General features: G+C 29.7%; 13 protein-coding genes across 24 annotated transcripts in view; 6 read left to right on the forward strand and 7 right to left on the reverse strand.

The window, feature by feature from the left end:
- Window positions 1–9,761: 9,761 nt before the first annotated feature.
- Window positions 9,762–13,436, forward strand: LOC113861164. 3 transcript variants are annotated; one of them, XM_027493789.1, is made up of 6 exons: window positions 9,762–10,163; window positions 10,241–10,311; window positions 10,505–10,745; window positions 11,351–11,630; window positions 11,781–11,858; window positions 11,980–13,436. In XM_027493789.1, exons 3-6 carry the CDS (start codon window positions 10,507–10,509, stop codon window positions 12,028–12,030), a joined length of 648 nt encoding a protein of 215 aa, XP_027349590.1. In that variant the 5' UTR covers window positions 9,762–10,163; window positions 10,241–10,311; window positions 10,505–10,506; the 3' UTR covers window positions 12,031–13,436. The 3 variants fall into 3 exon arrangements, with proteins under 3 accessions (XP_027349590.1, XP_027349592.1, XP_027349591.1); XM_027493791.1 differs by having other exon boundaries at window positions 9,882–10,163; window positions 11,781–11,862; XM_027493790.1 differs by having other exon boundaries at window positions 9,882–10,163; window positions 10,241–10,745.
- An 873-nt stretch (window positions 13,437–14,309) lies between these two features.
- Window positions 14,310–20,310, reverse strand: LOC113861224. Of its 5 annotated transcripts, XR_003504156.1 has the most exons (14): window positions 20,037–20,245; window positions 19,724–19,789; window positions 19,498–19,584; window positions 18,817–18,915; window positions 18,372–18,467; window positions 18,141–18,206; window positions 17,956–18,046; window positions 16,370–16,437; window positions 16,203–16,268; window positions 15,814–15,864; window positions 15,516–15,580; window positions 15,009–15,093; window positions 14,717–14,772; window positions 14,348–14,635 (listed from the first exon to the last, which is right to left on the reverse strand). XR_003504156.1 is itself a non-coding variant. In XM_027493900.1 (13 exons), exons 1-12 carry the CDS (start codon window positions 20,196–20,198, stop codon window positions 15,039–15,041), a joined length of 972 nt encoding a protein of 323 aa, XP_027349701.1. In that variant the 5' UTR covers window positions 20,199–20,310; the 3' UTR covers window positions 14,310–14,635; window positions 15,009–15,038. The 5 variants fall into 5 exon arrangements, 3 of the variants coding, with proteins under 3 accessions (XP_027349701.1, XP_027349700.1, XP_027349702.1); XM_027493900.1 differs by lacking the exon at window positions 14,717–14,772 and having other exon boundaries at window positions 14,310–14,635; window positions 20,037–20,310; XR_003504155.1 differs by having other exon boundaries at window positions 14,717–15,093.
- Window positions 20,311–27,952: 7,642 nt separating this feature from the next.
- Window positions 27,953–29,002, forward strand: LOC113862240. Its single transcript, XM_027495339.1, has 3 exons — window positions 27,953–28,097; window positions 28,149–28,891; window positions 28,973–29,002. The coding sequence occupies exons 1-3, from the start codon at window positions 27,953–27,955 to the stop codon at window positions 29,000–29,002; spliced, it is 918 nt and encodes a 305-aa protein (XP_027351140.1).
- Window positions 29,003–33,778: 4,776 nt separating this feature from the next.
- LOC113862686 (adenylyl-sulfate kinase 3) lies at window positions 33,779–38,946 on the reverse strand. 2 transcript variants are annotated; one of them, XM_027495813.1, is made up of 7 exons: window positions 38,681–38,946; window positions 37,701–37,890; window positions 36,453–36,602; window positions 35,695–35,813; window positions 35,532–35,616; window positions 34,183–34,229; window positions 33,779–34,080 (listed from the first exon to the last, which is right to left on the reverse strand). In XM_027495813.1, exons 2-7 carry the CDS (start codon window positions 37,822–37,824, stop codon window positions 33,982–33,984), a joined length of 624 nt encoding a protein of 207 aa, XP_027351614.1. In that variant the 5' UTR covers window positions 37,825–37,890; window positions 38,681–38,946; the 3' UTR covers window positions 33,779–33,981. The 2 variants fall into 2 exon arrangements, with proteins under 2 accessions (XP_027351614.1, XP_027351613.1); XM_027495812.1 differs by having other exon boundaries at window positions 38,645–38,946.
- A 10,898-nt stretch (window positions 38,947–49,844) lies between these two features.
- On the forward strand, window positions 49,845–55,197 carry LOC113861988 (chaperone protein DnaJ). Of its 2 annotated transcripts, XM_027495133.1 has the most exons (4): window positions 49,845–50,254; window positions 51,312–51,380; window positions 51,872–52,129; window positions 52,226–53,138. In XM_027495133.1, the coding sequence occupies exons 1-4, from the start codon at window positions 49,994–49,996 to the stop codon at window positions 52,472–52,474; spliced, it is 837 nt and encodes a 278-aa protein (XP_027350934.1). In that variant the 5' UTR covers window positions 49,845–49,993; the 3' UTR covers window positions 52,475–53,138. The 2 variants fall into 2 exon arrangements, with proteins under 2 accessions (XP_027350934.1, XP_027350933.1); XM_027495132.1 differs by having other exon boundaries at window positions 51,872–55,197.
- Window positions 52,925–53,438, reverse strand: LOC113861989. Its single transcript, XM_027495134.1, has 2 exons — window positions 53,118–53,438; window positions 52,925–53,026 (listed from the first exon to the last, which is right to left on the reverse strand). Exons 1-2 carry the CDS (start codon window positions 53,427–53,429, stop codon window positions 52,925–52,927), a joined length of 414 nt encoding a protein of 137 aa, XP_027350935.1. The 5' UTR covers window positions 53,430–53,438.
- Window positions 55,198–76,152: 20,955 nt separating the features above from the next.
- On the forward strand, window positions 76,153–83,301 carry LOC113860724 (glutamate dehydrogenase 1). The gene is made up of 10 exons (XM_027493226.1): window positions 76,153–76,718; window positions 79,616–79,738; window positions 79,865–79,978; window positions 80,324–80,545; window positions 80,841–80,915; window positions 81,026–81,142; window positions 81,514–81,764; window positions 82,086–82,161; window positions 82,455–82,541; window positions 82,844–83,301. The coding sequence occupies exons 2-10, from the start codon at window positions 79,631–79,633 to the stop codon at window positions 83,027–83,029; spliced, it is 1,236 nt and encodes a 411-aa protein (XP_027349027.1). The 5' UTR covers window positions 76,153–76,718; window positions 79,616–79,630; the 3' UTR covers window positions 83,030–83,301.
- Window positions 83,302–84,446: 1,145 nt separating this feature from the next.
- Window positions 84,447–86,238, reverse strand: LOC113863577 (putative H/ACA ribonucleoprotein complex subunit 1-like protein 1). Its single transcript, XM_027497209.1, has 4 exons — window positions 86,023–86,238; window positions 85,613–85,761; window positions 85,414–85,529; window positions 84,447–84,618 (listed from the first exon to the last, which is right to left on the reverse strand). Exons 1-4 carry the CDS (start codon window positions 86,177–86,179, stop codon window positions 84,447–84,449), a joined length of 594 nt encoding a protein of 197 aa, XP_027353010.1. The 5' UTR covers window positions 86,180–86,238.
- An 8,370-nt stretch (window positions 86,239–94,608) lies between these two features.
- On the reverse strand, window positions 94,609–101,429 carry LOC113860680 (casein kinase 1-like protein HD16). The gene is made up of 17 exons (XM_027493161.1): window positions 100,976–101,429; window positions 99,749–100,221; window positions 99,220–99,345; window positions 99,040–99,113; window positions 98,871–98,940; window positions 98,734–98,789; window positions 98,554–98,625; window positions 98,350–98,444; window positions 98,143–98,209; window positions 97,935–98,064; window positions 97,619–97,837; window positions 97,395–97,525; window positions 96,363–96,537; window positions 96,173–96,263; window positions 95,462–95,619; window positions 95,187–95,375; window positions 94,609–94,785 (listed from the first exon to the last, which is right to left on the reverse strand). Exons 2-17 carry the CDS (start codon window positions 100,160–100,162, stop codon window positions 94,726–94,728), a joined length of 2,127 nt encoding a protein of 708 aa, XP_027348962.1. The 5' UTR covers window positions 100,163–100,221; window positions 100,976–101,429; the 3' UTR covers window positions 94,609–94,725.
- Window positions 101,430–123,410: 21,981 nt separating this feature from the next.
- LOC113862020 (YTH domain-containing protein ECT2-like) lies at window positions 123,411–127,585 on the forward strand. 3 transcript variants are annotated; one of them, XM_027495171.1, is made up of 9 exons: window positions 123,411–123,578; window positions 123,973–124,049; window positions 124,169–124,277; window positions 124,427–124,494; window positions 124,611–125,210; window positions 125,857–126,432; window positions 126,524–126,736; window positions 126,821–126,955; window positions 127,113–127,585. In XM_027495171.1, exons 1-9 carry the CDS (start codon window positions 123,554–123,556, stop codon window positions 127,287–127,289), a joined length of 1,980 nt encoding a protein of 659 aa, XP_027350972.1. In that variant the 5' UTR covers window positions 123,411–123,553; the 3' UTR covers window positions 127,290–127,585. The 3 variants fall into 3 exon arrangements, with proteins under 3 accessions (XP_027350972.1, XP_027350971.1, XP_027350973.1); XM_027495170.1 differs by having other exon boundaries at window positions 126,821–126,979; window positions 127,113–127,566; XM_027495172.1 differs by having other exon boundaries at window positions 127,103–127,257.
- A 1,714-nt stretch (window positions 127,586–129,299) lies between these two features.
- LOC113862922 (photosynthetic NDH subunit of subcomplex B 2, chloroplastic) lies at window positions 129,300–131,171 on the forward strand. The gene is made up of 3 exons (XM_027496219.1): window positions 129,300–129,974; window positions 130,250–130,690; window positions 130,795–131,171. The coding sequence occupies exons 1-3, from the start codon at window positions 129,543–129,545 to the stop codon at window positions 130,990–130,992; spliced, it is 1,071 nt and encodes a 356-aa protein (XP_027352020.1). The 5' UTR covers window positions 129,300–129,542; the 3' UTR covers window positions 130,993–131,171.
- A 6,936-nt stretch (window positions 131,172–138,107) lies between these two features.
- LOC113862241 (protein SINE1-like) lies at window positions 138,108–140,804 on the reverse strand. The gene is made up of 2 exons (XM_027495340.1): window positions 139,485–140,804; window positions 138,108–138,596 (listed from the first exon to the last, which is right to left on the reverse strand). The coding sequence occupies exons 1-2, from the start codon at window positions 140,802–140,804 to the stop codon at window positions 138,108–138,110; spliced, it is 1,809 nt and encodes a 602-aa protein (XP_027351141.1).
- Window positions 140,805–143,349: 2,545 nt separating this feature from the next.
- Window positions 143,350–144,179, reverse strand: part of LOC113862946 (PHD finger protein ING2) — a 3,564-nt gene continuing 2,734 nt past the window's right edge. The window contains exon 7 of one of the 2 annotated variants that reach the window (XM_027496262.1): window positions 143,350–143,807. In XM_027496262.1, the coding sequence (XP_027352063.1) occupies window positions 143,697–143,807 (111 nt within the window). In that variant the 3' untranslated portion in view covers window positions 143,350–143,696. The remainder of the gene's footprint in view (window positions 143,808–144,179) is intronic. The other variant, XM_027496263.1, reaches the window with a different exon arrangement.

Genomic DNA, 144,179 nt, shown 5'->3' on the forward strand with positions numbered 1-144,179 from the left:
AATTTAAAGTATTAGATTCCTCAAAGTCTACTCCATCTTACACAATGTGTTGTTCAACGTAGTTGTAACCTGATCAGTATAATCTAAAAAATACAAAGAATGTAAGCATGTGACATGCTTTTTAAAATGACTTAACAATTAGTACAACATAATCAAAACTCAAGTCCCCTTATGAAAACTTTACCCTCTATAAACAAGGTTTCCTTCTTAGTATTGCAACAAGGAAGATGATTAGGACGTATTGTTCTTGAAAATTCAAAAATCTTTTTTAGTGTAGCGAGATAATATTTTAGCTAAAAATCACATACAAGTAAAGGAAATGGACAAAACAATAGAGACAAAAGAAGATTTAAGGACAATGAAAGGTTTATTGATAATACCAAAGTTTATTTTATTTTATTTGTGAAAAAAAAAAGACACAATCAAAACATGTTACTTTAAGCATGATTTCCCTCCTAACTTTAGATTCGCATCAAATAATTCTTTCATAAACAATGTAATGAATGTTGAACAAGAAATTCAATTAAAAAAAGTCACTAGTGACTAACTAAAAAGAGTTTATATAACTTGATTTTAATGAACTAATAACCTTACTTCAATAATATAATTGAGAATAAAGACTACATTATAAACTAAATAAATTTAGCAATCTTGCTAATGAATCCTTCAATAATTAGCAAGTATCACAACAAACTTTAGGTAATTCTCTAGGTAACTATGCTAAAATTGTCCATTTTTTTAGAAATTTTTTTTACTTGTGTGATGTTTTATATATAATTGAATTTAAACACAATTTTGTATAATCTATGAATTTTACCAATTTTTTATCATATAAACTGACTTTTAACCAATATTTTTGGTCATTCAGGACAAGATTACTACAAAGATAATTGGTCATTCTAAAGTAAAGAATAATTTGTATATTTTGACTCAACCTAAAAATTATTTTGTTTTTTTTAAATAGTATTAGTAATGTGTGCATTCTTTTTTAATAATTTTATCTATGTGTTCTCAAATGAAATATATTATCGTTGTCATTTTGCAAAACAAACTAAATTCTTATTTAATGTTGAGATTAGTATAAGTTGTGGTTCTTTTGATTTGGTACATATAGACATTTGTAGGCCTTTTAGTATATTTTCTATTCATAGTTATAAATATGTATCTTTTTACTATAATTGATGGTTTTAATAAATATACTTGATTTTTTTATGAAATAAAAATATGAAACTAGATAACTGATACAAATTTTTACCACTTTTTCTATAACTCAATTTAGTAAAAGGATCAAAATTATAAAAGACAGACAATAGATTTAAGTTTCTCGTGCCAAAATTTTATTCTAAAAATAGAATATTCCATCAAAACTTCTACATCGAAATTCTACAATAGAATTAACTATATACACATATTAAATGTTATCTATCACTCTTATTTTAATCCAAACAGCCTAAAATTCATTGGTATTATACTATTAGACATTTAATGCATCTTATTAATTGATTACCTTTACCTAGTAAGTTACATTTTAAAATAATATTTATCAAGCCTTCAACTTTCCTTTATTTAAAGTGTTTGGATGGTTGATTTTTACTTTTAGACATAATAGAACTAAATTAAATATAAAAATAAGAAAATATTTATATTTAGAATAATATTTAAAATTTATAAATTTTCATTTAAGAAAAGTTTTTATTTTCAATAATATTGTTTTATGAATACTTACTTCTTTATATTAATTTTAATATTTATAAATTTAAAAATAAAAAAAGTCTTAATATTTCTATTTTGAATTTGATTTTTAATAATACTCTTTTTCTTTGATCTACTTTATTGATGAAAAATAATGATTAAAAGTTACCAACTATTTATATTTTTTATGATATAACATAATAATATTAAATTTATTATCGATATCAATTAACATTATTTTAATTGATTGTTATAACGTAATTGAAAATAGCATTGTAATAAAATTGGCATATATATATATATATATATATATATATATATATATATTAATGTCTATGTTTAGTTGAGAGAATGTGATCTTAAAAGTTAAGTTATAATACCAACACACTAATTTAAGTTTCATTTGTTATTATAATTCAAACACATTAATTAAGTTTAATAAATAAATTCTAAACAGATTTTAAATTAATAGTTACAGTAATTTTTATTTTAATTCATAAAAAGTTAAAAAGACTAAGAAAACAATTATGTTTTATTTTTATTTATTATCAATTGATGTTGTAATACACGTAATAAATTAGGACTAACGTGTTTATATCTTATTAATTAAATATTAAAAAATAAATTTATTTTGATGGAGAAAATTATTATATAAAAATTCATTTTGTACGCAAAGAGTTGTTAGATTATTTTAAGGCATAAGGATTTTATTCTAAAACAAATATTATTTATTATTTTTAATTGCAACTATTTAATATGTAAATAAATTAATAGAGAATTAATTTAATTTAATATGTAATTTTAAGTTTAAATTTTGGTGAGGATATCCATAATTTAAAAAAACTTTATTTGGAAATGACAATAATATCTTAAGATCAAATGAGTGGAAGTTAGTATCAGACGATCAAAGATCAAGGGAAATAGGTTGACCCAAATCTACTCCTATTAGAAATGAAACGGATTGGGTGGACTCTCAACCACGTTAATGATGTGACAGGTGTAAACAATCTGGTCACAACTAACGTCATTGTCCTACGCATAATGAACCTACATGACACTTTTTATAAATTGTTGTCTTTACTATAATGATGTATTATGTTTAGTATTTTGTTATTGTAATTGTACGTTTAGTAGATATTGTTTAGTATTAAACCTACATGAGTGGATAGTAGAGTATTTGGTAGAAAATGTAATAGATTGTTTACTACACTAATAATCAATGTCATTATGTATGGTAGAAATACGAAAGAGTGGATGGTAGAGTATTAATAAAGTTGCAGGTTTAGTCATAATACATAAGAAGTAAAACATAGTAATACAACACTAATATCACTGCTATCTGCCCTGCCGGTCATGGTTGTCATGTGGAGTGAGGATACAATGACGAGGTCGATCTCTAGCCTCCTTATGAGGGTTACGTCTCACGTCATGCTATGTAGTATCTGTAACTGCCCCAAATTGGGCATTTAGATCAATGCCACGATCCCCCTTGGATTCTGTAGAAGGCTCCCCTAGTGACTCAATAACTGGACCTGGAGCGGAGAGTGTGAATAGTGATGGATCATACAGAGGCAAGGTCATACAATGATGAAAGTCGAGAACATAGTCTTCTACAATATTGAATGGAGACGCAAAATATGTGATAGGTTGTGATGAGTGAAAGTATGTAGATTGTGTAGACTGAGATGGAATGCAAGGCATCTGTGAGGGGACAAAATAAACACTATCTTGTCTAACTGGCAAAGGCGATATAGACCATGTGGCAGCCTGCACCGGTCTCCTCTGTCTCTGCAAACCTCTTCCCTCTTTGCGTCCCTCAAGCTGCCCAAGATCAACATGTGGCTCTTCTGTGTGGCCACTTTGGACTGGTGGGTCAACTCCGGATTATGGTTCTGTAAAGACAACATGGTCTCGGTTAATGAGCGCAGCTTATCAAAAGTGAATGACTGTTGGCCATCAATAGCCAAGTAGTATGCCCTCTCGTGTGCATCTCCCTATATAAACATAACATTATACTTGGTATAGAAAATTTAGGCAAAAATAATAATAATAAGGATATAGGTGGATATACATACCATTAATGAAAAAACAGCTGCATCTCTCGTCATCCAACGTGTAGTATGACGAGCATACCATCGCATGTACTCTGAATTAGAACTCAATAACCCAATTTGTGGCTCGTTGCTGAAAACCCAATCCAGGCGCCTCTTCCATAACGCTAACACATGTCTGAACTTTTCATTCCAATTCTCTCCAGTCTTACCTCTGAGTGTGATGTCATATAATGCATCAGGTTGATAAGGATCTCGAGGAATGTGTTGGACCATCCCAAACTGACGCATGACACGATCTGGTTGGTGCCACTCACAAATCTATATGCAAATAAGGGGCACCACTGACCTCCAATGATCATCCCTTCTAAGCAAATTGGAGGCAGTGTAGAAATTAATTCCTGACTATACGGCTGCCATACGATATGCAAATTGAATTAGTACAAAATTTTAAAATATTGTTACAATAACTTAGTCAACATCGGATGCATAAATTAAATTAAAAGCCATACCTCATCACACATAAGACGATTAAGTTTATATCTATAATATGCAACATCTTTCTTCCCTCTTCTAGGCACCCCATTTACTAACCACCTAAACAACAACAAAATTTATAAAGTATAAATATACTCAAAGTATTAATATTTTAAAAAAATTTATGCGGAACTTATGATATACTATGCATACCTGGCACCATAGGAAAGATCATGTCGTAAATGTGGAGGATTTGGAGGAGCCAAACATAGGAACCTATCCCACGCCCACATTACCAGCAATGGAGTCAAACCTCCAATGGCAAGTCTATCAATGTTAGTTGCCTTGCATAACTCTCTGTATAAAAAACTGAGACCTGCTCCTCCTCAGGTATACTGCCCTGTGATGGAAAAATCCTAAAGCAACAGTAAGTAACAAACTGTGACCTTGCTGCTGGAGTGATCTGCTAGCATAAACCCTCCAATGAGTCTAAGAATATAGGCTCTAGCAAATCTGGTAAGCTAAAGCTCGTCATGGTTATGCATGGAAACATTACTAAAATGCTTATCTAACCAACTAAGCTTCAAGCTACTCCCCACAAAAGCTTCCGGTGGTGGTCTAATATCTAGACTATCCTTAACCATCTATAGCCAATTGCCTCCAGTAGCTATAAAAACTGGAAGTCCATTAACCTGAAGCCCATTAACCCGAAGACTTGTCTGGATGGCTATATCTTCAAGCATTATTGTGCACTCTCCTGGTGGCATGTGAAATGTATGAGTTTCAGGCCTCCATCTTTCAACTAATGCAATGATCAAATGTCTATCCAATGAAAAGTTAACAAGCTGAGCAATTCCAGCAAAGCCAACCATCTCCAAATGAGGTAAAATCTCTGCTGGAACACCGTCTATGCCAGTTGGTATGAACTGACACTTCCTAACCTTCAACATTGGATGCTCTCGCCCATCCTAAATGTGTTCAGAGACATGTATACTTTGAAAACGCAACAAAGATGGATCTTCTGGCTCAGGATTAATTATCATACCTTCAGATGAAGATGAAGCTATCTAAAAATTTAAAAATATACATTACCATTATTATGTCATTATAAACACATTAAAAATAATTATACATTTATACAATTTATTAAACTACTAATAATACAATTTTTAAATTAAATTTAATAAAATATAAAATATAAAAATATATAATGCCAATTATATAACCATATGTTATTATAAAAATTAATAACAATATAACAGTTGCAACACACCTATTTTATGTATTTTTATGTCTCAAATAAAATATCAATACAAATTTCTATCATATAGCTATATATTAAATTTTAATGAAAAATTTCAAAATAATATTTATGCATCAAAGTTTTAACAAAAACTTTTCATGGTATACTTATTATATACCATAAGAATAAATACTGTTATTAATTTTAGTTTTATTAAAGTCTCTTTTTATATTCTATTTTACTCTATAACAATTTAAAAAATTATGCAATACCTACATTATTACTTTATTTAAATTTGTATTTTTTATTTTACTTCAGCTATTTTATTTATATTAAATAAAAAACATAGATTTTATTTGACTTGATTATAACCCAACATATTTAATTTAATTTACACCCATTTATATTTCATTATTTTTAATATATCTATATATTAAATTTTAATAAAAAAATTTTAAATAATTATTATGCATCAAAGTTTGAACAACAACTTTTCATGGTATACTTATTATATACATTGTAATAATAGTGTTATTAATTTTAGTTTTATTAAAATTTCATTTTATATTCTATTTTACTCTACAACAATTTAAAAAATTATGCAATATCTAAATTATTACTTTATTTAAATTTTTATTTTTATTTTACTTCCCCTATTTTATTTATATTAAATCAAAAACATTTTTTTATTTGACTTTATTGTAACCTAATATATTTAATTTAATTTATCCCCATTTTTTAATCATTTTTAAAATATATCATTTTTTAATTATTTATTTTTACTAATCAACACTAATAATCTAATTTTTCATACTTTTTACGTAATACATATTTATTTCTAAATATAATTATCTTATTATCTTCTAAATATTTCTAATTATGTATTTCTATTTTAATATTTTATGATTTAACTAAAATTATATATTTTATCTATCATAACGTTTGTAATTTTTTTTCCATAAACATAATATTACATATATCAACTAATAACAAAATAGCACTACTTATATATCTATTTTTTTTATATCAATCAATTTCTATATATATAATTTATTCATCACAAATTAATAAATATATCAATTACACTCAACAAATTAATATATATCTATAAATCACAGTTTAGAAACAAATTTGGAAAAAAAATTACAATAAACAATAAGAAAAATTATTTTTCCCAGTTCCAGTCAAATGTACAGTTTTTACATATACAAACATTCAGATTTTTCATTTCATATATGTAATTACTAAAAACTGATAAAAAATTAAAAAAAAAACATCAAACTGCATTTGATATAGAATTCTAACCTTGAATGCCGGCAACAACGACTATTCTAGTTCACCACCGCAGATCCTAAATTACAGATTGAAATCGATTATTATTTTTTAAATGGAACTCAATAAAATATCACCAATTTAACAAAATAATTTTTACCTTCCAATATTTCAGAGAATAATGCAAACGAAATGAAATTTTTACACAGGAATTTTACAAACTCACATAGAAAAACCTTGGAGGCCGACGTTAATGGAGATTATGATGGAGCGGGAAGAGAAGAAGAAGCCTGGGCAACATCGATTCCAATATTCCACGTGTCATTATTCCAACTAGTATCGCCCAACAAGCGACGATAGGCTAGTCGATGTGTCAGAGTCGATACACGTACGATCTCGACACGTGGCACAGTTCATCCCTGACCATCCATTTTGAATGTCTATCGTCTCTCCTTAGTCGATACTCCTACTATGTTGACACGTGTTCTGACTCGTCCAACTCCTCTGATATTTAATATTTTTATTTTTTTCAATTTTTTCTGGCATTTAAAAAATTTCACGTGTCACATTTTGGAATAGTATTGGACGTAAGTAGCCGATAAACTAATAAAATATTAAAAAAATGCTATCGTCGGTGCATGACCGATATTGGTGATGATTTGGCAAAAAAAAAAAGCCCTGGACAAAGAAATAGTTTGGAATAAATCTTATTTTAGGAATTTATTTTTAAATATGTATTAATTAAATAAAAAAGCCTCAATTACTCTTTTTCACTTTTAAATTGAGCTTATAGTCAAAATTTTAATATGATATCAAAGCTTAAATTCAAAAATTAAAAAAACCCAAAATTAAATAAAAATAAGGGTTAAACCAAAATAAAAAATTATAAACTTGTTACATTAAAAAAATCAAGAAAACGGAGTACAAGCCTAAGTAATAATGACAATAATAATAAAACGCTTGAGGTAAATACTTAAACTTAAAATTTTAATCCAAGCTAAATAATAAAAAAAAAAAATACAAGTCACAACTAAGTGAAAGTTAGTTGACCTTCAAGAAAAGTGTTTTAAGATAATATAGCATCACATTGATGGTTATCAACAAATCAAAAGGTATATAAGAAAGAGAATAATCACTCTAAAGATATTTTAGACAAGTAGACAACACAAACTTATAGCCCAATCACTTTTCATCTCATATATGTGCTTTCTCTACTTGACTTATTTAATATGCTTTATTTTCTCTCAAAACCCAAAATTGAGTAATAAATACCAAATTAAACTTGATGCTGTGCGACACTCAACCAGCTGCACATCAAGACCAAACTTCTTAAATCTCATTACTATTCTTCCTCTACTGACTCGTTAGCAACTTAACGTCTTACTTTCTCATTTGAAAACCTCACATTTCCTTATTTCTTTCCTAAAACATGAAGTGCAACCTTCTATGAGCCCCAGAACATTACAAACAACCTCAAGCTCCTACAAATGACAAAAAAGGAAATGTTAAAGAAGCATCTAAATAGCAAGAAGATTCTTATTAAATCTAGATTATGGACATGAGAACATTTTTTCAAAGAATATATCCCTAACTCATTGCATAATGATGTGAGGTCATGTATGTTGTTGATTCACATAAAAATAGGACAAGTAATTTGAAAATTCAGCTGTTAAGTCAATACAAAAAGTTTTAACAATTTAAAAAAGAAGATGGCAAAAGGGTTGATTGTTCTTCAACTACTATTAATTTTGATGTTGAGATATGTAGTTAAGAACTTGCTAGAATGATTATTGTTGATGAATTGTCATTTAAATTTGTTGAGGGAGAGTGGTTTAAATATTTATTGAGTGTTGAGTAACTCAAATTAAATATTTCTAGAAAGATTATCATTACTATATATCGTTGAAATCAGTATATTAATTAAGAAAAAAAGCTTAAAAAATTATGGATTATTGAAGTTCTATTGAAAAAGAATATGAATTTTTTAATTGATCGAGAACTATAAGGCGAAACTATTGTAAGAAAGATTGAACAATGTCTTTTGAAATGACAAATTTCTGAAGTTTTTAATATTATTGTTGATAATGTAAGTTTAAATAATGTTGATATTAAAAAAACATAATAGAGGATTCGAATTCCATCTACTAAAAGATGATTATTTGCATGTTAAATGTTGTGCTTATATATTAAACATTGTTGTTAATGATGCATTACAAGATATACATGCTTTAACTAGTCAAATTACAAATGTTGTTAGATTTGTTTGTACTTCTCCTAGTTATATTGATAAATTCAAAAGTATCATTAAGAACTTTAAGATAAAAAAACTTGCAAAGTAAAATTAAATGTTCCTACTAGATAGAACTCCACTTCCCTTATACTTGAAAGTGCTTTAAAATTTCAAAAGACTGTTAAAAAGATAGGGAGAATAGGACATGCATTAATGCAAGGTGACATTCTTAAAACTGATTATTAGAATAATACAAGATTGTTTGTTAATTTTTTTCAAAATATTTTGTGAGCTGACTAATAAAGTAGTAAGTTCTTCATATGTGACATTATCTCAATATTTTCATAGATATTGGCTGATATTAATTAGCTTAAAAGTCATGGGTTGGGAATATCGATTCATTAACGGGTGCAGATTAGATAGAAGAAAAGGCTATTTTTTAATCAGTAATTTGTTGTGGGTTAGAACAAAAGGAGGCCCACTTTTTAAAAGGAGTCAAGTTTAGTTTAGATAAACCCAAAAGATAATTTATTCGTTTTGGGTCAAACGATAAATTTATTTGACTTAAGCTCCACTTACGTTGTTGAAAGAAGCCCAAGCCCAAGCCCAAACCCAAACCCAATTATAAGCCCAATCCGTTTGACTGGGGCAGGTCAGGTCTGATAACAACCCCGTCCATCTGCTACTCCTACAAAACAATACAAAATCATAATATTATTATTTAATTCTAATTTATTTATGTTTGTCAATTATTGGGAAAAGAGTGAAAAAGGGAAGAAGAGTCTGAGGGTATGGGACCCACAAACTGTGATCAATCACCAAACCCTTTCGTTCCCAATCCAACGGCTCTGATTCTCTCTAGTTTTCTCATCACTCCACATGAAGGATAAATACACAAACCCAAAGAGAGATGGTTAGAGAAGAGAAGAATAGCCCCTCAAACTCTGTTCCAGTTTGAGAGAAGAAAACACAGAAGAGGGAGAGAGAAACTGATGCAGAATACGCATACACCACTTCTGCCAGAGAGATAGAGTGTGTGTAAGGTGTAAGAATTTGCAAAAGAAGAAAGTTTGCAAATTTAACAACACAGAAGAAGATCTGTGATTTCTCTTCTGTTTTTGGTCGCTGGTGTTGCTTATTTGCAGGGGAAGAACAAAAAACGCATACCCTTTTTCTCTTAGCCTGAACTTGTATCATTGTAAGTTTTCTTCACTTTATTGTTGAGACTGATTTGTTGTATGTTCTTTGTTTTGAGCCCTTCCTTTCATGTTGTAGGATACTTATTACAAGGAATTGTCTCCTTTGGAGGATAGATCTTGAGTTTGGAGGCAAACCGTCACACTTTGGTATTCCAATTCTTTTCAACTCTTATCTGAATCATGTTTGCACAGTTCACCACACTCCACACCCATAAACCCGAATTGGCCTTTGTTCCTTCATTTTTAGCCCCTCCAACTCAGTGCTGGGAATTACCGTATCTGTGGTTCTGAGTTGGTTGTGGAATGAAAAATTGAAACTTGGTTGATTTTTGGTCTGTAGAAATGGAGACAGAGGAGAGGAACCAGAGAGGATGCAAGGCTTCGGAGCCAGAGTTTTTCTTGCAGTGGGGTAACAGAAAGAGGCTTCGATGTGTGAGGGTGAAAGACCCTCGGATTTCAACGAGACTTAACGGTGGAATCCGAAGGAAGCTTGCTTCTGCAGTGGATCATCGTTCTGGTCTCGCTGTGTCAGAGAAAGAAACCACTCATCTTCAGCAACCACCACCCAATCGCCTCACAAGGTGCTAACAACAATCATCATGGAGTTTTCTTCATATTCTTCTCCCCTTTCTCTCTTTCTCGCTGGTTTCCTAGAGAAGTTGTGATTTTGGTTTATGTAATGTAATGATGCTATTTCCTCTGGTGGGTTGTTGAGAATCTCTCTCAGAGGAAGAGAGCAGAAGCATCGAAGAGAGATTTTCCCCCCTTTTAATCCATTTTGTTTGGTTTCCCAGAAGATAATAAAAACTGGGTTTTGATTTATGTAATGTGACGATGTGGTTTCCCTTTGTTTGGTTGATGGGAAATTCTCTCAGCAAGAGAAGCAAAGCAGCAAAGGGAGAAAAATTTTCACTTTTGTTTTTCCATTTACCGTTGGTTTTTTCGGCTGAGAAGAAAAAAAAATGATTTTTGGTGATGTAATGTCAATTTTTTTTTTCATTCCCAGATGGGGTGCCGTAAGCATGTACTTACCCTTCTGGGTGGAACTGTTTCCTTGTTTTTTATTTTCTTAATTTTTTCTCATAATTGGAAGGCATTAGATCTGTTATATCTGTGATAATGCTTGAAATTTCCCTTTTTCCGTCAATTTTTTTTTTGTGATTTTTGATGTGGAAGTTGGGTGCAGGAATTCCGACGGGGCGATACTCCGGTCGTCGGCCGGCGAGAATAGGAAATCGTCGTCGCCGGAGAAGGAAGACCGGTACTACACAACAAGGGGGTCGGCGGAGGAAAACGGTAAAATCTCCGGCGATGGGAACAACGGAGAAGAAAGAGCCCTTGTTTGGCCCAAGCTTTACATCACTCTCTCTAGCAAGGAGAAAGAAGAAGACTTTCTTGCTATGAAGGGTTGCAAGCTTCCTCAGCGACCCAAAAAAAGGGCAAAGATAATCCAAAGAAGCTTACTTGTAAGTTAATTTTCTTTTTTTCTGTTTTAATTTTTTTTTATGTTAATTTTGTTTAGTGGGAAAAAGAAAAATTGTGGTGGGTGAATTTGGGTTGGGATCTTTATTATATTTCTGATTCACACCTAATCGCTTATTTGTGTTGGGTTACAGTTGGTGAGTCCTGGAGCGTGGTTGACTGATATGTGCCAAGAGAGATATGAAGTTAGGGAGAAGAAAAGTAACAAGAAGGTACGTGGTTGGTGGGGTGTGTTGTGTGGTGTACTTTGCTTTTGTGACTAGATCTACAACTTGTATATATTCTCTTTATTCATATGCCATAGATTGCTGATGGATTGGGTTTTGGATGCAGAGACCAAGGGGGTTGAAGGCTATGGGAAGCATGGAAAGTGACTCTGAATGATTATGGTGCCATAACATTTGAGCGGATCCACAACAACACAAGAGGGAGAAGCCCTGCCCTTTTCTGCTGAAACCTGAAATATTTTGGAGATGATGATGTTTGAATTGATGATTCAAGTTTTTTTTATTTGTGTTCACAAGTCAATTGGGATGACATGTATGCGCCCCCTCATGTTTTTGTAAACGAGTAAGATCCGGTCCAATCCATTTCAATTAATTAAGAAAATTATTTTCTCAGCTTGTATCTTTCTCCATCTCTCTCTCTCTCTCTCTCTCCAATTAAGTTCCGCACCCTCTTCATGGATTTTTTTTCTTTCATTTTTTTCCCCGGGTTTCAAGAGAAGCCTGGAGGGGGAAATGGGCAGCGTGAGATTGGATGATGTTTCTGGCAAAACCCAGTTATGCATGTTATGCCCCACCTTCGGAGATGATGTTATTAAAACACACAGTTTTTGACCACCAGACGAAGCTTGAAAACAATTAAAGATAGGGCAGGGGTTAACCAATAAGGAAAAAAGAGATTTCAAGGATTGTAAGCCTCATGCATATCCATCATTCTGCAGGGTAGCATAAGTCCAAATAAAGCATCACCTACATGTACTACCACGGTATCTCACTGATTTTTTTGTTGTGTCTATCTAAACGCTTGTCTAGAGGAGATTTTGATAAAAAAGAAATGAGGCGCGTGCATATTTATTCATGTTGTATACCATTTTGGTACCCATATCACTTTTTACCATGTGCTATTTTAAGCTCAAGGCTGAAAATTAAAAGAAGTATAGAATTTGTTTTTAAAATGGTGTATAGATTATGCTGATGTGTTCAGATGTTAATTTACACAAAATAATAATAAAGGGTGGGATTTACCATGATTATATTATGCGCCCGCCTCTAGAAAGTTATGTCCAAGTTCATACTAAGGAGAGCCTAGACAGTTAAGCGTGTATGCCACAATTCTCAAAGGTGCAATCCCATACCACCGAAATTTCTATGATCCCACAACCTTGTTCACATCTGCGAGTGTTTCAGTAAAGGTAGTTGAAACACGTGAAAGGTTATAGTGCAAGCTTTTATTTATGTGAAAATAAGGTTGAGTTGTATTCAATCATTCTAATAAAGGATTCAGGCATCACCAGTGCCAAAAATTTGAGAAAAGGAAAGAACGAAGGGCACCCAATATTTCCCTTTGGTTTTGGTTGGCTTTTGTTTTCAGCAACGCATACACAACGGGACAAGAGATCTGCCACCCCAAGTTCTTTGCTGGATATAAAATTTGGATAAAATATATTTTATATGTTGTCACTTAACACAAATTGACCTTTGGACATTGAAAAAAAATACAGATTGGTTGTGTGATGTGAAATAAATCACTGATCATAAAATAATCACAAGAATAAACCGTTTCATAAAATCATAAAAGAAAAAAAAAATTGACTTGTTAACACCGAAGACAGCTATACAAACGTGCATGTTTGCCCCTTTGAAGGTACCATTTTCCATTTTCTAGCTTTTAGAAAGGATATTATTATACAAAAAAAAAAAAGTGTTGCAACGCGCTGTGCCTTCGTCGTGCTCAACAATCAGCAACTCTCTCCTTTTCTAATATCTCTCGTTTAAGTTAATTCCTAGCTAGTACTTAAACAGATTTCATCATAAAAGCGTGTATTTATTTGAATAGATTGTTTTGCACTAAATTTCATTAATGTTATTATTTTACTAAATAGATAATTTAGTAGAAACTTGGAGTAAAAACAGTTTTTTTTTTCACATAATAAATCAAATAAATAAGACTTAGTATCTGATATATTTTCTGAAACGACAAAACTTTAGATAAGTTCTTTATAACTTGTTGGGATTAAAATTGGCTACACCACCTATCTTAGGATTTAGAAATTTTATGCCATGATAACATGTTCAAGTGTAAGAAACCGTTAGGCCTAGTAACTCTACCTCCCTAATAGTGCTTTCTTTTTAAAGCAACAGAAGCACCTATATCTAAAAAGAGGGCATGGCGTGGGCTAAGTCCTTTGGTCATTTAGCAAAATTTGGTTGACATGATATTCTCTCAGCAATAGCCTCTAACTTGGCACAGTGTACCCATGATGTCAAAGAATACAAACCATCAAAGCAAACAAACAGATGTGACATTGCTGTACTTTCTCTCACAAGGCAAATGTAGTATCTTAACTGTTCTTTTTCTTTGAACTTGTGATAGATCAAGTACGTGCTCACAAATTCAAAGAATGCTTGTGTATATGTATAAGTTACTGTTGTATATAGCCAAAAAATAATTATTATTATTGTTTCTCAAAAGGGTTATTCATATATTGTCTCAACTCTCAACAAGTGTACACCTGGAGGAAGTTCACATAATCATATATGTACAATGGGCTTGTTGTATCTTTGAGAGACTATTACATCACTTGTATGTCTGAATTTTCAAGTGTTTTTGCCCATGAAAATTCACAAATAGCGTATAAGAGAAGAAGTAAACAAAGTCAACCATTTGCTTTGTCATTTTATCTTTTGAATATAGAAATACATTTACTCGTCTACTTTTCAACGCATATATTTTGTCCTCTCTCCTGAAGGATGACCGGTGGGTGCTGCACCATTTCAAACAGAAAGGGATGAGAACAGAAAGAACCTCTCACACTATCCCATCTTTCAAGTGTCTCCTTCACCACCTTTTGACATTTTGCAAGCTTTATTGCAATTCAAGACTGCGATGGTTCCTTTTTTACTATCAAACCAGGAAACTCAAATTAAGGGTTACTAAAGATATGATTTGTAAGTTGGTCTAAAAGTAGCAGAAAAACAAAATTAAGCAATACATATGCAAGTACTTGGAATAAAGAGTTAATAATTATGTGGTATATCTAGTTGCAAGGCATGGCCAACTAATCTCCAAATGAAGATAACAATCTTGGGAGACCAAAGCAAATGAATTGAAGGATTAGATGAATTTTGGATGAGCACCTGTTCATCATTGACCTGTGGTGTAATCAATCAACTATGTGGCCTAGCAGCTTGAAGCATCTCAACAATGAGAGTCTTAACATCCCTGAAAGAACAGTAAAGGAATCACTTCTCTGCAGAAAAGAAAACCAACCAAAATGCTTCAAGATAGGTTATTTTGCCTAATTCCTTATCAGAAACCCATATGGCCATGGCAATAAGAACCCTACAACCTACTTATAACTTAATCAGCAAGGAGTCCTTTGCATGGACACGATTAATCCCATCCTAAGAGGATGATAGTAGAAAGAAAAGTGAAAACAGGGGAGGTTGTTATCTGATAATTTAACAGCATCAAATTTAATCAATTGAACAGTCAAGCATATACTAATACCATTTTCATAGATGTTCACACAAAAGCACGGGTTGCAAAAGTAAACTGGAAAACAGGAGCATATTTCATCTAATGAATGTAGATATGTCCTTTTCAGCAGGAGATGGGAGTTTATGTAAAATATGATGTCTTACTTTCTATCTTCTGCACGTCGTGGGAAAGGGACTCGAAGCTTGAAAGTATCACCCTGATAACCAGCCTACAAAAAGATGTATAATTCCTCTAATAAAGAAAGTAGATATTGCAAACTCAAAAAAAATAAATTAAAAAGCTGCAGATGAGGATAAAAGACTATTGAAACTTGAAAGGACCAACTTAATAAAGATTTCATTTGTCAAATTTATAGATGATTTTTTAACATTTCAAATTAAAGAAAACAGTGCTAAAGGAATGGGCACATAAATGATATAAAAAAAATAACAGTGGCAATACCTTAACGTTGAAACCAAGACTATCCAAATCCAGTATGTATGCAAAGTCCACCTGCAGATGATGAACAATTCAGTTAAACTATGGTCGAACATCATCCCCTCATCCCTCAGAAAAGAAGCCAGAACATATTATTTTGTTATTGACCTTTCCAGTGCCCTAAAGCTCTAGCATTGATGGCATAAACATTTAATAAAAAATTGGTGAATACATGACAATCAGAAAGTAATCCTTCTAGTCTTATGCCTGTCTAGTTGATGCCCCACTCAATATTACTCTCATACACTTAGATATTATATTGCACACCGGGAATTTGACATGATATTAACAATTGAATAAAATAGCCTGGCCTGTTCTATGCTGAAATTTTATATACAGTCAAGATGACATACTGGAACTGATGTCCAATGCTGCACAATCACTTTTGTATCTTCAGCATGATCTTTGTTCATATGAGACTGTCAAATAACACAATTTATATTAGAATAAAAAATGTCTGACTTCTGTTTTCTGAAAGCCATTTTAGATGTGTCAAAATGGGTCACTTAGAAAGCACTACCGCCACTGGCTTGGAAAACTTAGCTACAGGATCAACTTTTGCAGATTTATACTCGTCCCCACTAAACTCTGCAATCGAAGTTAAAAGATAACCAATAATATTATACTGTAAAGGATAGAAAACACAAGAAATTCACTGGTGGTCCAGAGATGATATTTGTTCATTGCTAAAGCCTCTAATTGTGATGGCCAGCCATAATGATCAATAACAATTAAGTAGATATTAAAGATAAAATTTTCACCCCAAAATGCAATGATACATCACATATTCTTTGCAATGCAAGCTATCCTAAAACCCGTATAGTTTCTAATCAAAGCATTTACTTGGAAGACAGTTTTGATCATCCCACATAAAGCAGAATGCGCTATCATCAAGAAATACTCAACTTAGAATTAAGAGACAGGATCCGTTGACATCAGGTTTCAAACTTTAACATTTACACTACTTAATAACTTTTTATAAAATGTAAGATTGATTAATCCAACCGTTAGTTTAAAGTTTTTATCAAATAAATCAACTTTATAAAATTTCATATAAAATCAAAATTAATAAATAATTCATTACAGGTATTATGTTTTTAAAATACAAGTAAATATCGAATTTAAGATAACATACCTACAAATGTTTAAATTGTGTGAAATTTGATATATATGATCATGAAGATAATATAAAATAATTCAACAACTGAACTGGTCAATCTTACATTCTATGAAAATGTATTAAGAGGTGTAAGTATTTAAGTTTAATACTTAGTGTCAACGGATTCTAACTCTAAAAATAAAATGAACTTAGTACCTTGTTTTAGTTTTGATATTGGGCTTGTATACTTCAAAATATTTACTAGGAGTCATGATGCTTTGGTATCACTTTAGGGGTGTGGTAACTTTGATGCTTAAGTGTTTCTTAATTAGTCAAGAAGCCCATAAGTAACAAAGAGAATAAAATAAATCCTCTAAAAGAGTTTGTCTCTAAAGTGAGAGTATGGATGAATCCACTCCTAAATTTTTGTTGGTTAAGATCACAATACATTTTAAATTAAATCAAGAACGAACACACCCTTACTTGTTCATTTCAGAGACAAGGTCATCATATAAGTGCTTTCTGCCAATTTCATGCCATCCAAACATCCACAAATCTAACCCTAAAAGCTCTCCATTTGTATGCAAATCACCCTAACCTTCAAGGTTTCAACCATAAATAAATAATCCTTCACCCATTCCCCTCTTCTACCCTATCCTCCAGTTTAAACTAACTACCTACACCAAACATTTTAACTGCTCAGCATACCTATTACATATAATTAACTATTAACTATTATTCTAAAAATTAACTACTATTTATTATTCTAAAATACTACTTTCTGGATCTTATCAGGATGACAAGAAGTTTACATGATAATATTTTATTTTATTCCTCTCATTCAAAAAAATAAATAAATCAAATAAGCAAAGTGATTACTTAAATGAAAAGTTAACCCTCCCTTCCCTTCCCTTCCCCTCCAAACTCCATCCAAAGATAACTAGAGGAACCTTGCACAACAGTATTAACAACAAAATTAACCTACAAGAATGGCATGGTTAACAAACCTCCTGATCCTAACAAAGCTGTGGCAACACCTGACACAAATCGTACAACTTTTGGTTCAATGCGCATGAATCGGAAGTCTCCAAAGTCAACCTTCAATATTTGAATTTTTTTCACAGTTTCTAATTATACAACAATAAGCATAAGGAAAATGTGAGCTATAGAGAACAATGATAAACCAAGTTACCCAAAATGCATTGGGATGTCTTTCCAAATATGCAGCTCGAGTGGCTTCTTTATCATTTTCTGGTACCTGAAAAAAAAATTCAAGAATGAATTCAAACTTTTAAACCTTCATATAATGATTCTGTAATATAATAGTTATGTAATCCAATACACAATAGTAAAAGGAATAGGAAATGAAACCACAGAAAGAAACAATGTTTAACTGGGAAATAAACAGAAGATAATAACTTACAGTGATAGCATCACCATGTAAAGTAATCACTAAATCAGTCCTATCTTCAGGATCTCTAGCCACAAGCAATGAGCATTTAGGATTGGCAGTTAAATCCTGCAAGAAAAAGACTCTTTAGCAATGGAAGCAAGCTTTTAATTGGGTAGGTGTCGGACACGAAAGGTGTTCTCATGAATTATAATTGTTAACAAGGCCATGTTCTGGTTGAGGCAATAAAGCATAGGATTTGAAATTGAAATTGTGATATTGTTGCAAGCCAAATTCAGCAAAATGTACTGGATAATTATATATATAAGCCAGTTCACTATACCTCAAACATCAAATCTCATATTTCTTATGAAGTCAGTTCAGTTCACAAGCCCAAACAAGTTTAATCTTTAACTTATTTACATTATCATATTTTAACAATAGGAAAATTTGGGGAATGAAAAGAAAAAAGATAAACCTTTGTATGAACTGCCAGGTCGCTCACTGCTAATATAGGATATCCATTTGCATCACATGCAAAGTCAGCCATAGACCCTGATGGATAACCCTCAAGCTTCTGCACATTAAAAATAAAAACAGATGAAAAGAGGGTATTCAAGTTGTCTGCTAATAAATAGTAAAACAAATTCCGAATATATGAACACCAAAAGGCAGTCAGATTTCAATATCATTGCTCTACCAAACATGGAATTTAATCATTTTATTATTGTTGTTGTGTTTGTCATTGTTACTTTGGTGGGATTGTTACTTTGGTGGGAAGGGTGTTTATAGTTCCCTTTGTCTTTTAGTACAAGAAAAACCTGAATACTGTGGTGTGAATGAAAGGTCACAACCAAACTTCCAAAGAGGCAAAACTCTCTCTCTCCATTCTTTTGTAAGTCATATTGCTCAAATATGCTTTCAGCAATGTGTCCAGTTAAAGCTATATATAAATTGATATTGTGCCAGCCCAGACCTATATAAATCACACAACACTTTTTTTTAGAAGAAAAGGATGATTGCTGTTCATTTCAACATCTGAAAAGATACCTAAATTAACTCTTTGATTCTCATAAATTACACTGAGAAATAATCACCGATTTCTCACCAGAGGAAAAAACTATCAGTTTATAAGTCATTGTAAGGAAAGTATAGAAACCTTAGAGAATGTAGAGAGCATCCCTCGTACGCTACGATCAAGAAAAGTTCGAATTTCCTCAACTGGTGTAAGTCTAGCAGCATTTTCCTATCATAACAAAACAACCCCAATAAATTAAAACACAACCAATCTTCCTGGAAGTACAAACACAAAAATAAACATTAAATTTCAACTACTTTGAAGTCCACTCATAACATATTGAACTGATAACTAACAGATAAAATACCTGATGTGCCTGAATTAATTGAAAGACATCATCTTTGTTGATGTTAGCATCACTAGGGGACACAGTCTGATTCAGAAACAGCAAAAGCACAAAATTATTATTATTATTATTCATGAGCTGTGGTCATCGTCATTGAAAAACACAGACTTTCAACTATTAAGCAGTTCAGAGTTTCGAATCACCCAATAAAAGAAGCAAAAAAAAAATAAAAATAAAAATTGGAATCATGTTATGCAAAGTTAAAATTTTGAAGCGAGCAAGCAAATTATTGTGGAAATGGGTGGAAGAAAACGTGTGCGAGAGAGAGAGGTACCGGAGCGGAGGATTGGGGCGAGGTGGCCATGGAAAGGGTGAGAGAGAGAGGGGAGAGAGAGGGCGAGGAAGGGTTGCGTGTGAGAGGGAAGGAAAGGGTTTTATGGCCATTTGGGCGACAAAAAAGGGAGACCCTTGTCAATGGCATCACCATACTCTTCATCTTGCGCGCGTTTGTGTGTCACTCTCTCTAACAACACTACAACTGCACCAAATTCTCCCTTTCTTCTAAGGAAATAGTGAATTGCATGGTGAGGAGTCTCCCAAGTCCAAACAAATCTTTTCCAAATTGTACTTCCTCTATTCTTTACACTTCAATAGCTTTACTTTCTTCGTTTATTATTCTTATGTTACAAATTTAATAAAATAATTATTTTTATACCTTCAATAATTAATCTTTATTTAATAAAAATAATAAATAAAATAAAATAATGATAATTTCTTTTCCTCCTTTTTATAAAAAAGATTAGAGATTTTATTTGTATTTGATATAAGATTTCTTCTAAAATTTTGGGAATATTTTATTAATTTTTTAATATTTTTTATTCATTAAAAAACATTTCTAACATTTTAATACGATGTAATAAAATTAATTTTTTTAGTTGTTATAGTATTATTAGATTCTTAAATTATATATTTAATTTTATTAATTAGACATTATTGAATCAATATATTTATTTTTTAGATTTAAATATGAATATGTTATTATAAAATAAATCGATACTTTATTTTCTTTAATAATAAAGTTTAACTTTACTTAGGGGTATATTTTAAATATTGTAATTAAATTTTCAAAAATAAAATATTAACTATTTCAACCACTTTTCTTGATTTATATAATTTAGTTACAATATTTTTATTAAACAAATTAAAAAAATTATTATATTTAAAAAGGTATAATAAAAATAATAAGTGATAAAATTTATAAAATTAATTTATCAATCATTATATTAATTTGTATACAAAATTTTGAACGTAAAAAAAAAGAGGAAGTATGTTTACAAAAAAAAATTAGGAACATTTTAATAAAAGTTAATTTTAAAAAAAAATGTATTTAAGTTAAAAAGTATAAAATAGTGTATATTTTTTTATATTTCGGGAGTTAGTACATGTAATAAAAATTTTATTATTTTTACCAATAAAAATTATCTAAGTGACAAAAGACTTGATATATTTTATATCTTAAGTAAGGTAACATATTTTATTTAAAAAATATTTATATTATTAATAAAAGCAAAATGAATGAAGAAGTAAATTAAAATATCATATGACAATTATAGTAAAAAAAATTTACTATTATACCTAGATATTTTACACTTGCAACAGGATAATTAGAATTGAAGTCTTAAGATAATTAAATAATTATTTTAAAATCTTTTCAAAATTTTGTTAATGTTGATTTTCCTTCACTTTAAAATAAGGATTTTTTTAAAACTTAAAAAGCTTGGTTAGTCAGATTTTTTATAGTTGAGTTAAATATTTAAATATAATAAATTATTTTATTAAAAAATATTTATTAGATTAAAGACTCAAAAGTGTAATAAATATTAAATATCTCTACAAGTATTGTTTTCAAACTCATAATAGTACAATAATAAAAGTAAAACTTTATCACACTAGATATAGTCAACTTCGTCAATTATAGATATCATTGAACTTAATTAAAAATTAAATTATCAAAAATATTATTAATCATATTTAAAATTTTAATACGAAATCAAAATTTTAATCCAAAAAATAAAAAAAATTGTAGCATTAAAAAAATTATAAGAAGCACAAACTCATACAGTGAAAATTGAACTTTAAATACAAGCTTATGCTAAAAATAATTATAAAAATACAAGTCTTTAAACTTAAATTAGTTAAACTTCGAGAGGAATTATAGACAACTTAAAAGGTACATATACAAGTGAATCATAACTCTAAAATTATCTAAAATATAAACAAGTGAGTCGTAATTTTAAAATTGTCTAAAATATTATAATTCATACTCTCTCTTAATATTAGATAATATTTTATTGGACTTATTCAAAACCTTTAAAGATGTGTAGATTTTAAAACACTTGTAATTTTTTATAATTATATTATTTACCATAAAATCTCTTATAATGATTTTTTAAAACAAATTTCACTCAATTTTTTCATTCTGCTATAGGACACCATTTATGTGTGGATGAAAAGTCTCATGTTGTACCACTATACAATGTCATATGTTCATGTTATGTATAGCTCAATGTCGGTGGCTATGGTGACACGGTCGTTAAAATTTCGTTGTGGTGTGGCAGAATTGTATGGTAGCGCAAAAAAAAGTCATATTATGTCATTTCTGCCATGGTAGTCGTTATGACATTTTTTGTTAAAAAATGAGTTTTTTTGCAGTTTTGGGCCAGACTCGATCCAGTCCAAATACCCAACCCTAAAGTCTAGGTTTTTCCCTCTCTTCTCCTTATGATCTCTCTCTCTCTCTGTGATCTCTTTCGGCTCTCTGTGACTTCTCTCTCTGCTCTCTGCTAAGATATCTCTTTGTTTCGGGCTCCTTAGGTTTTTGTTGTGGTGCAGTTCGTCTTCATTTTCAATGACTGCACCTGTATCTCTGGCAACTCTAACCTACATTTCTGACGACTACACCTCCATCTCCAACGACTCCATTTTTTCTAGTAGCTATTTTTTTAATTTTTTCTTAATTTCCCTCTTTTAAGTTTTACCCTTTCCATCTTTTAATTTCTACCTCTCCCACATCTCTATTTTTTCTTTGATTTTCCTATAAAAAAAAATCTATTTATTTCAGCTACCTTTAACATGGCTCAACATAAATCTTCATCAAATTGTTCAAGAGCTTCTAATCGTTCTGACCCGGGATGGAAATATGCTTATTCGGTGAAAGATGGAGATACAAACAATATTGTATATAACTTTTGTAGAAAAGTTATGAGTGCTGGAATCACTAGAATGAAACATTTAATTGGAAAGAAGGATAACGTGAAAGCTTGTCTCAAGTGTCTAAAAGAAGTTAGAAAAGAGATTGAGACATATCAAAAAGAAAAAAAGAGTCAAAATAATTTTGAGATGCCAAATGTGATAAACTTTGAAGGTATAAGTTATGATGAAAGTGAGAATGAAGAAGATACCTAAACTGTAACGCCCCAAATTTCACGAATTAATTAGCAACTCTTGGATTAGAACTTCTCGCTGTCTCTGACTTTCTAGTATCAAAAGGAGTAGATGGAAATTAAAATTTTTAGAATAGTGATTTATTTTAGAGTTGGAATTTTAGGGAAAATTGCGTGCAATACTTAGTTTCAGGATCATCCAGGACTAATTTACTCTGCAGTACTGTCTAAAGTGTCCACTGATAATTCTGTCCAGAAAGTATATTTTCGTTCTATTTGAATTATTAAAAATAATAATAATAATAATAATTAATTAATAAATATATTTATCATAATTATCTTTTTCGAAAAGCGTGAGATTTGGTAATCATTACTATGGATTTTCAATGATTACTTAGCCGTCATAATTTTGCACAAAATTTCACGAGATCTAGTAATCATTCCCTTGAAGATCCCAAAAATCTAGTTTGGCCACTAAGATTGCATGCAATGGATCTTGTTCCCTGATTCGTAGACCAAGTCACTTCGGAACTTTCTTGTCTTGTCTTACAAATTCCAACATGATTTCCTTGAAATTGCCACCATGTCAAATGTCCTTTCAAATGTCAACCAAGTCGCGTCAAATTCCTCGTTGGCCAATTATTTTGCATGCATGCTGTCCAAAGCTTTAAGCCTTGATACTTTGTGCCGATTCTTGGAACTTGCCTCACCAAAAACCGTGTGCATGCAGCCTAGACCATTCCATGCAGCTTGCTTATCAAAATACACTAAGTGTTACTTGCAAGCCTTTCTAAAATTCACTATTCGTGCACAGAAAAAAAAAAAAAAACCGTGAGCCCCTTTTCATGCAACAATCCTTTTACTTCAATTGGCCAATTGCAAAATTGGAAGCCTTAGAACCTTATCCAAGGAGCCTAGGGCCGTGAATCCATTCCCTTGGCCATTTCATTTTCACCTTTCATGCAAAAGGGGACACTTGGTCTGAATTTGCATTTTTGCTGCACCAAACCAAGAAACTATCTCACACTCTCTCTTGAAACCCTTCCACTTTCTCATTCTCTCCATCATCTCTTCAAACTGAGACCTCCCCTCCCCAAAAATCTCACATTCTCTCAACTTTTCAAGGCCAAAACCGAGAGACTCCAAGCACTCACCGTGTTCCTTGCTTGCTTTCTTCAAACCGAGACCACAACACCAAAAGGTAAGCCATTTCTCATCTTTACTTCCTTGATTTGGGGGAGCCGAACACCATAGCACCTTCCTCCACCTTTCTTTCTAATTTTCGTGTTGAAGGAACCCACTTTAGAGGGAGAACTTGAAGAATCTTGCCACTGTTTTTTTGGTCCAGCAAGCTTCCCTTGAAGATCAACCATTTCCAGCCCTTCTCTCTTCAATCTCACGTCCAAAAATCAAAGGCAAGGGGGAGTTCTCACCTTGCTTGATTTTGCATGTTGCAATTTGATGTTCTTGCTTGTTTTTCCTTGATAAACTCTTGTATTTTGGACTGCATGTGGAAGTGACTTGAATCTGATTTTGCATGTTGAATCCCTTCAAAGAGTGTGTTATCTTCCCATTTACATGTCTCGGCCAGCCCCTAAAGAAAAAAGAAAAAAAAAAGAGTGGACTTTTTCTTAATCAACTTGATTCACAAAAAGGTTGAGACTTTGAAGTGTGCATGTTTATACATTGGACTGCATGTTGAATATACCCCAAATCTAAATTTGCATGCTAAGTTCTCAAAAAAAAACATGTGAACCTTTCTCTTAACGAATTCACTCTTAAAAGTCTGAACCATTGATGTGTGCGTGTGGTTTCTTTCCATTTGCATGTCTCGGATTTGTATACCTTTTGACTTGATCTCTTGTTCAAATATTGATTGACCCTTGGAATCAAGAAACCACAGATTTACACGTTAATTTTGCATCATTGCATGTTAATTTCAGCCCTGTGTATTTCGGTTTCACTCTTGAAAGTTTGGACATCCCTTAGGAAATTTGATGTACTGCACTTAGATGATGAAACCTTGTTTTTGCACAAAAATTTCCCCTGATTTAGTGGTGTGATGATTGAAAAAGAAGGAAGTAATAAGGAGGTTCATAAGGTTGGACAGTTTTGAACATTTTGAGGAAAAAGGCAAGGATTTCGTATTTTAGAACTTTAAAATAAATTGGGAGCATGAGAATGCACCATGGACATTAACCTTGTAAAAAGAAAGGACCAATAAACTTGAATGATTTTCGGTTTTGACAATAAGTGATGCAAATTATTTGGAGATGTCATGCTTGGATTGAACCTTGACGAATGTGTAAACTAAAGTGTTTAACAACCGAATTTTTGAAAGGAGAACCCTTGTATACGCCTCGGTCTTGTGTCCCTAAAAGCTTGATTTCTTATAAAATAAAATCATGAAACTTGGACAATGAGTTAGAGTCTTTGTATGTTGATTTTCCTACTTTAGTATGTTAGAAAACTTAAGTAAAATAATAAACGTGAGTGCTGGACAGATTTAACTCTTAGGGAAAAGATTAGTGTTTTCGCGCCTTGATGTCTTGTTTTATCTAGGTATAACCAAAGAGATTGGAAGCATTTTACCTTGAATTAATTGATTGAACCCATGCTGAATTTAATTGGTTGAATGATTGTTGTTGCTTGTGAGTTTGAGTGATTGACCTCGTGAGAAAAAAAAGTGTATGTTTTAATTTGGCCAAGCTTTGAAGTTAGGAAAGTTCTGAATATGGTTATGTATAAGTGCTGGAAAAATGTGATTGACATGGCTTTAAACTGTAATCACCTTTAGTTTTTAACGATGAAGGATGGTAAAACTTGTGCTTGGATGGTGTGACTTCATGAAACTTGGATGGTAAAGATTATAAGATGATGGAATGTGCCTTGTCTGCTTATGGGAACTGTGAACATAAAAAAATGTTTCATGCATTATATCATTTTCTTGAACGACTTGATGGCACAACAGAGGCACAGCTGTAGGTATTGGAGGTTCGGTCCCGAGTAGACCTACGGGGGTGGCAAAAGGGGGAACGGTCGACCTAGATGGCGCAGTAGAGCTCTCTGTGGCCGGGTCATGACCTTACTTGCAAGCCTTAGCCAAGCCCGACAAGAACTCCACATCCTAGGGTCGTTGAGGTCCACTCCCGAAGAGACCCAGTTTGGGGCCAGCACCAGTTTTGGGTGTTTTTGGAATAATGAAATAAATGTTTTCTGTGCAAATTGTGATGCAGGGAATGGAGTCCTCTGATCGCCACACGACTTGGATATGAAATTGTTAACTCTACACTAAAAGCTGGGCAAGTCGCTAGCAGTAGAGTAAGGGATCCCCATGCATACCATGTGCATAGAAAAAAGAAATTTTAGAGATGTATGATGAGGGTAGGGATTGCATCCATGCATCATGAGCATCATTAGTAGGCAGTGGATTGTTTTTTACTGTGAAATTGCTCTTGCATGCTAATGATTGTTACCATATTCTATGTATATCTCATGATGATGGTGGAATGTATTAATTGTTATGCCTTGTAGTAATTGATATGCTTGTGTCTGAAACGCCACCTTCCTTGGGGTATGGCAACTATATGTTAAATCGTGTTTGGAGAACTCACCCCTTGGCTGTATTGTCTCTGTTTTACTTTCCATGCATTATAGATGGCCAGGAACGGGACGAGAGTACTGGTCCTTCCCTCTGAGGAAGACATGTGGGTGTTCGACACCGCGGCCCAGCAGAGCATTTTCCGTGGTCGTGCCTACACCCTTCAGGGACGATATAGTGGAGGTTCATGGATTACTGAGTACGTGACTGAAGGTCCTATTGAGATTGTTTTCTCTATTCCTCCTGGAGACACACAGCTACCTTATCCCGCTCTATCCGCCTCACTCTCACCCACTTGTGTTGACCCTCGTAGCCCCAGTGCTAGACCTTTGCTCGCACCTATACCTTTCCCCCACCTCTTCTGAGGAGTCTGATCCTATGGAGGATTATTCTCCTCTCGACTGATTGGGATAGTTTGTCTGTTGTTGTTTCTTAGGGAACTGCTCTTAGGGAGTCAGTCTGTTTCATTCCATGTATCTCTGAACTATGTTAATTTTATGCACTTTAATTATGTCATTTTACCTTATCAGGTTGTAGTACTCTGAGATTGTTACTAACTATTTCCCTATCTATTGCATGAAGTTATTCAGTTATGATGGAGTATTGTTGTTGTTCTACTTTGGTTTTGTTATTATATTTTAAGGCCATAAACCTTTAAGCAGAAATATGATATGCTAGATGTGAGTTCAAAGAATGTGTTTATCTTTCCGCTTCTCCTGTTTAAAAAAAAAATCTCTCTATTTTTAGGCGTCACACAAACCCGTAGCGTTGTCATTGGAAATTAGAAAGGGCCAATGGACTTGTTTGTTAGAAAGCCAGAAAGTGACATTGAGAAAAAGAAAAAAGTAAAAATTGAGACAAACAAATATAAGAAAACAATGTGACAAAGAAGTCAAGGCAAGGATCCATCAATGCATAGCTTGATTTTGGTATCAAGCTAGCCTTTCCTTTAACCTTGTTAAACTGAAGAGCTTTCAAGAATTGCTTACAGCTGTTAGTGCCTTTGGTCTAAATTTACTGGCTCCAAGTTATATCATGATATATGAGTTTCACTTTTTTAAGAAAGAGTTAGAATATATTGATTCTTTGATGAAAGATCATAAGGAGCAATAGAGCAAACATGATTGTTCTATCATATCAGATGCATGGACTAATCGAAAGTAAAGATGTTTGATTAATTTCTTGGTCAACTCTCCTGCTGGGACTATGTTTATGAGGTCCATTGATAGATCTAATTTTGTGAAGAATGATAAAAATTTATTTGAGATGCTTGATACTCTTATGGAGGAGATTGGAGAAGATAAAGTTGTGCAAGTCATAACGAATAATGGGAACAATTATATTTTGGCTGGTAAGATGTTGAAAGCAAAAAGATAACATCTTTATTGGACTCCTTGTGCAGCTCATTACACAGATCTTATGCTTGAAGATATTAGAAAGCTTCTCTTGATAAAGGAGACAATTCAAAGGGAAATATTCTATTGTTGGCTTTATCTACAGTCATTCAAGTACCTTGACTTTGTTGAGAAATTTTACAAACAAGATGCAGTTACTAGATTTGCAACTTCTTTTCTATCATTAGAAAAGCTTCATCAAGAAAAAGCAAATCTTAGAAAGATGTTTACTTCTGAAGAGTGGTGTAAAAACAAGTTGTCAAAGGAAGTTAAAGAGAAGCAAGAAACAAAAATTCTATTAAATCCTGTATTTTGGAATAATGTGGTATATACTTTGAAAATCATGACTACTCTTGTTCGGGTATTACATTTGGTTGATGGGGAAAGAAGACCAGCCATGAGATATATTTATGAAGCAATGGAGAAAGGTAAAGAAGCTATTATGAAGTCATTCAAAAATAATAAAAGCAAATACAAAGATGTGTTTGCAATCATCGATAATAGATGGACTTGTCAGCTTCACCGTCTATTACATGCAGCTGGTCACATTTTGAACTTAAAGTTATATTATGACAACCCTCAAATAGAATTTGATTTGGAAGGTACAAATGGGTTGTATGATTGTATCAAGAGGTTGGTGCCAAGTCGGGATGTGCAACAAAACATACTACTTGAATCACCAATTTATAAGAGTGGCGGTGGTCCCTTTGGGTCCGACTTTGCAAAATCACAAAGAAAAGTATTACTTTTGGTAATTCATCAAAATCTTCAACATTTTAATTTTCAGGTTATAATTCATCTTTAAAGTCATAATTTATCTTTCATTTTATAGCTTAATAGTGGAGAATATATAGACATTTAGCTCCACATCTGCAGCAACTAGCTATCAAAATTTTGAGCTTGACATGTAGTGCATCCGAATGTGAATGCAACTGGAGTGTTTTTGAGGAAATAATTTCTTATTTCTTAAGTCTATTACTTTTTCTTAGAAATTAGAAAAAAAACTAATTAATATTTTTTTAATTAAACTCACGTTGCAAATTCATTCAAAGAAGAGGACTAGGAAAATTACATGACTTGATTTATGTAAAATATAACCAACAACTCAAAGAACATTACAATCTTAAAGATGTAATTGATCTAATTACACTCAATGATATTGACGAGTGTAATGAGTGATTGGTTGGAGAAATGGATGGTAATGCTGAAAATGACTTAGTTTTTTATGGTGATAACACTTTAAATTGGATAATTGTTTATGAAGTTTCTAGAATTGGAGAACCTGTAACATACACTAGGTATCATTCTAAGAAAAGAAAGAGTCCATCAAGTGGAATCACTATCAAAACTGTAAAAGTTTCTAAGATCAAAATATGTTTAACAACAAAAAGAAATGATAAAATGATTCTTAAAGATTATGATGAAGAATTAGAAGATGAAGAGATGTCAAAAGAAATTGAAGATAAATCTACCATAATCTGTCACGACAACCACTATAACTTTATAACAATTTTTTAAGTTTTTGCTATGAGCCGTCATCCATCGTTGATAACATTCTACGGCGATGAATCGGAAGGTTCAACTTACAAAAAATGGTCTCTAATGGAGGTATTCTTAATTTTAAGAATTTTGTTTTTCACAAAATTAGCAATATCGTTTGATTCATTGATTCATGTATCTATCAAATGAAATAAGGTTTTCTTATTGTTATATTAAGACACTGTAACAGGACACGGGCACAATTTAGCTTCACAGTAGAAGAATGCATATATATATTATTAGTTCTAACTTTTGCGTTAATTTTACGTTCATAAACACACGTCATAACAGCTTACAAATTCAAGTTTCCTCGAGTACTATTAGTCCAAGTTTCTACTTCCATCTTTGAACTTCAGATTCTGTGACAATAAAGATTGGCATAACATATTTTCAAATTACTAAGATTAAATATTATCTAAATAAGAAATTTTGTAAATGAATTATTTCCGAAAAGATAATTGTTTTTTAATAAGATACTTCAGGGAGTGTTCAAAAATACATTTTTTTGAAATATTATTAATATATACTTGAACCAAGCATATATTCAACAATGATTTTTTATTCTTAAATTAGTAAAAGTGAAAATTTTATTAATTTCATACTATTTTATTCTATTCAACAATTACTCTAATTTTTTAATTATATTTCTCTAATAACCAACATTACCGAAAAAGATACATATTATTAAACCCCAGAAAAGATACATTGATGTAATATTATTAAACTCACTCCGATTGTTAACTTGGCTGAGATATTGAATTACTTGTCAAAACGAATATATACATACACACGCAAGAGGTCGAGTGAAAATGTAATAATAAATGTAGCATAATGGTTGCTATAACTTTAAGTAGCCAACGACATTTATTATATTAAACTTTTTTAAAATCAGTCCCACCACTAAAATTGCATCAATTTCCACTGATTTAACCTTACTTAAGGCCAATTTACGTCGATTCATAGCCCAACAGGTTTGATTAGCTACTCCAACTGATTACCCAGTCAATTTACCAATTGAACCAATCGGTTCAATCAAGTTCTTATGTACAGATGATTGAAAATGCAATAGAATTTTCGACAATTCGATGAATTATTCACCAATTACCTAATCAGTTCACCAGTTGAACCAATCAAGTTGGTCAAGTTTTTACATAGATCATTAAAAATATTAGACGACTTTTAATAAAACTGTGACATGGTTTGTATGATTTCGCTCAGTAATAATGCACTGTTCTAAAAAAATTGATGTGACGACAATAAAAAGTATAAGCATGAGAATTCAAACTTGACACGCAAACCTTCCCTACCCTACCCATGATTATTGAGTACACAACCAACTTTTGTTTTTGGTGGTTCAAAATGGGAACACAGTAGTGAAGAGCTGAAACACTGGCAAGGACTGGTAGGCATCATCTTATGAATACAAAAATATCCTCTATAGTTATCAAGTTTCTGATTCATCATCAATCTCCGCTTCTTATGCTTAATGTCTTCCAACTTTGCAGCCATCAATTAATATAACCATACTTGTAGCCAAATATCAGCAGCTACAATAGTTGTTGTTTTCTACCTTTTTCCCCTGGCAGCTATATTCATTAAACAAAAAAAATGGAAGAGTTTATTTAAGAACAAATTTTTAAATTGGTCCTTCAAATTATATAAATTAAACATTTTAATTCTTGATGTTTTATAATTTTTTTATTAATCATTGGTTTTATAAAACACTATTTTTTTCAGTTTTTCTATTTTATTTTACTGCACTTTTAAACTAAAAATTAAAATAATTAATATTCTACAAAATAAAAAACTAATGAATAATAATAAAAAAAAAAGACTAAAATGTTCAACTTATAATGTCCTAAGGAGTAGTTTGGAATTTTACTTCAGATATAAGGGTCCTGATTTAACTCTTTATTTTATTAAAACATGCATTGTTCATTAAAAGTATAAGAATTCGTTCTTCTCCAAAACAAATATGCACCAAATCACATCATAAGGATTCGTTTGGAAATTCAACACATTTTCACTAAACACTTGTTCAAAGAGTTTTTTTTTTAAGTGATGATTTGTTTTATAAATTTGATAATAAAATTTATTAAAATAAGTTTAAAAAATTATTCTAAAAAGTCATGATAAAAAATTATTAAAAAAAATCGAAAAAAAATTATTGAACCTATAAACTATTTTTAATAACAGAAGAGTTTAGGGTTTCATGTCTCTCATCCTTTACTTTCCATTGCTGAGCTCGCTAAAAGATAATTTCACTTTGGTTCCATCTCCAATTTACAAAATCAACCCAGTGATACAGACAGAAACGGTGTCAAATGTACATAAAAAATACCTAAGAAAAGACATAAACACAAACAAACAGAAGAAGAGGGAAGATAGAATAGATAATAATAATAATGTACAATAGAGGAATGATTAACCGTACATAGCGAAAGATGGGAAATGAAGATTGAAATTTCAATCGGAGTGTGGAGGATGGAAGGCAAGGTAAGAGGAGAGTGAGAGAATGAGGCGTTGGAGAGGGAGACAGAAGAGAAGGCGCAAAACGGCGTCGCTGCTCAACCTTTGGGGATTGCACGCTATGTACTGCCAAAGATGCGCCGATGCGTGCGCCACCCTCATCACCATGCTACTATTCAGCACCATCCTCGATCTACGACGTCGTTTTCACCGCTTTTGATTTTCGCTTCGCCTTGTCCTTCCCCTTGATCCGTCTTTGTTGCCTAATCCAAGTCAAACTCTATATTCAGACAAGGCCGTTTCCTCCACGTTTCAAAGCAATTTTGATTGCTTTCGTCTTCGATTGTGCTCTTATCTTAATTCATTTTTTAATAAATACTTGTAAGAGATTTAAATTTAAAAGATTTATTTTTTTACATGTTAAAATAAATTTGTGTTACTTTTATTTAATATATTTTACTCGTAAGGGAAGCTATATTTATTTATTTTATAAGTACTTCTTTAAAAAGTTACTCAACTGTTTGCTTTTGTATCAGAGGCACTTTGGTTGGTTTCATTGTCATACGAAAACCATATAAAGTTTGGAGAAAGGGTTTTGCATTTTTTGTGGTCCGGTTCTTAAGCAAAGAATTTAGTTATTTTGATATAATTTTTACTCATTCATACTTACATATACATGTGTGTGTGATAAAACATGATTTAGTTCTTATAAATATAATTGAATTTTATTTTATTCTTTCAATTTGTTTTTTGGTGTTAATTCTTATAAAACTTAGAATTTTTAAAAATAATTTCTATCACCACATGTTGATAAGGTGTTATAAATCTAAATCATCGATATAATCTATGTAGATGTATACTATGTCACTCTTAAAGTCATCTTTAATATCGTTTCTTACTCTATTGTTTAAATAGGATAATTATAAAATATTGTTTTATGTGTTACTTTGTTCCTTCTGCAAAGAATAATTTTTATCTTTAAGAGTAAGTCTCTTGATTAAATTTCTAATAAAAAAAAACTTCCGTAGTTATTTATGCTCGAAGTGTTAATAGATATAATTTTAACAATTTTTAAAAGTTATGAAAATTAAAACGAAACGAAAAAATCTAAATGACTCATATTTATAAATATTAAAAATATATTTAAACTTTTTTCTCGATTGCCTATTCGGCCGTAAGGTAAGGCTTTTTATCCTATGCTCAGTTAACACCTTCAGAAATTAGACTATTTTGTTCACAGTAAAATCTTCATGGACTAGACAGGCTGAGTTTATTTCGTTAATGTGATTATAAATTTACCCTGTTCATAACGAAACAAATATCGTGGTGATTAGGATTTAAACACTTATAAAGGACTTTAACTATCTTTACCGGACCATATTAAGTTTGATTTAGTTTATGTTAAATTGAAACTAATTCCACAAGTTATAATCAAAAACACATTCTAACAAAAATATTATTCAAATTAATTTAGTCACGCATCTCAAATATGTTCAATAGTTCTACTCAATTTTAAACACTTTTGTGTATTAAATGTGCAATGGAGAAGTTAGTCGAGGCAGGACAAAGTGGATAGGGTAATTATGAACAATAGACATTAAAAAATGCAGAGAGAATAATCATATCATTCGTTCAAAAATATCCTGAACTTCTTGATCAACCTATAGAATGAATTGTAAAAATTATATATCATTGAATTTTACAAGTGCATTAATTCTCTGACCACTTTCCTACCCCGCACTTCCTAGAATTTTAACATCATTTGAAAGAAACATTATATTAGAGAATACTCACACTACAAATGATCAACCATTAGATATAATTATCAAAATCCTAACATTCAAGAAATCCTTTGTCCTCCAAGTAAGTAACTACTTGTCCTGCCATCAAAGTGGGTGTTGGACAAACTCCACCTTCTTGCTTTATTTCAATCTGCACAAAAGATAATCATGTTGAACTACGTACATGTATATAACACATCAGGCAAGGCAAAATATATGCGTGAAGAACTCTAGTAGCTACATGAACACATACCTCACAATTTATGGGTGGTTCATAAGGATCATCAATGCCAGTAAAACCTGAGCAATTTCACAGGAAGTTCAAAAAGCCCACATTGTAGAATTCAAATTTCAAAATATGGAAATAGTTTCAGCAGTTAAAATTAAGAAGTGATTCCAAGCAATGTTTTACAAATGTTTCAATATAAAGGAAAGTTGTCAAACGGGCTCCTGAAGACAACACAAGAAAGAAAACCACAGTATGCAAGATAAGATGCAACTACAAGCCGTGAATTCTGTCAACAATATTTATTAGGGCTTGAAATTTTTAATCACATTAGTGGCATAAAATAATTAAACAGCTTAATTGACTGAAAGTCAATCACTGAAGCTAAGGTTAAAAGATTAAGAAAGTCAGTTTATTAACAAGCACTAGTTGTAGGAGCAAATATCAATAACACTCACTGATCAAGGAGTAGCTGTTTTTCCACTTTCTTTGTTATAATCAAAGCAAAACTACACGGGAATCACACCCATCTGTTAATTTGTTGTCAGTATTTGTGGCTCCTTGAGAAGTCCTAGTAAACTATATGCTACAATACCAATCTACTGCCACAACTTTGTTGTCCGACAAAAATTCCTGTTATCAGCACAGCACTACCATTTTCAGACTTCATCCATTTGCCAACGGCTGTAGTCATAAATGGAACACCAGCTCATATGACTAACAACTATAATAGGTACTACTGTACAAGTCATCATACCACCAGAGTTCCTAACGGCACCACATCAAAACCAAATAACTTCAGTCTAATTTAAAATATAGCGATTGTTAAATAAGTTTTGATTATAAAGGTGATAACTTTCCACACTTCAGAAATATAGGCTTATCGTATTATGAAAATTTTATTTTAAGATAAAAGCACCCTGGCGTTCATCTCACTTCAATGATTAATTTCATATTTCCTAGTCAAAATGATTAAATATGAAATCCTGTTTTAGCATCAGACTAACTATAGTTAGAATTTTAGCAATACTTTTTTTCATATTCATGCAAGAAATCATAAAGATGTGTCTAGACAAACTAAATTACACTTTGCTGGACAGTCAAATAAGTTTAACCTAAGACTCAACCACAAAGATCAATGAACAAAAAAACTCCAACATGTACAGGTACACGAAAAAAGCATGGACTTAAATGCTTCCTTGGAATAAATTATTGTGTATTGCATCCATTCCTATTCCAGTTAACAATGCAGCACAAACTTAATATTGGGCTTCCTTCAACATTTTTTTCTTTCTTGTTATGTCTCAATTTCAGTGTACTTATGTTCGAGGGGTGGGGAGAAGCCTCTGTAGGTAAAACACATTACAAAAGCTCACCTTTGATTTTTCCAGCACGGGCAAGCTTATAGAGGCCCTTTGGATCTCGTGCCTCACACAATTCTAGAGGCATGTTCATGAAGACCTGTCAATACAATCCCACTATCAAAAATCATGCAGATCAACTAATACAAATGATCAGAAATGCCTAATGAAGCCTTGCCTCAATAAAATTTTTATCAGGTAACATTGCACGGCAGATGTCTCGGTCTCTTCTGTAAGGAGATATCAGACTGGCAACACATATTAAACCAGCATCGGCAAAGAGTTTTGCTACTTCTCCTGAATTAAATAATTTTCTGATCAGTAAAACCAAGTTGGAAAACACATACGCATCAGATTTTTTCATATACACCAGCTAACCTTATAACTGCAACAACCAAGTACTGTTGAATCAGCAAATGCATGTACTGATGATGTACACATATATTTCAATTTTCCACAATATATGTTGAAAAGATTCATGTAGTAGATAAACATCATAATATCTCACATATATCAGTTTTGGATGTGGCAATATTCTTCCACTTTTATATGAAAAATTATCTGTACTTCCTTTTGCAAACACCTTCTATAATACTGAAACATCTACTTAAATCTGATCCAAAATATATTTCTTACTATATTTCAACTTCTCAAGAGCAGTCCACCAAAAAAGCCATGATAATACACTAACATCTTATAAGATCTTCCATCCTTTTGATTCGGTCATTCTACTATACAGCTTTTCATAGCAGGAAGACATGGACAGTTATTAATAGGTTGTTCTAAGGAATAACAAGAAATATTTATCATGCCAGTATAGACAACTGATATCACTCTGATATCCACCCTTGGCACATATAATATTATGTTAGAACTGATTATCAAGTTCTTGTTACTCCATTTCCTTTAAGGATTTATTTACAGGAGCAAGCTTACCAGTTCTGCGAATATTTTCAGTGCGATCTTCAGGTTTAAAACCAAGATCCTTGTTTAGTCCATGCCGAAGGTTATCTCCATCAAGGACATAAGATAACTTTCCCCTTGAGTGCAGTTCTCTGCTTAGGGAACATGCTAATGTGCTTTTTCCTGAACAGTTTCAGAAAGCAATCAATACAGCATGTTGCAAGCATCACACTCACTCAAAGGAATTTCAAAGACTATGCATTATTTACTGGTACCATACATACCTATAATTCACGAGAGATTCACAGAAGAAAAATATACAACGAAGCATGTCTTAACTATGATGTAAAAGATAAGAGATGGAACTAATGGTAAAATTTTGGGAAGAAATTGGGCCTTGTGGCCGCCTTCCTCTGTATAACAATGCAGGACAAGTCAAATTGAACACAGAAAATGACCATAGGTATAACAGGCAGTACACCATCTGCGCCTAGTAATAATTTCAATCAGTGCAGAAGATGATTGCAAGAATCAAAATAGTGAAAAATTGTATTTTCTGTTTCCTTCAGTCCTTCTGGTTTGGCTATAAATTTCATGTTCTACTGTAAATTTCTAATTTGCTTCTTCCAGAAGTTTTCAGAAAATATACAAGCACAATAGTTTGAAACTTAATTTAGCCAATTTATACCCATAGTCAGAATAATGTTAAAACAAGTCAAATAATATATACCTTCAATATTCTATCATCTATACAGGGAAAAATTGCCAACAAATGATGTCAGTACTAAGAAATGTCCATTGCTGATACACGTGCTTCAATTGGATTTTACCAGTCCAGCTGGATGAACAACTGAACTAATCAACACGCAACTAGATTAAAGATACAGTTTGTTTACGTTGTGAAGAAGAGAAGAATTGATATAAGTGGGCAAAAGTTACAAAAACAATTATAATCTGCTTTGATAGAATAGAACAGATTACAGAGACATAAAGTAAGAGTTATTTTGGTTTGTTTATTTCATGTTTTCATTACAATGAAAACAGAATGTGGAACTGAAAACATGTTTGGTAAATTACCAAGCAATGTGACAGATAATACTCACCTACTGCTCAAGTCAAGTCAAAGAAGAATCTTAAATTCAAAAAGCAAATAAAACACAATGAAAATCACAAGCATCACAGAAATAGTATGATGCTTTCCACGCCAAAAAAAGAACTGAATATCAGGAACCAACATTGAAAAAATGTAGTCCCTAAGCCAGTAACACTAACAACATGAACCTGATCCGCTGAGTCCAGTAATCCATACGACACATCCCTTTTGGTTAAGTAGCTTCTGCCTTTCAGGCCTTCCTATTTGACAATCTTGCCAAAATATATTCGTTGAATTGCTCAGAGTTGACATTGCAAACAAGTCCCCTAGTCTTCTCTATTGATCAATATTAAGCTATTAATTGCATTTCATGGATTACTGCAGCAACAAAACACAAGAAGAGAGAGTCTAAGAATGGGAGTACATGATAGTAATATAACTAACTACACAAGAAACATGGTAAGTGCTTCATTAGGGCAAGCATTACAGCACTGGTACAGACAGCATAATTGAAAGCACGACAAAGTACATCAATTTCACATAGTGGAATTATGATCTCATCACTTCCACTTGTTTGTGTCAAACAAACAAAAAGAAATGTAAACTATTTGACATAGTCAGCGTCTACATACATTGTACTTGTTAAAGGTTTCCACAAAGATTAGGACGAGACCTTATAGGGGGGTAAAAAGAAAGGTGGACTGTAAATATGGAATTCTTGAGTGAACAGTGTATGATTCTGCTTAAAAGAGAGAAACACCCAATTTTATTTTTCAAAATTAACTAGTGGACCCCTGAACCTTAATACCCAATCGTGGTGGGTCCTTCTATGATTAAAAAAAACAGTATTTTTCTCACCCTTTTGAAATCATGAAAACGTGTCGCAAAACCCACACTCAAGTTTCAAAAAGTGTCTTCCTGAACAAGATTCATGAAAATAACTAGTTGTAGCCCCTTGACTCTCTTGTATGTAATAATTGATGCCAATTGTGCAAGCAACTAAGTAATTTGATGACAAGGTCAAAATTTTGGTCTCCGGTGACATGACAATGTCCAGTTAATAAAAAGATGAGAGAGGCATAATAATCACAACCCATTACGCAAAAAGAGGGAAAGGGAAGAGAGTGAGTACCAAGAAGAAAATGTTGGGTGTGAATCTGGGAGTTACCTTAACCTTGTGAAATGAGGTTACGAGGTTTTGTTTTGGTTTGGTGTGGAAAATAGGGAGAGAGAGTGGTGTGTGTTATGCCATGTCATGTAATGTAAATGGCGAAGGCGAAGGCGAAGGCATTGAAAGGGGTTTGAATTTTGTGAGGGAAGAGGGTACCATTAAACAATGAATGAATGAATGTGGACACTGATTCAGTCTTCTCCTTCATTCCCTCCTTTTACTCTCCACTCACGGACGATGCGCTTCTGATTGCATTCTACGCCCTGCACCACTCCGACCTCACTTATCAATAATCATAATAATTAACTACTACTATATATATACACAATTTATGAATATTAATTTTTTATCGTATTAAATAATTTTTATATAATGCATTTTATATTAATTTAAATTCTATATTTTCATATTTATTTTAATTAATAATTTTTTGTGCATGAATATCACAAAATTAAATTCAAATTTATTAAATAATTAATTAAATATATGTTATATGACTCTTTTAAAATTTGATAAAATTATATATATAATTAAATATTATAGTTATTAATAAAATAATTCATTAATTTTTGAAAAAATTTATAGACCAAATTTAATATTTAAAAAATTTTGTAATTTTTTTTATGAGACATGTTAGTCCTCCCGGAAAAATACTTCTGTTTAATTTAACGAAACTATTTATGTATCCTGTTAAATATTATTATTATTTTTGCTATAATATCCTGTTAAATAGTTAAAATAACATCAATAATTTTATTTAATAAAGTATTTTAAAAAAATTAGTCAAATTAATCTATAAAAACTGATATTAGTGTTTTTCTAAACTGAAAATAATTTTATTTAAACTATGATAAGATTATTCTGTGTGACAAACTTTTTTATTTAAATATTTAACATAATTACATTTAATCACAATGAAAACTACAGATTAAGTTGAATTGATATTACTAAATGATTATCTAATTTTTTAAATAAAAATACTTATTTTCTAAATTATAAGATTCAATGTTCTTATAAATTAATACCAAACAATTTTTGAATTCAAATTAAATTTGATACAATTAATGTAATGTATAAAATAATAAAGATATTTTTAATAATTTCAAAATGATGAAAATTTTGAATAAATAATTAAAAAAATAATTATTCTCATAATATTGTAACAGTAACATTAATATTCTTTACTATTCTTGATCTTTAATACGATTATTATTATTATTATTATTATTATTATTATTATTATTATTTAGACAATAGACTTTTTTTTTTCATTTTACATAACAATATAAAAATTAAAAATTGAAAAAGAGTTTTGTTATCGAAAGAAATGGAATTATGTTGTTATATACGTTAAGATAAGTTTGTGTGATGTTTATAATTTAACTTTTTAATAAATTTAACAAATTGTAGAATCAACAAGCATTTAATTAATTAAAATAGCTTAACAAACAAAGGAAGGAGAGTTAAATTTATTTTTTTTTAAAAATATTTTTATAGTCTCTCCATAACACATAATAATTTATACTAATTTATTCTCAAATCAAATAATAACTCTTTATCATAATTAATAATGTTACTATCAATTATCAATTAAGACTATATACTATATTTTACAATCTAAATTAATATTTTTATACTAGTTTATCCAAACTATCTAACCTTAAGTATTCTTTTATAGCACAATCTCTTTAACCAATCTGTAAGAAACATTGTCTCAAAATATTATGAACACAATTAATAATCAAGAGTGAAATTGGAAAGAGGAAAAAGGACTAAGTTAAAGAACTCAAAAAGTAGATCATAAGTAAAAGAGATTACATGCAACTAATGACTAGTGACACTAAAGAGACATCTAACATACTTCAAAAAGCATTAAAACACTTTATGAAGATAAGGAAGAGGAAGTGTTCATCAAGAAAAAAGCATTTAAGGGGGTCAGCATTGCGTAACTTAGGCAAGACACTCAAGGAGGTTGGAGGCTTTTGAAAAATGGCAACATATAATGAGATGGGTCCTTGACTAACGAACATGGACTAAAGTATGGAGTCATGGCTCGTTAACTAATGATAATGAGACATGACTTTATCTATTTATCATTCTTCTTCTTTATTCTTATCATCATCGTAGACCCTAATTGATGATCCCCTTTGGAGTTTGCTTTATTCATTAGGACTTTTCTAAATTTCTCTCCAAGATAATGTAATTACTAATTAGGATCTTAGGCATGTCAATGTTAGAAACCCTAATAGAACAAAAAAACCTTAAGTTTAGGCAATTTCTTCTAACGAGACCAAGCCCAAGTGGAGAGAAGAAGGAGAAAAGGGTGAGGATGTTGAAGTTCCTGGGACTTCAAGGGTCAAAGTACTTAGTACAACCCCCAAGGGAAGCACCCACACAACCACTGACAATAACACTCCAACACCACCTAAATCAACACCAGCCCAATCATTGAAGTGCTTAAACAAGCCCCAAGAGGAGCCTGAAAGGGTGTGTTATTTCCACAAACACATAAAGCAAAGACTTTGATGCAGGTTATAATTTTAACAATAAGCCATCCTTCATCTATTGCATCCGTGGCTCAAATTCCGCAAACACAAAAGACCATATCAACCCCTTAATGGTTTCTCAACCTTCTAAAATGTTAGAGATGAAGATTTTCAACAATTTTCATGTACAATGACTAGTCACATATAAAGCAGAGGAAAAACCTCACTTCCTATATTTGAAATTGATGAGATATAGTATTAACTATCAATCAAAAGACCTAATCAAAACTAACAACAAATAAGCATAAAAAGAAAGTTCTCAATTTCAACATTTAACATTTTAGAAAACAAACTCATAAACCTGAGCATTTTTCCATTCAATATCCCATTTCCTCTCCTTTTATTCTTCTTTCTCTTGTTTGACTTTTGAAAGGGGCATATGATATAGAATGAGAAATCACAACTTTGGCGTTACTAGCGATAAAGTGGTGCCCTCTCTTATGTCAGCCTTTATCTACAATGGTGACATTATCATGAATGAAGTAGTGCAAATGCAAAACGACATCATTGTTGCCATTTGGTATTATGACATGTCAACATTCCAGTAATGTGTTGACAGTGTGTAACTCAAATAATGAATAGAGACAAAAATCAAGGACTAGTGTTACATTTTTAAAACTTGAAGGACTAAAATATCTTATGCTTATTATCTCATATATATATAATAAATTCAAAAGAAATTTTATGTATGTAACCAAGTAATAGAAATAACTAACAAAGTAGTAAAGTAAAACACATTTAGAACATGTTTGTTTGCATTTTTAAAAAGAGTTTTCTCTTTTTAAAATATAAAATTACATGTATTTTTAGTTTTCAAAAAAAGTTTCCTCTTTTTAAAAATGCAAACAAACATATTCTTATTCTCCCCCTTGTCATTATAAAAAAAATAAAAAGACGATAAACTAAAGACCCTCCCCGTGAGACTATGTTACATTGTTTGCTAAAGACAAAATATCCAACTTCAAAATTTATATAGTGAGATATTTACTAACAATTTGTTATTGGCTAATGAGTTGTTCTAGATGTGTAATTTGAGCTTCTAAAGTCTATCTTTGAAAGACAGTTGGAGGTCTTGGTGTTATGAAGATAAAAGGTGGAGAAACATATGAATAAGCACGAACATATCTTTTATATTCTGGTCAAAGAAGCAACATGGTAACCAGATATAAAAAAAAAAGTGAATTTAGGATAGGCTAAAAAAGCTAATAATGGAAAATAGTTTAAAGGCATAATAAGAGGTCGAGAGTGAAAAGAATAGGAAAAAAAAAAGAATGGAGTAGGATGTACAAGAAGAATTAGAAGTATCTACAAATTATTATTTTTTTCTTTACGGCCAAGGTCATAAGAGGATGCTTTAGCTATCATTTGAGTCATATGATTTGCTAGAAATAGTTGAACGTTGACTTCAATAGCATTAGTTTTAGATTAAGGTTGCCTTCGTTCATCATCTATCGACAAGCATGGTGTGATTTTAGAAGGTGGTAGATATAAAAGTTGTATGATCTTTTTGCCTTTATTTGGGTGGCAGAAAGATGACTCATTAGTTTAGGGTAATGAATGCAAGTAGTTATTTATGTAAACATTTCTCAGTCTCAAATATTTATACACATGAATCTCACTAACCTAAGAACTTTTGCACTAGCCTCTCCAAACTTACATGGACTATAAGTATTCTTACACACCTTGCCTCTTTAGGCAAATAACACTACTCAAGTATTATCACTTAACCTTTTTAAGCTAATACTCATTTCTATTTAAAAAAAAATTATTCACAAAAAGATAATTTTAGATAATTGTATAATGTTATTTTATATTATGTCTCTTCATACATTGAAGTGTCTTTGATTTATAGTAAATATATTTATATTTACGTAAGACATAACTAAATGTTTGTTAGATTTTGACAAATTTATCTTTTATAAGATTTTTGATATGTGCAAAGCCTTTTTGTGTTAGGAACGATTTTTGTTCTTTACCTTTTTTTTCTTTTTGCCATACTTATGAAATGAGTAGTATGAAGAGAATTGTGCTTTTATCTTTCACAAATGAATGCACATTTGTTCTTCTCAATATTGTCCTTAGTTAATTTTTTTATGCTTTCTTGATTTTCAAATATTCAAACTCAGCACTTTTAACCTTTTGCTTGAATAGTCTTTTAGTTATCCTTGTATATGTATTTTTTTGGTATATAAATAATTAAATTTTGATTGGACTTTTTGTTCAATTAAATTATATTAAAGACATTGTAACCAACTTTGATGATCTATCATTATATCATCTTTTAGACTATATGATAGTCTACTTTGATGGTATATATTTGATTTGTCTTGTAGAAAGACTTTAATTGTTATGAAATGAATATAAATTTATAAGGAGTAAGTGAGAAAATAAAGAAAGCAATATAGAGAGGAAGAGAGAATCTCAATTTCATTTCACATATATCCTCAATACAAATGAGATACTTATTTATAGGCCTAAATCTATAACCGAATAATCTCATCTCTTTGAATAAGAATTAAATAAAATAGTTACAAAATCGTAAGTTACAAAAAATAAAGAAGAGTTATGAATATGGACATTCACTCATATAATAATTCATAACACTCCTCCTTGAATGTCTATTATTTGAGAATATGTTTTATAACATTTAATTAGGAAAAATCCAATGAGATAAAAACCTACTGAAAAGTAAAATATATTATTATTTAATACGCTATTACATACTGCCTCATTAAAAACCTTGCTAGGAAAACCAAATAGGAAAAAACTATAGTTAAGGAAAAAAGAGTGCATAGCGTATTTGATTCTTCCTTTCATGTGGACAATCATTTCTAAGACGACAAAGTTCAATCTTGTGAACTAGTTGTTCAAAAGTTTTACTTAGAAGTGACTTTGTGAAAATATCCGCTAGATTCTCACATGAACGAACTTGTTGAATATTTATATCACCATTCTTTTGAATATCATGGGTAAAAAAGAATTTTGAAAAAATATGTTTTGTTTTATCTCCTTTAATATACCATTCTTTCAATTGAGTAATACACACAACATTATCTTCACAAATAATTGTTGGGGTCATTTTTTCCAAAGATAAACCACAAGTTTTTTGCACATGTTGAATCATAGATCTCAACCAGACACATTCTCGACTTGTTTCATAGAATGCTAAAATTTATGCATGATTGGATGATGTAACTATTATAGTTTGTTTCATATATCACTATGAAATGGCTGTACCACCATATGTAAACAAATAACCTGTTTGTGGTCTACCATTATGTGGGTCAGACAAAAAACCTGCGTCAGCATAACCAATCAACTCAAATTTATATTTATTTGAGTAAAATAAACCCATTTATGGTAACAAAATATATGTTTAACTCCATTTTAATGTCTTTTTGTAGGTAAAAAAAATATACCTTGTTAATAAGTTAACAGCAAATGATATATCAAGTCGTGTATGACAAGTAAGATACATTAGTGCCCCAATTGCACTAAGATAAGGTACTTCAAGACTTAGTAGTTCTTCGTCCTTCTCCTGCGATTTGAAAAGATCTTTGTTTACATCTAATGACTTTACAACTATTGGAGTACATAATGGATATGATTTATCCATATAAAATCATTTTAATACCTTTGTGGTATAAGTTTCTTGATGCATAAAATTTCATCCTTTACATATTCAAGTTGTAATCAAAGACAAAACTTTGTCCTTCCAAGGTCTTTTATTTCAAATTCTTTCTTTAAGCAATTTACTATTTTTGAAATCTCTTTAGGAATTTTAATGATGTTTAAATCATCAACATAAACAGCAATTATTACAAATCCATTATAAGATCTTTTTATAAAAATGCATAGACAAATAAGGTCATTTTTACATCCTTACTTCAACAAATATTCGCTAAGGCGATTATATCACATGCATCCAGATTGTTTCAATCCATAAAGTGATTTATTCAACTTGATTGAATAACCTTCTCTAGAATTTGAATTGTATACATCTGACAAAGTAAAACCTTTAGGGAGTTTCATATAAATGTCATTATCAAGTGAACCATATAAATAGGCTGTAACAATATCTATTAATTGCAAATCAAGCCCTTCATTTACTGCTAAACTGACTAAGAATCAAAAAGTATTTGCAACCACTACAGGTGAATATATTTGTTCAAAATCAATACTAGGTCTTTGCAAAAAAAACCTTAGGCAACAAGTCATGCTTTATATCTCACAATTTCACCTTTTTCATTTCATTTTCGCACAAAAACCCATTTATATCCAATTGGCTTTACATCTTCAGGTGTACGAACTATAGGTTCAAAAACTTGTAGTTTTGCAAGCAACTATAATTCTGCCTCAATTGCAACTTTTCATTTTTTTCAGACACTTCTTTGTCTATACTCATTGACTAATTTTGGTTCATGATCCTCTATATCAATTATCACATCTAATGCTATATTAAATGAAAAAATATCACCAATATTGACTTCATTTCGGTTTCATTGTATTCTATTCATAACATAATTTGTTGAGATCTCTTTATTTTCATCATTTTCAGGTACCTATGTTTCTTTGGGAACTAAAATAGTAATTATGTCTGATGACTCTTCTGGAGTCTTTACATCCTCATTTTGGTCGTTTTGATTCTTAATTCCTTTTCTTTTTTGAGAATTTTTATCTTTGGAACCAAAAGGTCTACCACGCTTCATACGTGATTCAAATTGATTTGCAACATTAGATTGTCTAATTGAAACATTAATTTTGATTGGAGTATCAGCAGCCGACACATATGATTTAATCACTGCTTTTGGATTTGTAAACATGTTTGGTAGTTGGTTGGCTAAACCCTACAAATGAATTATCTTTTGAACTTCCAATTTACACTGTTTTGTTTGAGGGTCAAGATGAGATAAAGATAATTCATTCTAACTTATCTCTTTTTGCAAATACTTCTTTTCTCCCCTTAAAGTAGGGAAAAGTGATTCATCAAAATGACAATCAGCAAATCAAGCAGTAAATAAATCCCCTGTCATTGGCTCAAGGTACTTTATTATAGATAAAGATTCATAGCCAACATATATTCTCAACCTTCTTTGAGAACTCATCTTAGTGCGTTGTGGTGGAGCAATAGGAACATACATTGCACATCTATAAATTTTAAGATGAGAAATATTTGGTTGTTAACCAAAAACTAATTGCAAAGGGGATAATGTATGATAGCTCATTAGTTTGATGTAAATAAGTGTTACAACATGCAAGATTGCATGTCCTCAAGTAGAAATTGAAAGTTTTGATCTCATTAGTAATGGTCTTGCAATTAATTTTAGACGTTTAATCAATGATTCAACAAGTCTATTTTGAGTATGTACATGTGCTATAGGATGCTTAATATCAATCCCAATAAACATACAATAATCATTAAAAGCTCGAGATGTAAATTCACCAGTATTATCAAGGCGTGTTTTCTTAATTGAATAATCAGGAAAATGAGCTCTTAAACGAATTATTTGTGCAAGTAATCTTGCAAACACCTGGTTGCGAGTTAACAACAAATAAATATGTGACCATCTTGTTGATGCATCAATTAAAACCATAAAATATTTAAATGATCCACATGATGGGTGTATTGGTCCATAAATATCACATTGTATACATTCTAAAAATATGATAGATTCATTTCCAATTTTAGCTGGTGATGATTGACTAATTAGCTTTTCTTGGGAACAACAAGCAACACATGAGAAATTATTTGATTGAAGAATCTGTTGGCTCTTCAATGAATGTCCACATGAATTGTTAATTATTTTTCGCATTATGATTAATCCAGGATAGCCTAATCATTCATGCCGAATAAAAAAAATTATCATGATTTGTAAACTTCTAGTTTACAATAATGTATATTTCAATTATATTTATATGTGTGTAATATAAACCAGAAGAAAAAGAAGGTAATTTTTCTAACACACATTTTTTATTTGAGATAATCTTTGTGATATACATGTATTATTCTCTTCCTTCATTTGTTGTTTCAACATGATATCCATTTTTACGGATATCTTTAAACTTAATAAGTTTTTGTGAGACTTAGTGAGGTATAAAGCACTAACAATGTGTAATTTTGTTCCACCAAGCAACAATATATTAGCTCTACCAAAGCCTTTAATAATCTTTGTACTACCAAATATAGTATTCACATTAACTTGTTCCATTACTAGATGAGAAAACTAATTTTTATTTATTGAGAATTATGTGAGTTGTTGCACTATCAACAAGACATATGTCTTTATTATTGGTGTCGTCCATAAGAACATTCATTTTTCATTATTAAAAAATAAATAATAAAAAACTAAATTAGATACTAAAAAAATGGTAAAAATTATTATTTTTATTCTTTATTTACACTGACTATATTAAAATTTAATTTAAATAACAACTATATCAATGAAAAAAATAACTATAATACATGACAATTTATTTAATCATTACTATTTTTTTTAAAGAGAAAAATATATATTAAACATACATTAACATATAGAAAAAAAAAACATAATAACTCAATAATAAAAAATAATAATAATAAACTTATTTTGAATACTACTATATGATCATAAATAAAATCATTAACAAAAATAATAATAGATCACTAATGAGATGGTCATTTTTTTTTTTATCTTGATCAACAAAATGATTAGTAATATCTAAGTGGGTAACATTCATATGATCATAAAATTCTTATTATTTTCACAAATAAAATTTATCTCTATCTTTTTCCCTTATTTTTAAGTGATTCTTGACAAAGATCAATAAGATGCTTTGGTATACGACAAATACATGATCAATGACCTTTGCTTCCACAACGCATATGTTTTTCATATTTTTACCACTTTGGGTACCTTTACCCTTTTTAATTTTTTTCACTATTTTTCCACTTCTGGTGTGAAAAATGTATATTTCTGATTATCACAACGACCATGTTCGTAACCATTACCACGATAATAAGTTTGTGCATAGTTACAATGGTTACGAGTAGTTACATTCACTTCTGGGAATTGAGTAATGTCAATTAGACGAGGTTCATTATTTTTATCAAAACCTCATTATTTTATTCAGCCACAAGAAAACAAGAATAAATTCAGAATATTTTTGAATCATTTCTCATGATATTGCTGCTGCAGGAGCACGTGCCTGAAAAGTTGATTATATTTTTTCTTCTAACGTATACTCATCAAAAACCTTTTCTCCACACAATTTTAATTGAAATTAAAATAAATAAATAATGATATATTTCTATAAGAAAAATAAAAATGAAATAATATCGTACCTTTATTCAATAATGTTCCTTTCTTAAAAAAGTGTGTACTAGAGTCTCATGCTTTATTCAATAATGTTTCTTTCTTGAAGAAGTGTTTCCTAGAGCCTCTTACTGATAACCTGTTATGAAATGAATGTAAATTTATAAGGAGTAAGTGAGAAAATAGAGAGAGTAATATAGAGAGGAAGAGAGAATCTCAATTTCATTTCACATATATCCTCAATATAAATGAAACACTTATTTATATGCCTAAATCTATAACCGAATAATCTCACTTCTTTGAATAAGAATTAAACAAAACTGTTACAAAATCGTAAGTTACAAAGAATAAGAAAGAGTTATGAATATGAACATTCACTCGTATAATAATTTATAACATTAACAAATTTATTAAATACATCAAGCAATTCAACTTAAATAAAAATATTTTTTATTTATCAAAACTTAAATCTTTTATCTTTTAAAGAAATTACTTTAACAAACTATATTTAACTTCCTTAATTATTATCTTTATCTTTTTTTAATTACTATTATTATTATCATCATCATTTATTTTCTTATTTGATTACTATAGTTAACAATATATAATAAGAAAAGACATATTTTATTGATATTTGAATGTTAGATCTCTAAACTAAAATTGAAAAAAATCAAACCAAAATGAAAAAAAAATTAGAGTATAAAAATAAAATAAAATTGAAAGATTAAACTGAAATAAAAAAATAAAAAATCAAACTACTATTTTTTAATTATTTACTTTTAATTTATATACATAAAATTTTAAATAACATTTTTATGTAAGCAATTTTTTTTTTTGTAATTTAAAATTTTTACAAATAAAGATAAAATATTTTGTGTTTTGGATGAAGGAGAGATCATAGAAACTATTAAATCTGAAAACAAAAAAGTATTTCCAGGTGAAAATTAAAAAGCCAAATCGTTTATATTATTTTGATGAAATAATTCAGAACAACCTGATTTTAGTAATTATTTTTAACAAATGTATTATTTTGACAAATGAGCCTGAGAAGTCTTGTCTAATGCAAATTTTATACATAATATAAATTTTATTACTACAATTATGATATGGTATTTTCTTTTATTTTTATCTTTTAAATATGTATTATAAATTAAATATTTTATGAACGTAAATGAGTATAATTTATAATTTATTGTAGTATTTTTTATTGATAAAATACTTCTAATTTTTTATATTTAACTTATATTTATAAATATTAGTACAGTGCACGAAATATCTAAAAATGTAATCAATTTTTCGTAATCACAGAAGCGAGAAGGTGCATACAAAAGAAATCTTGTGCTGACAGGTGACCACAGCCTCTCACGCAGAGACTCGTAACAGTCTTTAACAAATAACAATCTAAAACGGCGTTATTTTGACGGAGCCAATTAGTTAGCACTAACCACTGTCCGTTCGCAAAGTGACAAACAATGCAATCGCACCTTCTCGTGGGACCCATCTCCGTCGCACCCTATGGTGGCGCCCTCGATTCCAACGCCTTCCTCTCCGCCGCGCCTTCCACCTGGACCAACTCTTCTCGCCGCCGTATCCCACTCGTTGCAGCCTCCTCTTCCTCCTCCTCATCTGCTGCGGCCATCAACGATGGCCTGAACCACTACGCCGTGCTCGGTGTCACCCGCACCGCCACTGCCGCCGAGATCAAACGCGCATATCGCCTCCTTGCTCGCAAGGTATCTTTCGATTTCGATTTTGGATGACGAAACTGTAATCTGGTTTGGTGCCTCTGAACGAAGCTGTGATAATTTGGAAACATTGCTTGGCGTTTCTTTCTGATTCTGCGTCGTAATATGTCACGAACTGTGATGATGTCCGATTTGATTGGAACAATTGAGGATTATGATATGTGAATTTTGTGTATTTTGATTGTTTGTGTTCTTTTGCATTTCCGTATTTTGTGATTGTTAAAACTAAGACAGTTTCTGTTTCTGGTTAGAAAAAATACAACTATTTTTTGTTGTGCCCTGGTGGATTATATGTGTAAGAATAAGAGGAAATGGTAGGAAATTTCTCAGGTCATAGCCACTGTTACTTATCGTTTAGGCAAATGCATCAGTGGATTTTTGTTGGACATTCACAACTGTGATGATAGTTTTGCAGCCGGTTATTTCTTTTGGCGGATTTGAACTTTAAATGCAACTGTGTAATTTTTTGGATCTCATTACTTGTAGTTGTTTTGTGATTTGTTTATTAAAGGTTAAAAGGCAAATTATGCCTTCATCTTTGACTCCTTGATTTCAGTTTTGACAACTAACCTACTTAAACTTTCAATATGGTCAAATGAAGTCCTTGTGCTATTTGCCAAAGGATCAAAGTTGAAGGGAGTGATACTTTGCCTTATTATATACTGCTCAAATTGTTGTTGTTCAGAGATTTACATGTCTTTATGTTGATTAATTTTTGTACGAAAATAAAATTTTATTCCTAAGAAGGGCTCCTTATTGTTCCCTTTTGCCGAATGATATATGGCTTTATCAGCTTTGATCTAGCATACACATTATGCTTACATTCTCCTGTGCTGTGCCATATGTAGGCTTGCATGCAACATCTGAAAATCTGGTTTTTGACTAGTCTATGTAGCTAACCTCACTTAGCCGGATAAGACTTTTGTTGTTGTTGTTATTTTTCTGCTGAATATACCTTCTGGAAAGAAGTATCTTTGAAATTAATTATTATCCCTATATAGTAAGCAAACATTTCATCTTGTTGATTGTTTTGCCGTGAGTGCAGTATCATCCTGATGTTAGCAAGGATCCACATGCTGCTGAATTGTTCAAGAGCATCCGTCATGCATATGAAGTGAGCAACCGTTATTCAACTTTTCTTGGTATATAGAAATAATTGCCTCTTATCAGGGATTTAATTTCCTTTTTCTTGGGTAAGGAAAGGTTTTACACCTTTTAATAGGGATCATACTGCTACTTTTCAGTTCTACTGGTTCCACAACGATATTTTTTGGTAGAGGCTGAAAAATTAGAATGTAGCTAACTGACATTTGGTAAATGGCTTTCGAAAATGTACTTACAGAGCAAGGTTCGGAAGCAGACTATCATTGTGCTCTCTTTTTCAGTTTTCAAATTCAAAATAAAACTAATACAAAGTGCAAAAAACTTTTTCCTCCAACAAATTTATTGCAATTATTATCTGCTTTTGAATTTTGAAGAATTTTATGACATTCCCCCAAAATTTCTTCTGCAATATAAGGTTTCCTTTTTTCATGTGCTTTGGAGCATATGTACAAATATTAGAAATCCAATGCGGGTATTTACTTTTATTGTATCCTTGAACAGGTACTATCGAATAAAGCAACGAGAAATAAGTATGATCAAGAACTTCAATTTGGTCACAAGCCGTACAGGGAAAAGTGGAGTTACAGCACTGAATTTGAGGATCAGGTAAGAGTCTATAGATGGGCCCACCTGAGGAAAAAAATGCATAGTGAAAGATACTGGGAGCATTACAATGTCAATGAGGGCCACTACAGCCGTGAAACAGATGCGGAGGAAGATGAAGGAAATTTAAATGAAGAGAGGGGTTCTTTTTTTGAAGTGCTTAGATCAGCATTCATGTCACTCTTCTTGTTTCAGACGTTAGGATCCCGACTCTCACTTACATATAGCAGTCTGACAGCATTGTTTGATAAGAAGTTAGACACTGGTTACAAAATTGGTTATGTAATAGCATGGATTTTAGGCGGGAGGGGAGGCATATTGCTAACATTGTGCTTGTCCTTTGCAAGTTGGGTTTGCGGGAAAACCAGTAGTAGTGTAGTTGCACTAGTTATGGTGGCCATGTGGATTGGCTCCTACCTTGCTAGGTACGCACCACTTCCCCAAGGTGCTCTATTAGCGCTTCTCTACATGTCCATTAAGCTACAGTCTGACCTAATTTAAAGGGCATTGCCGCTACTAGCATTTCTTCTGAATCTGTATATGTGGCTATGTTCTTTATTAAGGTGTTTGTACATTATAATAATATATTCCAGTAAATGTAAATAACTGTTGAAAGCTATTTACTGATGATAAGTTACAAAAAATGGTTGATGAGTTGCTATATGCAGAGTTCCATCATGTCCCATATTATACACCTTTGTGTGCAGTAGTGGCATTAAAGGGGAAAATATCTTGAAAATGAAACATAAGGCTTGGGGGAAATGACACTTAAATTAGGTTGCAAAAATTATAAGAAGTTTACAAGTTACTTCCTCATTTACCTACCAAGTATACCAGAAAGACAACAATTTGCAGGCTTCTCAATCACCGTTACTGGGGACGAAAATAAAAGAAAGAATTACAAGCTTCTGTAACAACCAAGTTAAAGAAGTTAGGGGTTGGGGAGTTTTCCTAAGAGCTCTTTACTTCGACATCATTCTTGGACATCAAATTTCTCCATAGATACCTCCCGCTGGCCATGTCAACGAATACCCAAAATCCGTTCTGAATCATCTGAAACCAAAGCAACAATTCTAGTCAGGATTGAAAAGAATAAAATCAAGAATGATGGTGAATCGTATAAAGAAAGTGGAATTGAGGGTACCTTAGTGAAATTGAAATGGTCCTTGTTGGATGAGTATTCCTTGTTGTGGTCTTGGTCGGTGAAGTCACTCTCCGGGGAGGAAACCACGGTGGTCCAGGCAAAATAAGCGGCTAACACGGCGGAGAAAAAGATCAAGATGAATCTGAGAGGACACATGTCTTGCAAGGCAGAAAAAGAACTAAATTTGCAGTAACAGAGAGAGAGAGAGAGAGAGAGAATTGATGACAACCCAAGTAGCAAGTCAAGAATTATTGGGTGGATATTTGCTTTGAGCATGTTGAGGGAGGTTGAGTTGCCTTTATATGGCCTCATTCACTTCTTTAATTGTATCGATGAATTAGTAAAACCGAGGAAAGGCGTGTTGTGTTGTCTGTGCCTTTTGAGACTTTTTCTGTTAGAGCCAGTAATATTTACATTGTCAAAGGGCATCCTTTCTCTTTGGCCTTTGTGCATATTTGACCTTGTACAATGTGACCTTGATGAATAGAAAAATAGACAATTTAACAACAATGTAGCAGGTGAGCTGGAACCCCAGTTCTGAAGGAAATCTTCTAGATACTCCAAACTTGACCAAATCTTCTAGATGGCATTTCTAGACAACCACATATATCTTCACATTGTAAAGACCCCCTCACAGTCGTTGAACTCAATCTTGCAAAACCCATATCATTATGATTTGATTAAACAAAGGCAAAAATAATGAATCGTTTTTAACTATCTTTATGGAAAGAATGAATGAATTGAATTGAATTTTTAAGCCATACGTAGTTGATGAAAACATAAAACAAGAATGCCAATAAACATTCTCAAATATGTTGCTCAATAATTAATTTGCGCCATTTAAACTAATCAAAATGTAAATTATTACAGGAATTAAGTATTTGTAAGAAAGAGAACAGGGATCTATTGAAATTAGTATAAATTAAAATTTTACAATTTGTAATTATTTTATGTTTCACTATCAATAATTTCTTTCGGTGACTATGTTTTGGTAATATATTCTTTTCAAATATATCAGAGTATGAATTATTTGATTATATATTTATTGTCGAGAAGTCTATCAGATTTCAAACATGTAAGTAATCATAGTATGATCATAATATGGACAAAGTTACAATCGATAATCTGATCTTTAAAAATATAATTTTTTATTTTAGTTGCTATAAAATTTTATTCATTTTGAATCTCTATATTTAACAAAAATGATATTGGTTTTATCCATTGTCAATCACTAAAGATTCAAGCATATAGTTTTTATAGTTTTAAAGACTAAAAATAAATACAATTTTTTTTATGGCTAAAACTAGAAAATGTCTTTTTTTTTCAAAAACTAAAATATATATTTAAGTCAACATTAAAAATAACTTACTAAAATGACTTTTTTAAGACTTGATTTATGACAAACATAATGACAGAGTTTGATTCATAAAGTTAATCTCATCAAGTGAATTGTTAACATCAACATTTAAGATTCATTTTAAGCAACTAAAATAATAATAAATTTTTATTGAAACGTATTTATTACACACTTATTCTTTGATATGAGTACATTCTTTTTAATAAAAATATTATCATCTTTAGTTGCTTAAAATAATTCCTAAGAGTTGATAATTTTTTATTCTTTTAAAATGCTCTTATTTTATGAATAAAATTTGTTCAGCATCATAATCCGAAACCACTGAAGTTAAAATTTATCTATTTCAAATTAAAAACACGTTATTAATTAAGAAAAAAAAGTTTTCTTCTCAAATTTTCGTCCTAAGTAAGTATTATTATTACAACCTTAATTGTATTTCTTTTTTTGGTCAACAACCCTAATTCTCTGTTGGCAACTGGCTAGAGTAAAGGATATATATGAACTAAGTTTATCACCTAAAAAAGCAAAATAAAGTGGGCTAGTTTGGATATACTCGTTGGTTCAGAGCACATTTTGTTGAAAAAAGAAGAAGGGGTTTTTCACATTTTATGGACCTAAAGAAAAAACTTCTTAATATTTCATGCTACTTTCGGCCACTCAGGGTTCACTTTACTAAAAAAGGATTTTTTGGGTCGCGGGGCTATTCTGGGTTTGGGAGAGTCTGTTAACCCAAAAAAAAAAAAAAAGCTTTAAACAATCGATAAAGTTGACCAAAAAAATTATCCTGTTGACTCAAAAAAATAGTCATCCTAAACTGTAAATAAGTAATTTTATTTTAAAATAATAATAATAATAAAATATAAAAATTCAAAATTTAAAAAAAATTAAAGATAATGGATAGATTTTTTTTTTTTGAAAAGTTAGGAGTAGATAAAATAGAATAAAAATTATTTAGAAAATAAAAAACAAAAATCAAAGATGATAGGTAGATTTTTTAGACGGTTAAGTGAGTGGATAAGATGGTGGATAAAATATTAGGATAGTTATTAAAAAATATATGATAGAAGAGATAATAGAGATTTTAAAAATAAATAATTAAATTAATTAATAATTAAGAGAATATATAAATAAGAGGAGGTGTTCTCAAGAAAAAAAAGAAAAAAAATAAAAAGGAAAGAAGAAATTTAAAAAAATTGAGAGAAATTCATTATTCTTATATTACACATTTTTAAAGAAAAACAATATTAAAGAGATTGAAAAAGAAAAAATAACATAGTGAATAAAACAAAAACAAAAGTTAAAGAGCAAGCAATAGTATCTAACAAAAATATATCAAGTAACAATATTTCTATCTTTTATTTGTACTGTATATTGACAATTTTTTTCACACATTTTATTTTTATTATTTATTGTTTCTTTTTTTTTTAAGTACAATAATAAACTTTAAATCATAAAACAAATCAAGTAACTTTTTTTTATCCGATTTAATTTAGATCTGACCTGAGTTGCGCATTTAGATGTGATAGGTGAGTTTACTACTAGAAATTTTTTACATACATATTAAGCAATTTTTTTAAAAGTGTAATTTTTCTTATGTTGTACTTTTTATATTTTTCTCACTCTCATTCTTACCTTATTATTTGTTTTGACATTTACTCTAACTCTTTTTTTTAGTTCTTTTCCTAGACACAAATAAAAACTAGCATGAGTTTTTCTATTTTAAAAATAAAAAATTGAAATTCTTTTAAGAAACAAAAATAAAATTCTTTTGTTATTATTGACCTATTAATCTCTCAAAATTTATTCCAATTTTTTTTATACATCGTTGTGTGTTCTCTCATTGTTGTCTTTTTTATTTGTTTGTAGATGTGTATTTTAAAATTGATTTATGCTATTTTTTTATTTTTTTATAATAATAAATGATAATTAAGTTTTTAAAAATTTGAATCTAATGTCAATTCAAAATTAAAAAAAAAGGAATTTGAAAGAAATTTTTTTATTTTATATCTTTTGGGTTTTCTGTTTAAATTTTCTTTTTCCTTTCTCTTCAATTTTTTAATGATAGTAATAATAATACACAAGAAAAAATATATGTAAATAATTAAGATATTACGCATATTTATTCATTTATATACCTTATTTTTGTTATCATTATATTTTATCATCATTGTTATTATTACTAATATTGTTATTTTTCTTTACATCTTATAAATAAATTATGTCAATAATTTCTATGAAAAATCATGATTTCTGTGGATGTATAAATTTTTTTTTAAAAATTCTTTAAAAATAAAATAAAAAAATAGATATTATTTATTTTTCAAAATAGCTTTGAAAAAAAATGTGATAAAGGTATATCACTATAAAAAAAAAACTAAACAATACAAAAATTAAAAACTCACATAAATTAAAAATAAATCAATTATAAAGCATAATGAATAATCATAAGTCAATCAAATTTATGAGTATATCATCATTAAAATAAAATAAATGCAAACAATGATAATTTTTAAAAAAATGGAGTCCTAATATAAAAATGTAATTAAAATAACAGAAAGAGAAAAAAAATCAAAATTCATATTAACTTCTATAAACGTTTGTTTAACATCACGAGCCTAACTTATCATTCTCTAAGTTAAGTAGGATAATAAAAAAAAACTTAGTTTGATAAGATCCAAGCTACATTGACTATAACTTTCTTAATTTTGGAAGAGAAATATTAAAGATCCAGTTTGAGAAAGTGTTTGTTTGATTATTCAACTTTTGTCTTGTTGAGCTCCTCTTATATTTCAGCTTGCTTATGTCCTTCCAAGTCCACTTACTCGGTTTAATAAATAAGATCATGAGCCTTTTTTTTTTCTACACTCTCTTGGTGATTTATGCGGTTGTTCCCAAGCTCTAATAACCTTTTTAATTTATCTTATGTACATAGATTATGTGCAGAAGAAGAATCAAGAGTACATAGAGTATCTAAAGTAGAAATAGAAAAAAATAATTATCATGAGTATATTGGTATTTCTAGAAATCAAACATTTTAAACACAACTTTTTCATCATTTAGTCTCATAGTCAGCTTTTCCTGTTACACACTAATGAGTGTCTTGGTTGTGGCTAAGAAAGGTTTTCTCAGGATCATGCAATTATGAAAGTCTTCTTATCCATATGTTACCTTAATGCTCATAGAAAGCAATAAAATAAATAAGAACATTAAGAAACATTAGATTTGTTAAACTCAATTAACTAATTAGAAGTTTAGGTGATAGATTGATTCATTTAACCCCTAAACCCAAATTACCTCTTTATTTCATTAACCTATTAATGGTACGATTGTCCATCAATTGATTAACTAGAATTTATCCTTAAGTAACCAATTCAAGAATAATAGTAACATTAAAAAGGAAAATATAATTGACAAATAACATCACTATCATAAAATCAAAATAGGGTTCAAAAGGAATTACTTCACAAGAATTCACTTTAGCCACATGGCAAGAGAGATTTAATTATACATAGTCATAAAGATGCAAACAAAGATAATTAAACACAAAGCATCCATAATAACAAATAATAAAGAAAGAAAAATTCTTGTGACTAATCTACTCTAACCAAAGTATAATTTTGTGATAGAAAATGAGAGAAGAAGATGAAGAGAGGGATCGGTCAAGTCTCAAGTATGTAAGACCCTTTATATAGAATGTAGAATAAAAAAGATATAACTTGACCACCAAAACACATGATTTATTCATAAAAATATATATAATTTGCTTTTTTCATATCTAAATTTACAATTTAAAATCTATATTCAAATTTACTTATTATTTGCTTTTTTCAACAACTTTTCTTTTTATATATAATTTGACATTCTTTAACAAGGTTGTGTTATTACTACTTCCTACTATAAAATCAAAAGAAACTTAACAAATTTAAAAGATTAAATAACTATTCTAATAAAAAAATAGATTAAATCTTATAAATAAATCTGACTAAATGATTGTTTATTAATTTTCAATATATTAAAAATCTCGTACCAATAAAGAATCACCAAACTGAAATTTACTTATATATATATATATATATAACACATGAAATCGAGAATAAGGTAAATATTGTCAAGTATAGTTTTATATATCTACCTATTGTTTCTTAATCTTAAAAGTTCTCTGTGTAGATGTAATTTGCTAAGTAATTATTTGTCTTATGAATAGGGTGCAACAAAATGCATCTTTGTTACATGTTGATATAGGTTTATCTTTATAGAAAATGCTTGATGAGTATACAGTACTTGATCTTCCTAGTGCTTACGAGGTTGTTGCATTAATAGTTAAAGATATTGATGATATAGTATTATTGATAAAAACATTATATTATAGACAAAGTCCAAGTATTTTAAGAGAGAAGATGTTTTATATTTGTTATATCTTGAATTCCAATACTTGATGAGTACACTATCGTTTTTGCATGAGAAAATTTCTTTCTCTTCGTAAAATAAAAACAAAACTCTATTATTCACATTATTATACCATTTTAACGCTAATAAATTTGGTTGATATTTACTCATTTATTAGTTAACAAGATCTATAGATTAATAAAATATTTTTAATTCATGTTTTGAATATAAACTTATTAAATGTAAATAAAAAAATATAGACTTGCCAAGTAATAAATATAAATAAATTTTGGAGAAACATGTAAAAATATTGATTAATTGAGAAGTGTAAGGATGATGGGGGTAGTAATAGAAAAGGTTGAAATAGAAATAGTAACTTGTAGAGGAATTGTCAAGTGAAGCAACATGCATGAAAATTCCCAGGAAGCAAAGAATAATGCTAAGAAGAAATTAAATTACTATTATAATATGCTGAAGATGAAATTCCATCTGAGAATTGGAATCTACTGCATTCTCCAATCTCCATTACAAGAACAACACAAGAACATGATAGATTCCAATTCTCTTTCACAAGCATTTAAATAAATTCAGATTCTTATATTGGCATTTGAGAGATCAAATCTATCTATGTCAATTATTTGACCCTTTTACCACAAACAATTTTTTGTTTTCAGTTCTTTTATTTTTTATACAAGTGAGACGCGATTTGAACTAAAGGTATGAGAGGAGCGAAATAAATTGAAAAAGAAAAAGAAAAAACATCAATATGTATAATTTACTATATTAATTTTTAAATGAGATTATTTGTAGGAGTTAGTCATAATTTTCATTCTAGGTGTTTTTTAAAAATATTTACCTTTTAATTTAATATAAAATTAATTTATATATCTATATTATGAATATTAATTTTTAAATAAGAGTATTTATAATCATCATTTTATATAGTTTTTTATATTAAACAATTATTTTTAAAATTGTATTAAATTAATTTTTAATTTAAATTTTCATCTATTTATTTAATTTTATTTAATATAACATTTATTATTTAAGAATTCGTATTTAGAAATTATGTAGAGAGGTTGAGATGTAAAGTTATATTAAGTAAAAATATTTTTAATTAAGTTTTTTTTTAAATTTTGATACGAAATTTTTCTCACATTTAATACTTAGTATTTCGTATTTAAATTTTATATAAATTTTACATTTTTAACTTGAAAATCTTATTTTTAAGTTTTTTACACATTATCTTCAAAATTAAATCCTATTGATATAATAAATGTTAATTATTATAATAAAATTATTAACTCTTTTAAATTTATTAAATTAAAAATACATATAATAAAAAAAATTTATTTTAATTTATTCATATTTATATAGTGCAGAAGAAAATAATTATATACAATTTTAATCATATATTTTATAGATAAATTATTGATGATAAATTCTTAAAAATTATAATCATAATAAATTTATATTAATTATTTATATGTAAATTTTTATTAAAAAGTATTTTGAGTATTTATGACAAAAAATTAAAAAAAATAACGGTAAATTGTGAGAATTTACCAATTAATGAAAAAGTTTTGCTATTTAAATTAATAATAAAATAAAATATATAATTTTTTAAATAAATAAAATAGTAAATAATTAAATTATATTATAAGTAGGTTTTTTATTTGAATAATACATTTTTGAAAATTAATTTTTTATCTAGTATTTTTTTTTCTATGTCAGTGGTAGTATTGTCTATGCATGAATGATAGTAAGTTTTTATTATTTCCTCTAGTCCTTTTTATAAGAAATAAAATAAAACATTTTTTTAGTCCTTATTATAAGAAACAAATGATAGATTCAAAAAGTATTAATTGTTAAATTTCTTTTATATCCTTCTTTTATTAATATCATTAATTATACAAATTACTACTACAACATTTAATATCATGGATATTTTTAGAATAAAGTTTATATTTATGAAAAACATAAGTGACTTAATTGCTTTTCTTAGTTTTGGAAATTTAATCTTTTGTTTCTTATAAAAAGGACCGGAGGTAGTATTATTTTAATAGAGTATCGTCTTAAAAAGGTCAATATTACCCCAAAAATTGACATGTGTCATGTGTATTGGATGAGATGGAAGATAATAAATTTTTATTATTATTTTAATAAGTTTCGCATAAGAATGACTGATACTATGTGCACATCCAACGACTATCGTACTCACTTTTACTTGTTAAAGTCATTGCTTCCAATAAGGCTTCCCATCTCTTTTAAAAGAAAATAAAATGCGATCAAATACAGCATACAACCTACCCAACCTTATGTGTTTAGATTAGAAAATAAAAGCAAGCAAAAATTATGTTGTCTTAGATTTGAAAAAGCAATATAAACATGGATAGTAAAGTGTGAGTTCTTATGTGTTTGTCCAGAAAAAGCAACCTCTACTTCTGCAATATTGAGGATCTGATATTAAAAGTCAAAGAGCTCAAAATGCCAGTTGTTGCCCAAGCAAATATGTGTTGCCATTTATATTAGTCATTGGATGTGCACGGAGTATCGACCATTCTCATGCGATAATTTATTAAAATAATAATAAAAATTTACTATCGCTTTATTTTGTCCGATATACACGACATGTATCAGTCTCTAGAGTAGTATCGATTGTCTTGGAATGATAGATTATTAAAATAATAATAAAAACTTACTATCATTCATGCATGGGTAATACTACTGTTGACATGGCAAAAAATAGCACTAGATAGGGCATTAGTTTTTTAAAAAATCTTATTTTGAGAAAATATTTTTAAAAATGTATTATTTAAATAAAAAAAGCCGTATAAATAAACATAAATTACTACTAGAAACAAGCTTTATATATATTGATATTACAAACGGATTTATAGATAAATATTCAAAAAAATTTATAATATACGTTTGTAAATCTGTCTATATTACAGTTTGTCATTTTGCGTGAAAAATCATAGACAGAATTACAAACAGAAAATTTTGTCTGTAATTTGAAAACTAGCAGAAATTTTGAAATGAGAGTTATAGACAAGAAAAATCTATTTGTAAATATGGTCATTTTTACCGACTTTTCATCTACTTATTTACAGACGAATTTTTTTGTCTATAATCGTCTTTGGCAAATTTAGATATGGATTTATTCATCTGTAATTGAATTTGTAAAACATATTATTTCATTAAACTATTTATAGACATATTTTGTTGTCTTTAATGTGCGAAACTGATCAAAACCGTGCCACCTCCTTGTTCTTCTTCACTTTCCATTATTTATTCTCTCCTTCATCTCCCTGTCTTTGTCTCTCTCTAGCATCATTAATTTTTTGGTCTTTGCGAGTGGTTGGAGCATTCATTTGAAAAATAATTTGCATCATTATGTTCCTGGTACAATATTCTAATTTTTAATCGAGTTAGTTTTTCAATTTTTGATGTATAATAGAGACTTAAAATTTCTAAGATAGAGTTGTAAGACTGGAGATTGTATGACTACGGGATGGGCATAAAGGTCCTTGCCTGAACTTGATTATTGTGTGTTGTGAGATTGTTTGTACTTGCAGAGATTGTAGAATATGCATGTTGTGGAGTTACAAGGGAATGTGCTCTAGAACGATTTAAGATTATGATGTGTATATTTTTTATATATTGATTAATAGATTGTTATATAATATATAGATTATGTGTGAAGAAAATTTAGATTTTTGTATTAGTTGTTAACATATATAAGAAAATGTTCATATATTAGAGAAAATTCTGTCAAAATTTACATTATAAATTTGTGTAATGTAAAATAAAAGGTTGATACAATATTATGTATTTGTATTAGGTTTATATAGTTTTTGATCTAGATGTTTCTTAGAAATTGTCCGTGGATGTATGATAGGTTGCACCTAAGTCAGGAGGAATAAAACTTGAATTCTTTGAGAGTGTTGAGAAATTCATATGTGTTTGTTGTAATTTATAGTAATTCATCATTGACCAAAAAGTTAGGTATCCATGTTCTAAGTACAAGTGTAGAAAGTTTTTTTATATTGATTCAATTAGATACAATATGTATAAATTTGGATTTAAACATGATTATTGAATATGGAGTGAGCATGGGGAAGTAGTTAATGTGAAAAATCAAGTAAATAGTTCAAATATATTGCAATCAAGTGAAGATGTAAGTAATGTGAGTTGGAAAGAAAGCAATAATTGTTATCAAGAAATGATTTATAATGTTGTTGGTCCCAAATTTAGAATTTTTCATGATTTTGAAGCTAAACAAAAATCTAATGGAGAGGCTGCAAGGTTTATAATCTTTTAGAGATAGTAAATAAGCCTTTGATGGGTGTGTGCATTCAGAGTTATCTTTAGCAATAAGAATGTAAAGCATAAAGTTAGAAGGCAATCAAAGTCAGAGTTCATTTGATCAATGAGCTACATTAATTAGTGAACTTAGTCCCCAACTTGACTTAATCCCAAAAGACTTTTACCAAGTAAAAAATTAGTTTCTAAACTTGGATTAAGAAAAGTCAAAATTGATTGTTGTTTGAAAGGTTGTCTGCTCTATTACAAAAATGATGTTGTTTTGACCAATTGCAAATTTTGTGGAAAGCTTAGATTTAAACCAACAAGAGGTGGTAGAAGTGGTAAACATGAAAATGTACCGCAAACTAGAATGTATTATTTGCCTTTAATCCTTAGGTCAAAAAGGCTGTATGAGTCTATGAGCTCAGCTCCTTACATAACGTGACATCCTGAAATAAGAGGAGTGATGAGATAATGACTCATTCATCTCATGGTGAGGCTTGACAACATTTTGATGAAGTGTATCTTGAGTTGGCATTGGATCCTAGGAATGTAAGGTTAGGATTGTGTGCTGATTGGTTCACTCTAAACAATCAGTTTAATACATCATATTCTTGTTGGCCTATTATGGTTACACCTTTTAATCTTCCTCTGAAATAAGCATGTAAAATTCATATTTGTTTTTGACTTGTATAATTCCTAGTCTAAAAATTTCAAAGGCTAAAATTGATAACCTTTAACCTTTGATTGATGAGTTGAAAGAGTTGTGGTGTGAGGGTATAATAACTTATGACCTATCAAGAAAGCAAAACTTTAATATGAAGGCATCACTGATGTGGACAATAAATGATTTTCCTGCTTATGAAATGTTGTCTGGATGAATGACTTAAGGGAAATTAGCATTCTCAATTTGTATGGAGGATACAAAGACATTTACTTTGAAATACGAAGGAAAAAATTCATGGTTTAAATTTCATACGAGATTTTTAGATATAGAACATCCTTATAAGTGTCAAACCTACAAATTTAGGAAAGTAATGGTTAAGAATGAGGACCCTCTTGTCCATTTAAATGGTCATTAACTATGAGATAGAGTTTTCCCTTTGCCAAAAATAATGGAAGTAGGAAAGTCCACTAGGTTCCTATTAGTGATGGAGAAAATATCCCTATGATTTTGTGTGAATTAAAAAGAATACTTCCCCTTAGTCTTTTTGACTCCATGGAGTACTTGCCTATACACTTAACGTATGAAGCACGTGTATGTGAACCAGTACAATACAGATAGATGTATCCGTTTGAACGAGAAATTGGAGAGTTTAAAAAGATTGTGACAAATAGAGCTCAAGTGAAAGGATCCATATGCCAGGCCACATATCAAAGGAGACATCAAATTTGAGGAGACATCTTCTTAGGATCCAGTGTCGAGGATGTTATGTGGTCAGAAATGGTGGGTGACCTATATAAAGGCCGCATTTATGGCATGGGGATCGCTTTGCAGACTCCATGTCCCATGCATCTGTCATCGGATATGCCCCTTCTCTTGCACCTGAGGAAGTGGAGGACATGGTCCAAACTTAGGTCCATGTAGGGATGTGAATTTGGACCTGTCCCGTCGGGCCGGTCCATATAACCCACCAAATTAAGCGGGTCGGGTTACAGACCTTTAATCCAATAACTCGTATAACCCGTCCCACATAACCCATTTGAAAAAGGGTCTGGACGGGTTCAAGGCAGGTTGGCCCCTCGGATAACTATTTAAAAAAAAAATTATGTTAGACCAGACTTGAGCTTGACCCATATTTAGAATAAACTAAAGAAACCCTAACTTTCATTTTCTATCCCTCACGTTCTGTCCCCTACTGCTACCAGCCGCAACCCGCAAATGCAATCACCCACACCCACTGCAAACTAGGAATCCGCTTGACCTAACAACCTTTCTTGTGCAAGTGAAAGGGTAACAAACCGGTGGCGAAGGTAGTAATTCTCGGCAGAGGGGACAAAGCGGTAACTAGAAGGGAGGAGCTCATAATCGATAGCTCGCCTTCTCATTACTCCAATCCTTTGGTGAAGGCCTGTTTCAGCCAATGAAAAGGTGATTTTCTCATTATAGTTGTCTCTTTCTCAGACCCTTCCATATCTATTCTTCTTTGTAATCTGCTTGTTTTCCTTGCTCCTTTCCTTTTATATTTGTCTCGGACCCTGGGTTTAAAAAAATATCCAAGTTTCTTAGTGTTCGTTTGGTTCAAAGTTTAGTAGCCTCGATCTTAATAAAATTGATTGAAGCATTGAATGTAATTGATATACACATATAAATTAATTTAAATCACACATTTTTATTGGAACGTGTGCTTTTCATTAGAAAATGCAAGAATTGATTTTGTTAATTCCTAAATATCACAGCTGTAGATTCAAATTGAGTGGGGAAATTGTGGGCTATGAGTGATGATGCAAAACGAAAGTGTTAATAATTGTTGTTTATTCGATCATATCATGTACATATCAAGTTTCTTAAACTTCCTCTATTCCAGTAGTATAATAAAAATAAGCAACCTTTTTGTTGATACTTCATTCTTGATTGCTAATAACTTTTTGTTAATCTAATGTATAGTTTTTGGCTTTTTACGCTCTGATTCACATTATTAATTCCTTGAATCATGATAGCTTTTGGTTTGATCTTTTATTAAATAATGTTAATATATTGCTAATGTTATACTCATCTTCAAGTAATGAATGACATGCACTGTTAACTTGCAAATTTTTTATTTTATTAAGAAATAAATTAGAATGTTAAGGTACCATGAAAATAGAAAATTCATAGCAAACATTTTCACCATTAACTTGCAAAATTTTCACTAATTTCCTATTGTTTCTCGGAGTGGAAAAATTTAGAAGTTGATCTTATAAGCAAAAGATTCAAAAGTTTCATGCATATTATATCATATACTCACAATAATTATAATTGTATTATGTATTTTATTTTATATTTTTTTTTGTAATTGTGTTGTTTCTAATTTGTAATATTTTTTTTCTTTCCAGTTTTCATTTTTGTGAAATGGACATGGAAGACTCTAATAATCTTACTTCTAGTGATAATAATGTGGAGTATAATGTATCTGAATCTGTTAATGCTAAGAAAAGAGTTAAAGCAACCACATCTGATTGTTGAAAATTTTTCACCAAAATAGGATTAGGTGATGATGGAATTGAAAAGGTAAAATGTAATAGTTGCGGAATTGAGTATAAATGTGGAGGTAAAAAGTATGGGACATCACATTTAAATAGCCATGTTACAATGTGTAAAGAGATTAAATTTGAAGATGTTGGTCAAATGATAGTAAATGTACAAGGAAAACTAAAATCTCAGAAGGTGGATAAAATGATATTGCGTGATATGTTAGCAGCTGCAATCATTAAGCAAGGTTTGCCTTTTAATTTTGTTGAACTTAGGAAGATTATGACTTGGTTGCAATATGTGAATCCAGATTTAAATCTCATTTCTCGGAATACTATTAAATCTGATGTATTGAAAGTGTACATGAGAGATAAGGAGAAACTTAAACAAGAGATGTCTATCATTCCTTCAAGAATATCTTTAACTTCTGATTTATGGACTGCTTGTACTACTGAGGGTTATATATGTTTGATTATTCATTTTGTTGACTCAAATTGGAAATTAAAGAGTAAAATTCTGAATTTTTGTCATATGCCTCCTCCTCACACTGGATTTGGGTTGTCTAAAATCATACATGAATTTTTAATAGATTGGAGAATTGACAAGAAAATATTTTGTCTTACTTTGGATAATTCATCTGCTAATGATGTTATGCAACAACATTTGAAAAGTCAATTAACCTTACAAAAGTTGTTATATGATGGAGAGTTCTTTCATGTGAGATGTTCTGCACACATTTTAAATTTAATTGTTCAAGAAGGATTGAAGGTTGCCAATGATGCCTTACACAAGATTAGAGAAAGTATAAAATATGTGAAGGGTTCAAAGAGTAGAATGAGAAAATTTAAGGATTGCATTGATCGAGTTGAAGGTGTAGATAGTTCAAAAGCATTGTCTTTAGATGTTCCTACAAGATCGAACTCAACTTATTTGATGCTTCAGAGTGCTCTTCAGTATCGATGTGTATTTTAAATTTTCATTTGAATGATGAAAATTATAGATTTTGTCCGTTAGAAGAAGAGTGGCAAAGAGCAAAAAATATTTGTGGATTCTTATTGCCTTTTTATGTTACTACTACCTTTATTTCTGGCACATCATATCCTACTTCTAACTTGTATTTTATGCAAATTTGAAAGATCTAGTGTGTACTTGCTGAAAGTTTAAATGATGAAGATGAAGTTGTGAAGAGCATGGGTGAAAAAATGATTATAAAGTTTAAAAAATATTGGGATGAATATAGTATTGTGCTTGCATTAGGAGCAATTCTTGACCCGAGGATGAAGCTTGAATTATCGTATTATTGTTATTCAAAAGTTGATGCTTCTAGTTGTGAAACAAAGGTGCAACAAGTTAAAGAAAAATTGTATAAACTATTTGAACATTATTGTAGCACAACTTCTAGTATGCACAGTGATATTCATTCCTCAATTTCTACTTCAAGATTGCCTAAGGAATCAAAGACGAACACATCTCTTGTCTTTTATGTAAGTTTAAAATTTATTAGTTAATAATTGTATGATATTTTATTATATTTCTAAAAATCTTTATCTCACATTATCTACTCACTTTTTACATGTTGACTATGTCAAGGACTTCAAATTTCACAAGTCACAACAAGCTTCTAAGGTTGGAAAATATCAACTTGATCTTTATTTGGAGGAGTCCACTATTGATATTAATTATCATGATGATTTAGATGTTATACAATGGTAGAAGAATAATAGAAGTCAATTTTCTAAACTATCAATACTGGCACGTGACATGCTAAGTATTCCTATTATTACTGTTGCATCTGAATCTGCATTTAGTATTGGCTCACATGTCCTTAACAAGTATAGGAATCGTCTCTTGTCAACACATGTGGAAGCTTTGATGCGTACTCGTAATTGGTTGCATGAATTTGGTAGTGATGGTAATTTATTTTGTTTACATGTTACTATTGTACCAATTTGAAGTATTAACTTTTTTATTTTAAATTTAATGTTAGTAATTATCTTTTTAATTGTGATATGCAGTCATGGATATAAATGATGATGATGTTAGTGATGAGGATGACAATCAAAATGTGCAAGTGTTTTCTTCCAATGCAGCATCAAATTCAAATGTTCTTAATTTAGAAGATGATGATTAAAACTTTCAAGTTGTTATAATTTGAGACTTTATTTTACTTTGTGAATTATGTTTAATGATTTTAACTTTGATTCATAAACTGTTTATTTTGAGTAAGACTTCAAAATTGTTGTGAATTATTACTTTGTTTTAGTTTGTGAATTATGGTTTATGATTGAAGTTTTTAACTTTAAGTTGTTAAAATTTGTGTGTTTTAAGATTATAAAGTTATAGTTAAATTATATTTTATTGCTTTAAATTTGTAAATATAAATAATTTTTACATTTTTTAAATATAATATTTTTATTTTTATAAATTAATTTTTGAACGGGCTGTCGGGCTAGCCCATGGCCCAATTCTAAATGGGACGGGCTACACTTTTCTGTCCATATTTAAAAATAGGCTGCCCCAACCTGACCCACTTTTAGGCTGGCTGAGGACGGAGTGGAGCAGGCTGGGGCGAGCTGACCCGTATTAACACCCCTAGGTCCATGCCCTCAATGAAGAACTGTAGAAGCAGAATGAGGAGATGTGAAAAACGGAAAGTGCATAAAAGAAGAAGTGAATGAAGAAAATAGAAAAGAAAATAAAGAAGAAGGTGACATCGAGGATGTAGAGGGAGGTGCAGTAACAAATGTAGCAACATGCAGATGCAGCTCATGAAAGCAAGCAGCTCTACACATTTTCCTCCTTCTCCACCAGCTCCAGCATTACCAATCTTCAACTCTATGCGTTATTCATCTTCCGACTTCTCCTCTACTGATGACAATAATCCTTCGTATGATGATCACATCGATTATTCGTTATAGACACTTTTATTTTACTTTTGACATTATTTATTTAGATGTTTATTTTATTTGTAATAACATTTTAATTTTATATTTTATAAATAATTTTTTTATTATTTTAAATATATAATTTTATAGTTTTCATTATATTTATAAATTGTAATAATTAAGAACATGGAGGAATAATTATGTTTGTAAACAATAAATAGAAATTTTTTTAAAATATTACAAATAGATTATAAATGAATTTTTTTATCTGTAAAATACAGATGAATTTTTTATCTGTAAAATATAAACAAATTTTTCCTCTATAAATTACAGATAAATTTTTTCATCTGTAATTATTTACCAACAAGAATATTAAAAATAGTTTTAACTTATATGTAAATTCGTCTGTAATAATTCAAAAATCTGTTTATAAATCATTTATATTTGCAGGTTTTATAGTAGTGAATAATTTAAATAAACCTAAAAAAAATTATTAAAATATTTTAAAATTATTTTACCCAAAAAAAAAAAAAATCCTTCCTCGTCTCTTACCCTCACTTCCTACCCATTTTTTTAATTTGGACTGCACCCATAAAAGTTTCACTCCCAGTTTTCATTCTTTCTCAGTGCAAATCTTGCTCATACGATGTTTCTACAAGACCCTAAGTTTTTTTCCCTCAAGTTACGAATATTAATTTTATTTAAGTGTAAATTACTTATGAAATTAGGTTTTTTAGGGTCCGTTTAGATAAGAGTTAAAACAGAGAGGAGAAAAATATGAAAGAAATAAATAAAAATAAATAAATAATATAATAAATATATTTTTTATTTAAATAAATTAAAATGAGAAAAATATTAAAAATTGTTTGTTTAGATTAATAAAAGAAATAATAAAAATATAAACAAATTATATAAAAATTAATCACAAAAATTATAATTTTTTTATCATCATTCATTTTTTAATAGAAATTTAACGTATTAATCATGTATTTACTATTATAAATTATACAAGAAACCACATTAGTAAAGTTTTAAGCTAGAAATCGACACTGTAACTACTAAAATGAAAATGCTCAGCTTTTAAAAAATTAAAGGCATGTTGGGTCGATGTTACGACAATGTTATGGCAATAGTAATCAACACATAAACCACTCATGATTCTGTCTTAGTTGTTAGAATTAATTAAAAGTAACAGTTTGACTTGATAATTGAAGACAACAAAATATTATACGTTATTTTGGTGAAGACAAGCACGGTTAATAAAGTTAATCTAGCAATCATAACTACAATCTCAATTTAATAAGACTAGTTCTTTTATTAATTAAGATTAAATACTTTTGAGAAATGATTTAAAAAGGGATGTGAATGTGATTGAAAGATATTATTGTATTGGTGACATTATGGTCTTAGAAGAGAGGTTGTTTTCAAGACATTATTAGTTTTTTCTTTTAATTCAATTGCACTTTGTTCAAAGTATATAAATGTGATGCATTTACAATCAATAGAAGTGTAGTGTTCAAACACTCAATTGGTCACAGTCTATACAATATGATTTACAATAATTTGTCCGCTTCAGCACATTATAGCAAAATCCTTCTCAATTAATATTTGTATAATTATTTTTAAGAATTCCTTCAATTTATGTTACCTTTTCATATTCATTTTTAGTATTTTTTTTTTAAAATAATAAAATCACAGAGGTTAGGATGGCACAACTGGTTAGTTTGCTTCCATCATTAATCCGTCAAAAAAACACGTTAAGTTTAAATTTTTCTATTTTTTTAAGACAGGTTGAAAATGTCAATCCACATTGTTTTATTAGCAGCTCAGTGAGTTGACCCGTTGAAATATTTTTAAAAATTAAAATTTAACTAAAAATAATATATATAATTAAATTTTAACATACATAAAAAATTTATTAATATATATACTAAATTTATTGATATTAAAATTTGGCTTTTAATATTTATTAAATATATATATCTATATAACTACATTCTCTGTTTGAATATATTTAACATAATTATATTCATTAAAATTAAAATTTAATATTATAAACTAACACATCATAATTAATTTAATTTTAATTAATCTTTTTATATTTGATTGATTTGTAGTTATGCAAAATTTTCATTGCAGTCTTTCGATTTATATAATATTTTATATTTATAAAATTGTGATATTTAATTATTAAATTATATATATTCATTTAAATAAAATATACGTAAAGGTTTCTAAACTATTTATACAATTTATAGGTTCGACACATTATAATAATCCCAAACCGAGATTATGTTAGTTCTACAGTCATTAGCCTGCTTTTGAAAAGATTAATTAGGAAGGTAAATTAGTTGAGAGAAGCACACATTTTAATATAAAATATTCTTTTAATAAATATTTATAGAATAAAATTAAAATAAATTAAAAATTTATGCATTCAAATTATGTTTATTTTACTTTTTTTATTTTTTAAATTTAAGATAAATTAATTTTAATTTATAAAAATTATTTAATTCATTTTTTTTTTGGTTTTTTTATCAGCATTTTTTAAAAATTTATCTAAAGACTTTAAATTAAACTAATTTATTTAAAGTGGACTTAAGTTAAACTTATACGTTACCATACTCTAAAAAAAAACTAGTTAATTGATTTATTTTCAAGATATTTCAAAAAATTGTATAAATGCTAATAAATTTATATAAAGAAAATATTTTAGTTGCACAGAAAATCTTAAATTATATAAAAGTACAGTTAAGAAAAGAATAATGACCACACAAATTGATTTAGAGAAGACATAAGATAATATTAGTTGATATTTTCTTAAACAAATTCTCATTAATTTTGATATATTAAGTCATATTGTGTCTCTTATTATGTAGTATTATTATGTAGTGTATGCCTACACTCTTCTTATCTATTATATTGAATGGTGTTTAATTCAAATATTTTCAACCAACAAAGGGTCTTAGACAAGGGAATCACATTTCTCTTTACCTTTTTATTCTTTGCATGGAAAAACTTTATTAATAAATTAAAAAGTAGAGGAAAAGTCTATCTATCAAAGAACGACTCTAATATCATTTACCTTTTATGTGCTAACGATGTCTTTATTTTCTTGCAAACTGAAAATATTCAAGTCCAAAATGCTATCACAATGATACAAATTTTTGGTGATGCCTCTAGCCTTAAGATCAACTTTGACGAATCAATGGTAATGTTTTTGAAAAGAATTCCTTGCCAAAAGTGTGATATTCTCAATTATTTCACTTCCATTCATTTGATTACGAAATAGGAACCTACCTTGACTTTCCATTGACTAAAGGTAAACTAAATAAAATAACTTTTGCTCCTTTACTTGAGAAAATATACTAAAAGGTGACAACATGAAAAGAAAAATTATTTAATAAAACTTATAAAATTTACTTGACAAAATCTGTCTTAACTTATATTCTTATTTATCCCATACAAATTTAGTGACTATTTCAATCTGTTTGTCATTATATGAGTAAGGTAATTAGAGATTTTATTTGATCTTCTAATTACTATACCATGACATTCATTTAGTTGATTGTGATAAAATTACTTCTCCTAAAAAATAGGGTGACTTGGATGTTCATGATATACGAATAATTAATAATAGCCGTTTTCACATTTAATATAATTCAAGTAATTTATTTATTCAAAAGCAATTAATGCTTTTTACCCATTTTCTATATGCACCCGAATGCTTTGATTGACGTGGTAAAAAAATTATGACACTTATTCTTTCTCTTCTGAATTAATAATAACCGTTAACATTCATTTTTGTAATTATTACTCCTCTTGTAACTTGTATAATTTGATTTAATATTTGACTATTTAAATGGAAAAACACGTCAAACAAAGCCGAATGGATGTATATGAAAAATGGATAAAAAAAACAATTATTTTTGAACAAATAGATTACTTTAATAATATTAAATGTAAAACGACTATTATTAAATAACCGTAGGTATATTTTCTGAATGCACTCGTTCTCTTTCCTTTAAATTAAGTTTTTAACGTTGAATTAGAATGATACGTAGTGCAATCCTGTGAGTTTCGTTCATGTAATAGACAAAATTTATCAGATGATAACTGTTGAATAAAAAATTTAATTAAAAAATAAAAAATTTAATTTCATCTGTACGATAGACGAAACAAGTATTGACATGACAAAAAAAGTTTCAAATAAGAAATATGTTTTAAAAAAATATTATTTTAAGAAATTATTTTTTAAAAATATAAAAAAATAAAAAAGTCGAATTATGACGATGTTACACGAGACTATAATAGTAAAAAACTAATAGAGTTTACTTTTTTTATAGTATTAAATATATTTTCTATACTGAATTAAAAATAATCTTTTAAGATTTTCACTTAATCATATAAAAAAGTTATTATATAGTGATTTTAAAATTTGATTGCTTAAAAGTAAAGAATCTTATTCTCAAAAAATCAAAATTGACTTGTGTGTTTTATTTTTCAAGATATTAATTTCTCTCATGCTTATATGTCATTATTCTTGAAGTGAATTTAATAGCTGACAAATTAACTTAGTTGAATTTGTGTCTAAAGATCTATTACATCTAAATTTAATTCTAAATAATTTGCATATTTTATAATTTTTCTTTTCTTTTCCTTTTTACGATAAACAAAAGTTTGGGGGTTTTCCTTAATGATATTCAATGCCCTGCAAATCAATGATTTAGAAAAGTTGTACCTTTCTTGATCCATGCATTTAAACAATGACAAGTAAAATTCTTTCTTTTAAATAGCAATACTTTCACTCTTGGTTGTTATATATATTTTTACTTGTTATCGTTAAATTAGAATAAAAGGAAATAAGACGAGGGCTATGCATTTGATTCCGGTGATCAAAATATAGAATTTTTCTTTGATATTTGGGTACATGGTGGTGTTCATTCTTCTGTTCCAACGCCCCATCACTTTAAAAGAAAGATGTTCTAAATCGACTATGCTACTGTTTTCCTACTTTGGACAACGTTGCTGCACATAGGTTTCAACTAAGCAACAAATTCCAGGCTCTAGCAAAAATCAGTACTAAAATACTTTTAAGGGTAAAATATAGAATAACTAATTTTCATGCACCTATGATACTCTAATTTATTCAACCAGATTATTAAAACTATATTTTCTTTTTCTATTTCACAGGTATTTTCTATTAAAAAAATATTGTTTGTAAAAACTCTCACTTCAAATATTTAAAATAATTATATTTATTTATACTCAAATTTGAAACTATAAATTAAGGTAGAACAATTTCCATCAATTGATTTACATGCTTTATGATTATTACAATGTTTGAATGAGCGTTTATAAATACGATTTTCAATTAATTTAATTATTTCATATAAAATTGAATTAATTTTTTTATATTTGGAAACCCTTTTAAAATTTAATGTAATTTGTTCAACTGAGCATAAAAAGTTATAATTTATATCATATATACTTAAATGTGAATTTAAGAATAAAATTAATTTTAATTCAAATTAACTAACCATGTGCACAAAATAATCAAAGTATATTTATATCTGTTGAACGTGATTCTAAATATATAATTGTGTTTTTAAACATATGCTTATTCACACTCTTCGTTTTTAAGTTATATATATATTTTTAGGAAAATTGATCCCTTTTTTTCCCCTTTATTTCCTTCTTTTGAATGAAAGGGAAAAGTAGGGAAGGAGATAGACTTTAACAGAGTAAGGGAAGAAAAAGAGGAAATGGATATCATAGACTCAACAAACACTATATTTGGAACAGCAAATTTATCACGTTTCGTCTATTTTGGATGATGTTAGTGTTCAAAGCGAATTAAAATCCACTCACGAGTATTACACAATTAACAACGAAATGTGTTATTTAAAAAAAAATGGTGTGGGTAATTAAGTAAATATTTTGCGTTAAACTATGTTATTTATTGGTTAAGATATACTATAATAAGTTATACAAACAAAATATTTTATTTTCTAAAAAAGAACACCGATTGGTGATATGAACATATTCCCAAAATTAGTGGCGGCTCTAACATAGCTCATGTGCAAGACAAGATGAAACAAGTTGAAAAGGATCTTAGATTAAAGTTGGCAAAATAGATGGTCCAATTAGGCCTGTATATTTAAGTTCAAAAAATTACAGAAAATTAATATTCAAAATCGACCCAGTAAATTAATTCAAACTCATTCTAAATTTTGTCTGATTTATTCAATTTTTTTCTTGATCAGGTTTAACTTAGTCTAGTTTATTTAAGTATATAATATAAATTTGGACTAAGTTATATCTATATTTTAATGCTTAAACCAAAAATAGGTTTTTTATTTTATTTTTGTTTAACCCAACAAAGTAAAAAGCTGAAAACTTGAACTGAACCGGGGCAAATAATCCATTTTGATATCTGTAGGGAAAATCTACAGTTGCTTGTTTGTGTTGGGTAACAAAGACATGGGAAAGGAGAAATACAAAGAAACAAGACTATTTGTAGCAGTGCCATATGCAATTATCCTTTTGGAAAAGAATACCAAAAATAATAATGAATGGGGGTTGAGGTTGTAATTGGTTAGGTCCTTAGTTTTAAAGCTGTTTTCTTTCATGGAAAAAAGGATGTCCATTTAAAGATAAAGAAAAAGTCTCAAAATTCACAAAACCCTTACCAAAAAATATACATTTTTCTTTTACAGAAAATTTATATTCATTCTACGGTCTTTTATTTTAAAATTACAAATCAATTCCTATATTTCTTTTATTAGAAAACACATTTTCAAATTTTAATATATAACTCATAATTGAAACACACATTTCAGTTTCGTTCATAATCAATTTTATCCTGCTATAAACCAATAAGACGCGAGTGTTATATGTGGGAATCGCGTTGGATTCACGTGTGTAATGAAAGCATTTATATTTGTGTCACTTGGCAGTGACAGTGCAACGCACGTTTCCCTTGCTAATGACTGTGTTTATGCTTATACCTTCCTCTTTGAGCCTTGTAGTGAAGTGTGGTGTGTCAGTAAGGTGCAGCATAGGGACTAATGGTGGAGGGTGAGTTCTCAGAGTTGAGATATGCTATGTAGAGCCTAGTGGGTAATAGGAAAGCACCGCAAACCACCTATCTTTGGTTCACACAAAGCATCGTATTCTGTTACAGTTCACAATTGTAATTCTTAGTTCTGACCAAAGAAACCACCTATGTTGATTTGAGTGACTAGTGTTGTTTCTGGCATATTTGGTGTGCCTGCAAACAACAGGGACTTTGAATTAGATTCCTGTGGGAATTCAATTCTGATTCTCCCCCAGTTTTTTTTGGGTCTTTTTCTCTCTCCCTCTCACTATTTATATTGGGTCCGTGTTGTGTTAAGCCTTTACTTGGTTTTGGAATTTCACTTGCTTCAACCCAGCTTCACACTGTTTCTGGTTCTCAAAGCGTGATTCAGCTTTTCCCTCTCCATTTCTTGGTATGTTTCCCAACTATCTTGCATTTGAAATGTTAGCAAAAAGAGTTGCAACTCTTGGTTGCTTTAATTCCTTTTATCTAGTTTTCTGCGATTGGAAACTAAGTATTTCAATGCTAGTAGGAACTGATAGAGAATGAGTTGCTCTTTGCCTTTGGTGTTATGTCTCTTACTTATAGACTCAGGGTATTCTCTTGAATTTCCAATAGGCAAATACTTGGCACAAAGTGCTGATAAATATTGTAACTTTACCAGCTCCTTGCTAGTAATATTCAATCAGCATGATAATGGTGTCTTTTATTTATTAATTTATTTGGATACAACACGATGTTTTATCAGTGCAAAGTGATGACCAGAGATGAGGCAAAAAGGTGTGTGTTTTATTTAATATTAAGAATTGGACTGATACTAATATCTTGTTTTTTATGTGTTGTCTCTCTTTATGTCAAGTAATTAAAAAAGTGAGTCGTGTTGCATTCAAAAGGTTAGGGCAGGAGGACATGAATTATCCCATTCCCATGTGACTTGCTCCTTCTTCACACCATAACTTGTTTCTATGTAAATTTAACTCTGAAATGCTGATAGAATATGCCAATATGATCAATTTTTTTTATCTTTCAAAGTCGGTGGAGTCAAGAACTTAGCCCAGTAAAAATGTAATGGATTGAACTTTTAAATGTTTAGTATAAAATTCAGCCACTTATTTCTAACTCACATATCGAGTGATATGAAACTGGCGTGTAGTTGAAGTGATTGGATATGTGCAAGGATTAATAAAATCATAGGAGGGGGAGTCAAAGATTATCAAGTCCATCCCTCCTGCTTTGAATAATAATACACTTCGAATTATTCATATCATTGATAACCAATCACTGCGTTTTCTGGGAAACCGCTTTTAGAGAGAGGATATGGTGTTTTCCATTATATTATTCAATTCACTGCATTTTTAATTAGTAATTAGTCCTTTGCTGAAATGGGGTTTTAGCATGGTTTTGGCCTGTTATATATGCCATTTGAGATTCCAAAGTTTTTTATTTTGAGATGAAATCCAAATTTTTTATTTATGTGTACCCATCAAAGATTCAGTGCTTGAACTACCCTCTAATAAATGCATATATCTTCTGCTGATCTAGGTGAATCCCCTGCTTTTTCTTTTCATATAGAATACAGTCACAAGTCACAAAATTATCCTTTCTAATAAGCTTTTTCATTAATTTAAGTTACATTTAAATGGATCCAGTTGTTAACTTTTGTGTTGAATCTATATTTATAATTTTTTCAGTGAGTTTCCAAAGGCACACTCATTTATTTGATACCAAATACCTCTTTGACTAGTGGAAGTAGTGAATTCTATGCTAGTTTAGCGTGTTCTCTTCCACACTACCCAAGTGTGGTGCATATCATTTTTTTCTCTCTTTTAAAAATGTTTATAAGATGATTGCTGTGACAATGTCTTAAGAGTATTAGATTCAGAGGTAGTGACCTAAATATAAAAGCAGAACAACATGCCAACTGGGGGAGGTTCATAAATATTTAATATTGCAACAAAATAGGAAAGAAAAGGCAAAACTTGCTTCCATTTTGAAAAATGATGTAAGAATAGCCACAGCCAAGAGGGTATTAAAATCAATTCCACTAAGTGGGGCCTCGTGGAAAGCAAGTACTTGGAAAATAATGTATAATAAAGTTGGGTATTGCCACATGATTAATGGGCAAATGTAATAAAATATATGGTAGCAAGTCATGATCCGCAACACAGGCCGTGAGATATTTATTTGTCTAAATGCATAATTTGCGCTCCTAGACATCTGTGGCCTCTAATTGACAATTATGAAATTGTGGAAGCAAAGAATTTAATTTTAAGCTAATTCTCAACTCAAGACATCGTTTAAAGAATCAAAAGTAAAATATTATTTTTAAAATGTTATTAATATATTCTCACTGTAATTTTTAATATATTTTTCAACTTATTTTCTAATAAAAATATTTTAATTTTTATTCGTCAACCAGTTCTTTTATGACACTAAAAATTAAAATGATCCATTATTTTAATCAGACTTGAACTGTGTCTCTTTGTTAGAGTATGTTGCTTCCTACCTCACCTGGATAGTACCTCTTCAGATAATTTTGGAGCCACTGGAATTGCTAATTCTTAAAATTCCAAAAATGTTGGCCCTTCTTGATGTTGTAGAAAGGTGATTTTCTGAGATTCCTTCTTTTTGGGACCATTAACAAACGCTTTGCCCAATAGTACCCCATTACGTGCCAATATAAGGAGCACTTGGCCACACAATTCATTCATAAGCTGTTTCAGGAAAGTGTAACAAAGGTTTCCTGAATACATTAACTTTGAATTCACAAAAAACGAGAACAAAACTTTATTATCATCCCAAGTAATATGGTAGATTTCTGTAACAAATCTTTTTCTTCTTGGAGATTTGAAAGAAGCTAGGATACAAAACAGGTACATTCAGTAGTGAAGAAGATTATTTTAATCCTTTCTACTACCGAATATTCTTATTAGATAATACAAATTGAGGGGGCACTTTGATGAAGTGCCACCAAAATCATGCCTTATATGTAAATACAACTAAATTATACCTTAGCGTTTCATGATTAATTGCTGACATTGATCCACATGGCATTGCACGTTGCTGGCACTTATCCAGTTTGCTGGTCTTACGTGGGCTCTACCAAACTTCTACTAGTTTACATTGATAACATTGACTATAGTTGGGTCTTGTGTGTCACTTGATATAAATAATAGTGTAGATGGATCTCTTTTCATCTTCCATACAATTTCTATAGTCCGAATAATAGTAAAACTACAAGATCTGTTTTCCGCGTCTTGAATATCATATCTGGCTAAAAGATTGAATATTGTGTTATTTCTTATATAGTTGCCAAGGGGAACAATGAATGCACTAGTAGCCACCAATAGGAACTTTAGGTTGGCATCAAGGCTTCTGGGATTGGATTCCAAGCTTGAGAAAAGTTTGCTGATTCCATTCAGGGAGATCAAGGCAAGTAAAATTGTTAATTTGTATCTCATGCCTTTGTTCTTGCAAATTAGTGTACTCTTGTTTTGCCTGTTCTGTTTCGTATGGTTCATCAACTCTAGTTTTAAATTATGTTTCACAAAAATGCAGGTTGAATGTACTATACCTAAAGACGATGGCACGTTGCAATCTTATGTTGGGTTCAGAGTTCAACATGATAATGCCAGAGGCCCTATGAAAGGAGGAATCAGATACCATCCTGAGGTTAACACCAAGAATTTTCATTTACTAACTTCTTTATGGCTGTGGTAAAGACATGCATTCTTTTGATTGAACAAGTAGTACAGCATTGAATTGCTATAAATTTTGTCAGTGATAATTATTTCATTTCTTTCCGTTAAATTTGTATAACTTGGATAGAAATTAAACAAATTGTAACGAGAATCAGCTGCATAACCACATATTTGATAAAAGACAACAGTTTGATGTTTCGAATTATAACTTTTCTATGAATTAGTTCCTGGAACTGTTTATATATGTATATGGGTATTACTCTATAATGCTTTAGGTTCTCTGTCCTCACACTGAATCATTTAATGGAATAAATAGGTTGACCCAGATGAAGTGAATGCTTTAGCACAATTAATGACATGGAAAACAGCTGTAGCAAATATACCATATGGTGGTGCCAAAGGAGGGATAGGGTGTAATCCAGCAGAATTAAGTGTGTCTGAGTTAGAAAGACTTACCAGGGTTTTTACCCAGAAAATTCATGATCTGATTGGAACTCACACAGACGTCCCAGCACCTGATATGGGAACAGGACCACAGGTAAGTAGTATACAGTACACAGATTTATAAGTTAATCTGCTGCTGTTTGTTTAAGATTATGTGTGCGTTTGAATACACACCTTACTTTTAAACGATGATTGATGTCATAAATTTAACGAAGAAATTTATTAGAATAAGCTGAAAGGAGGTTATCTTGACAAGTTATACCAAAGAGTTTATCGAAATAAGTTACAAAGAGCTTATGAGAGTCATGAGTTGTTTTATATTTGCCTTAAATATGTGCTGATATGATCTTTGAGTTTAATATTACCTTACTGTGTGGTTGTTCATGCAGACCATGGCATGGATACTAGATGAGTATTCCAAATTTCACGGTTACTCTCCTGCTGTAGTGACTGGAAAGCCTATAGTAAGTAACTGTTTGTGTTTATCATTTCATTTCAGTAGCCATTGAACTGAAACCAAACCATTCTTAATAAATCATTCCCTTTTCCATTTTTTTTTCACTTTCAAAAATAGGATCTTGGTGGATCTCTTGGAAGAGATGCAGCCACAGGAAGAGGAGTGCTCTTTGCAACAGAGGCTTTGCTTAATGAGCATGGGAAGAGTGTATCTGGACAACGGTTTGTCATACAGGTACTTGCGGTGCCTTGTATATTTACTCCCATTAATCTCTATGCTAATGAAATTAGCAAGCATGATGCTAGTTTAAAAATGATGCTCAATGTAGTGGTTAATGAAGACAAGGTTGTGGTACTAATACAAATTAACCTTTGGTTATTTGTTAGAAATTCCCACATATCAATAATTACTAGTTACCGCAAATAGTTAATTAAAGAGGTTGGAAGAACCCTTTTACTTTTATGTCCTACAATTGTTGCACTATAGCCTATAGGGAAAGAATAAAGCATTAGCTATGTAGATGGTGAAGAACTGCTTCAAAGAAGTACTTGGATTTAGTAATCTGATGAATTTGAGACAAAATCATGCTGTGTGTATTTCTTCAGGGTTTTGGAAATGTAGGGTCATGGGCTGCCCAATTAATTAGTGAGCAAGGTGGAAAAGTTGTTGCTGTGAGTGACATAACTGGAGCCATAAAGAACAGCAAAGGTCTTGACATCCCAAGCCTACTCAAGCATTCCAAAGAGCACCGTGGCATAAAAGGATTCCACGGTGGCGATCCAATTGATCCTAACTCAATATTGGTTGAAGATTGTGATGTTCTAGTCCCAGCAGCTCTTGGGGGTGTCATCAATAGGTGCTTTTCCTGACTAAACTGAAAAAGTCATTTGTTCTCAACTCAGGCAAACAAGGGACTGCACAAAAGATTAGATTATTTTAACAAACTACATAGCATTGTATCATCATCATAGTTTACTTTGAAAACAAACATAATATTGAAACACCCATTTTAATTTATTAGATTAGATTAGTACCTTTCTGATAAATGCTAGCCAATTGCTTAATGCATTTTCTGCCTCCTCTCTCGATGCCTTCTACAAGCTATATTCTAAAGTTGAATTATATTAGAGAGGTCCAAAGATAAATCTTATTTTTTTCTTGTTCTTTGTGGTTGAAGGGAAAGTGCAAATGAAATCAAGGCCAAATTTATTGTTGAAGCGGCTAACCACCCAACGGACCCAGAGGCCGATGAGGTTTATATTTTTTCTCTTTCCTTCCCTTATACAAAAAAGAAAGAAGAAATAAACTATTGTTAACTACCTTTCTAACCATGTGTTTGGTTTGACATTTGCTACAACCAATCCTCATGTGGCTTGTGTTGAATTAAGAATTTTACACTAAATTTTACTATAAACTTTTAAGATGAAAAGTTCTGAAAATAAATCATCTTCCTTGAAACTTAAGTCAGCCAAAATCAACTTTGGAAAAACAGCATAATCTAAGATCAGGTTTGTAGATGCTAACACAAACGCACACTAACTTGCAGATTCTGAGGAAGAAAGGTGTTGTGATCCTCCCAGACATATATGCAAATTCAGGAGGCGTTACAGTTAGCTACTTTGAATGGGTTCAGGTAACCATTAATTTATTTAAGGACAAAACTTTGATGCAGTATCATTGTGCTTTTGGTGTTGTTCTCCAAGGAAGACTGGAGTTTCTCATGGGTAACGTGTGCTGCCTTTTAATGCCAACCTTTATACATGCTATCAATATGAACTTCAATCTTAATAACAGCACCAAATGTACTTAAAAGTACTACACCTAAGTTTTGTCTTATATATGATGAACTATATGTATTCACGGATCCTCTTGCACATGTGAACTGTTTACAAGTTATGCTGATTAATATACTCTATTTATGTTTTTAATACACAGAACATCCAAGGGTTCATGTGGGATGAGGAGAAAGTGAACAATGAGTTGAAGACCTACATGACCAAAGGTTTCAAAGATGTGAAGGAAATGTGCAAAACCCATGAATGTGATCTTCGTATGGGAGCATTTACCCTTGCGGTTAACCGTGTAGCACGGGCTACTGTTCTTAGGGGTTGGGAAGCTTGAGTTCCTATTATTTTTGCTTTGAATAAAAGAGCTCCACTCTCAGCAACACTTAACAATTCTTGCTACCAAAGCTTTTAATACTTTTCATGTGTTGAGTGAATTGTATTCTTACCATAAATTTTCTTGGATCCATTTTATATCTGACTTTTATCTAAGGGGAAGGCTCCAAATACTATTCTTGGATTAATATTCCATATGCTGTTGGTGTATGAATGTTTTTGCACTAACAGGCTTAAAATTCTGAAAATACAATGTGCGCGATTTTCAAAATGTGACATAATTGTTTTAGATGTTTTATAAACCTGGAATTTTAACTATAATCTCAAAACCCATAAATTGAAGATATATAATTTTGTTAATTGACTAGCCGACTTTGACAATATTTAACTTTTACAAGAGCAAAATTATAATAAAACTTCAGTAATGCTGCTATTAACCTCTGATCAAATCACGGTGTTGAAGAAGTAATTGATTTTGTCTGACAAACTATTTTTTTATTTTCAAAATTAATTTCAGTGAGTAAAACTAACTTTTAAAGAAATCAAAGTTTATTCTTTGTTGTTATTTGATAAGAATTAAATCCAAAAATGTAAGCAACAAAATATATTTATATACAATTCAAAACGTTTTCTACTTTATCGTTTAGATAAAATTGATTCTTCTAAACTTGCTTTTAAATCATCATTCTCAGTTAACAAATCAGTCTTCTAACATTAATTTTATAAACATCAGTTCTTTCAAAATTAATTCTACCACAATCTTACGTTCCTAGCAGTTATAACCATATAACACATGAACACATAACATCAACGTCCAAAGTCCCAACTTTAACCACCTAAATAAACTAATAGTTATCTGCAAACTAGTAGATTAAAAGGTTAACATTTACTATAATAACTTCTCTATCATTTCACGCTCTCACTCGATATACCACTATGCCCCCATATTTATTTTCCTACCCTGACATGGTTAAGGTTCTTCTAAAGTGAATGTTAGTAAAATGAAAAAAAAAAATTATTTATCATTGATAGAATTTGGAATACGTGATGATACTAACATATAAAGATTCAATGGTAGATAACCCTTTACTTTCTCACTTTACAAATAAATTCACATTAGAACTTTTCTCCCAGCCGATTTAATTGATTGAACCATCTTATTTGATTTTCAAAAACATTGAACCAAAGATATGCAAAGGCAGCAAAGCGGATAATCATGCACCAATCTAGATCGCCACTACGCAACTTAATCTATTTAGCCATCATGATAACACTACAATAAAGCAACTGCAATGGAACCACTCAATCCATTAAATAATAGTCAATTCAACATCAAATCTTCACTTGGGCACCGTATGTTATCCTATCCTCAAAACAAAATGATAGCAGCAATGTAAAGAAGATTACATAAAATTTCTCTATGATCTCCCCCTTCCCCTGAAACCACCACCACGCCCACCCCTAGGAGGACCACCTCTCCCACCCCTTGGACCACCCCTTCCACGAAAACCACCGCCCCCTCCTCCACGGCCACCTCTGCCTCCACCTCGACCTCCTCTGCCACCACCTCCAGCAGCTTGTGCTTGTCCCCTGCAACAACAATCAGCCAATCATGTTAGCAGAAATGCCATCCAACTACCCTTCAAAGCTACCAACAACTTGCTGGCAGGGATGGTTAACAATCCATATATTGATAACAATCATAATATGTTTTGGCAACTCAACAGATTGTTTCAGATATGAAGAATTTGAACACAAAGATCCAACTGCATACCACTTAACTGAATCAAAAAGATAATAAACCACTGCTAAAGCCACATTGTCATAAAAAGCAATATTTCTTTCAAAATAAAGAAAGATGGTGGCAATAAACAAATCATTTTGATAGAAATTGGGAATTTAGAATTAATCTTTCAAGACTATATCCAAAATCCGAAGAATCCTTTAGACAAAATAAATATCCTAGAGGTCATATTCACTTTCAACATAGTGGCTGCACAAGCAAACGTACAGGCATAACATAGAAGCATAACATGCTACAATGAAATAAGAACAGCTTTATGCAAACTGCAAACGTAGGGATACTTAATAAAGGGGGGAGATGTGATAGACCAATGTGACCATTAACCAAGTTTTTTATTTCACATTCAATGAAAACAAGGATGGAAAACGTGGAAATAGATAAAAAAAAAAAAAACACTCACGATGATCAGAAACATAAACAGAAATGAGGGAAATCAATTGGCACAGATTAACCTATCTCTATCTTCATTCACTTTCCAGTGCACAGTCTGTGGGTGTTTTACTATGAACTTCAGAGCAAACTAATAGTACAATATTAGTCGATTTAACTTTTTAGAGCAATGAGATACAAAAAGAACATACTTCGGTTGCGGAAGAAATCTTGCAAGAGGCAGCAGTTTCCTTGGGTCAATATAAAACTTGTCACCGGATGAATATGAAGTAGCAACAATCCCTTCCATCATTTTAATTGAAAAGTACTGCATTTCACAAATGAAGCAGAAAATAACATCATAATCGAGTTCATAGTTAAAATTAAAATTACAAAATGAGAGAAACTCACAGCTTCGTTGATGGGACCAAATATTTCATCAACTTTGCCAATCTGAGTCATGTTTTGGAGATATATAGGAGCATTAAAAAAAGGAATTTTCTCATTAGTAAGCTTTGTCACTGCATCTCCCTCACATGCATGCAAAAACGTCGACACCTCTGCATACACCAAATCAACAAACTCCATTAAACACACACTATCAAAAGAATAAAGATAACATAGAAACAAAAACAAAAAACATTTTTTTATTTAACTGAATTTGGAACGAAGTTATGCTCTTCCCTCGCAAATGACCAAAACCCAACAAACACTATAAAGCACGAGACTTTTCAACATTCAAATGATGTTTGTGAAATACCCAACAACGATCATAGAACACGAAACGTCTCTCATATCACAAAATGGAAGAGCGAACGCACCTACGACTTCGGAGGGTGGTCCTTCATCGCGAAATCCGCCGCCGCCTCGTCCTCCGAAGCCACGACCACCGCCGCCTCGTCCTCCGAAGCCACGACCGCCACCGTCCCGCCCACCTCTGAAACCGCCGCCGCGTCCGCCGCCTCTCGGGGGTCTCATTGTTTGGCTAATCAGAGAGTGTTCGTTAGCTCCAACAACGGATGACGAAAACCACGTTTGGCGGGTTTTAGGGTTTTTGGGCAACACAAATTAGGGTTTTGAAGTGCGACGTGTTTGGGGGAAATTATTATTTTAGTGTTTGGGCCGTTAGAGGGCCCAGTTCAAAGTTGGGTTTGTCTCTAGTTTGGGAAGTGAAAAAAAATGAACATGAAGAATGCCATGACAAAACAAAATTCTATTAATACACAGATCACGAGTTAAAAAAACAAGCTTAGTCTATTGGCTATTATTAGAGAAATGTTGACTTTTAAAGATAATCAAAATAATTTCTCCTACATTTTCTTCCATTCAAATTTTTCAACTCAAAAATATGATAAAATTTTACATTAAAAAAATATATGATTGAAATTTCAAATTAAGCTATCCTTTATCTTAAATAAATATGATTTATTTATTTAATTTGAGTTTGATGTATTCACTTAATATATTTTTTTCAATATTTGATAATTCTTTTAACAGTTTGTTTGAATGAGAGAAAAATAATGATACATTTTTTTTTGTTTGAATGGGAAAAAAGAGAAAGTCTAATCTTAAAATATATGAATTGAAAATTTTCTTTCCTGTCACTTTTTCTTCCATTCGAATTTAAAATATCTCTCTCTTTTTGTATGTAATAAAGTATTTTAAAGAAGTTAACAAACTTACCTCTAAATAAATATGTTTGTAATACCTTAATTTAATTTTTAAGTAAATAAATTTCACAAAAATGAGAATAAAATTTTTTATTTAAATAATTTCTAATACATAGTCTCATCAAAATATTTTAAAATAAAGGTAAGAATTACAAATTTATATCAAATGACTATTACAGGACTATTTCAAATACATTATATTTCTAAAATAATATTCTAAGTCGTATAGCAGTTTCATCCATTCATTCACTAAGCTCAGTGTTGATGTCTTGGTCACCTGAAAAATGATTGTAAGGGTGAGTACTCTACACTACCACACACAAACACAGAGACTCACCTTGCATGTTCCCAAATATTTCATAATTTAATTTGAATCACTTATTACAATCACACGCACATCAAGTACATATCAATCATTACACGTGTACACTCACTGTACACAAAAGTAAATCATATCAATTTATACACAGGTGCACTCATTGCACTGTCAAACAATTTACACACACGTGTGCTCATTGCACGTTAGTCACGCTCACTGTGACATTGTGATCACATATTCCTAATGCTCTCAACCTCGGGGACTTACCTAGTTTTACACCATGGATGGTCATTAGATAACTTTCGCCTCACGGATACAACGTGTGCGGTCATGGGCTCCTTGACAAAGGTGTTAGTCAAAGGCCGAGTCAGAAGGAGAATATTTGGCCTGTGGTGCACCCACGATCACTGTTAGTATCACCACCACCTATCTTTCCTAAGGTATTTCTATCGCCCCATCTTCCATACCCCAGTGTATCGTTGAACTATTCATAGTTTCCAACATTTCAAACACATTCACATTCACAATTCATTATGCCTTCCACACACATATTTCATTCATCACATATTATCCATTCTCAATCGAAGGCACAACATCCATATTTCACCACATAATATTCAATCACACAGTTTTCATCACAATGTCCTTACAATCATTCATTTCATCACATACAATATCCACCACATCTACCACATTACACTCAAACATTAATCACATCATGTTACACACGACATTTCCATCAAGATTCAATCCCAACCCAACCATTCTCATCAAAATACATATCTTTTTACATTTTATCCTAACCACATTCTAATACATAACCAAATAAACAATTTTTCAAATACAATGAGATAGGGTAGAGTCCCCTTTTAACTCAAATCGAATGCCCAACATAAAATCAACAATGAAAAGGCTCCCCACATGGATTTTATCCTAAACACATGGAAAATCTCCATGAATCAAATAAAAAAATTTTCAAATACAATGAGATAGGGTAGAGTCTCCCTTTACCTCAAATCAAAGACCCAACACAAAATCAACAATGAAAAGGCTCCCCACACGAATTTCGTCCTAAACACATGGAAAATCTCCATGACAAACTAAGAAAACAAGGAAGATGGACAAAAACCAAAACCCTAACCCATAAACCCACCTCCAAGCATTTCAAACATGATTTCAATATTCAATCTAACTCACAAACGGCTTTAGAAGTAATTTAATCGGTGAAATAAGGTTTTGAGTTGAGAGAATCGAAGAGAGTTTGAAGATAAAAGAGTGGGAATGCGTTTCCCAAACCCTAAACCCTTTAAATACCATTCTGGTTGTGACACTCTTGCTATAGCAAGATATTCTCGCTACAGCGAGGATACTCCTCGCTACAGTAAAAATTTCAGAGGAAACTGCACTCTGATTTCTGCAGAATCTTACTACAGCAAGACCTTTTCGCTACGGCGAGACTATACCCAGAAATACACCCCTCTCTTTTGCATTCTTGCTGCAACGAGAACGCAACAGAATCACCTGCATTACACACTTAGCCTATATTTCAAACAATTCCAACTCAATCACAAGTCCACATCATATTCCAACCACACTATATGGCTATCTTTACAATCATATTCACATCTAACTCATCACACAATCAGTATTCACACTCATACTCATATTCACATATATTTATATCATCATATACATCAAATATGCATTCAAACAATAATTCATGTATTTATATTAATAACCAATAACTTATAAAACTTGGGGCATTACAATATTCGAGTCCTTAAATAAATTAATAATTATATAATTTAAAGATATTATAAAAAATAATATAATCATATCACATATACTCATTATCATAATCAACTTAGTTATATTTACTCAAATGGGTTAGTTAAAAAAAATAAAGATTTTTTAGAGTTTAGCCTTTTGTCTAAGTAAATTAAAAAAAAATATTGTTTAACTTAGTAAATAGGTTTAAGCTATTAGGCATAATGCAGGACAAGCGATAAGAAGATTAGTCGACCTATATTTATCCCTAATTATAAGGAATTTAGGTATTAAATCACTTGGCTTCACCCTTGACATAATTTTATGCTCTTCATTACTTTTTTAATTATAAAAAAAGAAGTTATATAAAAAATATTAAGAATTTATTGTATAATTTTTAGAGAAATGTCTATTTTACGCAATTTAGGCTCTTAATTTTTAAAGTGTGCAAACGATATTCTATATTTATCAAATTATATAAATAAATTCTTTTGTTAATGAGATACATAATTTGATCATTAATTTCTCTTATGCTTCTCATGTGTAAAAGAGGTGTTGAATAATTTAAAAATTCATATCTAAATTGCACAAGACCAAAAGATAGAAAGCTAAACTTCATTTTCTCTTTTTAAATGAAGATATTTGTGTTCAACAAATCATGCACATGAAAAGTTAACAACTAAATTGAATGTTTCAATAATGAAATGATTTCTTTTCACAATTTGGTAAGTATATAAAGAACCGCATTGCACAATTTAAAAACTCAAGACTTAAAATGCTTAGAATCAAAGGTGAAAAAGGATAAACTAGATTTTTCTTTAATTTTTTTAAAAATATTTTTGAGATACTAGAAGTGAAACTCATGTATATGAAGGAAAAATTTTGACAAAAGAAAAATTTTCTCTACCTATAAGGATGAAGTAGGTTTTCTAACATCCTCAATTTCTTCATTTAAAATAAATAAATTTATAGTGAATAAATAATAATAATAAAATGTTTTGTTCTTATTCATGGACTTGGGAATTGCACAAAAATAAAACTTACATTTTCTTCTCATAAAAGTTTCATAAAATTCTAAAAACGTTTAGGATTTCCAAGGGAATGATCTTAAACTTTAAAGGTAATAAATAAAACTTAAGTTTACATCTAGTAACTTATCTAGTTTATATTGAATACATACAAACTTTGGTCAACACGAAATATAATTAGATAAAACAATGCAATTTCTCAAATTATCTCAGTCCCTACAGAGCAGTCTTCCTTCTAATACTCTTGAATTATGATCCTAGGACGGGTCAAACATCTTTATCTCTTCACTTTCATTACCTGAAAATATTAGTAAGGATGAGTATCTCCCGTCCCACTAAATCTCTTATTTAACATAAGCAAAATAATCATATATATATATATATATATATATATATATGTATATAATACTAAAAATACTTTCTAACATGGATTGAATTAACACTTATATTCAAGTCATACAATTCACTATCATAAAAAAGTACACACAAAACAGACAATCGATCATATTTGCAAACTTTCATAACATGCATCTTTTTACTAATCCATATATCATAATACATGTATTATCCCACATCGATCAATGTGTCACAATTCATGTATCCTAATCGCACATATCGATGTATTACAACCCATATATCATTACAACATCAACTGACATGTTACAATACATATATTATAGTCATACAACTTCTACACTACTTCATATACATCGCACTTTCACGTCAATTTCACTTTCATATTCAATGCTCCTGGGATCACTTGAGGACTTTATAGCTTAGATAGCTGCTGGTTAGCTCCAGCAACACGAATACATGTGTGCTGTCTCGGCCTCTTTTAGCAAAGGTATAGTCAGGAGACCCATCAAGAAATAAGTGTGCAGTCTATGAATGCCTTCACTTTCAGCAAATTATTGTGCACTTGTTCACACGAAGCATTCACCACCCTCATTTTTTCAAGATTTTTCAAATCTTCTCCAGACTTTATACCCCAGTGTATCTTTGTAACTATCTAAACTCACCATCAATATTTTTCATTCTTTTCCACACCTTTTTCACAGGACAACGTGTCATAATACGTGAGTCTTGACTACATAACTCGGTATATTATAATACATATATTATGAGTACACCCTCTGGTTAAACAACAATACCTGTATTGCAATCACATCCACTCATATATTCTAACTCCCGTATTATAATCACTTTTCTCACAATTCCACCATCATATTACATCACACAGAAAACTTTTTCTTTATTCAAGAACAGTTAAACACTTGTATCAATAACATAGTTTCATTCATTTAGCATACTTCAACTATCAAACAACATCTATACAATTATTCAATAAATCTCAACATACCTCAATCATTAATAAATATTCATCCAATATAGAAAATCATCATACAATCAATACAATGTGTCGAAGGTTAGACACCTCCAGACTCAGCCTAATCGTATAATCCATCATCCACATGTTCTTAGTAATAGTAAAAGGTCGTCTATCTTAAGGTTTGGTATCGTCTGTTATTAATAATAAGTCCATCATTCCAAAAACATCAAATGACACATCCCAACTATTTCTAAGCTTAGTAAAATCATAGTATTCCTCAAGACAATTTTATTTAAAGCCTCTATTACAAGTTATATTTAGATAGTTATTAAAATACGTAAGAATTTTTTCATTTTAAACTACCCAAGAGAGGTTATGGTTTGGGATAAATTCTCCCTTACCTTAGAATGGAGATCCACCACGAAGTCAACGGTAGAAACACCTCTTACACAGATTCTTGTCCTAAATACATAAAATAATTCATGAGAAATCAAAAAGGATGAAGAAAGAGCAAAAAACCAAAAATCCTAACTCAAAATACTCACCTCTAAACATTCCAAACACGATTCCAATCTTCAGTTTAGGGCACAAACAGCTTAAGGGGCGATTTAATCAGTGAAAAAGGCTAGGGATTGAGAGAACCAACGAGAGAGAGAAGAGAGGGAAGTGAGAATGCATTTTTTCTAACCTTAAACTCTTTAAATACACAAGGTATTGTGACATTCTCGCTACAACGAGATATTCTCGTTGGCTGCAGCGACATCCTCTCTCGCTATAACAAAAATATCAAAAGAAACTGCACTCTGATTTCTACAGAATCTCACTACAGCAGCGAGACTCTCTCGCTACAGCGAGACTGCACCCAGAAATGTACCCTCAATGTTGCCTTATTGCTGCAGCGAGAGAATTCTTGCTATCGCGAGAACACAACAATTTCACCCATCTCTCCTAGTATCTTCTCGCTACAGCGAGAATCCTCTCGTTACAGCGAGAACGACACAGTTTCATACTCTTCGCCCAAGGCCTTTTCATTATAGCGAGAATACCTTCGCTACAACGAAAACCCTCTGTAGTTCACCCTCAGTTTATATTTCCAACCAACTTCAGTCAATCTAAGTTAACACTCACATACAGTTATCTATATACACACGTCCACATCACCAACATAACTCAAGATGTACACCTAATTAACAATACACATACTTATATTAATAATTAATTTATTATTATAAAAAATTTGAGGTGTTACAACTTTTCTTCAAATTTATCTAATGAAAATAATGGAAAAAAAATTGGGTAAGTTATGTTTGTGTTAAGAAAACTATGTACATTGAATACATGATATGATGTGGTTTTATTTTATTTTTTTCAAATCCTAAAATATGCATAAAAAAAGGTTATAAATTGGAGTGCGACAACTCCTTTTTTTTTGTTTTTGTTTTATAGATATTGACTAAAAGTTGAGTCTTAATGAAATTTGAATACAGGATTAAGTAAATTTCAAATAATATTAGTATCCTTGAGAAATGACTTTTGGACAAGGAAATGTAACTTTAAAAAAAATATATATAGCTAGAAGATTCGAGACTAAAGTTGTCATCCCTAACTGTTCCACTTGACTTATGAGGTGGGTATATCACTAACGCTTTGTTTGGTTATCAATAAACAAGAGGGGGAAAAAAGGATGAAAAAAATTAGTTCATATTACACCTTTTTGTTTAGTTTGGTTTGTTAAAGAAAATGATGAAGAAATAATAATAACCTATAGTTTCTTTTATCTTTCTTTCCTCAACATTTAAAGATAAAATTATCTATACAAAAAAAAAAATCATTTTTTTTCACCTAACAACTGAGAGAGAATATCACTTTTCTTCTCCTTTTTCTTTCATATTCCTCTTATACCAAACAATAAAAAAAAAATTCATTTTCTCATCATTTTCATCCTATCTAATTTCTTTCTCTCTGTTGGTTTTTCAACTTCTTTACAGATCTTTTTTTTTTCTTTTAAGAAAACAAATGTAAGTTGTTTTTATCCCACCTTATTTTTATCTTGATTTTTTTGTTTCAGTTTCTTCGGCTTGGTTGTTGGGTTGAACTTAAATGCTTGACTTTGTCGTGGGCCACCAGAAGGTGATAGATAGCAGGAGAGACCAAGACAACCTTGATGCTTGACACCCATAAGGCCATAACCAACCTTGATGCCCAACACCCATAACCAACAACTCACCCCTTATATACTTCAATCTTCAGTGTGCCTTACTTTATAAAAGTGTCTAAAAGGCATTCTCGCTCGGTGATTTGAATGCTCATATATTAAAAAGCCAAGCTGTAATCCGTAAAGATCAAGTGTTTGCTAGTCACGGGTGGCCAATTCAAGGTATAAAGGAAAATGATCATTTGATAAAGGAAAGTCTCGACCGAAAAAAAAACACAGTACAAAGGAAAATAATCATTTAAGAAAAGGGCAAATGTAGATCACAAAAGAAAAAGCCTTTGATCTGAATTAGATCAATTATTAATGAAATAGATCTGAAATATCGTGACAATGCAGGTTGGTTTGTTTTATGTTACGAAGCTCAAATCCTTCAGGGTTAGAATAACATTACGTTCCGTATCCCGATTTGAATTAGAATTGAAGTTATGATTTAGTAAAATGAAACTTTCAGAACAAGTACTAGTTAATGCTTTTAATTTCAATACTGTTTGCCACCTTCCTATATGGGAATAAATCCTCCTATAATGTTATTAAACACGTATATAAAACCATGCTTCAAAGTTGGCTTCAACAAACCCTAGCTAGCACCTAGAGGCGGTCAAAAGAAAATGAAAAGGATGACTGTTGCAGAGAGACTTTCTATCCCACGTAGTTAAGCCATATTCACGACAGCGGACGCTGACTACTGAAAAATAAAAAGTCGATGGAGTACCAAAGCGACCCCACAATAATTATAATGTCGTGTAGAGTGCGTAACTACTACAACTAGTCCAGGACCGAGAAGAATTACTCTGCAGATCTAGAAATCATTATATCTTAGAATTCGATGTTTTTGTTTATGATGTTGGTAAAAATTTATACCATTACATACAAAATCGCAAATTGTTTAAAGCACAACCATGAAATATGGCCAAAATAGCCACCCCCTGTGACAAGATAATACTCTTCAACAAATCATTGCTCCCATTGGCTCGGGTTGGTAGAAGAACATGCTCTCCCACAGCATAACTCACTTCTTTTCCCCCTTTAGCTTTTTCTTTCTTTATACAATTATAACGAAAAATTAATATGGGAGGCGTTTTTTGTGACAGGGTCTGGGGTCAAAAGCAGGCCTAGCCATTCCAATTTAATAATCATGATAATCCTCCAATATTTCTAATTTTGCCTCATTTTTTAAGAATATAGCAACTGTAAGCTAGCAAACAGTTCGCCCATAACATATTGAGGCAATGTAGAGATTCTTGGACCATTTTTCCTGCAAAACCATCAAACCTATTAATACGTAGCGAGTAAAAACACGAGAATCAATAGCATAATAACAACACAGAAAGCTCGGGATTTATTTTATCTTTTCCTTTTGGCAATGAATCAATCAGGGTTTGAAACTACAGAAATTTAGTTTTTTTTTTTTGTTTTATTTCTTTTCAAGGTAAGACAGATCATTATCAACCACAAGCTATCAGTACTCCCCAGGCCCTCAGTTACGATTCTCTAACTAAATCAATAAATAATCATGAACAAAATGACCATAAACCCCCTCGTGATGGATAATAAAACCTTGTGCGGATAACAGAAATATCACTACGAGCACACCATGGAAAACTGTCAGGATTACACCCCAACATGTAATAAATAGGACAAAAGACATGCAAATACCTTCACATGGGTGCTAGGGAAAGCCGAAGTCCGCAGAGTCTCTTGAGTTTCATCAAGCAATTTGCGTTTTGGTATGCTCAGTATGAAGGCTGCCTGATCACTAGTAGCAGCCATAGAAGTAATTCGGTAACCACTCTCCCATCGTCGATGGATTCCTTCACTTGGATACAAAAAGTCAAGTTCCACGACCTTGCATCATCAAATGAAAAACAAATCCAATGTCAGTAAAAATAATGCATGCATTACCAAAAATCAAAGGTGAAAGAGGTAGATACCTGATCGGAATACCCAGCATTTCTGGACATGACAACACCCCAGCGACTGCCAGCAGTAGTCATTGAGGTAACATGAAATCCTTCTTTCCACTTCTTGTTGATCCATTTGAAAGGAAATGATTCACTCACTTTGTAGGACTGCTGTGTATAAGGTGTTCCTACAAGTCAAGGACTCTATCATGAGATCACAGAAAGTCTTATTCGGAAGAACAGTTGATGTTTCATTAATCCCAGAAATAAAACAAGGTAAATAAAACACAACTTTCTGTAAAATAATTGATCAGTTTCTTCTTTCAGCTTCTATAACTAAATAAATTGTTGAATCATGTACAAGTAGAAAAAGATCGTACAAAGAGAGAATCAATTTGACTTCTACAATGCTTTATAGTTTCGCAGGGACCTATACAAGGTGAATTTTAAATCGGTATAAAAAATAACCAATTGCAGTGTATGCTGTACTCTTGCAAGTAGTTAGACACAAAATAAATGGCATGACAACCATTTAAAACAAAAAAAGATTATCTATTCAAACTACCTATGCATAAAAGATTCCAAAAAGGACAAAAAAAATTAGAGATCAGGCAAGGGTACCAACGGTGATGGTGAAAATGTTAAGTGAAATTGCATGGTATGATGATTTAGTTAAGCCCTTTCAAACAGAATATATATCTTATGAAAGTGGAGAAGGCAATAAAACTTTAGGTTATAAACCTTTGGACATGACAACCAAGGAACTCCCATTAACTGCACCAGCTATTGAACTGATATAGTAATTTTTCTCCCATTGCTCCATAATCCAATCCTGAGAGATCAAGCACCCAGACGTCAATTATTCCAATCGTTATATATTTGCTTAATAAAAGATGAAATATATATAAATCAGGGAAGAAAGAGAGCCAACCTTGTGCAGGAAGGCTGCTGATAACTCATAAACTTGTGAAGAAAAGCCTGTTCCAGCATCCATTATTAGAGCCCACAGATTTGCTGCAGAAGCTACACAGCTTATGTACAACCCATCCTCGATACCCTTGTCTACATGCTGCCGGAGCCTAGCATCTGCTACATTATAGTGATATCTGCAACCACAGGAAGTGTTAAATAAGACCAAGCAAAATAAACACTTGTTTCTAAATGAATAAGCTAATGCATTTAATAGGGCAATTAATCTGGATGCATACTCCTTTCAAGACAGCATCTGTACCATGTACTAGCAATTACCAAAGTATTACCTCTTTTGTTTAAAACTAATTTTTAATGGGCACTGCCATGCATGAAGTATAATAGAAGCATTTAAGACAGGTGGATCAAAATTAATAAATCCAAAATAAGTAAATCCATTTAAAGGTTCCCAAAATTTTAATTCGTACTAGTAAGTAGTGACAATCATATTTATGATCAAAAAATTCAGGGAGAAATTTTTTAAAATTTAATTTACAAAACTCCATGTCTACTTATCCTAAGATACAAAATTTATAGAACTTTCTGAAAAAATGTCATGTTAGAACAATCTGCTTGTCATGGCAAATCCTCAGAATGCCCTTTTCACTCTCACTTTTACTTGCTTTTTGGTTTGGATTGATGACATAGGCCTACTAAACAATATAACTTCCAACCATTGTCAGGTACAGCAGGATGGCTAATTTCATTATGAAGATATTTGGCTGCAACATGCATCGATACATGGCTGACTTCATATGTAATGTAAGTTATATCTTGGCATTTGGGAGAGAAGCCTGCACCCAGTAGTCAGGAATGCTAGAAATCCTTGCATAATGACACATTTTCAAGGCAAAAAGAAAGAATGACTCAAATAAGCAACAACACTCATCTGTACCATCATTGACGGAAGAAAAGTTTGTGTTCAACACTTCAACACATAATGTGGAAAATTATTATTATGAACACGCCAGACTGAGGATGACATATTAACTACCTCTGCTTCATGGGGCGTCGTGCATTATACACTGATATCCACTGAGTCGCAGGACTCCCCAATCGCACCTTCTTCTTAGGTTGCTCATCTTCTTCCAGATTTATAAGCATCCTTCCCCGCTTTTGACCAACCTACTTACACAAAGGGTTTCGCATTCAGATGTACAGCATAATCAATCAAATGGATAAAACCTTAAAACCCTAAAATAAATACATTAAAACAACCTTTAAAGCTCCATCTATTCTAATAGGTCTCAACGGAGTACATGGTTCAATCAAGCTTTCAAAAAGTGATATAAGCTTAGAATAATTCGGCTCCTCATCAAATCTCATATTAGTAACAGCTTCCAGGAACTGCCTAAATGGGGCAGGACAAAAGCAACACATCAACTCCGGAGAAGTGGCCATCTTTTTCTTACAAACAAGAAAGCTTTTATTGTCACCCTGTAGATTGGGCCAAGGAAAGAGAAAATATATCATATAAAATGAAAATTCTAAGAAGTAAGGATCAATGTATAATGAAAAGATACTACAAACACACCTGATAACCCTGCCATGGTAATCTCCCTTTTATGAGAAATATTAATGTGTATGCCAGTGACTCAAGATCATCCCTTCGACTTCCAGTCCTGCCTAAATGTGCATGCACGCTAGCATACCTTATTGTTCCCCTGCACAAAAAGGCATATTATCAATATGTATGTAGAAAACAAAAGATAGTCCATAATACAGTAATAACATTTACAAACCTGAATATATCAGGTCTCTGATCATATTCAACATGTTGACCAGATGACGCATCCTTCCATCTAGAAGCTAAAGACAGAAATGCATGGTATGGACATTAGTGAGCTATGAAAACATAATATAACTCCCAATAAATAAACACTAGTGGTGAGACAGAAAGGTAAATGCAAAGTAAAAGCAACAATAACTTCTTTGAAAGGACAACATACCCAAACCAAGATCAATAAGATATAACTTCTTATCATCAGCTGTTCCAGGTTGACCAAGCAAAAAGTTTTCTGGTTTTACATCTCCATGCACAAACCTGATTCAATGATGAGTTTTATTGATAAAAAGTAATAAATCATAATCATGACAAAATAAACAGGAATATTAGGGATAACAGGACTGAAATAACCATCACAAGAATTTACCCTTTCAAGTGGAGCTTCTCAAGAATTGATATTGCCTCCACAGCAATGCAAGCAGCCATACTTGGTGACATCCTGTCCAAGTCTAAATCGTTAATGGGGCTAAAATGGGAAGAATTTAAAGAAATTGCAGTTATTAAAAGTGAACCTATAAGGTAATAAAAGGGAGGGTCCAAATCTTACGATTGGCCAAGAGAATTCCAAACATCCCAAAGACTGGGCCCAAGCATGTCCATGACCTGAAATATATTGTTTTCCTTTAGACAACAAAAGAGAAAATCCACGTATGCTAATATGGGGAACTTTAGACCATATCTCACCAAAATGTAGAAATCTCCCTGTCGACCCTTGTAATGAACCCAGGGAATGCCATAACAACCGTTCAGAGTGCTTATCAATGCCAATAATACAAAAATGAGAATTAGATCATAAAATTACAACACTTAAAGCTTGAAAACAAAATTTTTGATAGTTCAACACAAAGGATACCTGTAAACCTGCCACTCATAAGGAGGCCCATAGTTGCAACCTTTACTGTTTCTGTGCTCAAACTTGAGAGCAACCTGTAGACAAAGTTATAAATAAGGGGAAAAATTAGTGTATCATCCAGCACGGCATCATTAAATTTTCATTGAATCCTTGATGAGAGATTGAATTCCATAGTAATACCTCAACTGCATCAGGACCTGTTCGATCAGAGCCACCGCTTACCCTTCTGCCAACATAAACTTGGCCAAAACCACCCTTACCCAATTTCCTTTCGATCTTATATACAGGAGAGTTACCAACTTGTACCTGCACCAATGAGAAAGTATCCACCACAAATAAGATACTGCCAAATCTATATTAGCTACAAGCAATAACTGCAGTGCAGTCAAGACTCATGATTCTCTAGATTAAGTCAGACATGGACTAATGCAGCAAAACATAATAAACTTTATTCTAAAAATATGTACAAACAAAATCTCCATTGGCAACTCAAATTTCTATTAGAGACACAAACAAAAACAGAAAAACCAGGAAAAACTGCAATGAATGATAAAATCATTATCACAGCCCAAGCAGAAGTTAAAGAAGATAGCAGTCATAATTATTGTTATAAAAAATAACACCATCACATCATTAAAACAAAATTGCAGTATATTTTTGGAAAGGCATTCATGCAATCCAAGAGAAGCAACGTGCAACATGGGGATACCCTCTCAGGGACAGGGGTTGTGCTTGTTTCTTCTTCAGGTCCCGCAACCTTATCGGCACTTCCACCCTCCATCACAATATTATTATTGGCCACTACCTCTACGTGATTGTAAATGGGTTCTGGAGCCCCTAAAGCAACAGGTTCTGGAAGAACTTCACAAGGTTCAGGGTCCAGATCAATCAATCTTGCTCCGCGGCCTCTACCAGCTGCAGTTCGCCTTGTGGGTACAGCTGGTGAAGCCCCTTTGCCTACAGCTGTGGCATTACCACCTCTTCCTCTTCCACCTCCAACTCTCCTCCTAGTTCGGTTCGGAGTAGGTTGTGCCCAATTCTCTCGTTGATCAACAGGTAGTGGACCAGGCTGAAGATCTCCAAGCCGTTTCGACCTTCTAGCTCCACTTCTCAACTCTGGCATCCTCTCCCCATTCAAAACATAGCCCACTTCAGTCGCCCCCAAAGAATGGCAAAAATCCTCTGCAATGAACAAACAAAGTAGACAAATGAGCTCAAGGCATTCATTGAGAAATATTTTCAGAAAGTAAACAGAACCTCCTCAAGATTAACTCAAAATATTCAGCTGCATGTATCATATTAAAAAGTACGGGGAAAAATATCTAAGGAACTTGCCTCAGTTCACCCTCAGATAACAACATAAAGAAAATAGCGTAGTGAAAAAGCAGTAGATACCAGGAAAAAGATTCTACTTTCAGCAAAATATACTCCACAACCAAAAGAATGTCCCTAAAAGCATACAAAAAAATCCGTCGCTTTCTGCATTCTAATTTTAACACACCTTTCTTATATCATCATTGTCGGTCAATAGCTTAAACCATTTTACAGAAAGCCAAAAACACAGAAAATAAAAAACAAAAAACCACCAGGTTTTCATCCTAATCCTCCGAAACCAAAACAGATTACACGAATTCCAACTCGTAAATTTCATCGATTGCTTCAACTGCAACATCACCGCCATAAAAAACACAGCAAAAAATCAATTTTCAAAAACCAGATTGAATACTCAACAAAGAACGCCAATCTTCAATCCGATCATCCAAAAAAACACAGATATTTAAAAATAACCAAAAACATTTAAAAATTTCAACAACCATCATCAGACTCACACAACGGCAACAACAATCTCAAAACGATTGACGAAAAAAAACTCCAGAATTTCAAATAACAAGAACAATATAAACGCAAAAAGAAAAAAAAAAAAAAAACTCCTCACAGATCGATCCGGCGAGCTTCGAAAGGAGAAGGATCGGGAAGCGATTCGCGAAAGGGGCAAAAGAGAGAGCGATCGAAGTGAAGATCGTCGAAGAATGAGTGAGGAGAGGGCGAAAAATGCGTAATGGTGGAAGAGGAAAAGGTGGATGAGGCTTTGAAGCAGTTAAAGCAACGAAACTACGTCGAAAGCATCGTCGTCTATGAATTTAGGGTTCGAAAGAAGAACGGTTCGTGAGAGTATATTAGGTGGAAGAAGATATGGGTTAGCCTCTCTTGGTTTTTGTTATTGCTGCTTCTCTTTTTTCTTTTCTTTTTTTTCTTTTTTTCCTTTTGAAAGAGAGAATGCGGTAATGGTGAGTTTATTGTTGTTGTTGGTTGTGTACGTGTGTGTTTGTGTGAGTGTGTGTGTGTGTGTGTGTGTTTTGTATCGCTTTGCTTTCTCTCTATCTATGTGTGAGGGACTCTATTTTATATGCACCATGCAAATGTAGCTTCGTAATAACCAAAAGGATATTATATTTTTTATTTAAATTCCGTTTTATTTTTGTTTACTTTTTCTCCACCGAACGGGAGCGCTAATTTTATTTTTACATTGCAAAAAAATTAAATTAATTCATTGGACGTGTAATTTAATTATCCTATTTTATAGATTTGAACTTAAGCCCGTTATTATTTTCCCTTTTTTTTGTTGATTTTGCTATTAGATTTCATACTTATTTTGATCCATTTTCTTTTACAAAAGTTAAGATCCCGTTTGGGGTAAGTAAATTTTTCACATTGATTCACACAATAATGACTCTGGCTCTTAACCTTCAAAAAACTGTCATCAATTTCTATTGAGCCTCTTGATAAAACTCCCCACTCATCCCTAATTACGAGGAATAATTGAGTCTTTAAACATTATAATTTTAATATGTTGAATTTAATAAATTAATTTAAAATGTCCCAAACTACTAATCTCTGATATCCAAAATATGGCTACAATTTCAAAGATGTAATCATGTTTCAAACGGCATTAGGGAATTTCCGAAAACAACTAATGTTACCCCACACTCCATTGTATGGACATTGACAGATACTAAACGAAAACAACATATAAAAATGAGTGAACAACCTAGAATATTATGATAAAAGAAATTTTAGCCAGTTACTATATCCTAGATTTATCAAACCCAGCATGACACAAATCGCTTTTCCATTTTGGCTATGGATTAGGATTATGACAATATAATCGAAACAGGTTGACTTTGATATCCTAAGCAAAATGTCTAAACCACAAAAGGGGAAAGTGAACACGTCTCTTCATTCATGAACATTATAGGGGGGAAAAGAGAAAAAAAAATGGTGCATTCGCATACACATATCTGAATGTTAATGTTCACATGTAACAGCGTAGATGACCACAAACTAAAAATGTAAAAGACGTGCAGTTATATCTACGTATAAGGACAGACAAATTGTGAGCGCCCAACGGCATGCTTCCATTTGTTTGACACGTTTGGGATCTTAAAAATGTTGACAATATTAAAACTGTATATAATTTTTTTAATTTATTTTTTGGAGTAAATATGCCAACTATTGTGCACAAAATATTTTCCAAATGTTAATGGACTAATAAGCATGGGCCCTGGTGCTATGGGGTAAGATCCACAAACCAAACAAATTTCTAAGACCACGCCCGCATTTCAAATTTGACCAGAAAAAAATTGCAGTTTCAATTACTTATCTCATATTTATGACATTTTTTTATTTTTTATTTTTACAAAAGATTCAAATATTGTTTTTTTAATTCCTTAAAAATTACATGCATCGAATAACATTGATGCAATTCATGTGTTCACAAATTGTGATCCTAATCACGTGATACACTAATGACAATTTTGATATAGAAGGTATAATAAATATATAGATAATGATGATGATCAATTTTTCTTGCCCAAGCTAAGAATAATATAGTAATTCAACATTTAAATTACTAATTTTTTAACTTTTATTTACATTAAATTAAACATCAATATTTAATCACAATTATAAGTTTTGATTAACTCCATAAATTACATTTTTTTCTAAATTTAAATTATGAGTTGATTAGAAAATTCTTTTCTTTTATATTTATCAAAGATAATAATGTATAATTGAAAAGGAAGTTTAATAAACCTTACAAAGAAACAATTAGATTGTGGAGAAGTTTTATTTTTGTAACTTTTATTATTTATGTTCTACATTCCATTCATATTAAATAAATTAAAACGAATCTAATATTTAAATTATAGCATGCAAGCTTTGTAAGAATATGTAATAATTTAGTTAATATATTAATTAGGGTTTGAATTAAATGACACTGTGATGCTAACTTTAATAAAATAATACTTTTGATAATATTTTATCAAATATTAATTTTAATAATTCAACTATTAATTTTTAATGATTTTCTGAAGGTTACGTATACAAAATTTTATATAATTTAAATATATATATATATATATATATAGTATTAATTTTTTTTAAATCATGTATAATTTGGTAAACTTAATTAATTTTATTATAACCTTAAATTTAATAAATAGATTAATAAAATTCATTTGTAATAAAAAATTATTAAAAATAAATTTTCTTGGTTTGACTTCTATTTGATTTTATTCATTAATTAATTATAAGTTATTTTTCTTTGACAATAATGACTTAATAAAAAACAGCTTATGGATAAAAGATTTATATCTTTATATACAAAAGAAAGATAGCGAGGGAAATTCTCAAGTTAAAACAAAGAATAAAATCATATTTTAACCTTAACTTTGATTTCAAGTAAATTGATGCGGAAAATTTTATCACAATTAAAAATTTAGATTATGAGTTAATTTAAATTGAGAATAATATAACAGTTTTATTTTGTCTAGTCACACCACTACAAGTAACGAGTTAAGTTGAAATAATTTTACTGAATTAATTTAATTTTTTAGTAGTACTAATATAGCAATTTAATTTTTAATGTATAAATTTTTTTATTCATATTAATATGAATACTAACCGCTAATTATACCAATGAGTTTTGATTAATCTAATAAATATAATTTTATTATAAATTCAAATTGCAAGTTGACTAGTAAAATATTTTATTTTATATTTACCAAAAATAATAGCGTCTAAATTAAGCAGGAATTTAATATACCGTAGAAAACAACAATTAAATATTTAAAATAGAAAAATAATTTATTATTTAAAAAGAAATATTTAATTTTTAAATTATAGCGTGAAAACTTTTAAGAACACCTTTTATGACGATTTTTTTTCTATACAAATTGAGATAATATAATAATTTAATATTTTATATATTAATTTTTATTTTTATTTATATTAAAATGATTAGGAAAATATTTTATTTTATTTATTAAACATGATAACATAAAAATTTAATAGAACCTTTAATAAACCTTATAAAGAAATACTTAGTTTATGGAAAAAATTGCAAATTTTATTACTGTAATAAGAATATTCCATTCATATTACATAAATTAAAAACTAATTTAATATTTAAATACGATACTTAATATTTAAGTTATAGCATGAAAATCTTATAAATATTTTCAGATTAGCCTTTATCGTTTATAAACTCGTTGATGTTAGGAAAATTGACAAACATAACATTAGTACAAAATTTAAAATAAAAAAATATTAATTATAAAAATTAGTTTATAAATAAGTGTTAATTATAAGAAATAAAAACATATTTTTTCTTTTTTAAAAATAAAATGTAATACAAATTTATATTGTGATTTATTTTTAAAAATTAAAAATTATTTATAGAAAAAAAATTAAACATACTCTAAATGAATTATCTAAACAATTATGATTTTTAAAAAAATACACAGTATCAAATTTAGTTAAAAAAATATTTATATTATATAACTAAATCTTGTCTTTGAATTATAATTGATTATTGATTATTAAAAAAATTACTTTATTTTATAGAAATTTATTCATCTCAATTTTTAAAAAAAAAATTAATCATATAAAATTATGAAATTTTTATTAAAAATAAATATTTATTATATTAAAGTTATAAAAATATAATAGATATATTTTTTATTATTATTATAACTAGTTTTTTAAAGTCAACTCTCAAGAGTTATAGTAAATGTTTTTTATTTTTTATTTTTATATTTTATTATATATTAAAAATGGTATTTAAAATTAAAAATTTTCTTTATAAAAAATAAGAGATTGATTATTTTTGTGATATTAAACAATCCTAAATATAAGTTTTTAGTTTCTTAAAATATCATAATTTTTTTAAACAAAATTGTCATTTTATTTTGTTAAAATATACATTTGGTATCTTCAATTAATATATATATATATATATATATGAGTTAAGATATGTGTTTAATTTATACACTTATAGATTTTACTAACTTTTCATATGATTTGTAAATATGTTATTTAAAATTTAATATTTATTTATATTTAAAAAATATAATAGTTGTTAAAACAAAATAATGTGATGGAATGTTTGTTAAATTTATTTTTCCTATGTTATTTTATAAAGTTTATTCACTTGAGAATGATTTAACATAATTAAATTTTACTTTTTTTTAATACAATGTTTATAAATGAGAATAAAATTAAAAAACTATTATTTCAATTTTAAAATGATCAATGTTATTTTAGTATACTTAATTTTGTGTGTGTTAAATGAGAATAAAATTAGAATTTTATTATTTTAATTTTGGTCTACTTAATTTTATGTTTTCTATTTTTTCAAACAATTTAAATTTTAAAATTCAAAAATCATATCATTCATTTAACATATTAAGGTTTAATCCAATCACAGTGAAACAAAATCATCAAATTTAAATGGTAAGATTAGAATTAATAGAAAATAAAACAATCTAAATTCCAAAATATTATTTTGGGGATATAGCAGTATATGGAGTGAGTTTAGATTCAAAAAGAAAGAAAAAACGCACTTATGAATATTATATTCATATTTCTTGTGAATGATTTTATAGTAGGAAGAAGAAGCATTAATATTTTATAATAACTTCAAAATTTTAACTTTTTCTTTTGTAAACCAACTAAACTATTACCTTTTTTTTAAACCAGTCAATATTGTATTATATTGAACCCATGTTAGGTAACTATCAATGAGAAAGAAATGTTTCTCAAATTTTTTTAGTTTAAAAAGGGTGGAGACAAAATTGAGATAAGAAAAAAAGGATGTTTTAAATTTTTATGTAATTTTGATTTAAGCAAAAAATATTGACTTGTGTGAGAAATACTTTTTCAGCATATTTCGCTTAAACAAATTTTTTTAATTTAAGTAAAATCACTTCTTAACTTATTTTACTTAAGTAAATTTAAACAACAAGCTATATTTCGTGTTAAAATTATAGAAGATATAAATTTCATTACGATTATCTTACAATGTTCATGACACTTTTATGAAAGCTAAAGATATGACATTTATAAAGAAATGATTAAAATAATTGTATATAAACTTTTTTTTACTTAAATTTTTTAAATCTTTTTTTATTTTATTGCATATATAATTGTGAAAAGGTAAGTGATTTTATGTTGGAAAGTTCATTCTCTTTATTTGGGTGGGGTAATAATAGAAGATAAAAGAGAATAAGGGAAAAAAGAAAAAGAGATGTACAGAAACACATACACAATATAAAAAAGATAAAATATTTGATAAAATTAATGTGATTGATAAAAAATAATCTATTTGAATCACGTTTAATAGTAAGATAACTAGTTTTTAATAATAATTATTTTATTCTAATTTTAAGAATATATATGTTTAAAATTTTAAAAAATTAAAATATATAGATAGTAAGGATTAATTTTTATTGCTCAAGCTAAGAATAATACAGTAATTCAACATTTAAATTATTAATTTTTAACTTTATTTGCATTAAATTAAACATTATTATTTAATTACAATAATAAATTTTAATTAATTCCATAAATAAATTTTTTTTATAAATTTAAATTATGACTTGATTAAAAAATTCTTTTCTTTTATATTTAGCAAAGATAATAATGTATAATTGAAAAGGAAGTTTAATAAACCTTACAAAGAAACAATTAGATTGTAGAAAAGTTTTATTTTTGCAACCTTTATTATTTATGTTCTACATTCCATTAATATTAAATAAATTAAAACGAATCAAATATTTAAATTATAGCATGTAAGCTTTGTAAGAATATGTAATAATTTAGTTAGTATATTAATTAAGGGTTAGAATTAAATGACACTGTGATGCTAAATTTAATAAAATAATACTTTTAATAATATTTTATCAAATATTAATTTTATTAATTCTACTATTAATTTTTAATGATTTTCTGAAGATTATGTATTAATTATTTCTTAATTTAAGTATAATTTGGTAAACTTAAGTATTAATATTATAACCTTAAATTTAATAAATAGATTAAGAAAGTTCATTTAGCTTATGGATTTATATCTTTGTATACAAAAGAAAAATAGCGAGGGAAATTTTCATGTCAAAACAAAGAATAAAATAATAATCTAACCTTAACTTTGATTTCAAGTAAATTGATGAGGAAAATTTAATCACAATTAAAAATTTAGATTATGAGTTAATTTAAATTGAGAATAATATAACAGTTTTATTTTGTCTAATTACACCAATAAGAGTAAAGTTTTTTCTTTTTACTAGTTAATAAAATTGCATTACTGAAATTTAAATTTTAAATAACAAGTTAAGCTAAAACAATTTTAGTGAATTAATTTAAATTTTTAGTAGTGGTAATATAGCAATTTAATCTTTAATGAATAAAATTTTATTTTTTATTCATATTAAATGAATACTAACAGCTAATCATACTAATGAATTTTAATTAATCTAATAAATACAATTTTATTATAAATTTAAATTGCAAGTTTATTAGAAAATATTTTATTTTATATTTATAAAAAATAATAGCGTGCAAATTAAGCAGGAATTTAATACACCGTACAAAACAACAATAAAATATTTTAAAAAATGGAAAACTAATTTATTATTTAAAATCAATTTTTTACCGTAAAAGTCTTTAATGATGATTTTTTTTCTATCCAAAAGGATAATATAATAATATAATATTTTATATATTAATTTTTATCTTTTATTTATATTAAAATGATTAGGAAAATATTTTATTCCATTCATTAAAGATAATAACATAAAAATTGAATAGAACGTTTGATAAACCTTATAAGAAATAATTAGTTTATGGAAAAAATTGAAAATTTTATTACTGTTATAAGAATATTCCATTCATATTACATAAATTAAAACTAATTAAATATTTAAATTATAGCATGAAAGTCTTGTAAGAATATATACTGTGCAATTTGGTTAATATGTAATTATAATTTATTTTTCTTTTGTGTGAGACAGTTAACTTAACGAAAGATAACTTAATAAAAATTTTACATCATTGTATATAAAAGTAAAATAGTGAGGAACATGTTTTTTTTTACCAAAGACTAGTATAACAATTCAATCTTTAATTCATTAATTTTTATCTTTGATTTATGTTAAATCGAATACCAGCATTTAGTTTAATAATAAATTTAATTAACTGAATAAATATTATTTAAAAATAAATTATGAGTTGATAAGGAAATTATTTTATATTTGTCAAATATAATTATATAAAAATGGAATACGAAATTTAATAAATCTTATAAAGAGACAATTTCTTTAACAACAAAACCAAGTGGGTAGTTGCTACTTTGAATGTTTAGAATTAAAGAGATAGCTTATTTACAGTTATATTCAATTTAAATAACCTTGATATTTCACGAAATTACAAGTTTAAGACCCCAAACAATAGCCCACAATTCAACTATAATTGGGGAACAAAATTAAATGGCCTTGTAGAAACTGGCTATGAAAACTCCATTTTGATCATAGATGAGCTCTTCACAGCAAGCAGTCTCTATAGAATGTTGAACAGAGCCATCAATATTAAGCTTGAACTGCTCATCTAGTGGCAGAATCCATCTAAAAAGCCTCAAAGGCTCTAACTAACTTGAAGCCATAGTCATCGTACTACTACTAAAAGAATAAAACTAATCAAACTCATAAATAATCATTTTTAACACAACATCAGTGCACAAACAAGAATTGTGAAAAATAGCATAACTTTTGTTATTCCACAAATTACAAGCAACAAATTCAAATAGAGATGGCCAAAAAGGTTGCATGGAAAAATTTTGATCAGATAAATTAAACAAAATCCAATTATTTAAACCAAGACTAAAAAAATCAATCCATTTATCAAGGAGAAGAAGCTTATTCCAAATTTGAGTAGTATACCAACAATCCTTAAGAACATGCATAATAGACTCGGGAGCCTCATTACATCTAGAACATAAAGTACATATAACCATCCTACGATGAACTCTCTTCTCATTAGTTAAAAGTTTGTCATAAGCAACTTTCTAGAAAAAAATAGTAACTCTAGGAGGTCTCTTCCACTTCCAAAACAAATTAAAGGCCTGGTTATTACAATTATTATTCTGGTTACCTTTAGAAATTAGACTATAAGTCAAACTAATTGAAAAAATACCATTGCTAGTCAGACTCCAAAAGACCTGATCTTGCCTATTGGATATAACAGGCAAAGAAGATTGAGCAATTAAATCACAAATGGACTAAGGGAGAACCTACTTAACCTTCTCCCAGTCTCATCTGCTCTGATTGGAAAAGAAGATCATAGGATTTTCCTAAGTATTACTATTAATGGGTTGAATAGCAAACCTAGCTAGACTTTGATAGTTCTAAAGCCAACTATCTTGCCAAAACCTAGCACTCATCTCATTCCCAAGAATCCAGCCAAGCCTTGAGTAGAAATAGTCCCAGATAATAACCATGTCATTCCATAAAGGGGACATATTATGACCATTAGTAAATTGAGTAGTTATACCTAAGGCAAAACCGTATTTATTATAAAGGACTTGAAACCATAAGTCCATGGGAGAGGTAACAAGTCTCGAGTAAAGTTTCATTATAAAAGCCTTGTTAATTAGATGGATGTCTCTAAACCCTAAGCCTCCCTCACATTTAGGTTTATAAATGATCCTCCAACTGATTAAGTGACATTTTTCCCATTCAGAGAGCCTCTAAATAAAATTCTTACAAATCTTATCAATTTCATTACACACATATTTAGGAATAAAACTAACCTATATAAAATAATTAGGAATGCCTAAAATACAAGATTGTGCAAGGGTAATTCTCCTTCCCATTGATAAGGAATTCATTTTTCAATTAAATAGCTTATTCCTTACTTTGTCTATTATGAAACTAAAATCTTGCCTAGTAGAATTGAGAGGACTAATAGAGATACCAAGGTACTTTCTGAATGTAGAAGAGCTCCTAATGTCTAGACCCTTGCTAATATCTTGAATCAGGGCAGAATCACAATCTTTAGAAAAATAAATATAAGATTTGTCCCTATTAATTGAGAGAACTGAGTTAGAGCAAAATTCATTCAAAACCTCAGAAATAGTTTCAACATTCTGTTTATCAGCTTTAGTGACTAAAATAATATTATCATAAAAAAGGAGATAAATTATTTTAGGCCATTTGTTACCAAAAGAGAAAGGGGCCCATTTGCTATCATTCACCCTATCCTGAATCAAGTGAGCTATTTTCTCAATACACGTAACAAAAAGATAAAGGGAAATGAGACCCTTTTTGCCTAATTCCTCTTCTAAGTTTAAAAGTTTCAGTTCTGGTATTGTTCCAATTAATAGTCACGGAAGAGGAGGAAATACACTAGCTTATAAGGGCAAACTCTAGATTAAAACTAATTACCTGTAAAGTATCTTCTAAGAAGCTCTGCTTAAGTCTATCATAAGCTTTTTCTAGATCAATTTTAATAATCATATAATTATTTCTATGCTTAAGTTTATTAAAGAAATGGACAAGATCTTGTAGAATGAGGGTATTATGCCTGCCTGGAATGAAGCTAGTTTGGTTGGCAAAGATAAGATAAGGAAAGGTTCTCATAATTCTGTTAACTAACAACTTGGTAATGATCTTGTAACTAACATTGCAAAGAAAAATATGACTAAATTGTTTAATATGCTCAAGGGTGGTATCAATTTTAGGAATTAAGAAAATAACAGTATCATTAACTTCAGATATCTTGGAGGGGTTATTAAAGATATCCAGGACAAACCTAAAAATGAAAGGAGTAATAAATTTCCATTGGTCATTAAAGAAAACAGTATGAAGCCTATCAGGGTCAGGAGATTTAAGATTCACTATGCTAAATAAAGCGGTTTTTACCTCTACAATTGTAGGATAAGATTTGATTAAAATAGTATTAGCTTCCCTGAGGGGAAGAAATTTTGAAAAAGTTAAGAAGGGTTTACTGTTAGAACAAAGGTCAGAATATAACTTGCCGAAATATCTGACAACCATATCATGGAGTTTGAAAGAATCAAACTTTCAATCATTCTTATCATCTCTAAGTGGTTTAATTTGTTTATGCTATCTTCTAATCACAATAGCCTTATGAAAAAACTTATTATTCCTGTCTCGTAACTTCTAACTAGATTTATAATGATAAAATCAAAAAATTTATTCAAAGTTTAGAATACTTTGATATGTTGGAAATAATATAATTATATTTCAAAAGAATTTATTAATTATTTATTTTATTTTATTATTCTAATTATTATTATTATTATTATTATTATTATTTATATCTTCAATTATATGTAACGTTTACATGAGTAATTATAGTGATTAAAGTATTTTAAATCTTTTGAGATAATCACACGAAAGATGCACAGACTTTTTATTATATTTATTTCTCTTGGTTATGATTAGATATGAGCTTGCTATTTCTTGAGAGCCTTGTACATTCAGATAAGAAGAGTCTATTGTATCCTGAAGAATTTTCAATTACACCCAAATAATCCTTAAGGATAGTGTTCTATATGCCTCAGACTATATTATTGATCAACTACCTCAGGTCATTTCAACTACATGATATTTTGTCCAAAGGGTTTTCATAAGGTTAACTAGGTAAGAATTATTCTGCATAGCAAGTTTAGAATAGATACCCTTGAGCCTATTTAACAATCTCCTCTTCTTATTAAAAGTATTTTTTTTAAAAAATAAGTTCCAATTAGAGATATTATTCCTAAAACTATTAATGTTTTAGACCACAATTTGAACTTGATCCAAGAGTTATAAACTTGATTTTTAAAATAATAATGAGCAAGACAGGAAACTAAGAATTTAAAAGATTTATGACAATATTTTCAACCAAAGAGCACTATGGTCAGATTTTAAAATAGAAAGATGAATTACTGAGCTATTTTAAAATAACATTCTCTAGGAATCATTAACTTCTACTCTATCTATCCTATTCCTAATATTTCCTCTCTGCTAGATAAAGGGATTTTCCTTGAAACCCAAGTCTTGAAGCTCACAAGAATTAAGACAATCAGCAAACTAATTAAGAAGGCTTAGATTAACAGGTCTCCCACCAGATTTCTATTCGTGGATAAGTATATCCATTGAAAAGTAATAAAGGGCTTTAGAATTAAGTTCCCAAGTTATTGTTCTATAGATATTATTTTCAATTATCAAGAATACCTTGATTCAATTATTTAAACAGAGAGGGTGCATAATGAATTAAAAATCACAAAGAATTTAAATCTAAGATTAATTTAAAAGACACAAAGATATTTTAGACAGAAATTGGATGGAAAGAGCCTAAAGCACAACATTTCACCTATTACACATTTCTGTATTTTCTTTAGTTTAATCGCAGTGCTTTTCTTTAGTGTTTACCAACCACCCATACTTAATCTATTAACACCTAATGATCATGCAATGTTAATATTTTTTTCTCTAGGCGATTACCCCCAATAATCATGCAAGGCAAAAGATAAAGAAAGTATAAAGAACCTATGGGTTTGTTAATTTAATAACGATTTGAAGAGAAGTATTAAGTTTGATTCACCTAACCATTTTTCTATTTTATCCTATAGTTTCATTAATTACATGTGGTATGATCACCTACGATGCAATTAACTATGAGATGTTAAGTGTGATTAATTCTTAACATAAACAATTCAATTCAATTTACATAGCACTGTCAAGAGCTAAAATTATCTAATTTTTATCCAGAATATCTCTATAATGCAACGATAACAACTTCCGGCTAAACTGCAACAATTAATAGCATAATTAGTGTAAATATATATAAAATAGGATTTAAATTTATAAATATAAGTCATAAAATATATCAAAATATGAACTTATCAAATTTTTTTTCTCTCAAATAGAACAAACTTGAAGCCCACAGCTAAACATCAAGGGCAGTTAATTGTATTATTGAAACTAACGAGGACTGACACAAATAAAGGTAAGCACCCAAACTTTCTAATTAGTACTAATTTCAAGATGAACAAAGTACTTATATTTATCTAACACAACAACCTTAATCTTCCTAGTATTCCAACAACACCAAATACCTCTAGAGAACCCTATAGCATCAACTTTGATAGAACCATTTAGATTTAACTTTTTACTGACCAAATCAGCTTTATGAAGGTTAATTCTTGGTTCAAAAATTGCAATAAAGTCCAGATTATAAATTTTGATCAAATCATTAATAAGCCTAAGAAAGGTTTTTTCCCCAGCACCTCTACAGTTCTAAAATAGGCAATTCATAAAATCAAGAGATGATTTGGAAAGAATCCTTAGGATGCTGAGAATGATCTATACCATTCTCTTCAACTTTACTAAAATCAATAGTTAGGCATTTTCCTAAATTGTTTTTTAACTAGCATCCAAGGCCTAAATAGGTCTTCCTTTATTCCTACCTCCTCATTAGTATTGTCTATGACCATGTCCTTACTTATATTGGATAACCTTTCTATTTATTCCTCCTTACCTAGAGAACTGCTAGACATATTAGTCTCAGGTTCTCGACCTACCTGACAGGACTTAAAAGTCTTAAAATATAGTTCCTGATGATGGCTGTATTTACCACACCTACAACATATCAAATGTAAACCCTCATATTTCACATTGAATTCCTGATCTAGAGCTTTGAAAGTAGGGACCAGTTTCGTCCTAAGGTCAATTTCTATACAAATTCTTGTAAATTTACCCTTAAATTGAAAGGATGTGTAAGGCTTCACCTTTAACATAGACCGCAGGCATGATCTGACTTGCCAAATGAATTTATTTTTGTACAAATCAAAAGGCAAGTTCCTAAGGTTATGCTCTTTAGTCCTAAATAAGGGTAGTAGGTAATGGTTTAGAATAATACAAGGCCCCTAAAAAAGGGTCAACTTGTAGTCTTCCATATTTTCAAACTTAACTAAAAATAGTTTGTTATTTAAGTCCAACACTGAAAGAGAATCATTCTTTCCCCAAATACTACGCAGTTTTTGGTTCAAGTAGCTAAAATTTATAGATTTCCCTAGGAGTTTTACTATTAAGGTGAATATCCAGGGAGCACACAATCGCTCATAGTCATCTAAAGAGATCTTGAGTTCAAGGACCCAGATTTTGTATATTATTATGAATATCTCCAAGTTTAGAAACTATATTAAAGTATTCTAACGTTGATTTAATGATTTCATTATCATTTAAGACTAGATCTATGTTATTCAGCCCTAACACTTTACTTTTATATGAACAATATTAGGAGAATCTAAGGTTAGATAACACATGTTCTGGCATCTAATCCTTAGATCTAAGATCTTCTTGCATGCAGTCCTCCAACGACTCAATCGATACATTGGAGCCTAGTTTCACCTTCTTAGTGCTACGATCCATTAAATCCAACTCCTCCTTGGATCTCTTATCCCTTTTATTTCGCTCCATCTGTCAAAACTTACTAGAATGAAAGACTAAAATCAGCTTGCATCAACCTTCTGAAGTGTCAAGATCTTTCATGGTTGCCCTTCAACTCCTGTATTGCTTTAGAGGCTAGGGAAGAGCTCTAGTGGAACAAACTCTTTTCTTTAAGTGGCAATAACTTTTCTTGGAGAAAATCACAGCACGTATATTTCATAATTTTTAAATTAATATAATATTTAAATACAAAATAATTAAATTTTAACATAGTTTTTTTTAAGAATATCTAATATATAATTTAATTGATATATTAATTAGCTACTGTGTTATTTATAATGTAAAACTATTTTTTAAATATTTATCCAATAAATTCTTTTTTAAAATGATAACATGTGTTATAAATTTAAATATAAAATTTATTAAAATAAACTGAAAATGTTTATGTTGATAAATTATGCTAAGAAACTCATTCAAATAAGTTACGAATTGTTTATAAGAATTATAATATTTTTAATCACTTAAAAATTAATTTATTTTTTAATAAAAAATAAAATAAAAGTAAATTTTAAAAAATAAAAAGTATAAATTAATTTTAAATTATTAAATATAATTTTTTAACAACAAACTAATTTTAAATATATTAAAAATATCAGACTCGATATTAACAATAAATTTTTTTTTTTAAGAATTAATTTTAAAAATATTACTTTTATACAAATAAAAATATAATTAAACATAAAATTATATCATAAATTTATTGGAAAAATATTTTATTTATATTTATAAAAAATAACGCTAATCAACCTTAAGATAAAACAATTACAAATCGGAAAAGTTTATTTTTTCAGATATTTTATTTTTTTAAGAATATTTAATTTACATTGCATTAATTTAAAATAATAAAATATTTAATATTTAAATATATTATTTATATTAATCTTTTGTATTCAAATTAAAAAAAATTATTTATAAAATAATTATTACTCTTTAATTTTTTATGTAATAATACTTTTTAATAAAATTATATTATTTTTACCACCATGTACTAATTTAAAATTTCTTAAATTTAAATTTAAATTATAGTGTGAAGGCTTTGTAAGAGTATGTAATAATTTAATTAATGCATTAATTAATTATAATTTTCGTTTTTTATAGGATAATTTATGGCTGAAAATTTTATATTATAATATTTTAATATTTAAACTATATAAATAAACAATATATTAATTTTTAAATTATAAGTTGATTATCTGTCACCTAAAAGGGTAAAACCTTTACGTGAAAATAAATTGATTTTCAAATCACAATGAAAAAATATGAGATAATTTTTTTATATAAATATATCAATATTTAAATAAAAATGAAAAAAATTGTTCTCAAAATATTTTAATATTTATACAATAAGAGATGAAAATTTTATATGAAATTATGTGAATATTTTAATTAAAATATTAGTCATATAATTTTTTAATATTAGTTAAATTATAAAATTAATCTATATATATTTTTTAATTTGGTCTCTAGAAAATACTATGACTTAGTGCTGAGTAAATGTTTTCGTAGTCACTTTTATCGTTTATAAACTTGTTGGCGTTAGAAAAATTGACAAACATAAAAAAATATTTTTACAAAAATTAAAATAAAAAATTTTAATCATAAAAATTAATTTATAAATAAATATTAATTATAAAAACTAAACTTGTGATGTAACTAGTTATGATTTTTAAAAAATATACATAATACCAAATTTGGTTGAAAAATATTTGTATTATATCACTCAATCGTGTCTTTAAACTATATTTGATTATTGATTATTAAAAAAATATTCTTTTTTTTTATATGGTTTTGTTCATCTCAAATTTTTAGAATGAGTTTAATGATTTAAAAATATAAAATTTTATTATATTAAAGTTATAAAAATATAATAAATATTTATCTTTTAATTTTTTTACTATACTTAGTTTTTTAAACTCAACTCTTAAAAGTTATAGTTAGTATTTCTGTATTTTATATTTTTATCTTTTATCATATATTAATAAATAAATAAATAATTCATATTAATATTTTTATTATATATTAACTCTATAGAATATTTAAAATTGACAAATTTTTTTATAAAAAAGGAAAAATTAACTATAGTTGGGATATAAAATAACACAGAATATAATTTACTTAAATATATAAGGTTTTTAATTTCTTAAAATATTATAATTTTTCTAAATAAAGTTATTAATTTTATTTTGTTAATATTTAGTCTCTTTAGTTAATATTTATTTAAATCTAAACTTTGTAATTATAAATTATATTTTAACTCTTATAAGAGTATTCTTTTTATGTTTTAGTCCTTTTCTTCTAATATTATCAACATGTTTATAAATGATAAGGTTTACTCAAAAAATATTTGCTTGTATAGGATCAAATTGTAATTTTTTTGTAAAGACATGTGTGTATAAAATTTAATTTATTTACATCTAAATACTTATATTACTTAATAATTTTTTTTTATAAAATGCAAGAATAATCAATCTAAATTTATAATGTTGGATTGATTTCTTTCTCTCATAATATATATATATATATATATATATATATATATATATATATATATATATATATATATGTAAAAGTTAGGATCTATTGATACATGTTTTAAATTTGAACACTTACACTCCTTAATAAATTTTTATATAATGCATAAGTATGTTGTCCAAAATTTGGTATTTATTTATATTTTAAACTACAATATTTGTTAAAATAAAGTAATGCAATGGAATATCGGTTCATTTTGTTTTTTTTTATGTTATTTTATAAAGTTGATCCACTTGAGAATGATTTAACAAAATTAAATTTTAATTTTAAAATAATTAATGTCATTTTGGTCTAATTAACTGTGTGTGTTAAAAGAGAATAAAATTAAAAAATTCTTATTTTAATTTTAGTCTACTTAATTTTATGGTTTGTATTTTTTTAAGACAATTCAAATTTTAAATATCTCAATGCATGATTTAAAAACTCATATTATTCATTAAACATACTAAAGTTTAATCCAAGCACAATGGTAAAAAATCACCAGATTTAAATGCTAAGGTTAAAAAAAATAAAAACAATTCAAAATCTAAAATATTATTTTTGGATGTAACAGCATATGGGGTAAGTTTATATACAGAAAGAAAGAAAAAATGTACTTATGAGAACTTTATTTATGTTTTTTGTGAACGATTTTTTTGGGAAGAAGAAGAGGCATTAAATTTTGTGTCAATCTCAAAATTCATACTTTCTTTGTAAACCAACTAGTATTGCATTGGATATGTTAATTAACCATTGATGAAAAAATAATGTTTATCAATTTTTTTAATTGAGAGAGGAAAAAGACAAAGTTGAGATAAGGAAGAAAATATAGTTTTAACTTTTTATGCATTTTTAGCTTAAGCAAATTTTTTGACTTTAAGTGAAATCACTTTTTTACTTAAGTAAATTTAAACTATAAATTGTAGTTCATGCAAAAAATTACAAAAAATCCAATCCCACCACGTGTGTCTTACAATATTCAGTAAACTTTTATAGAAGTTAAGGTTACAAAATAATGACTAAAACAATTATACGTAGACTCTTCTTAACTTTTAAACTTTTCTAAATTATTTTATTTTGTTTGATATTGCAAGGACGAAGTGTAAGCAGTTATATATTGAAAACTTCATTCTTTTTATTTGGGGTGGTTTAATAATGAAAGACAAAAGAAAAAAAGAAAAAATATATATAGAACAAGTAAATAATATATATATATATATATATGTAAATAATATTTAAAGAAATATAATGTGATTAATAAAAAAAAAATCTATTTGAATTATGTTTAAGAGTAAGATGACCAATTTTTACTAATAAATGTCTTATTTTGTTTGTAAAAATACATGCTTTTAAAATTTAAAAATAAGATTTTAAATTAAGATTTAATTAAAAAGACATAAAAAAATAATACGTAAAAAATTTCTCTTGTTTAAAATAATTAGTGAAAACATTCTTGTTTAAAAATTAGCACTTGCAAATTATATATAGCAGTATATTTTATGATTAAGTTGAGAGTTTTTTTTATATTTAAAAGTATATATTTCAATGTTTATTTTAAAAATTATTTAAAAATTTTCTACATTAATGTTAATTAATATTTTCAATATTAGCAAAAAATTAATATTTTCAGTAATGGTTATTCCAAATTATAAAATTAATTTTAATATTGCTTATTTTAAAATTCAGATGGCCTAATTAAAATTAAATAAGATATTTTTATTGATTTTTTAAAGTTCAACACATTTAAATTTTAAATTCTCATTTAAAGATACGTATTTATATCACGCAATTTATATATCTCCTACGTCTGTTTTATTTAATATGTTAACTTATAAAAATGAATTAAATTTAAGATTAGTATTTCAATATATATATATATATATATATATATAAATTAAAATTATTAATTTACTCTAAAGTTAAAAAAAAATCTTATTCAGTCAATTTTTATCATTGAATAAGTGAAAATAAAAATTCAATTAAAGTTCTTGACGAAGGTTAGTTTTATATATATATATATATATATATATATATATATATATGTATATATATAAATTTTTCTATAATTGTGATGGAGATATAAGGATGAAAGATAAATATGAGGTAAAATAAGTGTTATTACATAGATACATAATAATGGACTCTTATATAAATGATTCAATCTACACTTAATTTTTAAAACACTATTATAAAGTAAAAGACAACTTAATATGTTAATATGGTTTAGTGATTATAAATATTATTAAGTTTTAAAAATAAGTAATTATTTATAAGATGATTTATGAGGCTAGATGATTTGAAAGCAAATTATAAGAAATTAACTACTTATAAAAAATTATGTAGCAACTATTTATCTTAAATTAATAATATGAGTAAGATAAAGTATAAAAGCAAAAAGTTGATCAATGAAGCAAATTTATCCTAAAAGAGTAAGATCAAACTTAAAAGTGGGAAAGTCTTATTTTTATACTTTAGAAAGCAAATTTAAACTTTATAAAAAATAAATAACAGTTATCATTATATATGTCAGTTCTACATTAGAGGATACTTTAGAAAGACTCTAAAAATTAGAGTAAATATAATAAATAATGTCTTTTGAATAGTGAGTTGTAATAAAGAAAATTAGTTCTTTTATGCTTCCTAAAAATGAAATGCTCACAAAACTCTAACTTATTAATATAATGTAATGTTTAGTAAGAAAACCTTGCTTACCTAGGAGATGCATGCCTTTTTCACTTATATGATCGAGGCAAATGTGTCATAATTTGGTGATGTCAAAATTAGACAATAAAAAAGATATGATTGTTGAACTTATCATGATAGAACTTTGCAAGATATACAAGCTACCAATGTTGTTGACTTTCATCAAAATAAGGGCATCTTTTGATACCTTTAAAACTCCACTGTTAGCTAAGTATTTACCCAAGAAACTCAAAGGTGCCAATAGAAATTAAGTTACATTTTAAGTTTGGAACAAAACAAACTTTAGTCAATGCATACTATCATGAGATTTGATTTGAATTGTACCACTTCCAGCAATCTTACATCAAGCATCATTATCCATTAAGACAAATCCACTATCAATAAGTTCAAAAGTGGCAAATAAGTCCTTATAAGGACACACATGAAAAGTACATCTGTAGTAAATAATTCATTTGAAGTTACTCCTTTTTCTCAAAACTAATAATAGATTATCGTCATAATTAGTTTCACCAATATTAGTCTTGACAAGTTAGTGATGTTTCTTTTTTCTTCCTTTCCTTGCTTTTTCTTTTCTTCAAGATAAAACAATAAGAAATGTTATGTTTCATTTCTTATAATAGCGACAAGTTTTGTTGGTTTTGTAGCCTCTAAGTTTGAACCTAAACTTTTTGAAACTTATATTCTTTAGAATGAATTTCAAGATCAAATATTTTTAGATAATAAATTTAATTTCACATTTTTAAAGGATAATGTACATTTTGACCATATAATATTATTTCTTTGAAATATTTCTAGGTAGATGGTAAGGAGATAATCAACAAAAACAACTTTATCTTCATCGTTAATCAAAATTTTAATATTTGTTAAATCTATAATTATAGAATTAAACTTATTAAGATGAGATTTAATAAGAGTACCTATAGCCATACAGATAGTATACAAGTGCTCTTTAAGGCAAAAATTGTTTGCAAGACTTTTCGTTATACATAAAGATTCCAATTTAGTCCATAACGCTGCAACAATAGTTTCACTAGCTACTTCATGAAGAACCTCCTTAGACAAGCAAAATTGAATAGTCAAAAGCACTTTCTCATCCAACTCGTCTCATTGCTCATCAATCATGAAAGCTAGTTTCTTTGACTTCTCATCCAAAGTTTTCTTTAATTTATTCTAAGTAAGAATGACTCTCGTTTGGATTCGCCAAATGGTAAAACTAATTTTTTCATCAAACTTCTCCATGTTAAACTTAATAACCGTCAGATATGATAAATTCTTAATTGTATAAGTGCTCTGATACCACTTATTAAGGTATATGTACTATGTTAAAGCACGAGATTAAAATCAATTGAAGAATTACAAGAACTAAAGTAAAATGATAGCAATATAATTTCACTAAGAAGAGCGAGTATAAAAATCCTCTTTCAATGATGAGGATAAAAACAAAAAACAAAAATCTCTAAAAAAAAAAGAAATAAAGATGGATAATGAATTGATGATATAAAAACTAATAACTCAACTCCTAATTATATAAAATATAAATGAATTAAAACTAATAAATAAATTAGAGGTTAATATGCAATTAAAGTTAACACTGTTAGTTTCATTAGTAGAAAATAAAATAAAATTTAAACTATATGTCGAACAATACTTTTTGTCAACTAAAGATATTTTTTTATTGTTTTGAAGTTAACTAGGTTTTTTAGATTTCAAAAGTTTTTAAGAAAACATATTCAACCATTTTCTCTTATTTTCTTATTCCTAACTTTATTTTTGTTAAAAAATATCAATAAGACTTTTGAGCTTTGCAACAATAAAAGGTTAGTTGTCGCAATGATAACTTCTTATGTTATAGAAATTAAAATATTATGAGGAATAACATCAAACAAATAGCACTCATACCACCTATTCATAGTCTTTTAAATTTTAATGCAAATAATTTCTACTTGTTCCAAGCTTTATAAAATTGTAATGACACTTAATAAGAACTAGTTTTTAAGAAATGTAAGTTTATTCTTACATAAGCTAGTTTTTATCTATGATCAACTTTATGTTACATTTTTAAGGTGAAAAGTAAAAAAGTATTAATATGTGACAAGGATTGTAATTTATTAAATATCAATATATAAAGATATATGGAAGTATTTTAACTATTGAATTGAGACGATGCTTATAATAATTTCATCCTTTGATTGTATTTTTTTTTTATCTATCTTTACAAACGAGATTTAAAAAATAATGACTATTATTATTTATCTTGCATATGATAAGTGTGGCACAATAGTATTATGCAAAATAAAATCTATTAAGTTAATCATTTCTATTGCTAATACTTCATTGTTAGAAAAAAAAAGGTATATATTTTAAAATAAAACATGATAATAAGTTAGATTAGGATAATTTAAAATATAATTTGAACTTATTATCGTAAAAAATAAAATAAACAAATAATAATAATAATAATAAATGAATAAGTGATATTAGTTAGTTAAAATAATAATAATAATAATAATAATAATAATAATAATAGAAATAATAGTACTATTTAAGATAAAATAATTAAATAACTTTAGTTTAAATAAGGCTTTAGTTTTTAAAAAATTACAATGTTTTTATTTAATATTTCATTCTATTTTATCTTTAAAATAAATCTCCAAAAAAGTTATTGTTTTATACCATATTTCTTAATGCTTTATTACGTAACATTTAACTCATAGTATGACATAGAGTTGGCGTAACGTTTTCCTTTTCATTCCTTTATATTTCTAAATTTCAATTCATGCGTTGTGATTTTATAATCTAAAAATTTATTTAAAAACGTAAATTTATTTAAAAAAAATAAAAGGATGGAGCAAATTGAAAAATCACAAATTTTAGAGACTAAAACTTAATTTAAACCAATAAATTTTTATAATTAAACAATAAAATTAAATCTACTTATTTTTATCTTAAAAATAAAAAATTTAAAAATAAATTATAAACCAATTTAATTTAATTTTAATCAAAATTGTTTTATTTTAAACTTTTTTATTCAAAATAAAAATTAAAAAACTCCCGAATACTTTATATAAGATGTAATTCAATCCAAAATCAATTTAAATTAAATTAGATCACCAAATTAAATTTGTTTCCATAATGAATCCGGATGGATATGAAAATAAAAGAAAAAACAATAAAATTGAATCGGATAAGCTTTCTCTTATAAAAGGGTTTAATCGACTGCATGATTGACAAATAAACGATTATATTCTAATTTGTTTTTGGGTGGAAATAAAGCACCTAATTTGCTTATACCGAAGAGGCGCAAGCGCAAGTAAGCAACCTTTTCTTATCTATAAATACCATCTTCCATAAATCTTTCTTCACTCTCTCTCCCTGTCACTCTAAAACCCCAAACAACACGGACTTGGCGGCGACCCTTCTCTCTCTCTCTCTTTCTCTCTCTCAATTCGATCATGGCACCTGTTGCTCCTTCTGACAGTATCCTTTTTCTTCCAAACACTGCTCTTTGTGTTTCTGCGTTGCTCATTACATCAAGTTTCTATCTTTTTTTTTTTTTTTTTAAATTCTCCAATGCTATGCTTGTACATCTTTTGCTACATGTGGGTTTTCTCCCTTCATCTGATTGCACTTGTGTGTATAATTCATTGATAAGGAAGAGTTTCTATGCCTGCTATCTATAATCTCACTTACGCATCGCTGGTTTTAAGACGTGTAGTTCATAACTGAAACCTAGTGCTTAATTGCTCAAAAGTCAAAACCCTCTTATTATGTGCATATATATAAATTTTCTTTTAAATTCTTTATTAGTTTTGTGATTGGGAATAGTTTTTTCTGTTGAAAGTGAATGATTTTCCTTGATCATACTCTTCAGAAGCTACAGATTTACTGCAGAATTTGTCCCTGGATTCTGAGTCCAAGAGTATTGGAGTTGCTGAGCCTGCCAAGAAGGTACTCTTCATCTTATTGCTTCATGTTTTTCTGATGGTTTGTAAAGTAGTTAAAAAGGTGGAGTGGAATGCTTGGCATTGTACAATGTTAACTGGTTATTGTTGTCTATTTGAGTGTAGAATGGACCTGTTTTTTCCAATGATGCTGCTAAGGGAATGGCCAAGCCGTTTAATCCGAATCCATGTTTTGTTCCAAATGGATACCCTTCTACTGCATACTATTATGGAGGTAAGGTAAGCTGTCATGGCTTTTGAATATGCGTGTGTGTGTGTGTGTGTGATTGATTACACAAAGTGATGCAAACACTGTGAATTAAATATTTGAATGGCTTGCATTATTCGTTTGGGAAATTGGCATGATGTTGATTGTTTTTTCAGGTTACGAAGGGCAAGGCGATTGGAATATTTATTCCAGATATATGAACCTTGATGGAGGGATGGCTCAAGTAAGTACCTTGTTCTCTGATTTCCAGACTTGTGATGATTGTATTTCTTTTTTATGCTATCAGTAAATATCATTTATCAAATTGTATGAAAGTTTATTTGTTTGATTTAACGACAGGGGGTTTATGCGGATGGCTGCTCTTATATGTACCATCAAGGTTATGGTTACACACCATATGCAGCGTATGCACAGCCCAATTCCTCTTCTCCAACCATTCCACAGGATGGCCAGCTCTATGGGCTGCAACAGTACCAGTATCCTTGTTCTTATTACAAATCTCCTGCTTCTGCTGATGTATCGTTTACTCCAAACAAAATCAGTGCTCCACATGGAGAAATATCAACTACAGTTGATGCTGATCACCTTCCTTCCTCAAATGTTATGAATAAAGGAAACGCTGTTAGCATGAACAATGGTGATTTTCCAAATGACAACGGGTTAAAGGGATATTTAACAAGTTCCCAGTCCACATCTTTGAATACAAATGATTCTTATCTAGGGACTAGCTTGCCAGCTTATTCTCCTCTGCCAGGATATCAAGGTCCTAGAACGAGTACTCATGGTACACAGTCGACAGTCCCTTCAGACGTGTCATTAGTTTCTGATAGACAGTCAAAACATGGAGCCAAGTTTGGATTATCTTCACCAGTGGTGCCTTTCAAAGATTTTACATCTCAAAAGAATCAAAGGCATCCTCAGTCACTTCCACAATTTACGGTATGTTAGATTGGTCACCCCTTTTTGTGAATGCGATTGCCCATGCAGACTAAGAGAGCTTGGAATAATTGATTTCTTGTTTTTTCTCCCTTGACACCATAAAAATCTTTAATCTAAACTTGTATGCTGTAGATTCTTAATTGAATGTGTATATATAGGTTTCAACAAGTTTTACGTTGGTTGTTAAGAGCTGAACATAACCCTCCTTCTTTACCTGGGTTTAGGTCTGGCAATGAGACCATAGATTGAGTTTTAATTGAATGTGTTCAAGCAAATTAATTCTATGTTCATGGACCAACTTGCCATTTATTTTATTTTTGTCATATCTGTTAGGGCAAGCCTGTAATGGTTCTCATGACCTAGAGCCTAGAGGTCAAAAGATCAATCCTGGAAATAGTCTCTCTACTTGTGGTAGTGAGGCTGGGTACATCTATCCTCCCTAAATCTCACTAGGTGGGATCTGGTAGCCTTGTGCACTAGGTTGCCCCTTGTAATTCTTATTAGTATTGCTGTTGTGATACGTTTTAATCATTTTTGCATTATATTTGACATCTATCCTCTCTTTCTCTGAGTATTAGTTCAACATCGTTGTTTGTGTGTGCAGAATCAATTCAAATTTAACTTAAATATGATTTGTTAATTGCAGAACTTCAATAGTTCCAGACATCCATCTGGACCAGAACTGGTTTCCGGATACATGAACGGGATGTATCCAAGCAGCAGAATGTACAATCAATATGGAAATCCATTTAGGGCTAATCCTCGTTTTGGATCTGCTGCATATGGATCTAGAACAGGCTCTGTTAATAACAAGCTTAATGCTACAAGTGATGGCTGGGGTGCTAACCATTTTAAAAAAAATATGGACGGTTTCAGTGAGCTAAATAAAGGACCCAGAGCTGCCAAGAGTTCTGACAACAGAAATATCAAAAGTCTTGGACCTGTCACATTATTACTCAAAGGACAGAACCTTCCAGCAAAGAGCGACAAAAAGGAAGTTTCTCTGGTTCCCAATAAGGAACAGTACACTGGGGAAGATTTTTCTGAGAATCATTTTGATGCAAAATTTTTTGTCATCAAATCCTATAGCGAGGATGATATTCATAAAAGCGTAAAATATAGTGTTTGGGCTAGCACCCCTAACGGCAATAAAAAGTTGGATGCAGCATATCATGAAGCCAAGGAGAAGCCTGGTGGCTGTCCCATATTTTTGTTATTTTCGGTTAGTATCATATGCAGCATTTAATTGGTAAATTCTTAGATTTTTGTGGTTTCTCTAATCTGCTTGTTTTGTCATTCATGTTTTGCTACAGGTGAACACTAGTGGGCAATTTGTTGGCTTAGCAGAGATGGTGGGTCCTGTTGATTTTGGTAAAACTGTAGAGTATTGGCAGCAGGACAGGTGGACTGGTTGCTTTTCTGTGAAGTGGCATGTCATAAAGGATATTCCAAATAGTGCATTGAGGCACATCACACTAGAGAACAATGAAAACAAACCTGTAACAAATAGTAGGGATACTCAGGAGGTATTTCCTTAGTGGTTTAATTCATTATACCTCATGAACCCCTCTCTTCCTTTCAGCTTGAACCTTATATATGTCCTTCTGCAGGTTAAATTTGAGAAGGGTATTCAAATTGTCAAAATTTTCAAGGAGCATTCGAGCAAAACATGCATCTTGGATGATTTTGGGTTTTATGAGGCTCGTGAAAAGGCGACTCAGGAGAAAAAATCTAATGAACAGCAGGTAAAATACTTGCCTTTACATCAGGTACTACAAGTTGAACATTTAACATGTTGCCCTAAATTTTTCAGTGCTGCCTTTTATTAATTTCCTCCTACATGTCAGCTAAATCGAGGATCATGTCATTGATTAAACCTTATTAATATTTTGTTCAAAACAGGTCAGTAAGCCCAGTGATTTAACAATTGGGACAGTCACATTACCTAAGTCTCTTGATTCGACCTTGATGAATGAATCAGCTACTCCAAGTTCAACAGAAGGAAGAATGAATGCGGAAGGGCTTTTAGAAGGGAATGGATCGACTACAGTACTTGAAAACTCTTCTAATAGCTGTTAAACCAGTGACAATCATTTGCTTATTTTTGTTTGTTTTTTTCCCCTATTCCTTTAGTCAGGTAGTAATGGTGGTGTTTTTTGAGTTTCAAGTTATCCCTGCTTATTTGATCTTAGTTTGGAGCGGAGTATCTGATTTAGGCTCTTTTTTTTTTTTTTGTTGGTCTCGTTTAATAAGATGTGCCTGGTTTAGTCATAGATATGGTAAGTCAAAAGAACTTTAAACTAAATATTTATATTTTGCATTATATATAGTAAAGAATTTTTAAGCTTTGCTATGATGTTAATGAATCAATTTTGATACTAATTTCAATTTGGTTAATGAGTTTCTTTCCTTTAGTATTTCCCTACAATATTTTACGGTAATTTTCCCCTAGAAACAAACCACTAGAATACCAGGTTTTTTTAAGCCACATTCAAGCAACAAAGTTATGCTTACAATGTGTATCCATTTCGATCTTTGTGATCAGTTTCGTGCTTCCAACTGATGAGCATATCTGTTCCAAAATCGACTAGTTGGCTTGGTTAGTCGAGTGGAACATGTAAAAATGAAATGTTGAAAACTAAAGTGTCACCTAAAGTCCTTTAGGAGGGAGAGATAAAGTGTTAGATTCAAAAATGTCTTTAGAAAAGTTTGTAATCTGGATGATTAAAAATATAAAACGAAAAATTAGTGATACAAATTAAATTTATTAAAATATATATTAATAATTTGATGTATATCTAAAATATTTACATATGACAGTCACTTTTTATATAAAAAATACAAAAAGGTTAAAAAGTATTAAAATTTTAAAATTTAGTTAATCTAAATTTTAAAATGTCGAATAGATCTTAAAAAGTTATATTAAATATATATAATTTATATAAATTAAAGTTCTACATTAAAAGTTATGTCTTTTTAAAATTTATGACTTTAAAGATAATATAATTAAAATTTTTTTATTTGAAAACTGAAGTAAAAAGTAATGTTTTAAATTTTTTTTATTTGAAAACTAAGATAAAAAGTAGTGCTTTAAAAAAATCTATTTTTTTATGGTTCTTTTATAAAATAATTTTATATATGTCATACTAGTCGTTCATAATTTAGTTTGATTCAACTTGTTCATTACAAACTTTAATTTTACTTTTAATAACATCAACAAATTTAAGTTTTATCTAATTTAAACTTGACCTTTTAATTTAATTTTGTTAAATGAACATGAAATTGTCATTTAAATTAATGAGTTTTTCTTAATTAACTCTAGTTGTATTTCACCTTCTCAACTAAATGGTTTTATTTTTTTTTTACCCTAAAAAAAATACCTTTTAAAAAGCCTATTGTTGTGGATATTAAAAATTCGCGTAATTCATAGTTTAGAAAGGAGATAATTGTTGGTAATTATTGGTTCTACAATTTTGAATGAACTAAGTGTAAAATGTTTCCTGCCATGTTTGGAAGAAAAAGAACAACAAAGCAAAAAAAGTCTAGGGCGAGTTTTCAATCTATGCTGCTGACAATGAAAAAATGACACAGATTGGAAGAGGAAGAGAGGTGAAGGAAGAGTGACTATTTACTCATTTGTTATTCATTATTCAACTATAGCTTGTTATTACCTAAGAAATTTACTTGAAAATAATTAAATCTTAACCATTCATTTATTATTAAAATCAGCTTTGATTATGTAACATTAGCCACACATAAGCCTTGTTCTGTCATCATATTTAATTGTTCTAATCTTTTTAAAGGACAAACCCACAATTGAAACAGGCCTTAACGCGAGAGGGGTAAAAAAGTAAATTCATGTTATATTTTCACTTCCAAACATTAATGTACCTTATTTGTTTCTAATGTGTTGGATTTAATTACCAATTCAACAAAGTAAATTTAGTTACTTGAAAGAAATGAGTGGTCTTTCCCCAGCAGTAGCCGAAAAGAAGAAAAAAGTCCAGTAAAAATAAAAAAGCCAAAATGGATAACAAGGAAGATTTGTGGCAGTGCTGAGTTGCATTTCTTGTCCTTTTAGGAATTATTGAATTGACCCATTCAAGAGAAAGCAGATATTCATTGCCCGTTCGGACTTCTACAATCAAAACTAGACTTGAAAACATGAAGTCTCCCATTTTAGAGTAAGCAAAAAGCCAACAAAAATTGCACTTTTATCCAAAATAAAAATCCAAAGACACAGTTGTGTGCAGTTAAGGGTGAGCCTTAGCAACAACATGCTCATCACTAGTCTGTGTGGAAGCTGTTAAAGGAGCTTCTTTCCAACTCTCGATGGCTTCTTTTCTTTCTTTATCTCTTCCCAAACTAAACTTAATAAAGGCCTCATCAACAGCTAATACCTCTATAGCCACTCTTCCCACTGCTGAGTCACTCAATGAGAAATTTGGTAGAAAAGGCATCAAGTTCTTGGAGTCTGATAACATTCCCATTGTTGAGATGACAGTGAGAGATGGTAGCTCCTTGAGCCTAAGGATACCTGATGCTCATGTAACATCTTACAAACCAAAAGTTTATTGGAAAGATGACGGCTACCAGGAGGTTCTTTACACAATTCCTGCAACTGAAACTGGCCTTTACAAAGCCAAAGGTGGTGTTGGTTTGGTCATGAATGAAGTACTTCAACCTGGAGCCAAAGGGTTACTCCCTCCCACTCTAGAGTGGACTGTAAATGATGTTGACTCTGATGCCATAGATGCTCTTCAGGTACCCTTTTGCTGCTATATGCTTCTCAATTATCAGTTACCTTATCATTTATCACAACACAACCAAAGAATCAGGTGCGTTTGGATACACAATTTATTTAAATGTTTGTTTAATAAACTAATTTTAAACAATACGATGAAACTGATTAAAATAAGATAAAAACAATTTATTTTGATAAAATATATCCCAAGAGACACCTAGTCTTCTTTTCACTGCGAAACACTGAAACTTGGCTTTTCTTTTTTGTTGCTTTCTTCTATTCTCTTACCCTGCAGGTTGAATTGAGCTGCACTAGTAAATTTTTTGACATCACTTACATTGTGACACTCTATCCAGTGAGCATGGCCACAGCAGTTATTATTAAGAACAAAGCCCCCAAGCCTGTCACTCTAAACAATGCTATACTAAGCCATTTTAGATCTAAGAAAAGAGGAGGGACAGGAATTAAAGGTCTCAGAAGCTGCTCATTCTGCTCACACCCTCCTCTCTCTTCTCCTTTTCAAATCTTGACTCCATCAGAAGCAATGATATATGAGCCTCGTAGATGGTGTTCTTTTGGTGCTGAACCTGACGTGAAGCCTGGGACGTGGACTCAGCAAGGTTTGTCTCTTACCCTTCTTGAGAATAAGATGAGTAGAGTATATGCTGTACCTCCAGACCAAAGATCAAAGGCATTTTTTCACTCTACACCTTCCAAGTATGAAACCATTGACCAGGTTGGTTAGAATGATTTACACTAAGGACTCTTAGCTTTGCACTTCAAATTTTCATGTATCATATTTAGTGAAGGCTTTTATACAATAGTTGTTGGTTTTTTCAGGGACGTGAGATTTTCTTCAGAGTGATAAGAATGGGTTTTGAGGATATTTATGTATGCAGCCCTGGTTCCTTGTACGAGAAATATGGAAAGGACTACTTCATCTGCACTGGGCCAGCTTCACTTTTGGTGCCTGTGACTGTGAATCCGGGTGAAGAATGGAGAGGAGCACAAGTCATTGAGCATGATAACTTGACATGATTTATTTATTTATTTTTCTGGGGTAGAATTTGTATTGTTCTTCCCTAAACTACACGTATATTTTGTTTATTTGATTTATGTCTAATAGTCAAATACTATATCAATAAAAGAGCTTACATAATGCTTGAACATTTTTCCTTTAATTGCACTTCGGTGCCATATGATGAAAATTTCTTCTCCTACTGCCTTTTAGACTTAAATTTATGCTTCAAGTGAAACAAAACTTGTTATTAGAGCAAGAAGAACAGGGTTGAAGTTGGCATCTTCTATCTCCCTCAGCTTATAGCTTAAAACCAATGCCAGTAAATGTGTCAACGTACTGCTGTTAACTGCCGATTGAATAAAGATTCAATCAAAATTAAGCTTTAAATATCCAAATGATTCTTCAAAAAATGGATTAAATCTTAATTATATATCATAGTTTAAACATCGAAGATCATGTTGCATAATAGAAGAAGTTGATGACTAAAATTCAATCATATTGTTTTGTTAACTTTTGCCATTTCAATGTGTAGATAAAATCAAATCCTTGAAGATATAGTGGAAATGTTTTGTTTTTAGTATTAAAGCTGAATTGCTATAGTCAAATGAGGGCTGGTCAGTTGGCCTATTATCACTTAATAATGTCTGAATGAGTAGATTCTATGAAGAGCTATAGATTTTATTCCCCAGCTCATTTATATGATTGTTTTGACTTGATATTGAAAAAGGGCCTGTGGACAAAAAGTTGTCAATGCCACCATATTCTTCCTAATTAAATTAGAAAAAAAAAGAATAGAATTAAAATTTTACTCATTAAAAAATTTATAATTTTTTAATTTGATTCTTTATTTTTAAATTTTTTAAATGAAGTTTTCATTAAAATAATAATAGTATTATTTTTTAAAAAATTTCAATTCTCAATCGATCTATTTAAGTATGACATTTTTATTTAGTTTGCAATATGGAGTACTAAATAAAAAATCATAATATTTAAAGGAATCAAATAGAAAAATAAATAAATAAAAGAAGCATTTGATAATGAAATATTTTATGAAGATATTACTGAAAAAAATTTAAATTGAGATATCAAATAAAAAAATTAATAACTCTTAGATTGAGAATACAAAAATTAAACAATTCTCCGATCACTTAGAGTAGTAAGAAAAATGATATTTAAGAAATATAAATATTCAATAGACTTTTAAGAGAAATATATTTTGTACAATATTATATATATAAAATTGTTGTATGAATACTGCAAACTTACTTCTAATGATTATATATATATATATATATATATAAAGAGAGTGAGAAAGAAGTTGTGATAATATAAAAAAAATTGTTGTATGAATATTGCAGACTTACTTCTAATGACTACACTCAGCCAAGATTTAAGTAACAGCCACTCAACAAATAAATCACTACATATCCTTACGAGTTATTATACGCATAGATTTTTGTATTTCACTTGAATACATAATTAATATTTATGTAATAGCAAATATTTGAAATTTATTTATAAAAAGTAACATATATTTTAAAATTATTACACAGCGATATTATAAACCATTATACTAATTTTTCTATCAACTTATACAACATTAAATTTGTATAGCTTTAATATTCATATTTCTTGAATTTGAATTTGTTCTAACTCAATCACAAAAAACTATTTCGTAGGATAAAGATTGTCTAAATTTTTATAAGCTTTACTTTGATAATAGTTAACTTGGCATAGTCGATGATAAGTTTAATTTATGCAGTTTGATATTCGAAACTCACTCAACTTGGCATTGTGGTTGTACCATTCATGATTTGGAAGAAATAAATCACGATAGAAACGGAACATGGGTGAAATTCGTTCATTTGAATACATGATAAAAGATGGAGAAAGAATTCTTCAAGGTATGAGAAAAAAGGATTTCTTCACTTGTACTGAGATCTTTTATAAAAAAAGTGACATTACACGTACATAACCTATCCTTTTTATTGTTCATTTAATTATATAATTTTTAAATAATATTTTAGTCCTTATATAAAATTTAATTAATTATTTTATAATTCAATATAAATAAAAAAAATTGTAAATTAGTCTTTATATAAAATTTAATTTTATTTAAGTTCTATCCCTGTGATGAATTATAATGATATGAATTTCTTTCCTATTTAGTTTTAGTTAATGTGCTTTAATATATATATATATATATATATATATATATATATATTATAAATATAAGTTAAATAAAAAGTTTAAATCTAATTTTTAGATTTACATTAGTGTGAGAAGATCTATGAAAAGTTCAGATCGAGTGTATATATATATTATCTATTAAAACATCATCAAGTATGTCAAAATCAATAAAATAAACTATAAAGAATTATAACAACAATGGAGTGACATTTTTATCTAACTCTTGTTACAAATTCTAATATCAAATACCTTTATTAATGGTATATGGAACATTGTTTTACAGTTAACAATTTTAGAACATAGACATGCAAGTATTTGAGCACTTTGTTTTGTTTACATTAAGTGATAATGTAGAAAAATGCATTGAGTTGTGTTAACATTTGCTATGACATGTGTTCAATAACAGGATCATTACTTTCAATGTTAATTGTCTTCTTGTATTATGGGAGACACCTTTTGAAAATATCAATAAAATTAAATGGAGACTAGTTAACTTATGTTGGGAGATTAAAATATATAACATGTGATTTTGAAGAAGGGTTCTCGTAAGAATTATTGGAGTTCTAAAAGATTATGGTTCAAAGGCAATGTACAAGTCTTCTATCACAAGTCATGAATTCATCTTAAGGGAAGATTGGTGAAGAAGTATGATTATGAACAAGCTATAGAAATTGCTAAAACTACTATGAGTATTTTTGCCTAAGAGCTGAAAGTTTATATTGTGCATGTAGGGGACAAGTTTCACTTTGTTCAATTGACTCCTAATGAAGATAAATATGATGTATTAATGGAATAAGAATGTGATGGTAATGCAATACAGAAGGAAGATGTAGTGAGAGAAAGAGAACATGATGATGATTATAAATGAAGATGGATATAATAGATGAAAAATATTTTGATGAAGATAACACATAAGACATTAATTAAAGTGACAATGAAGATCTTGAATATGATGGATACTAGTTATAATACTAAAAAGAGCATGCACCAAATAAAATACCAAGTTATAGTAAACAAAATTTATGAATTAGAAATTAGTGAAGCTAGGGATATTGATTTAGGGTACACTAGTAATGAACTTTTTTCTAAAAATGAAGGAAGTGATGGTGAGGGTTGTGCATTTACTATTAGTAGTATAATCCTTTTAAAATATGTAATAGCTTCAAGTTCAAGCTTAGCATTGAGTTTAATTCGATAAGGTAGTTTAAGGAGGCAATTAAAGAGTACTTATGGAAAATTTGATGGGGATTGGAATTAAAATAGAATGACAAAGAAGGGTTGTGTTTAGTGAAAAATATTCACAGACAATATTTGTGAATAAAATTAGATGTTCATTAACATATAGATTGAATACTATGAAAGATAAGCACGCTTGCGGGAGAACATACAAGGAGAAGATTGCAAATTTCAAATAGGTTGTAGGCAAATTGGTTAAACAAATGTCTTTAATAAAGATAATTAAGAACACAAAGGAAGACTATTATACTAATATTTTTATAACTAAAGCTTTATAGATAAGAAGACTGTCAAAAGAGAAATTTAAAAGATAATTGTACCTAACAATTAATAAATTATGGAAATACAATGTAGAAATAAGAAGAACAGATTGTGGGTGAAGCATGCTACTATTGATTGAAACACTACCAATGGCAAAAAGTATTATTTCCCATTGGTTTTGCAATAATAACAAGATGTGGTAGTGGAAATAATCCCAAGTTCTAGCAAAAAAACTACAATTAAAGTTGTAGTAGCTCCTTTTTTTAAAAAAAATTCAAAAAAAGAAAGTCAAATACTAGTAGAAGTAGGGGAACTTCAATTGTATGAGACCATTTAATTAAATTACCTAAATGCTAAAGATCTAATTGCATTTTATAAATATTGTAAGAAATCACATTCTTGTGACATTAAAATATATTAAACTTCCACTATGTTGAACCACCTTAAAGTTTATCCTAAATATTATTATGCTATCAATCATGGCCTATTGAATTTGTCATTAGTTTTAAAAATGGATAAGATAATGATCTAGTTATTGCAAGTCAAAGATTTAATTTTGAAGCATATAAGATGGTGTTGACTATATTTGTCATGTTAGATGAATAACCTTTCAAAATAGTTGATGGTGAGGATTTTAAGTTTTTATATAGGAAATTACAATCATAGTTTACAGGTACAGGGACTATTTTAGTTTATAAATAGATGAGAAAGATAGGTTGAAAGGTTTGTTTAGATATGATTGTATTAGGATTTTCTTCACCACAAATTGTCAAGCATCTATACAAAATTTAAAGTAATTGACTCTTACTATTGATTCTATAAATAATGAATAAAAAATATCATAAAAGAGTTATAAGTTTCTAATAGTATCCAACCACAAAAGAGAGGCCATAAATAGGCAAGTTAAGGAAGTGTTAAGAAATGCAATCTTAGGAATATATTCATAATCACTGTAGATAATGCATCATCAAATGATGCGGTTTGACATATTTGAGAGAAATTGAATAGTTTAAAATGTTTAATTCTAAATGGCCAAAATTTTCACATAAAATATTGTGTCTATATTTTAAGTCTAAGTGTCAATGATGGTTTGAAAGACATACATAACTCTATTACAAGCATTTATAATGCAGTAAAGTGTGTGAGATCTTCACCTCAAAGACTTGCCAATTTAAGGATTGTATTAAGTTTTCTAGAATTTTAGCTCAAAAGTTAATATGTTTTGATGTTCTATAAAATAGAGTTCAACTTACATAATGCTTGATGTTATGGAAAAGTTTCAAACAATATTTGAAAAGCTTGAATTTGATGATTCAAGTTATGAAAACTACTTTCAGGGCTGGTTGGTCCTCCTAATTCTATAGATTGAGACAACACATGTAATTGTAAAATTTCTTTCAAGTTACCAAAAATTTTTCATCTTCCTTACATGACATTATTCATATAGCATTATACCAATTATCATTGGTTTGTTTTGAACTTAGATGGATTGTAATCAATATTAGTCCTGTTTAAGTCATCTAGGGTGAGAAATGAAAAAAAAAATGATAAGTATTAAATTTTTTTGCTAAATAACAATTAACTTTTGTATTTTGGTGTCATTCTTGACACCAACTTCTTTATTTTTGTTTTATTTTTTATTCAATTTGTTTTAAAAGAATTATACTCTAGATTAAAGATCAATTTATCTAGAATATATAGTTATTATGTCAAAGCCAATCAACAACACTACAATCATCTCATGATCTACAATTGTTGTTAGGTTACAAAATATGCTATATAAATTTTTTTTTATTTTTTTTAAGTTCTCATTCTTTTAATCTTTTATTACTCTTTTGTTAGTATTGTATAATTCTTATTGTTAAACTTCTTATTAAAAATAGTATTTTTGCATATCGTGAGGACACAAGTTCTCACAAACCTTAAAAAGTAGTAACATTTACTTTATTTTGATATTTATATATTTTCTTTTAGATTTTTTTCTTTTTTCATATAAAGTTTCATTGTTAACTACTAAAATTTAAATGTTTACTTTTCAATTATTTATTATAATTTTTTAATTTAATTTTTTTAAAATAGATTAAATTATTTATTTATTTTTGTTCAGGAATCTAATTTTAATGGTTTGTTATTGCCTTATTGAAAGTGACAGCAAATAAATATATTTCAATATTTTATTATTCTTGTTCTCATGCTAATTTTTAAGTCATATTTTTGAATAATGTAATGTACTTTTATACTTATAAAACTCTCATTGGACAATTTATATAGAATTCTGTTATTAATTTATCATGAACTATATAAGATAAAAAATACAATTAAGTAGTGTAAATGTTCCACCGTAGAATTGAAAAGATCATTTGCATCATACAATTATGTTTGCCTAGGAATTTAAATTTACTATTTGAATTTTTTTTTTTTTAAATTTTGCTAATTCTGAATGTTGATAAATTGATGTCATACTAGGTTTTTTTTTTTTTTTTTTCTTGAACAAGGCATATATGAAATTTAATAGTCCCTTTTTATTACAATTAAAATTTTAAAAGGTCTAATAGTGGGGTCAGCAAGGTAGGTTAGAGAGGAGAAAGGGTGGTGCAGACAGGAGTGGGAGTGTGGGCACTGGAGGAAGGAATATGAAAAAGAAGAAAGAAAAAGAATGGGAAAGAGAGGTGGGGGAGAAGAGTAATGTGGATAAAGAAATGAAAGTAGGGAAGAGAGGAGTGGTATAGATGGGATGTGAGAAAGAGAAAGAGATGACAAAAAAGCAAGAGTGTGGGAGAAAGAAAAAAAGTGGTGGTATAAGGAAGCAAAAGGGGAGGGAGTAAAGTTGAGAGAAAGAAGAGGGTCAAACTAGAGAAGAGGTGCCAAAAAAAGATTTATAAAAAGAAAAAAGAATGAAGAAAAAAGACTTATAAAATAAATTTTAAAATTTATTTATAAATCTTAATTTTAAATAAAAATAATAAATAATATGACATGTCACATAGAGTATTAAGCTGACTAACTCAATACTTAATAAAAAGAGAATTAATAGTAAAAACTAAATTCTAAATTTTTAAATTTTTAAGAACTCAATCTTAAAAAAAAAATTTACAGACTTATTACAAAATGACCTACATTTATATGAACAAAAATCATATTTAAGTCTTTATAAAATTATATGAAAACTTTTGATGTACATAATCAGCCTTAATTTTATCGAACATAATGGTGAAAAGATCCAATCAAATTCAGAATTCACATCTCCACTTCACTAATAGGTAAATTCAGTCTAACAGTTCCCAAAAATTTTCCAGGAAAACAAATCCACATTGAAGATACTCAATGGAACATAACATATCGCCTACTATACTGACTTTTCCAACAGTATTGGAATTAACTACTACTTTCACAAAGCATACCTAAAATTCTCTTAATTCTCAAGATGTACATGTTAATGAGAATGTTATGTAGGGACATGATAATAGCCTTCATCCTGACTACTGATCCAGAGCAAAGGAGTAGCCATTGCAAGAAGAACAAATGAAAGACCACAAACCAATTTAAGTTTAGTCCTTTGAAGTGCTTTATCCATCCAATCAATTGGTCTAACATTTCCATTTTCAGGAACCACTTTGCGAGGCATATGCATATCATAATCCTCAGGAAGGTCATCAGTTGATGAGACTGATTCTGAGCCACCTTGGAACTCCACATCAGCAGATGAACTTTCATTCACTTCACAATCACACTTCACATGATCCGAGAAACCATTTTGGTCATATTTAGAAGTCGGGCTCCACTCAATATTGCCTGAGGATAGAGTCCTGAACCTTCTATTCTGTTTCTCAGACCAACTTGAAGTCACATCAATTGGATCTTGAAGACAGCAAATGAGCTTCCTAGGGGTCTCAAAGATTTTTATGTTGTCAACAGCAACCTGTGTGCATGACCTCTGATTTAAAAGAGGAAAAACATAATATGTTAACTCCATGGGTACAAAAGTGATTAAAACTAGAAACATGGCAGCTAAGGAAATTTTGTACCCATGTTTTACCACTATAAGTCCCAATTGTTTGCATCATAGTTCTTGAAGGCATAAATAAGTTCATTTTTAAATAAAATGCATGATAAAATCAATGAAATAGTATCTTAATCAAATTATTCAGATATCCTTAATTAATATAACTTAAAAGTAATCTAATACTTATTTTTTTCTCATTTTTTATGCTTGCAGACTATTTAGCAGATTCATCATAACATAAGAACACATAATTAAAAGGACTCAAACGATGAGATTTGCTTGATAGCAAATCATTTTTAACGAAAACTGAATTTAAATTTCATAAATTTGTAAGATGAAAGTTGATAAAATTCTTCCATTTACAGTTATAGAGCAGCAGATACCTGCTCTTGAACTAATGGGGCATTAAGAATCTTAAGCTAAGTAAAGGCAAGACACATTGAATTCCTTGTGAGTAGAAGAAATAGTTTGCAACTATTCATTTGAAAGAAAGTAACGTGTATAATGACAAGACATCACGGTTTTACTAATATTTACATGAAAATCAACTCATTAGTACAAATCATAGTAAAAACATAAACATAAGAAACTAGTGGACATGTTAGACAATAGATGGAGACTTGGGAATGGGAGAAAATTAGTAAGGCGTTCATATTCCATGGTCCCATTGGCATTGTTATATTCTGCCATGTTACCATTTCTTTAATATGAAAAAGAAAAAAAAAGGATTTCAATTATTAACCATTTCTCGTTAACACGGGAAGGGAACATAACTTTGAAATTGGCTCAGATATACAGAAACATGACATATGTACTTACTTGGGGACTTGTGGTGGTACTTCTGGATACTCCATGCGTGGGATTTCTGTTCGTGAAACCAGCAAACTCCTCTGCAAAATCTCTCTTTCCATTAGAAAACTCGCGACTCAGCGAGTGTCCTAACAAAGCACTTTCATCCACTGCCTCTGAAAACAAACCATCTTTGAGAGAGACATCAACCCCTCCATTTTTATTACTCCAAAGCTTCCTATTCACACTCCTTCGCTCATAGTCCAAGTTCGTTGAAATTGGAGACTCAACAACAGATTCATATCCAGGGAAAAAGTCCAACGTATGTGATTCTGGTGAAAGTGAAGTTGGAGTATGGTCTCCATCAACAGAAGTATTCTCTCCCTTCACATAGTCTTCCTCTCTCCTGCTAAAATTTGACCCTGTCACTGAAGCAGGGCTTTTCACATATCTTGCTGGTCTTTTTTCGATTGCAATTCTCTTGGCAGTTTGCAAAGCCTCGAATGCTGCACCTTTCACAAATGCCATTTTATCAGATTGGCACTTGTCCATCTCCTCAATTATCAATTCAAGCTCCGAGAATATGCTCCTGGGATCCAAGCTTTTCATCAAGAAGTTAACCATCTGAATGGCTGAAAGCCGCTTCTGGGAATTACCCTCCACAAGGCCAGCATTTAGTATTCTTAGTCCAGATTGTAAGAGTAACCTTGCATATGCTTCAACAATCAAAGCATTGCGCTTCGCCAACGACATAACCAAACCCACATGAGAATTGGTTTGGCCAGACTTTCCCTCTAATGCCACAGCAACATTCTGGCAAACCCTATTCACCATTTCATCAGAAGCAAATCTCCAGTTATCTGAATCCACCAGAGCCTTCAAGCAAAGGGCAGCACCAGAAGTTAGGCTTTCTTGGGAACTCGAGAGAGAATCCGAAAGAGGCTTGCAAAGGGAATGAATTATATGCCTCTTCTTCTCTTCTGGGCTTGTTGGGTCAATTCCATATCTTGCAATTGCAGGAACCACCTTTGAACAAGCCTGCTGAAGAGGGAAAGACCCTGCACTTGAAGCCAGAGTCTTGACTATGGTTCCCATGATGCTATCTATCAGGGGAACAATTCTAACACCGTGAACCCGCGCAAGAACTTCATAGATTGAAATTGTGAATTCACCACACAAGGAGCTACTTTCCTTGGTCTCAGAAACTTTTGCAAGAAAGACAGGAATGGCCTTAAAATCCAAATCCTTCACATATGACTTCAATGCTTTCATTGCAGATTTGCGACTATCTTCATCTTTGTCTAAATTTGCAAGCTCTTGCCGCACCAAAGGGCTGAGACATCTTCCCATTTCTTGAACTACAGCAACCAAACAGACACTATCATCAACATTAACAATAATCAAAAGCACAACGTGCAAACAACATTCCAAGGACATTGCAGTAAGAGATCTCATTTTAGGCATTGCAGGGTTTCACTAGCATAACGGTTAATAAAGTTCACAACTTTACCTAACAAAATTCAAAAATAAGATCATTACCGCAAATGGGTCATAAACCTAATATTGAATCTTTAATCAATAAACACAAAAACATAATCTTTTTGGGGGCATTCCAAAGAAGGGTCGATTCTGTTTCTTTTCCTTTCCTTCTTCAAATGAAAATATGTACATTCAGATATCCATGGTTGTTTTGAAGTGATGAGTATAAAGTAGTGGACATGGAAAAGGTTGGAAATTTGAGATAGAAAACTCACCTTGGCGTAGAGAAGAAGATGCTGAGATTGCGTTGTTGAATGAGAAAGGTGGCAAAGAAATGGGAATGAAGAAGCAGTGACAGAGTGACCACAACAGTGACTAAATTCAACTCCTCGATATTCAAAATTTGTTCATTCAAATTACGCCGCTATCCTTCACAATGTGGTCCCACATAAATCAAAATTTTGTGTTCCGAAAATGCCCTCATTGTGTTAATAACATTGGTTTTAAGAAATTCAGAATATTTATTTTTCAACAAAAATATCATCATCTTTTGGTATTCTTGCAAAGTTAAACAGGAAGAAGTATTGATAAAATGAGAAAGTAATTTAGTAAAACGCAAGCACTTTTGTTTTTGAATTGAGAGTTTTTGGTAATTTTGTTTATCTTTATACAAAAACCGTAACGGCTAATATTTCAAAATGGATATAATAATTTTAATCAATAGCTTTAAATGTTAAAACGAAACAGATTTTTTTAGTACAAAAAGAGAATTATAAACAACGAGATTTTAGTTAAATGCATTTAAAATTTTTAAAAACAAAATTAATGTCATGTTGATGTATTAAATTCTTCTATATTAACAAATAATTATGTATCATCGCATCACTTTTTTACTATCACAGCAATAACTTTTTGAATATGTCAATTTGTAATTTGTTGATAATTTTCACAACAGAGGATCGGAATCAAGCTCTTGTATATTTTAATTAGTAATCAATGATACGGCAATATAATTTTGATATTAAGTGAATAAGCCTAGAAAAATATTATTTAGTTAAATAAAATATTTTAAAGAAAAAAAAAGAAAGTATCCTGATTAATTAGTATTAACTACAACATTGCCCACTTAATAAACAAAACGATAGGATGTAAAAAAAGGGTAGTCAAAAGACAAATAATTGTTATTCTGGTGCAAATTTTTGTCATATTGAATTCCATTATTTTCCTTCTGGTGGATATGTCCATTGTGTGTTGTTAACAACAAAAATTTTGCTCTCAATGATTAATCAATTATGGCCCAAAATGATGGCAAATCTCTTAACATTAAACATAAATTAATAAATAATTTGCGCATTTGAAATAACAATTTTGTTTTTCTAAAAAAGATATAAAATGTTGGTTAAAGGGCAATATCGTGAATTGGATGGTGGGGACTATAATTTTGTCTTGTTTACTCTTTGCCGCGAAGTACTCTCTCCGATCTTCGTCAAATCATTTGGTAGGGTCCGTTTCCCGCCTTTAAATTTTGTGTGCTGTTCATTTGAAACACGCGCCCTGTCTCTCTTAAAGTTGCATGCCACTGATTTTGTGTTTTAATTTTTTTTTTTCACAACAAAGAATATTTATTTTTTGAAATTATTCCAATACTTTATTATGGTAATAATTTATTATTATTACAATTAATTATGTAAATTAAATTTGATATTTACATGTTGGGTGAAAAATAATTATAAAATAATTTTCTATTTAAATTGATTGAAACAATCAACTATTAAGTATAATAATAAAAAAAACAAAATTATTTGTAATAGTTAATTTTGCATCTAAATTAATTAATTAAGGATAAAATAAAAACAATAAAAGTTAACTGGAAGATAATTACTAACTTTTGATCATTTTTTTAAAATATTGCATACTTGAAAAATATTTTTCCTTTGTAATAGAAATATTTTAAAATTATATTATGATTTTCATCAATATTAAACAAATAAATTTTTTTATGGAAAGATTTAGAGTATGATTTTTTCCATTTTAAAAATAAATTATTATTTTAAAAAATATAATATAATATAAATTTATATTATATTATATTTTTTAAATCAAAAAACTGTTTCTAAAATAGAAAACAAACATGATCTTAATCTTTTAAAATAATCCAATCTAAACACACTTTTTTTCCCTTTGTTATATTAGCTCTGCGGTCAAATACGAGTACATGCCACCAGACCATCTTCTGTCAAAAGATAAAAACATTTGAATATTGGGTAGTGAGATGAATAAACTTTCTTAGTTCAATTGTCTTTCAAAGTTGCCATCCCTTTTATTTACCAGTAGGCGTACGTGGTGTCATCATGAACTGACTGTAAATTTAGGTTAATTCTTTACTCTGATCCACTCTCACCTAAGAAGAGGTTTCCAAACTAATATCTTGCACGGTTAGCGTCCTTATACTTCGGCATTTCACATACAAGTAACCTTCAAAATTCAAATCTAGAATCGTGCAAATTTTAAGACGACTTTATACAAGGCCTGAGACTTGGCCTCCGCCAAATACAACTGGCCTAGCAATATAGAAGACGAATAATTCGAACCCCACATGTAATTTCTAAGAAGGGTGGGGGAAGGGTATAAAGAGGATATGCAACAAAAACTTAGCCCATTAATCATGACACAACCCCAAAATTATGCATTCACTAGAAAGTAGCATTCCTATTGTACCAATAGCGGCTATTTATGTAGTAGTTTAGCTCGTCCATAGATTGATCATTGACATTGTGGGAGTAATCTGCAAGTCGGACAATACCACTTTCCTTTGAACCTTGTCTCTTGTGTTAGGCCAACACATGAATAGTGGAACCATTCACCTCCTTGGCACTATCAAGAGAAACATATTCAAGTTCAGAGTCAAAACAACCACGGGGAGAAACCAAAAAAGTCATTCAATAAAAGTGTAAAACACAATATCATAAAATAGAAAATCGAATAATCAAAACTAAAACACAATAATCCGGGGCGGGAGTGGGCTTTCTGAAAACTCAAGGTATAAACATTCATCAGTAATCTGGTAGGAGAAAGCTATATATGTTGTTTCTTGCTACAATATGGATATAATATAATCTATAGAATCACTGAATGTCTGCATATAGTAGTTAACCCAGGTGAATATGGGCCATACACCATCCAACAGTTTTCTTATGGTGGGGATGGGGGATTAAAGAAACAGTTCCTGACCTACCTTTTAAGTCA

Source organism: Abrus precatorius, unplaced genomic scaffold (assembly GCF_003935025.1).
Source record: "Abrus precatorius isolate BTA unplaced genomic scaffold, Abrus_2018 Scaffold3, whole genome shotgun sequence".
NCBI classification, from domain to species: Eukaryota; Viridiplantae; Streptophyta; class Magnoliopsida; order Fabales; family Fabaceae; genus Abrus; species Abrus precatorius.

What these genes read in the sequence shown, in the direction of transcription:
- LOC113862241 (XM_027495340.1), bottom strand. Translation starts at nt 140,804, where the DNA reads ATGGGAAGATGTCTCAGCCCTTTGGTGCGGCAAGAGCTTGCAAATTTA. An exon ending in GTACCACCACAAGTCCCCAA is followed by an intron (nt 138,597 to 139,484) that starts GTAAGTACATAT and finishes CTTTTAAATCAG; the next exon opens with AGGTCATGCACACAGGTTGC.
- LOC113861989 (XM_027495134.1), bottom strand. Translation starts at nt 53,429, where the DNA reads ATGAGGCCATATAAAGGCAACTCAACCTCCCTCAACATGCTCAAAGCA. An exon ending in ACCATTTCAATTTCACTAAG is followed by an intron (nt 53,027 to 53,117) that starts GTACCCTCAATT and finishes CTTTGGTTTCAG; the next exon opens with ATGATTCAGAACGGATTTTG.
- LOC113861164 (XM_027493789.1), top strand. Translation starts at nt 10,507, where the DNA reads ATGGAGACAGAGGAGAGGAACCAGAGAGGATGCAAGGCTTCGGAGCCA. An exon ending in TAATCCAAAGAAGCTTACTT is followed by an intron (nt 11,631 to 11,780) that starts GTAAGTTAATTT and finishes GTTGGGTTACAG; the next exon opens with TTGGTGAGTCCTGGAGCGTG. An exon ending in AGAAGAAAAGTAACAAGAAG is followed by an intron (nt 11,859 to 11,979) that starts GTACGTGGTTGG and finishes TTTTGGATGCAG; the next exon opens with AGACCAAGGGGGTTGAAGGC.
- LOC113861224 (XM_027493900.1), bottom strand. Translation starts at nt 20,198, where the DNA reads ATGAAGAGTATGGTGATGCCATTGACAAGGGTCTCCCTTTTTTGTCGC. An exon ending in AGCTTTGTTAGGATCAGGAG is followed by an intron (nt 16,438 to 17,955) that starts GTTTGTTAACCA and finishes CTTCGATTGCAG; the next exon opens with AGTTTAGTGGGGACGAGTAT. An exon ending in AGCATTGGACATCAGTTCCA is followed by an intron (nt 15,865 to 16,202) that starts GTATGTCATCTT and finishes CATCATCTGCAG; the next exon opens with GTGGACTTTGCATACATACT.
- LOC113860680 (XM_027493161.1), bottom strand. Translation starts at nt 100,162, where the DNA reads ATGCCAGAGTTGAGAAGTGGAGCTAGAAGGTCGAAACGGCTTGGAGAT. An exon ending in TGGAATTCTCTTGGCCAATC is followed by an intron (nt 98,626 to 98,733) that starts GTAAGATTTGGA and finishes AGACTTGGACAG; the next exon opens with GATGTCACCAAGTATGGCTG. An exon ending in CAGCAGCCTTCCTGCACAAG is followed by an intron (nt 96,264 to 96,362) that starts GTTGGCTCTCTT and finishes TTGATCTCTCAG; the next exon opens with GATTGGATTATGGAGCAATG.
- LOC113863577 (XM_027497209.1), bottom strand. Translation starts at nt 86,179, where the DNA reads ATGAGACCCCCGAGAGGCGGCGGACGCGGCGGCGGTTTCAGAGGTGGG. An exon ending in ACCACCCTCCGAAGTCGTAG is followed by an intron (nt 85,762 to 86,022) that starts GTGCGTTCGCTC and finishes TGGTGTATGCAG; the next exon opens with AGGTGTCGACGTTTTTGCAT. An exon ending in TTGGTCCCATCAACGAAGCT is followed by an intron (nt 85,530 to 85,612) that starts GTGAGTTTCTCT and finishes TGTGAAATGCAG; the next exon opens with TACTTTTCAATTAAAATGAT.
- LOC113862020 (XM_027495170.1), top strand. Translation starts at nt 123,554, where the DNA reads ATGGCACCTGTTGCTCCTTCTGACA. An exon ending in TTGATGGAGGGATGGCTCAA is followed by an intron (nt 124,495 to 124,610) that starts GTAAGTACCTTG and finishes ATTTAACGACAG; the next exon opens with GGGGTTTATGCGGATGGCTG. An exon ending in CCATATTTTTGTTATTTTCG is followed by an intron (nt 126,433 to 126,523) that starts GTTAGTATCATA and finishes GTTTTGCTACAG; the next exon opens with GTGAACACTAGTGGGCAATT.
- LOC113860724 (XM_027493226.1), top strand. Translation starts at nt 79,631, where the DNA reads ATGAATGCACTAGTAGCCACCAATAGGAACTTTAGGTTGGCATCAAGG. An exon ending in TTCCATTCAGGGAGATCAAG is followed by an intron (nt 79,739 to 79,864) that starts GCAAGTAAAATT and finishes ACAAAAATGCAG; the next exon opens with GTTGAATGTACTATACCTAA. An exon ending in GACAACGGTTTGTCATACAG is followed by an intron (nt 81,143 to 81,513) that starts GTACTTGCGGTG and finishes GTATTTCTTCAG; the next exon opens with GGTTTTGGAAATGTAGGGTC.
- LOC113862922 (XM_027496219.1), top strand. Translation starts at nt 129,543, where the DNA reads ATGGCTTCTTTTCTTTCTTTATCTCTTCCCAAACTAAACTTAATAAAG. An exon ending in ATGCCATAGATGCTCTTCAG is followed by an intron (nt 129,975 to 130,249) that starts GTACCCTTTTGC and finishes CTTACCCTGCAG; the next exon opens with GTTGAATTGAGCTGCACTAG. An exon ending in AGTATGAAACCATTGACCAG is followed by an intron (nt 130,691 to 130,794) that starts GTTGGTTAGAAT and finishes TGGTTTTTTCAG; the next exon opens with GGACGTGAGATTTTCTTCAG.
- LOC113861988 (XM_027495132.1), top strand. Translation starts at nt 49,994, where the DNA reads ATGCAATCGCACCTTCTCGTGGGACCCATCTCCGTCGCACCCTATGGT. An exon ending in ATCGCCTCCTTGCTCGCAAG is followed by an intron (nt 50,255 to 51,311) that starts GTATCTTTCGAT and finishes CCGTGAGTGCAG; the next exon opens with TATCATCCTGATGTTAGCAA. An exon ending in GCATCCGTCATGCATATGAA is followed by an intron (nt 51,381 to 51,871) that starts GTGAGCAACCGT and finishes ATCCTTGAACAG; the next exon opens with GTACTATCGAATAAAGCAAC.
- LOC113862240 (XM_027495339.1), top strand. Translation starts at nt 27,953, where the DNA reads ATGTTTATGAGGTCCATTGATAGATCTAATTTTGTGAAGAATGATAAA. An exon ending in GAACAATTATATTTTGGCTG is followed by an intron (nt 28,098 to 28,148) that starts GTAAGATGTTGA and finishes CTCCTTGTGCAG; the next exon opens with CTCATTACACAGATCTTATG. An exon ending in AAAGAAAAGTATTACTTTTG is followed by an intron (nt 28,892 to 28,972) that starts GTAATTCATCAA and finishes TTCATTTTATAG; the next exon opens with CTTAATAGTGGAGAATATAT.
- LOC113862686 (XM_027495813.1), bottom strand. Translation starts at nt 37,824, where the DNA reads ATGTCAACTCTGAGCAATTCAACGAATATATTTTGGCAAGATTGTCAA. An exon ending in CTGATAAAAATTTTATTGAG is followed by an intron (nt 35,617 to 35,694) that starts GCAAGGCTTCAT and finishes TTGTATTGACAG; the next exon opens with GTCTTCATGAACATGCCTCT. An exon ending in AACCACCCATAAATTGTGAG is followed by an intron (nt 34,081 to 34,182) that starts GTATGTGTTCAT and finishes TCTTTTGTGCAG; the next exon opens with ATTGAAATAAAGCAAGAAGG.